Consider the following 124,835-nt stretch of genomic DNA (forward strand, 5'->3'; position numbering starts at 1 on the left):
ATTAGGTTTACTTTGATGTAAATTTTTTTATAATTTATATTCTTGAATTTCAAAATAATAGTAACCTGGTATTTTATAATAAAAATTAAAAACATATAAACTTACTAAAAAATCTGAAATGAATCTAAATATATGACTGTCCAAATTCAAATGTATCTGGATAACTAATTGTCTAAATTCATTCTTAATGTGAAAAAATATATTTTTTATTAATTTATATATTTCTAAATACTTTTAATTTTTAATTTATGATTATCATATATTATCATCAGATTTGGCCATTAATATTACGTCAATATAAACTGTTATTATTAGTACAAAGATATTAATCTAAATAACAAAATATAAATTTAAATACTAATTAAATAAATGAAAAAAATTTAAGGTTTAGGGTTTATCTCTCATCATCAGCATTGACTAGGAAAGGGTTTAAACTTTAGTACGACATTACAAACCCCATAGCCGCTCACAAATATGACGACGTACCCATAAAAAGAAAAAACCTGCAGCAAAGATTAGGTTGTCTTTGTCTCTGTACAGATGACAAGGCAACAAGTATGCCTGGTAAAGTTGCAACCTCGTAATTAATGCACGACAATGTCACGCATTTAGGAGGACCAATAAAAAACCTTAAAAATACTGCAACAACGAGTCTTAAAAGGCATATGCCGACAGTGTCTTGGTTCTGTTCTAACCCCACCTCTAATCTCTAATTATCAAAAAAATTTCAAAATTTACATATTTTAATTTATTTTTCATTTTTAGTTAAATTTCATCATTAATTTTTAAAAAATCAAACCACTTATTTTTAAAGGAAATGCAGATAAAAACATTAAATTTTTAACGATATTAGTATATAATTCACGTGATAATTTATTTGTATTTCATGTTAATATGATATTATTTATTTTATATGTTACGCTTATAAATAATTTATTAATTATAAAAAATTAATTTTTTAAAAAAGTATAAAGTTTACGTGGATTAACATGTGAATTGTTATGTATTATTTTTATTAAAAACAACAATTTATTTTTCAAAAGTTAATTTAAATTAATTTTTTAAATTTAATAATCAAATTTAATAAAAATAAAAATAAATTTGATAAAAATATAAACTTTAATAGTTAAATTTATTGTTGTACCTATAAAATAATTTAAAAAAGGATATTTTTATTCCAGTGGTGGGCTAGGCCTCATTGTGCCACCATCAACACTATTTGCATACGTATATTCCCCGCCAGTTCCTGTGGTCTTGCTCTCATTTTACCCACTTTTTCCTACGCGTTCAAATGCATCTGTCATGTTATGTAATAATAATGATGTGTTGTAGACATCCATGTCACCAACCTAATCCATTTTTTATTTGATTTAATCCGTTTGAACCTTAGAGATAATATTGTTGAAAAGAGTAACTATGAATTCTAAATCCCAAATATGGATCATAAAATAGACATACAAAATATGAAAAAAATGGTTTTATTGTGGTTAAGTTGTAAAGCAGAAAAGGTTTTGATTTGGTGTTGGATATTTAATATAAGTGTTAACATCACTATTAACATTCTGTGTATTTTATTGACACAGCTGTGAAACTCAATGAGCTGTGGAAGTGGATAATAATACCTTATAGGTTGATATGAATCACTTCACTCAGACCACCCAAAGTTGGGTGGTGGTTATGTGATTGCTAAGGTGGCGTGGATTATAGTGGTAGCTGTGAAGCTTCTTAAGTTTCTCTTTGAATCTTGCATAAACTATTGAAGCCCATTGTGCCAACATAAATGAGAATTGCTCAACCGGCTCTTTTGAGACAAATGAGTGAAGCCAATACATGCTAATTGAGGTCCGAATCCATTTTTAATTATCAACACACAAATCTTGAACCCATAGTGGAGTAGTATTGTTATCATGTATCTCTTGAGCTCATTTTTGTGTTATTCTAACATCATGAGTCTACATTTCGTGACTCTATACCATGGAGATCACAACCTTGATATGGATAGAGTATCTTTCATTCACATATTATATATATTTGTCATTTTGGTATAATAGTTCATACATACGATGATAAAATATTAGTAGGTTGACTAAATCTTAAAGAGCCCGAAATCAATACATAGATAACACGTGGCATCTTAAGAAATGATTAGAGATAGCCCATTAAAAGCCTACAAATATCAAGATAGAAGGCCTATACACTCTCTCTCCTTTAATTTCCTCGGCTCTTTCTCTCATCTCCCCTCTTGCAATCACGTTTTGATTACCTTAATTCTCCTACAATTCTTTGCTATCCGAGTGAATCATCACTAACTACCACAACATTTTCCTTGTATAACAAGTAATAATTGAATTTAATGCAAATAGTAAATAGATTCGGATATTAAAATAAATTACAAATTCAAATTTAAAATTCACAAAAATGAAAAATACCCAACCTAATGATCCAAGTTGAGAGCAATTTATTGCATGTGCAAAAAATGAATGTTAAAATATGCCATTAGTTTTTGTGCTTTCACAAAACTTAAGATTTAGTCGTTGTACTTAAAAATTTAAAAATAAAGTCCTCCTATTTTTTTTATTTAAAAATATTTTCTATTAAGATTTGTCAATTTGAAATTTTGATTAGGTTGGCCTCGTATAATGTGGCACATGATTAACAAGAGATAAAAACAATAAGTTGACAAATTTTGGTAGAAACTACCAATGACGATAATTATGGACTAGGATTTTTAAATAAAAAAAGTAGGATTAAAAATTTAACTTTTAAAGTATAAGGACTAAAGCTCAAATTACATCCAAACATGAGGATGAATAGCACATTTTAACCAAAAATGAATTGTACTACCCTTCATTAACGGTCCCCGGGGTATGTTTCAGTCCATTGGGCCTTTTGGAGCCCAAAAATATGAAATTAATCCCCTGATATTGCTGGATTTTAAATCCATGCAGGATAGTGCGAAATAAACGGTGCCGTTTGTTCTGCCTTCCCTATTTCTTCTCCCCTAATGCTAAAACCCTGATCAAATGCCTTACGGATTCAACAAAAACACAATGTTGATGCGCTACGTTCGTTCGTCCCTCATCGCGTCGCGTTTTTTCTCGACGGCAGCGTCGGTAGAGAAAGCAGTACCAAATAATGAAGTCGCTCCGAAAAGCGGCGGTGGAGGTCGACGAAACACGTTGGGACGGAGGCTTATAGGCCTTGTGTATCCGAAACACAGCGCTGTAGCTACAATACAGAAATGGAAAGAGGAAGGTCGTACGGTCAGAAAGTATGAGCTCAATAGAGTCGTTCGAGAGCTTCGTAAGCTCAAGCGCTATAAGCACGCCCTCGAGGTATATGCTTACTTTAACTTTGAACTTAATTTTCATTTTCAGTTGAGAACTATCCCTATTTCCAAAATGTCCTATGTTGCTCTTTTTTTGAGTAATCTGAAGTAAATGTTTCGTTCTAATTATGAATTCCTGAATTTAATCCATCTATTTTAATTTTTCAGAATTTGATCCCCAAAACTGTAGAATTAGTTTAGCTATCCATAAACGCACGATCTCCTTGAACTAATGATTTTTACTAATTCTTTGCATATAAATCTGAATTTCATAGCAACTAAGAAGGACTAAGTTTTCAGTTTTCATAGAGGGAAAATTCATAATTAAACTCCGGTTTGAGATGAGAAACCATTTATACAACTATTACTGCATGTTATAGCTGGGTTTTCAAATTGCTTGGCCTTATATCACCATAGTTTATTTTCTTGTAGATATGTGAATGGATGAGATTGCAGAAAGATATCAAGCTCTTACCAGGTGACTACGCCATTCACTTGGACTTAATTGCGAAAAATCGTGGTTTAGATAGCGCGGAGAAATTCTTCGAAGATCTTCCAGACAAGATGAGAGACCAAGCCACATATACAGCTCTGCTCCACACGTATGTCCAGAATAAGTTATCGGGTAAAGCCGAAGCTTTAATGAAGAAAATGTCTGATTGTGGTTTCGCAAAGTATCCGCTTCCGTACAACCACATGCTCTCTTTATACATCTCAGAAGGAAAACTAGAAAAGGTCCCTGAAATAGTGAAGGAACTAAAGAAAAATGCTTCACCAGATATCTTTACTTATAATTTATTGTTATCCGTTTGTGCTTCCCAAAATGACATCGAAGCTGCCGGGAAAATCTTTGTCGAGCTAAAGGAGGCGAAAATCGAGCCTGACTGGGTAACATTTAGTGCGTTGACCAATCTTTATATCAGAGGAAAGCAATTTGACAAGGCAATGTGTACTTTGAAGGAAATGGAGAAGATGGCAACTCGGGAAAATCGAGTTGTTTATCCCTCCCTTATCAGTTTGTACACAAACATGGGGGATAAAGATGGGGTTCATCGAATCTGGAAGAAGATGAAATCGTGTTTCCGTAAAATGAGCAATGCGGAATACACGTGTGCGATATCGTCACTTGCGAAACTCGGGGAATTTGGAGAAGCTGAGAAACTGTATAATGAATGGGAGTCTGTTTCCGGAAGCGGCGATGCTAGAGTTCCAAACATAATCCTTGCAGCTTACATAAACGGAGACCGAATCGAAATGGCTGAAAACTTTTATCGGCAGATTGCACAGAAGGGTAGTTCCCTGTGTTATACCGCTTGGGAACTTCTTACTCGGGGCTATTTAAAGAAACAAGAAATGGAGAAGGTATTGGATTGTTTTAAGCAAGGTGTTAGCAATGTGAAAAAATGGAATCCGAATGACAAATTGGTCGGCGAAGTGTTGAAGCAGCTTGAAGAGCTCGGTGATACTGAAGGGTTGGAGAAATTGTTGGTGATTCTTCGAAATGCTGGGCGTCTGAGTACTATGGTATATAATTCGCTTCTTCGAGGATATGCAAATGCTGGTAAAATGCCGCTTGTAGTTGCTGAACGAATGGAGAAAGATAGTGTGCCAATGGATGAGGAAACGCATGAACTATTAAGATTAACAAGCAAAATGCGCTTGTGAAGTTTCAAGCAATTTTTCACGAGTGTTCTCGGGCAGATTAAGATAATTTATTTTGCGATTTATTTTCAATTTTTATCTCCGTTTTACCGTTAATGTTCTGAGTTACCCCTTCAACGATATCGTCTCTAAAGATTAAATTTGCATTCAACATTTAGGAGTGGAATGCGCCTTATCGTTACAATTAACACTTAATTGCCTACTTTCACTCCTACCATAAATAGGGTTGCCTTGTGATTTGAATCCACGAAATTGGTTTTTGTAATTATAGTTTACTACGATAATTTTATCGAAAAATTGGTAGCTAAAAATTGAGTAATTTGATATTTTTTGATTGAATTTTATTTTGATCAGTTTAGATTTGATGTGTTAAAAAACATATTTATTAAATTTTATGTGATTTTTTTGTTAATATGTTAGTCATACTCATACAATAAATAAAAATAAGATTTTTATCCATGTGCTTAAATCTATTTAGGGTTAAATCCAAATATAAACTGGTGGAAAAAACTTATTGATACAATACTATGGGGATTCAATTAAATGTTTTGAAGTTAAGGACTGGTTTTAAAATTAAAGCTACAGTTTGAGGAAGTCTAATGAAATTAACCCAATAAAAAGTCAAAGAAAGTCAAAAGAGATATTTTTAGGTTATAAAATAAGCAACAAAGCAGGAGATTTCCTCCCTTAAGGATTAATGATTTGTAGTATTGAATATTTTCTCGATACTGGAAAATACGGTCATATTTTTTTTTTGCCTCCCTCTTTCAGTGGACAATGGAAGCAACTCTTCTTGGCTCTCATCGGTCAAACCCTAGCCTCTTATCAACGAAACCGCTTAAAATTCCAGGTTATTCTTCCCCCTGTTTGGTTCCTTAGAAAATCTAGAAGTAAAAGGAGTGTATGTTTAATAAAGAAGCGTTGAGCACCGGTTCGATTTTTTGAGAGTTTACATCAGTTTTCAGCATATGCGTATGATTTTTGAAGTGATTTTATTTACAGGTTATTGAAAATTGGGCTTTACTTCGAAAAGACTTAGTTAAACATGCGGTTTTGGTTAATTGGAGCTAGTTATTCGTGGCTATGAATTTAATTCGTAATTGCGGTTTTGGTTGGAAATGCTTTGAATTCGTAATTTAACCATGTTTCACTTTCGGAACTTAATTTAGCTTGGAATATTTCAAACATGGGGAGAAATAGGTGATGTTAGAAGCTGAATGAATAAAAGCTATAATACAATTTTGGTGGAAAGGATAGAAACTTGTCAGGCATACTCGGACATTTTACTTAAAATTTTCTACCTTTAAATTGGTTATACTTCTCTCTAGCTGAAATGAGCTATTGGGAAAGATACAATGTTGACTTCTATGATGGAATAATGATGCGTACTGAATATTTTACTGTGACTTGGTATGCAGATGGACATGTGGCTCGTGACCTACGGTTTTATCATCCACTTTGTGCCAAAGCCCACCGGACTCTCAAGATGAAATTGGTGAACTCAAGTAGAAGTCATTTCGTGCTGCCAAATCGATGGTTCCAGTCAAGAGCAAGACGCGAATGGTCTAGCAATTCGTCTGATCAGCTTCGAAGTGACTATATAAATGTCAAACCATCATCTTCAGAGTCTCTAAACCTGGAAGCTGTTCCTTCAAGTTCGGATGATGGGGCTGATATTTCCGATTACAATGTTGTTAATAACATTGAGACTTCACATATTAGACCAAAATATTTTAGAAATAGGTTTCTAAATTTTGTACGGTTGAGTTCTGTCCTGAATAATGCTGCGGAATCATTCTTTAAGAGTGAGATTCGGAGGAGGCTGTTTGTGACAGCTGTACTTCTTGTAATTAGTCGTATTGGATATTTCATCCCTCTACCTGGCTTTGATAGAAGGTTGATACCGCAGGACTATCTTAGCTTTGCCTCTGGGTCTGTTGGTAAGTTCTGTAATCTAGAAGAAAAACTTGCACCCTTTTCCTTTCCTTTTAAGCTATATGGAGTTTTATCTGCTTTTTTGGTTTTGTTAATTAATTTGTCTATAACAAATGCCTGGCCTTTTATTTTTCTTTTGGTAGATGACCTGGGTGATTTTTCTGCGGAGCTTAAACTGTCCTTTTTTCAGCTTGGTATCAGCCCTCAGATAATTGCATCTATAATTATGCAGGTTTGTAACTTTTCTTTGGCCATATATGATTTCTTTTCTTGCATGATTGTGTATACTTAAATTTCTTTCTTTTTTCTTTTAATTTCATGCTATGACATCTATTTGCCATCCTCATTTTTATATGTCAAAGTGGAGATGGATAGATGTTGAGGATGCTTGCTATGTTCTTGCAAGACGGAATTATTATACAAATGACCAAAAGCTATTTCCTTTAGTATGAAGCTCTTATGACAAGCCTAGTTTTCTTTGGCCCGTGTTCTAGAGTTAATGGTACATTAGGATTCTGGAGTCGCTTTTTTTTTTTAGTTGGAAAATTACTAATTTGTGATCAGATAAATGATGGGACTAGGAATTCCTTCAAATTATGCAGTGTTGCTCTATGATCTATTTAGGAATGGTTGTAAATTTCTTGTTTGTTAGTCCTGGTAACCATCTTCTATGATCTCAATAGACATATTTGTTAACTTATCATCAAAAAGGGGAAAAAAAAGGGCATGCTTTTCCTTGCCAAGAGAAAGATACCCCATAGAATCCTGCTTTTGGCCTAAGTTTCTTTTATTTTTATGGGTTCTTTTGTTTGGTGCATTCTCATGTGCGTTCTCTTGCACCGGTTGAAAACAGGTACTCTGTCATGTTGTTCCATCCTTAGTGAAGTTGAGGAAGGAGGGGCTGGATGGTCACGAGAAGATTAAGAGTTATATGTGTGTCTAGTTTTTCATCTCAAGCAGTGAGAAGAGCCCTTGCTATATGTATAGTTCTTGATAATATTAATTGGACGTTTACAAAGCATGTTATTTTTTCTTTCTATTGCAGATGGTGGATTTCACTTGGCTTTGCAATAGTAGAAGCTGTTATAGTTGCTTGTTATTCTCTTCAATATTCAATTTATGCAGCCAGTTACAGGTACTTTAGTAATGTAAACATGAAAGCAACAATTTCTGATGCTAAGAAATTGGTATGATATGAAACATATTCAGCCTTTTCCTGGAATGAAATTACAAATAATTTTTCTCCAGTGTCCATCCATTTCCTCCTTCTATATGCTATATTTGAGCTTTTATCTGTAAACTAAAGTCTATGGTTTTTGTAGGGTCAAGCATGTGATGGTGACTGCTTTTCTTTTGGTTTGTGGTGCAATGACTATGACATGGATCTGTGATACAATATCAGAATCTGGATTTGGTATCTTTCTTATCACATTTACTCCTTATTTGTTATTCATTCCAATTGTTACAGACAAGTTTTTTAATTTTATGATAATAAGAACAACTGACCAAATAAATATACTGCTAGTAGTTTTTTCTCTAGAATTTATAGTAACTCTGGAAATAGAGCTTGAAGCAAAAACTTTTAATCGATGTAGGAGACCTTACCTGGGATTGGACGAATTGATGGGAAATAATGATAATCTTCTCATGTATTCACCTTGAGATAGGGAAATATGCTGCTGTCCAAGATTATAGACGTTTTTAGAAAAATGAGTTTTAGGAGTTGTAGAATACAAGAATTGTAGAATACAAGAAATTCATTAAAAGTTTTAGCTTCTTATGGTCTTGAAGTCAGCCTTTTGGCTTGTCCAAAGTTGAGGAAAATTATAGAAAATTGGCGTGCCTATATATACACTCTGTTTTCTTACATTTTGAAAGTGATGAAATTGCATAATTTCTTTGATGTGCGAGTGTTGGTAGCCTTCTTAATCCATTGTCGTGTGTTTCAGGTCAAGGTTCGTCTCTAATTATATGTGTTGGAATATTAACCGGATACACTGATACACTGTACAAGATGTTGACTCAGCTCTCAGGTATGTCTTATGCGCTGACTGAGGTCTTAGTGCTGTTTAGGTTGGGTGGAGATTTTGTCAGAATTATAATTATTCAGTACCAAAATCTGTCAAGTTTTAAAACTAAGAAATGATTACAGGATTTCTCTTTTCCATGCAAAATTCTTAGTAGTATTAACTTAAAACACCAAGCGATTATTTATTAACAAAATTGAGCCCGTACCAAAATTTGATTTCAGTGTAAAGAGTACATTCTGTAGCTATTTTCATGAAAGCAATCATATATGTGGTTATTGCTCGTACATTCTGTAGCTATTTTCAGGTAAGGAAAGTGTTGCAAAAATAGTACCTCTACATCAATCTTTTAGTGATTATTGCTCTAGTCCAATGTAGGAACTGCAACGATATTTGCTTTTCCGTAGATGTGGATATCAACAGAGCATGTACATTCAGAATATCTTGAAACTATTCTGTGTTTTCTGTATTTTTTTAAGCTGCATCACTATTGGTTACTTACTTCCCCAGGAAGTGCTGTGGGTTGGTGGCCATACATGCTTGCTGTACTGGGTGTTTTCACTGTAGTCACAATGTGGGCTGTTGTTATTACTGAGGGTTGCAGGAAAATAAAGCTGCAGTACTATGGATTTAAACTGGCATCTGCCGCAAGGTAAAGTCAATGCTACTTGCCTAGATATTAGATGCATTCTGTGGAGGGAATAGGCTTTGGTTTCAATCGTTCTCAGTTCAGCATTGATATTATATTTTCTGGCTATTCTGAGCAGCGGGCAATAACTAATTTTATGAGAACTAGGACTGTAGTTGAACTCATTTAAGGATATTGTAACTTTCTCTGTTTGTATATTAACTTATGATAATTGGTCATAGGATCTTTCTCAATGTCACTTTTTCTTAATTTTGTGGCTTGGACAGGGAAGATTCCCCAATTACTGAAGTAGAACCCTATATTCCTTTTAATATTAATCCGTCAGGAATGCAGCCTGTTCTCACCACCACTTATCTATTGGGGTTTCCAAGTATTGTTGCAAGGTAATTGTGACCTGAAGTGATTTAAATACTTATTTTGAATCTTCTGTTCTATTTGCATTTTGGGGTAATATTCTTTTGATGCATTACATAGCCTGGCTTTGTTGTTTGTCTTATCCTATGCACTTACCTTAAGGCTACCTTGTGTCAAAATTTCAGCAATTATCTAACACACTGCATTCTTTGCAGTATCCTTGGTTCACCTTTTTGGGAGCATGTTAAGGAGATATTGAACCCTGCAACATCTGTCGGTGCAGAGCCATGGGTGTACTATTCAATATATGCGTTTTTTGTTTTTCTGTTCAATATATTTGATATTGTAAGTACTTTTGAACCTTGGTGGTTCTAAGTTTCTGATGATAACCTGCTTATTGCCTGCTATTGCAGTCTAAATTGCTTCTGTTGCCATGATTTATTTCTTCTGGCTATTACTTTCTGGGGTATCTGTGCCAATAGAAAGTAGTGTATGATTCTTTTTTTACTGTTATCCTTAATGTTGCTTTTATTATTTTTTTAAATCATAAAGATGGACTGCTGTGCTTTCAATGAGAGACATTGGGTACTTGGAGCAGGGATTGAACTCTATGCTTTGATCCACTGTCTTATATATTTTTTTATTTGTATACGTTGGGCTAAACATTCTAATCTAATAATCAATTGTTGAATTTGTTAGTATGATATGCTTGTTATCGTGCAATCTTGGCTCCTATTAGTTTATTCTAGTACTCGTTGCTTCTTTCTGTTATTTATGTGGAAACTCCCATGCAGGCCAACTTACCGAAGGAAATAGCAGATTACCTGAATAAGATGGGTGCCAGGATACCAAATATAAAGCCTGGGAAGGCTACTATTGAATATCTCACAAAGATTCAGGCATCAACACGTTTCTGGGGTATGTTTCTTTCTGTAAAATAATTACAGAACGTAGTTGGAAGCTTATGCCTTTGTCTGGGCAATATGTTGAACCTGCTTCTCATTTCTTGTGGGATTTTGGCTGTTTCTTGTCATCACATCTGCAGGAGGGCTACTGTTAAGTATTTTGGCAACTACATCAACCATACTTGATCATTACTTGCGACATATCAATGAAGGATTTGCAATTGGTTTTACATCAATTTTAATAATTGTAAGTACAATTCTAGATTCTTGTTTGTGCTGATGCTCAGTTTTATAAAAAATGCTTAGAGCACTTGATAGGAGACCAAATCATTACAGTTAGCATTCTGTTCTACATTTTGTCTAATGCATCCTTCCATTTTGATTAGGTGGGTTCCATAATTGAGCTAAGAAGATCGTACCAAGCATATAATGTCATGCCAAGTTTAAGCAAAGCATTGAGGCGATATGGGGTGTAACATTTCAAGAGGTACTTCACAGCCTTACATTTTATATAGCCTTAAATTGTACTTCATGCTTCATACTGGCAAATGATTAGGAAATATAATTCCTATGGTGCAGATATCATTCACACGTGATAACAATTTTGTTCATACAGTTTAGTTGAGCCAAGTAAAAGATAAAAAGGCTGAACTCGATTATTTAGTTGTTCAACTCATGAAGCAGGTTCCGATTCTTCTAATTCCTCCTTTTCTGGATTTGAACATGGCTTCTCTAGTATAGTGTATTATGTGAGGATATGGCTTTTACTTCTCTAGTCTGAGAGTCTGGATTTAGAACATCAGGTGACCCATGACCCGTCTTTCCGCAGGAAGATACAGAGGGACCCGTTTTCCGTAGATTAGGGCAAGTTGTAAGGTAAAGGCAATTTGATGTAAAATTTGATCGACAGACAAACACAATGGCTGCAATTTTTTATTTAATTTATCCGTCTAATGTCTGAAACGCACACGACTAGTTATTGCAGCTTGTCTTGGAAGTGTATGAACTGTAATATTGTCTGTCTATTTGGTCTCTCAATCCTGCATTCATATGGCCTGACCTATGCATTTTTAAGTCTCCAATAGTTTTTCTATATTACTATTTTTTTGGTGCCATTTCATCCTTGCTGAAAGTAAATTCTGGCCATAATAAATGAATGAATTAACTAGCCACCGTAGTCTCTTGATTCAAACTGCATGCAACACACTCAATACTTCATATGAATTTCTATGTACAAGAATGAGAAGAAAATCAAGTTGGAGTGGAGGAGTGATCAGATTCCCACTTGAGAAAAAGTGCATAGAGAAGCTCATTCCACAAATCGGGTACCCCTGGCAAGCACCAGTGGCTACAATCTTCGCCCGGAGGTTCCGTTTCATTTCCTCCTCGTCCGAAATGATACAAAGATGTATGGCCATCTTGTCTTTGATATGTCATGGGAGTCACATTCATTGTTTCAATCACTTGTTCCCTTCCTGGATGCTTTGATAACACATCTCGTACTATGTCGACGTGTTCTTCAGTTTTATCAGGAAATGGACCAAAATCTGGCAGCTTTATATGGTGACAATGTCCACCATTGCTCCAGGTGCCACCTCTGATTACATCAAAACCAATATATTAACGGTGAAGTGTATCCTTCAAAGAAACTATCAAAATGAACTCTAAATCAATGACAGGAAGACAACAAATAACTGAAAAAAAAAAAACCTGAAATGTTGAGGAGCGTAGGTTCGAAAATAAACTTGGGTCTTGCTAGTATTTACTTTACTATGAACAAAGTCAAGTAATGTTTCAATTGATTTACGAAATGCTGTCCCAATGTCCATTTTTAAGTTCACCTGTGTTCCCTCTTGGAAAAAGCAGCCACTGCAATATAAATTGAAAGATGAGGGGCATCATTCATTAACAGCTATACCGACAGACAATAAACTATAGGTCTAATTTTGCTATTAGTTCCTATACTCTTTGCACATTTAAAATTTAGTCCTTTTAATCTCAAGAATTTAGTGCTCTAGTGTTTTTTATTTAATAATTGAAGTCCAATTAATAACACTATTAAAAGACTTTGTTAAATTGGATTATATGCTTCTTTTTAAATTAAAAAAAAACGTACTCACATGAAAAGCTAAATAAACAAATAAAATTATTGAACTCGAGGTTGATATTTTTTTCAAAATTGAATATGGAGTTGAATATTTGCTAGTATTTACTGTTTTTTTTTTTTTTTGTGCTTATATGTAGCTTTAAATTGATCACATGAGTATCTTTTAACACTCTTATCAATTAAAGTTCAGTTATTAAATTAAAAGAGTAAAGTGACTGAAATTCCTACAATTAAAGGAATACACTAAATTACAAATATGCAAAGAGAAGGACTAGAAATGCAATTAAACCTAAACTACATAAAATATGTGTATAAACTAAGATCATAGAAGATAATTACCGGTTGGTGGTCTTGTCATGGCTCCACCAATGACCAGTGTTGAAAACCATCACATCAGCACCAACCCACTGCTGCTGAGTCCGGTCCATACGGTCCAATCTCAGAGCCATCTTAACACCCTTCGGAGCTCCACTTGGAGCACTTCCCTGAGCCACCAGAAACGGTGCTCTGTAATACTCCACCATGCAGTTATAATGAGCAAACCTGAAAACCAAGAACCCTTTGTGCTTCGTGATGGGGTTTCCATTCACCTCGTATATTGAATCCTTATTGGGAATTGCAGAGCTAAGCATGCACAGCAGTGACTCCCATTGGTTCCTCCCTATTGAGTCACCGATAAAAGCAATGCGACGGTTCCTTAGCTTTTCCAACATCTTCGTTGCATTAAATCTGCAACAAACACGAATTTTTCGCATGATCGATCACGTACACACACAAAAAATGACAATTCATTATTGGCAACCGACATTATATTCAATTAGGTATACCTGTGTTTTAGTCCTTCTACTATATTGGGATCTGAGAATTTATCCCTCTGGTTTAATTTGATGCTCTACTTTTATCAAGTTTTTAATAGGTTCAAATTAATACCACTATTCATGGTAACAAGTAACAAGTAACCTACTTTGACATCAACCCAATAATATATTTTATTTATAGTATAGATAAATAGATACAAAGACCAAATTATGTTAAACTAAAATAAGGGATTAAATTCTAAATTTCAATGTAGTAGGAGGACTAAGACTAGAAGTAAAACCTATTCCACTACAATGGAATTTATTGAAAAAAAAAAAACTACAATGGATTTTTCATTTTTCTTCTCTTTTGACTGCTAAAAGAAGGGTAATAGAATGAAGAGGAAAAGACCTGGGTAAATTGCAAGCTCTAGGCTGCCACCGCCACTTAGTGTAGAAACTATCAGATCTCCCATTCTCTAAACACCGGAAACCACTATCTATAAAAGGACAATCTGGGCTCTCATACAATGGATAGTTATCGTCCCAAACCCATTTCCCATCATAAATATCACAATGATCACCACCTTCGTCCAATAACCCAAGGCCTTCATTTGTTGCTCCAAACCAAGTGAAACCATGGAAGACGAGCACCTGGTAGTAGTAGTTTAAGGAAAAGAAGCAAGCAATGAAGAGACAAGCAAACAAAGTGAAGCCAATAAAAGCAAGGAAGGGCTCGACAAGGTTGAATTGATTGAAATAATCTAAACGGCTTATTGTGTTTACGTCTTGTTTAGTTGTTGTATTCTTCATCTCTTATCAACTCTAAAAAAGCACCAACAACAACAATAAAAAGGAAAGGAGAGAAACCAAGTGTGGAGTTTAGCTTTAAGGAAAAAAAGACATGTTTTAATTTAGACATGAAGGTTTAATACCAGGGTGAAGAAGCATCGTGACTATAATTTGCGGCAATTTTTGGACCTCATAGTGATGGTGGCTGTGGACGTGACCCCCCGAGCCTACACAATAGTGTCATGATATTTTGAAGGTAGGGCAATTTCAAGATCTGTAATATTTTAAGATATATGCTTGCAATTATGGAATGTAAGACCCCATGACATAAAATATTGTCCTGTTATTGATGGCAGCCCCACCAGCTTCGTACTACGCTGTTAGTATGATTGATTGACCACCATTCACTAAATTTTATATTAGCATCTGGTTTTCAGCTCAATGCTATCTTCATTTGTCGTTTCAGAAGTGACCCATCATTTTGCTTTTGATTTAATCACCGAGTGTTCATCCTAAAAATTCATAGTGTGGATTCTAAATATAAAAGCATCCTTGTTTGTGGTGTGCAAATTGATATTAATTTGTTCAGTCTTTCTTGAGTATTTATTTCTCGTACCCTTGAATATTGACTGATTTAGACATCAAAGTGCCCAAAATCCAAATACAGTCACCCTTCGTATTTTTCAAAATTTCCTTGCTTGTAACTTAAACCCATAGAAAAAAAAAAAAAAGGTGGGAAGCAAAGCAATCGCTGCCTCCCTTTCCTTCAACCTCTGCCTTTGCCGTCCTTACTTTCTCCTCAAAGAGGCTATGCCAAGATCCACCGGAAAAATTCTAGACATTGACAACAGAAACAACCCATTCACGATGCTTTTGGAGACTGAAACTCAAAGATGGAGTTTGTTTTCGGGTTGTACTCAGAAAAAAAGAAGAAGAAGAAAACAAGCTTAACTAATGTGCTCATATAATCCATCATAAGGCTATTTGATAACCCTAGTAGCTAGTAAAAAATCAACTTCAGGAAAAGGTTCAACATCAACACTAAGCATGGTCTGTATGAGTGACAATCCAAGATTGTTGCTTCCTATTTTTACCTTTTCTCGTTCTAAAAGCAACAAACCGGAATAGAAATAGATTACCTGCTCACCTATTAGCACTAGATCATATCATCTGAGGCTGGTAATCTAGGGATTCATGATTAAGCTATCCAAATCCAGGCTAATAACCACACATGATGGTAATATGCCAATAGGGTTCCTTTAATATTCGTATAATCACCCACAAAATTCTCCCTACAGCAAATCTGCCTACGCATCTGATTGTCACAAAAAATTTGATGCAAGGCAGCCAAGTTAACGACCTCGACCGCGTCCCCTTCCACGCCCACGACCCCGACCACGTCCTAAAGGTTTCCCTGAATTTGAAAAAGCATTAGAAGGACCAAACCAACAATGATTGAAGAAAACAAAGCTTATACAAGTAGTACACTCTGAAACAGGAGAAAATGGAGCCAGAGAATACCAGCTGTTGGCTTCTTGGGTTTCACCCTAGGTGTCTCTTCAACCAGCAATGTCTCGAGATTTAAGCTGTCAGGTAGAATATAGTAGCGAATATTGTTGCCCCTCACACTAAGGTGATCTAAACTCACTGGATTTTTCCCCTTCAATGTAAGTTTCACCGTTTTCAGATGAGTGTTCATACTGATATCCACACCTAAAACAAACACACCAATTCAAACTGTCATTGAATTTGCATGCAAATAAAAGTTTATGTTCAACAAGGAAATCACTAAGGTATATTTACCCATCTTTAAACTCTAATACTCATGGTTAAAACAGATGCTGTCCAAATTAGAAACATAATCACTAGTTTCAAATAAACTCCCACTATTCGGTAACTTAGTTGACATTCATAAAAAGCATCTAAAGAATTATGAGTTGAATACATCCTATTTAGCAGAAAGGCAGATATTCTCTGCTCATTAATCATTATCAAATAATCACTCATTCACAAACTTTGTGCCAGATATTGGAAAATAACAATTAAAAGAAAATAATCATGTTACAAAAAGTCATCCAATACGGTAATATGTTGGTCACATAAATAAAAGTCTGCAAATGAGACGGTTCCATCTAATATTATGAGTTGATCTAAAAGCTAAATAATTTATCAAATATAAGCCACCTCTCAAATATGTTTCATAGACAAAAAGCATACTAAGTCTCCAAAACCAGTTCATCTTAAAAGGTGATAACAAGTGATATCGTGCATGAATAGGTTCCATCTAATACGATGAGGAACCAACTACTAACAAGATATCACACGTGTGAATTGATCTAAAAGCTAAATAATTTATCAAATATAAGTCACCTCTCAAAAATGTTTCATAGACAAAAAGCATACTATGTCTCCAAAACCAGTTCATCTTAAAAGGTGATAACAAGTGATATCGTGCATGAATACCTAAATCTGTCCCTAATTTTAAGGTTAGTAATTGAACCAAAAGGGAAGCAACGGAATACACGATTGAAAGGTTATTACTACAGTTGCCATTACTCATTTTAGGAAAAAATGGGGGAAAAAACTGAGAAAATAATAAACTCTCAATAACTACAGTGGATTGACAAGAAACTTAGCAAATAATCTTAAGCTTTTACAACTTCGCTAAAAGGGAGGGTTAGGATTTAGCTAAACCCTAATGTAAGGGGGAAAAGCCAAAAAGGGCAAGGGAAAGAGAGGAACCTGTGATGGTGCCGTGAACAACGGTTCCATTCTTGAGCTCAATCGACACCGTTTCATTGTTCAACTTCATCAAAAACCTGCTCATCGTTTAATTCAAACCGACGCCATTATTATTAAATACCAAAAAAGATATTTTCCACATCACTTCGAACAAAGAAAGAAAATACAAGAAAAAGAAATGGTGTAATGAATCAGGAGAATTAAAGAATTACCTTACTAGCTTCATGCTGAAGGGAGTTAGGGGTTGAAGCAAAGGCGAGAGCCTATGGAACTCAGTGAGTTAGCGGGAGAGTAAGGGACCTGTTTGCTAGTGCTACCAGACCAGATGTGCACCGAGCGATGAATTTATGACTCGGTCCGCTCCTACAAGGCCTTTTGACTTTTAGAGTTTATTTGAAATGAAGCGACGCCGTAGCAAGAATAGTTGATGTACTCTTGGGCCAAACTTTTATTATGTATCGGCCCAATATTTTTACATCGCGGCTTGAGATTTTACTACATTTTTATTTATTTTTAATATTTTAAATTTAATTTAAGAATTTATAGTAAAACTTCAATCCATCCTTACATCACCTGATTATTAAATAATTATGGGTACCACCCGAGTTTATTCACGTTTCTATTTTGATCACTCATTTTTAAAATTTATCATTTTAGTCACTTTCGTTAAATAAATTGTCAATTTTAGTCACTCCATTATTATTTGTTAAATGCCTTTAGTCACTTGATGGAATGTTGATGTGGCAATCTTTTGATTGGTATAATAAATTTAGTTTTAACACTTTACACATTATGTCAATTTAGTCTTAATTCTAAAAATTCAAGAAATTTAACCTTCAATGTTTGCAATTTTTTCAATTTAATCCAAATTTTAAAATTCAAAAAATTATAATTTCAAAAGGATATAAAAATAGTATATATTAAGTATATATTTACATAAATTTAACATGTGTTGCAATCTTATAGGCCTAAAATTATAAGATTCATGTAAATATATTTTTTGTCTTTTATACTAATAATATTTTTTTCAAGTTTTGAAAATTATAATGTTTTGAATTTTTAGAATTTAGACTAAATTGACAAAAATGTGCAAGGTGTTATGGGCTAAATTTGTTATTATACTAATCATAACAGCATTTCGTTTGGTGACCCAAAGGCATTGAATGGTGACTAAAATTGACAACTTATCTAATAGAAATGACTAAAATAATAAATTTTTAAATAAGTCGCCAAAATAAGAACATGAGTAAACTCGGGTGATTAAATAAGAAATTTACCCATAATTATCCATAAAAAAAAATATCCACATACTTTTAAATAAGATTTCGATTGGAGACGTGGAAAAAATGGTGTACTCCTGTTCAGCTTAATTCTAGATTTACGTGAAACATTGTTAACCACATATATTGACTTCTATTATGTCAAATGATGCTAAGACATTATATTTGATACGTGTAAAGTCTTTAAAAATAGGGTTTACTGAATCGAAATTGATAACATATCAATTAAATATAATTTTTAAAAATAAATTTTAAAAATTTTGAAGTTAGGATTAAATTGATAGATTTTTAAATATCGAGGTCAAATTTATTAATTTTTTAGAATTAGAACTAAAATGAAAAATTTTGTAAATATTGAGGGCTAGATTTGTTAAATTTTTATATTTAGATCAAATTGATAGAATATATAAATATTAGAGAGATAATTTTGATACTAGACCAATAAAAAATTCAAATCAGCTTAGAGAATAAAATATTTAATTTCAAAAGTTTAGTGATTAAATCAAAAAATTAATAGTTAAAGGACCAAAATAAAATAAAAGGCATAATTGGATCACCGTTTTTATTATTTACCCATAAAAAGGATAATTTCCTGCATATTCCACACAAAATTTTAATGGAAATTTGCACGTTAGTTTTCTCATTTTCTTCACTAGGGGGACGGAAATACAACCCTTAAATGCATCTGCCGATACTTTTACCGATTTATTAATCGTATAAAAATTTTCAATACGTTTCTATTTATTAATTTGAGAATGTTATGATCTAAATTTCTTACACAATAATCACTCTCATATATATATATATCCATACAAATATATAGACACACCATACTGCGGAAGACAGATTATTATTCTTTCATGGCCAGTTACTCACAAATTATGATTTATGGAAATGAATTCTGAAAAAAAGAAAGAAGCTTAAAACCCAGTTTATATGAACGAGGGCTACGCCGTTAAATCTAAGCGTTGGATGTGAAGTTGAAGTTGGCGCAAGTAGTTTGCCTGCCCAATAGGGTGGCGCTGAATCCCAGCCTTGAAGTTGCCAAATCAAACTGAAGCAGCGTGTTCTCCAATTGGTGCCCTCCAATAACAATGGAAGTAGTCGGGTTCGACCCACCATTCACAAATCCAAGACACAACACGTCCCTGTTAACCTCGACCATCGAGTTCGAACCAAACATTCTCCAAAACACGTTCTGGTTCTGCAGCACAAGGTCTATCGATGGCACGGCTGGTCCTAATCTCGTGCTTGCTATGTTACTCGAGCTGAAACACACCTCAAATGGAGCCACACCGGCAACTCTACTGATGTTCATGGCAGTAGCTTCATTAATGAAGGCTTCGGTGACGGCTTTGAAGATTGAAGATTCGAGAACAGTGTAGGGATCCACGGTGCTGATTTTTGTGCCACCAACACCTTCGTTGTTGATGGATAATAAAGATGTATTCAATGAGATGGAGTTTTCGTTTACCTTGATGGACTTTACGCCGATGAAATATTCGGCGGAGGCTTCGCCCATAGGGAAAGCGGAGGCTGTGCTTACGGGGTTTATGAAGAGTGGCGTGTAAGTAAGCGACTGTGATGCATCAACACCAGGGAGGAACACGTAAGGACCATCGCCGAAGAAAATAACGCCATTTGCCGAGGTTGAAGACGAGAGGCAAACGGCGAATTTCCTATGGAAACTGAAAGCTGCAGCGAATTGTGAAGGAAGCGCAATTCGAGTTCGACCGAGTCCAGCCATGCCCACAACGCCGGTAGCCAGACCTTGAAGCAAGAAACTCGGCGCACATGCGAAAAGGAACCTAGGTACACTAACTACTCTGCCAGGATTTTTCCCGTCAGTCGATTGGATAGACACAATATCTTGAGCAACCTCACCGGAAGTGGCGACGTGGGTGACGGAATTATCAGGTGTGACGCCACATGTGTTGTTGTTACACCCTGGCCTTGGTGCCGAGAAGCAATCGCCGCAGCCATCGGCTCCGGCCAATGAGCATTGTGCCGAACGACACCTAGCTGGACGGTATGTCGAAGAAACATAATCCCGATCGCAATCAACCCACATATGTCGGCCACCGAGATCAACCACGAGGTCTATAGGCATTAATGGTGTCCTTTGGCTAATAGTGGTGAGGTATTGAAGCGTAGAAGCATCTTTAGCGACGGGGATTACCAGTGCCTTGGGGCGAAAAGACTGTTGAGCTATAGATGGTGAAGAAAAGAAAAATAGAAGACAAGTGAAGAGAAAACAGTGAAGGGAAGCCATGTATATGTAATATGATGAAGGGAAATGGGTATTGAGACAACGTACAAATCCAGCTATATTTATAGCTGCAAGCGCTTGCCACCGCCAAAAGCTTAAAGGTCAAAGCAGGCTGCTTGAAGAAGCAAAGCCTGCTGCCAGCCCTATGCTGTGGACGTGGCGGCATGGTATACAACTTTTGACTTTGACCAAATCAATTTGCATTAAGAGATTATTATTTAAGTTTTTATTATAAAAAATATTATTTTTTCTTAGTTTTTTTCGTGTAAGTAATAACTTGGTTGCCTCAAGTTCTATTTTAGCAAATAAAGAATATGACTTTTCAAAGTGCCATTCTTCTCAACTTATCTATAATAATATCAACTAATAATTTATTAACGTAGCAACAAAAATAAATTTGTGATTTATATGATAAAAGAAATAATTTAATTTATTTATATCTTTTTATCAAATGAGCATTATATTCATAAATGTCACCAAAGTCAAATAAAAAGAAATGAAGGGGAAAAAAAAACAAAGAAATAAAGTCATCTAAAACATCCATCTCAATCACAAAAATATGTTGGCACAATTGATAATGACATAACTTATTCTAGGTAAATTACATTAATAATCACTCAATTTTGATCTCAATGACAAAACAGTCACTTAACTTTCAATTCAGTCACTCAACTTTCAAAAAATAACAAATTAGTCTTACAAATCATTTTCCCTTACAGACGTACCGGAAAAGTGACAAGGCATTTAACCAACTCCTTTCTATCATTAACCTGCTAGTTGGAGGGTTAGTTGTCATTTAAAAAGCACCATTTAAAAGCTTTTGTTCCTCCAAGGTAGAGCCACCACCCAGTTCGTTGCTCTCCTTTTGAATCTTTGTGCCCCAAGCGACTCCATTGAATCTCTGTCCCTTTTTACTGTCTCTTCTTATCCTCTCTTTTTCCTTTTTATTTCTTAACTCTAGTCATCGTCGTTCATTGTTTTCTTTGACCAACAGTCATCACCAAATGACTCCTCTTTTCCTCTTCTCAAATCTCACTTCAGATTTCCCAATAGGCCTTCAAAATCCTAAGATTAAAACTTCAAAGCTTTGAAAAAGGCTTTAATAGATCTATGCCGTCAACCATTGGATTACCACCATATTCCGGCCACAGCTATTCTTTGACCAACCATGACTCTTGATCGCTCGGATGATCGAACTGATGGCTCGGGTTCTCCAACCTGTAAAACTCGAAATGGATGTGGGTTTCTTCTCTTTTAGTTCTCTTTCTTTTTTAATTTTTTTTTACTTATCTCTTTTGATGTAGGCCAATTTGAGATTCTTGTTTTTTTTTTTTTGCTGGTTTTATTTTGGATGCTTGCTATTTGGTATTTTTATTTTTGATTGGGATTTCACAGGTCTAGAATGTTTAAGGGTTGGGATTTAGTGGTTATGGTGGGGGTGGCTTGGAAAAGGAGTGACAATAAGTGATACTAGTGTTGTGATTAAATGATAGTGTGCTTGTGGAGGTGGCCAACGTCGAGGGTGGTGGCGAAGGAGTCAAAAGGGATGAAGAAAAATGGTGAAAAAGTGCCCCTTATTTATGTTTTTGTTTTTGCTGTTTAATGGTGGCGTGTGGGACGGATGATAGGAAAATGTCCAATGTGGCAAGTTAATTGGTCACGTCAGCTAGTTAATTGGCACGTCACTTGTCCCGTTAGGCCTATAACAGAAAATGTTAATAGGTGACTGATTTGTCACTTTTCGATAACGTTAGTGACCGATTTGTTATTTTTTAAAGTTAAGTGACTGTTGGTGTAATTTACCTATTATTTTAACACTAGAAGTATTTCATGCATAGAATTCAATACACATTCAAAACTACTCACCACGAAACATGAAAACAAAAAATTAAAAATGTGGGTCAATTGAGTCTTAGCTCGATTGGTAAGGACATTGTTGCTAATGCAGGAAGACGTGGGTTTGAGTTTGCTGAAGCGCATTATCCTCTTAATTATAGGTTGGGAGAGGCTATAAGTAGTTCTATGTATTATGTTAAAAAGAATAAATATGATCAAAACTTATAATAAGATAAAAAAAGTAAAGATAATTGATAATACAAATGAATATTTATTATGAAAATTGATTTCTTTTAATTAAAATTGAAGTCTAAACCGAACTATTTCCATTATAAATGGTCCATCACCTTTTCGATAAATATTCTAAAAACAAACTTTTGATAAACAAAGTATTATTTAGACTTACATACTTAACTTGGTGGTTAATCTGAGTCAAATTATGGATTTAATTTTTATAATTTAATTTAATTTAATTTTTTATGTTTTAAACTTAAAATATCAATTGTAACTAAATAGTGATGATTAAATTCATTAAGTTAAAATTTGTTAGTTTTAAATTTTATAAGGTAAAAATATTATTACTTGTGTAATATCATTTTAACTTGTTATTTTATGCAATAATTTAGTATTTTAAAAAATATTATTGTATTTAGTAATTGTGAATATTTAGCACAATAATTTAATTCATTCTAATAGAAATTGGAAGTAAATAATATTATAAAATATATTTTGAATTTAGATTATACAAAATGGTAAATATGCAACCCTAAATTGTAGCATCATATATTATCCAACAAAACTCATTTTAAAGGTGTAGGTTAATTAACTAATTTGTATTTTTGAATAGATGTTATGAGAAATAATATATTGAATAAAAATATTTCTATATAATATAACTCCATACCAACATATAAATATTTTTTTGCATCAAACTTGAAAAAGCAGATGAAAAAAAAAAGCTGAGTTCGCCGCGCCGCAGCATCAAAGCCGTTGCCGACCTTTACACAAGAAGGTCACGCTGCATTCATCATCGACGACGACTGTATACTTATGATTAGGCTTCCAAAGGAAAGGCGGTAAGTGATATAGTATCTCGCACACACATAACGTGTCCATTTGCCTCAGCCATTCACAGCAGTAACGCTGTTCAGGTGTCTCATGACTCCCATGTCTATGCCTGTGCCTGTGTCGACGCCGGTGCCGGTGTCTATGCCCATTCCCATCTGCCGGCGGAGGAGGGGGTTGTGGCATCGGGAGTACAGGCACCATCGCACATGCAAAGTTCACCAGCGCGATTTGGGACCTGCAAAGTGGATGTGGAAATGTTATTTGTTCTGGGATTATAGTCAGGTTATTAGGCATTGCAACGTAGAACATGGAGAAGATAAATAATATAAGGACCCCAAATTTTTCCATTATTGATCTTATCTTTCAATATATAGGGGTTGAAGTGATAAAGGACCTAAAAAAGAGGGGATTTTGATGTCTAACCATGGGTGTTCATTTCAATTTATACTGTGTTCATCCATAAACTTCTTGTATGAGACAATTAAAAAAACACAGGGGATGACCAAGAGAATGAGGTGATGGTTTGTTGATGTTATGGGAAGAGTTCAGGTTTTCTCGGTTGTTTGTAATTTATTCATTCATTTATTTTCCATTCTTTTAGCATGAAGACCTTGTTAGGTGCCAAATTGTTGATTAGATACATGTCTAAAACCATTCCTTCAAGAAAATTACCAGTTTGAAATTTGGAAACAGTGTGACTCTGAAAATAAACTACAACTGCATGCTACCATGGCTAAATCCAATTGAATTGATAATATATATAATATACACACACTAACAGGTATACAATGTTATATAAAAGACAATAAAAAAAAACATATCTGCTTTAGTGTTGTTTTGTCCTGTTTTCACTTTTTTGGAACATTGAAAGCTGATTGAATTCTTAACAATAGAGTAGAAAGATGGCTTGCTTCTCTACACATCATGGTTGGTAACTCATGTACTATTCATGACGCTTAAATTAAACCCTCATACAAATTTAATTGGTATCGATATTATTAAAGACTTTTAGATATTGTGTATTTGAGTATTAATCATCATGATTAAATTTAACTCATTTAGCTTATCTACTATTAATTTAGTTGACATTAAAATTATTAAAAATTTTTAAAGGTTGTGTTTAGACAAATGTTTTATTAGTTAAGACTTCAGGATAGTTAAAGGTAAATTAGAAAATGTATCAAGAAATTAACTTACAAAATTGTTATACCCCTATTCGTTTGAGGACAAATGGCAAGTCAGAACAATACCCAAACTGTAATACCCCTACCCGTATTCATTGTCAGAATAGGGTACGAGGCATTACCGGAGTTTACGAATTAATTTTTTTTTATATTCAATATAGCCCTTTTATAAATATCTAACCTTCCCTGTAATATTAAATCGAGACCAATCCACATCAACCAAATCAATTCAACATATTTTCATGATAGATTCATGCATTTATATAAGATAACGTCATCACATATCTATAACCAGGTTTGTTAACCATACTAATGGCTAACTTTACATTCATTTCACGTTAACATTTACTTTGTTAGCTTATACATGCCATTGATTTGCAAATAAAGTTTCTTTATATACCGAAATCTCGAGGTTGACGATGTGATGTGTCTCCACCAAATCCGACCTCCGAGCTCTTAACACTACAAAACAGGGAAAAAGGAAACGGGGTAAGCACTTTGTGCTTAGTAAGCTCATGTAACAAGAATTATACGTACCTAATATTTTCAATACAATACAATAAACATCCATATATCCATTCAATGCATTATTACCCTAATATGCACAAACTCAACATTCAAGTTAGTACAATAATTTCCATGTACCAATAATATATACCATGATTTCCATTTCCTTGTTATTTTTCCATATTTATCCCGTTGAATTTCTTGGAATTTTCGATGGATTTTCAGAGGTACACTTTTAGTATACAATTCCGGTCTCATCAATTCATATTCATGTGCGCACATTTCCATTTCAGAGAGCACACTCCATGAACCTCAACCTTGCAATGGGATTACCAGTCGAGCTAAATCTCTGCAATATAAACTCATAGAGTATTGTCGGGATTACCACCGAGCTAAATCCTGCAATGACAATTACTCTAATGAGTTTGGATCTGAATTAACGATCAAAGCTAAATTGAGACCCTAATTGGATTACCCGTCTGGCTAAATCCATTTTACACATATTCTTTGGGAGGGCTATATCGGGATAGGATCACTCGTCCGGCTAGATCCTTTTACCGTCAATTCCTTTTCGAGATCCATCGAATTTTCCTTTCATTCAACCGGGATTTCTTCCCATTTTATCAAATATATCAATGTTTCATTAATTTTCATACAATGAACACTCAAATCATATTCACATCAATAACATACAATCTCAAGCAATTTATGAATATAATTCAAGTTACATGAACTTACCTTGATACTTGTTTGTAAACAGTAAAAATCTATTAATCCCGAACTTTTTCCTTTCCTCGATCTAGCTTCGTATTTGAATCTTCTGGATCTAAATAAATAAATTTAATTATCAATTTAATACATTTCATGTTCATATGCAACATTCTCTATAATTCAACTATTATTTATAGTTCATTCAAAGCTGTCTACTTGAGTCATAGTCACTAAATTATTTATAACTTGATCTACGGAACTCCAAATTAAGATCCGTTAATTTTACCTGAAACTAGACTCATATATATTTTTACCATAAAATTTTCAGAATTTTTGGTTTAGCCAATCAGTACAGTTTATTCTTCAAAGTCACCCTTGTTCTGTTGTCTAACAGTTCTGACCCTTCTTCACTAAAAATAAATTATCTCTTTATACAGAATTCAAATGATGTTCTTGTTTGTTTCTATTAAAAATAAACTCATTCAGAATTCTAGAAATATAAATTTAAGTCCCTAATTATTTTTATTAAATTTTTTATAATTTTTCAAATTCAGAACAGGGGAACCCGAATTCATTCTGAACTTGTCTCACAAAATTCATTATATCTCAAAATTTACAAATCCATTGCTTACAATATTTCTTCTATGAGAAACTAGACTCAATAAGCTTTAATTCCATATTTTGTTCATCTTCTAATTCGATTCCTACAATTTTTGGTGATTTTTCAAAGTTAGTCTACTGCTGCTGTCCAAACTGTTTTAGTGCAAGCTGTTTATTACCATTTTTCCCTAAGCTTTTAATAAATGATAATTTCGTCCCTACTCAATTAGCCTCTCAATTGAGCTGATTTTCTCAATTAACATTTTATTCTATCACCTTAAACTAGTTTACAACCTTTAGGAATCATAATTTCAGCAATAGACTTTAATTCCAAACATTTTCACAATTAGGTCCCAAAATCAATTTCCATTGAAATTGCCTAATAAAATCATCTCATAAACAAATTAAAGCTTTAATTTCATTCTATTTCATCATAAACTTACAGCACTCAACCATGGTGACTTTAAATTTCATCCATGAAATCAAAAACTAATGAATTTAATAGTAGGATCTAGTTGTAAAAGTCTTAGAAACACAAAATTACAAGAAAAAGGCAAGGATTAACTCACTTGGTGCAAAATTATGAAATACCAGCTTAGAGAACCCTCCTATGGCATTTTTAGCTGCTGGAATTGAAGAGAAATGAAGAGAAATCTAAATATTTCCTATTTAGTCCTAGTTTTATTTAGTTAATTTTGCAATATTCCAATTTTACCCTTAATTTATCAATTTTTCTGCTGATTTCATACCCTTGCCGTCCAGCCCAAATAACTTTTGGGTCTAATTTCCTTTTATATCCTTTCTCATTAGACTAATAAGCTATTTAATCATTCTAGCAACTTTTACACCTATTACAATTCAGTCCTTTTCATTTAATTGACTACCCAAACATTAAAATTTCCTAACAAAATTTTAATACCACATTAATAACATTTCATAAATATTTATAAAATTATTTTCGACTCGGTTTTACGAGATAGAGGTCCCGATACCTTATTTTACCCAATTTCTTCAATAATTTCTTTTTCTAACTAATCACTAAATCGATAAAATTTTCCTATCAATATTTTCATACGATTTTCCTATCATATAAATTTTCAAGCAAAAATATTGAAATAAATTTCTCTTCAAATCGGATCTATGGTTACGAAACCATTGTTCCGATAACCTTGAATTTAGGCCATTACACAAACAGTAAGTCAGCTAACAACAAATAGAGAAGCCACCCATAAGCTACCCTTCCCGAAGACGACCATCCAGATAGGTGCAAACCATTCGTTACCTGTTTAACACCCTTGGCTCGACCTAATCGTCGAATCTAAGATACAGAATTCTACAGTTGTTGCCGGAACAACTACAAACAATTAACAATCACATTAAAAACATAATTCATGCAAATACAACCATTACAAATCATAAATTCATTATATAATCTTTTTCGGGTCTTATACTATATATAAATTACCAATTCAATTGGATTTAGCGATGGTGGCATGCACTTGCAGTTTATTTTAAAAAAAGTCTTTAATAATATCGATACCAATTAAATTAGTACGAGGGTTAAATTTAACAATACTCCAATACACAATATCTAAAAGTCTTTAATAATATTGATACCAACTAAATTAGTACAAAGGTTAAATTTAAGCGTCATGAATAGTACATGAGTTACCAACCATGATGTGTAAAGAAGCAAGCCATTTTTCTACTCTGTTGTCAACAATTCAATCAGCTTTCAATGTTCCAAAAAAGTGAAAACAAGACAAAACAAGACTAAAGCAGGTATGTTTTTTTTATTGTCTTTTATATAACATTGCATATCTATTAGTGTGTATATACTATATATATATATTGCCAATTCAATTGGATTTAGCCATGGTAGCATGCAGTTGCAGATTATTTTCAGAGTCACGCTGTTTCCAAATCTCAAACTGGTAATTTTATTAAAGGAATGGTTTTAGACATATATATAACTAACAGTTTGGCACCTAACAAGGTCTTCATGCTAAAAGAATAGAAAATAAATGAATGAATAAATTACAAACAATCGAGAAAACCTGAACTCTTCCCATAACATCAACAAACCATCACCTCATTCTCTTAGTCATCCCTTGTGTTTTTTTAATTGTCTCATACAAGAAGTTTATGGATGAACATAATATAAATTGAAATGAACACTCATGGTTAGACATCAAAGCCCTTCTTTTTAAGGACAAAATTGTTATACCCCTATTAGTTTGAGGACAAATGGCAAGTCAGAACAATACCCAAGTAGTAAGTCAGCTAACAACAAATAGGGAAGCCACCCACAAGCTACCCTTCCCGGAGACGACCATCCGGACAGGTACAAACCATCCGTCACTCAAATAACACCCCTAGCTCGACCTGATCATCGAATTTGAGATATAAAATGCTACAGTTATTGCCGAAACAACTACCAACAATTAACAATCACATTAAAAACATAATTCATGCAAATACAACCATTACAAATCATAAATTCATTATATAATCTTTTTCGGGTCTTATACTATATTTATTACCAATTCAATTGGATTTAACTATGGTAGCATGCAGTTGCAGTTTATTTTCAGAGTCACACTGTTTCCAAATTTTAGACTGGTAATTTTCTTGAAGGAATGGTTTTAGACATATGTAGCGACGTAAAAAAAATTTGCTTTCGATCGCTTATTGAGGCGATTTATTGAAAATCTGAAAACCGACTTTCGATTTTATAAAAAGAGAGTCGCCACCGATCCTTTTTCCTAGGTGTGATCGAACACCTAATAAATCCTCTTTTTTTAAAAGAAAATTTATTTTTTAAACAAAAAGAAGGCCGAGTTTAGGTCTACATGAAAGTTCAGAGAAAAATAGGGTTCAGAAGTCGGTTACGCACGGGGAAAGTATTAGCAACCCCGCGACGCCCAAAATTGGTATCTCATTAACCATGTGTTGTCTTAATTTTCAAAAATGCGAGTTTAATGTAACATTTAATCATGATCCGATCAAAACACGAGAATTTTTACAATCTCGATTTCTTTTGAGAAGGACGTTCCGTTTTTAACACAAGCCGATTGGTATTCACCCAACATAGCGATGAAACCGACGACTTAATGTTAAATCAGTACGTTGCTTTATTCATTGAAATAAAAAAACGAATGAAAATATTTTTAAATAAAAATAAAAAGAAAACTGATATCGATCTTTGAAATAATATGTGATTTAATAAGATAAATTGAACAAGTAAATAATAATAAAAGTTAAGAATATCTGAAGTAAATATAAAATATTAACAATGTATATGTGATAATAAATAAACAATAGTAGTGCATATGGTATTACACATGATAATAATAGTAATAATACAAACATGAAATAGTAGTGAACATATATATATAAAACATATAATACTAGATTAAAAATATATACAATATATATATTGAAAACAGTAATAATATAAAAACAACTAATAATAACGATATATGAATATATGCATATATGTATTAAAATATATAGGTAATAATAGGAATAAAAGGTATATACATAGTATTAAAAATATGTACATAATATAGCGTTAAAAATACATACATAATATAGTTATTAAAAATATATACATAAGATAATATGTAAAAAAGTAATATAGTATTAGAAATATATACATGACATATATGAAAATACAATATTAAAAGATATATATATACGTAATATATAAAAATGTATACATAATATAGTATTAAAATATTTACATAGTATATACATATTAGAAATAAAAAACTACTATAAATGATACTACATAAATATATACATATATATTAAAATAAATACATAATAATATTAAAAGTATGTACATAAAATAAAAATAATATAATATAAAGTGGAAAAATAATGATAATAATATATTAATAAAAGAAAAAATATATATATATACATACATATACCAAAAATATATTCATAATAATAGTATTGAGTATTAAAAGTATATATATAATATAGATAAAATATATGCATAACATAGTATTGAAAGTATTTACATGAGATAATATAAAAGTGTATGAATAACGTGATATTAAAATATATACATAATATATATATATATATATATATATATAATGTTAAAATATATATACATAATATATATGTAAAATGTATACATAATATAGTTATTAAAAATATATGCAATATATAGTATTAAGAATATACACAATATATATGGTATTAAAAATATAGTATTAAAAACATAATATATACATATGAGTATTGATTAAAAATAATACTAATAATAGTAATAGTAAAATACTAATAAATAATAGATATAGTAATAATAAGAATATATAAACGACAATATGTAAAGGAAAAATAAAATTAATAAAAGAAAATTAGTAACGCTATATATACGTAAACAAATATATATATTAAAAATATTAATAATACTATTAATAATACTATATATATAATATTGAAAATATTAAACATATATATATACATAATATAATATTAAGAAAAATAATAATAACAAAAAAACTATTAATAATACTATATAATATATATACATATAAGTATTAAGTAAAAATAATACTAATGCTAATAAATAATAAATATAATAATAATAGTAATAAAATATAATAGTATACATAATATTAAAATTAAAATAAAATAATGAGAAAAGCAAAAAAAGGACAAAATTGAATTAAAAATGAAGTTTTGGGGTAATGTAACGGCCTAATTTTCAGTGGTGTCGGAAATGGTGATTTGAGATCACTAAATTCGACAAATAAGATTGAACAAGATAGTAATTTAATATTTATGAGTCAAGTAAGAATTTAGAAGAATTTGTGAAATGGTGAAATTAGTGAATTAAAAGAATTTATTAGGTCAAGCGGGTCAAAAATGAGGTATCGAGACCTTAAAGTTGAAAATCAAGCTATAAATATTTTTATAAATATTTATGGAGTGTCATTGAGTTAGTATTAAAGTTTAGTTAGAAAATTTTAACGTTTGGATGGCTAATTAATTAAAAGGACTAAATTGAAAATAGCACAAAATTTGTTAAATTGTGAGTAAATAGCTTAAGTATTTAAAAGATGGATTTAAAGAGCAATTAGACCCAAAGGTTAATGGCTGGACGGTTTGGGTATGAAATAAGCAAGAAAACAATGTGAACAAGGGCAAAATTGGAAATAGCATAAAAGTTAATAGTTAAATAATGATGTAATTGAAAAATCTAGCCATTTCTTCATATTTTCTCAGCCAAAACGCCATAGAAGGTCTGGAGAAAGCTGGTTTTCATATTTTTACATCATGTGAGTTTAATTCTTACTTTTCTTGATAATTTTATGTTTTATGACTTTTACAATTAGGTCCACTTGTAGAATTCATTAGTTTTTGATTTTATGGGTGAAATTGGAAGTTACCCTGGATGGATAAGGGAATTTTATGATGAATTATTATGAAATTTAAGTTCTAATTTCATATTAAGGTGGTTTTATTAAGTGATTTTGATAGGAAATGATATTTAGGACCTAATTGTGAAAAAGTTGTGAATTGAAGGTTTCTGTTGAAATTAAGAATATAAAAGGTTTTGAAATAGTTTATAATGATAAAATAAAGTTTTAATTGAGAAAAATTAGTTCAATTGATGGGTGAATTGAGCAGGACTAAATTGTGAAAACTGTAAATTTTGGGGTAAAAGTGCAATTTCGAAATTTGAACAGCATAAATTGTGAAGTGAAATAGAATTGAAATGGATGCTAATGAAGGAATGATTTTATAATTATAGATCAAGAAAACGAATGAATCGTGGAAAGGAGAAAATTCAAGAATAGTCCACAATTTCTCGACTTTTGCAAATTAGTCCAGGTAAGTTCATGTGGCAAAGTTCAATGTTTTGATATGAAAATCTTATAATTGTTAAAGTATTTTATTGTTGATGAATACTATCAATTTGCATTAACTAATGAATAATGTGTAACTAAAAGTACAAATTAGTAGGAACAATGGATTTGAGTGCTTCTATTCTGTGACCCTGATGAATTGACGAAAAATATGTGATAAGTGCGCCCGTTTAAGACCATAGCTGGGCTATGGCATCGATGCAATGTGATAATGTGACTCCGTATAAGACCATAGCTAGGCTATGGCATCGGTATAATGTGATAATGTGATTCCGTATAAGACCATATGCAGGATATGGCTTCGGTATGATATGTGAACCGTAAGACCATGGCAAGGCTATGGCTTGTGTGTGATGCGTAACAATGTGAAAGTCCATAGTTTACTATGGCAATGTGATAATGAAGCACTCAATTCCTTATTGTTCCCTAATTTGACAATGAAGTAAATGAGAAATGGGCCTAAGGGAGTTAAATTGTGAGTAGCCATATGGAAATTATTCCAATGAGTTATTAATGAAATTGTGATTTGGAGGATGAAATAGTTAAACTAATAGATATATGATTGTGTACGATATTTGATATGATTTGTGTTTTATGCCTATGAGCTTACTAAGCTTCAATAAGCTTACTTGTGTGTGTTTAATATTTTATGTAGATTGACTTGAAGTGAAGTGGGTAGATCGGATCAACACAACAGGGCACACTATTCAGATCAATTCCGGTAGTTTTTGTTTTATGTTTAAAGATCTATATGGCATGTATAGAGTTTGAATGAATTGAAGTAAAGATGTTATAAACTAGTTAACAATATTTGTACTAAAACAGTTTTTGGTAAGTAGCAGTAGTTTGACTTTGAAAAATCACTAAAAATAGTATAAATAGAATTAAATAATGAATAAGTTATGGAATCGAATCTTGATGAGTCTATTTTCATATGGAAGAAGCAAAATAGGTATATGAGCTATATTTTATGAGATGTTTAAATTTTTGTGAAACAGGGCCAGAGCGATTACTGGATCCCCTGTTCTGACTTTGGAAATTAACCATAAATTTTAAAAAGATAATTAGAAGTCATACTTTATATGTACAGATTCCTTATTGAGTCTAGTTTTATTAGAGACAAACGGCATAGTCATTGAAGCTCTTTACAGAGAGATATCTGATTCGTAATACACAAAAGTCAGAGTAGTCAAACCCTAAAATAGGGGAGATTTTAACTAATAAACTGTAATAATTGGCTTGACTAAAAATTCTAGAAAAAAATTGATAAGTAGATATATGAGTATAAATTCGGGGAAAATTTACGGATTTGGATTTCGAGTTTTATAACTCGAGATATGAATTATTTAGCAATTATGACGCAGTTGGACAGCTTGTTTAAAAAGTATAATATAAATTATCTAAATTTGGTTAAGTGCTCAAATAAGTTTAGTAGTGCCTTGTGCTCGACTCCGGCAATGGTCTCGGGTAAGGGGCGTTACAGCGAATTTCGAAATAGAACAAAAGAAAGGGGCTTATTTGAACGCGGGCAAAACATAGGGGGACCGAAACAACAATTATTCCTTCCCATCAAAACGCAGCACATCAGCGGGGACTAAATTGAAAATCGTGACAAATTTCGGGGCCAAATTAAAAATAAAAAATGAGTTAATTACAAAGTAATAAAAAAGCGGAAGGGCTAAAAGCGCAATTAGCCCTTCCGTTAAAAAACATGCTGATCCTAGGCGGGTCAGGTCTGGTCGATCCGGTCCAAGTCAAAACGACGTCGTTTTGGGGTTTAATGGCCAACCCCAAAACGACGTCGTTTTGGGGGCTATAAAAGGCCCATTTTCTTCAAAAAAAAAAACCATTTCTGCACTTGAAAGAAAAAAAGAGAGAGAGAGGGAGAGGGTGGGTGATTCCCGGTCACAAGACCGGTCACCGTCGGGTCGCCGGACCGTCGCCGGCCACCGCCGCCAGCCACTGTGGAAAAGGTAAATTTTTTAAAAAAAATTTTTGCTCGAAAAAAATCGAATACTTTTTGTATTTTCCCAAAAGTTGCCGAAGAAACAAAAATGGTTTTAGATTTGGCTTTTTATAGCCATTTACAATGCCCTAATCCTATTGCTTGCGTGTTTGCTCGATTTTGTAGGTTAGTTGGTGGCCGGTGGAAGCGACTGATGGAGCAGGTGGCGCCAGGGGATGGTGCTAGTGGCTAGTGTCAGAAGAAAGTGGCGCCGAAAGTTGAGGCTAGGGTTAGGTTTTTTTCTTCTTTTTTTTTCTAATTTGGGCTATATTATTGGGCTAGGGGATTTGGGTTTCTGTTGGGTTTATTTTGCCAAAATTGGGCCTCAACAACATATATGTAATCAACAATTTGGCACCTAACAAACCATGAATTAAATTATATACCGTCGTTGTCGATGATGAATGCAAATACAACCATTACAAATCATAAATTCATTATATAATCTTTTTTGGGTTTTATACGAGCCTACGAAAGTTCTAAAGTTAACTCTGTAACGCCCCCTTTACCCGAGACCGTCGCCGGAGTCAAGCACGAGGCATTACTAAACTTATTTGAGTACTTAAACAAATTCAAACAATTTATATCACACTTTCCAGACAAGCTGTCCAACTGTGTCATAGTTGCTAAATAATTCATATCTCGAGTTATAAAACTCGAAATCCAAATCCGTAAATTTTCTCTGAATTTATACTCATATATCTACTTACCAATTTTTTTATAGAATTTTTGGTCAAGCCAATTAGTACAGTTTATTATTTAAAATCTCCCCTGTTTCAGGGTTTGACTACTCTGACCTTTTTGTATTACGAATCAGATATCTCTCTGTACAGAGCTTCAATGACTATGCCGTTTGTCTCTAATAAAACTAGACTCAATAAGAAATCTGTACATATAAAGTATGACTTATAATTATCTTTGTAAAATTTATGGTGAATTTCCAAAGTCAGAACAGGGGATCCAGAAATTACTCTGGCCCTGTTTCACAAAAATTTAAACATCTCATAAAATATAGCTCATATACCTGTTTTGCTTCTTCCATATGAAAATAGACTCATCGAGATTCGATTCCATAATTTATTCATTATTTAATTCCATTTCTACTATTTTAGTGATTTTCAAAGTCAAACTACTGCTACTTACGAAAACTATTTTAGTACAAATATTGTTAACTAGTTTATAACATCTTTACTTCAATTCATTCAAACTCTATACATGCCATATAAATCTTCAAACTTAAAACAAAAGCTACCGAATTGATCTGGATAGTGTGCTTTGTTGTGTTGATCCGATCTACCCACTTCACTTCAAGTCAATCTACATAAAAATATTAAACACACACAAGTAAGCTTATTGAAGCTTAGTAAGTTCATAGGTTAAAAGTAATGCTTACTAAACATAATATTTCCAAACAATACCAAAACATTTACTAAAGTTTCCTGCGATTCACAACCATTGTTATAATAATTCACATAGTTGAGCTCAACAGTAACAACTACTCAATCTCTTTCATTTGGATCACTTCTCTTTTATTTCTTATAGTCAAATTAGGAAACGGCTTACGAAATTGAGTACGTCGTTGCTCAATGCCACGATTCACAACTCAGTATGGTTTTCCTCATTGAAATACCATACCTACATTTTTTAACTTCGGTATGGGAAATGCCATACCTACATTTCTTAACTTCAGTATGGATTTGATAATACCATACCTACATTTCACTGACTTCAGTATGGATAATACCATACCTACATTTCACAACTCAGTATGGATGATACCATACCTACATTTCACACTTTGCCATGGAACAACCATGGTCTTATCCAATCAATTCATCACACGTCACGATCTGAGCGTACTCAATCCTGCGTTTTCCTAATTTGCATTTCCACATTTATTCTTTCATTAACAAAATCTACACAATCCCACAACAAATTCGTATATAATAACACATTATATACTTCAATCATTCACAAATAAACATCTAATTTCAACCATATGAACTTACCCGCTAATTTGTAGAAGATATTGAAATTTTGGGACTATTCGCAACTTTTTCTTTTCCTCGTTCTTCTTTGGATTCTTGATCTATAATATAAAATATTTCTACTCATTAGCATTTATTTGATTTCTATTTCACTTCACAATTTATGCTGTTCAAATTTCGAAATTTCACTTTTACCCCAAAATTTACAGTTTTCACAATTTAGTCCCTACTCAATTCACCCATCAATTGAACTAATTTTTCTCAATTAACACTTTATTTTATCATTATAAACTATTTCAAAACCTTTTATATTCTGAATTTCAACAGCAACCTTCAATTCACAACTTTTTCACAATTAGGTCCTAAATATCATTTCCTATCAAAATCACTTAATAAAACCACCTTAATATGAAATTAGAACTTAAATTTCATAATAATTCATCATAAAATTCCCTTATCCATCCAGGGTAACTTCCAATTTCACCCATAAAATCAAAAACTAATGAATTCTACAAGTGGACCTAATTGTAAAAGTCATAAAAACATAAAATTATCAAGAAAAAGCAAGAATTAGACTCACATGATGTAAAAATATGAAAAACCAGCTTTCTCCAGACCTTCTATGGCGTTTTGGCTGAGAAATTATGAAGAAAATGTCTAGATTTTTCAATTACATCATTATTTAACTATTAACTTTTATCTATTTCCAATTTTGCCCCTTGTTCACATTGTTTTCTTGCTTATTTCATACCCAAACCGTCCAGCCATTAACCTTTGGGTCTAATTGCTCTTTAAATCCATCTTTTTAAATACTTAAGCTATTTACTCACAATTTAACAAATTTTGTGCTATTTTCAATTTAATCCTTTTCAATTAATTAGCCATCCAAACGTTAAAATTTTCTAACGAAACTTTAATACTAACTCAATGACACTCCATAAATATTTATAAAAATATTTATAGCTCGATTTTCAACTTTGAGGTCTCGATACCTCATTTTTGACCCGTTTGACCTAATAAATTCTTTTAATTCACTAATTTCACCATTTCACAAATTCTTCTAAATTCTTACTTGACTCATAAATATTAAATTACTATCTTGTTCAATCTTATTTGTCGAATTTAGTGATCTCAAATCACCATTTCTGACACCACTGAAAATTAGGCCGTTACAAATTCGGAATCGCATTAGGACCAAATTGCAACATTTTCAAAATTTCAGAACGACGTATCGACGTGAACTCTACTTTTGGCACCTAATCCAAGCCAACTATACCATTAATTCATTTGGTGCATAATTGCACCTTTTTTCCTGCAAAAAACCAACCAATTGCATACCATATTATCATTTGATCTTTACCATAATCAACCAATTCAACATGTTTTAATTTGGCATCAAAACACATCAAACACCTTATAAAACACAAACTAATCTTCCATGCTTTCAAGCCATTCCAAAACAACAATTAACCGTGCCATTTTTCATGCTCAAATCATACCATTGCATATTCAAATGAGCCATTTAAACACTATCCATATGGTCTTAACACATGACCAAATCATACCATAACACATGTATAAGCATTAACATCTCATAGTTCATATATAAGTGATGAATCACTAAACTAACTAAAATTATGACAAAGGCAAGCGCACCTATCGAATATTAGTATAGCTATGGTGAGTTGAGAATATCATATCCACAAGGACTAAAAGTACTAGTAATTACCTTTTTTCTATTATTTAGCCTATAAATTAAAGGGGATGTTTTTTTATCTAAAATTAACTAGACTAATTACTAAGAACGCGACAGAGAGTGAATTGGGAAAATATTTGAAGACAACGAATGAGATAAACAATACCCAAAAAGGAATCCAACTAGACTTCACTTATTATTCTGAATCTGAATTAAATGATATATCCACTTGTGCCTTGATACATAGAAATCCCTAATTTATGTTAATATCTGTGTCGAGAGTAAGAACAACTGACTTTAGGTTGATTAATTGAAATCTCTTTCTAATTAAGACCCCTATTGTCGCATTAACTCGATCTATGGATTCCTCTATTATAAGTAGATTTATGTCATCCTATTTCTAGGATTGCATGCAAATCCAATCAATTATACTGGATCAACTCTTAAACAGAGACTTTTGCTCCACTGAAATAAACACATCACGCTTGAATTAATATCCTGGAAATATTAAAGCAAGAAATAAGCATACATAACTGAGATCACATTTATCATATAATTCAAAAATTAAATAATAAGATCCATCATAGGTTTTATCCTCCCTAGGTATCTAGGGAGTTTAGTTCATAATTTGGGATGGAAACATCTCAAAATTAGAATAACAACAAGACATAAGAAACCCAATAAAACTTCGAAGGAAATTTGAATGGAGATCTTCAATCTTGAAGGAGATCTGCTTCTGAGTTGATTCCAACGGCGTTCTTCGAGTAATTTCTTCGTTCTTCTCTGCATGCTCCCTTTAGTCCTCTTTTAATATATATTTGTAAACTTTAGAATGCTCAAAAGCCCTAAATATTGGATTTTTCCGTGTAAAACAGAAGTATGGTTCGAAGTTGACACAACCTGGCATATGGGCGTGTGACCAGCCCGTGCGGCTGACACGGGCGTGTGCCCAGCCCATGTGAAAATGCTCAGGCCATGTGGATCCTAAAGACAACTCTATTTGTCTGATTTTTGCCCCTTTTTCGCTCATTTCACTTCCCTATGCTCACCTAAGTATAAAAACATAAATTTAAAGAATTAGGAGCATCAAATTCACTAATTCACATAATAAATCATCCAAAAACATGCCAAGCATGGGATTAAAACATGTTACTTTTATGGTTTATCAATTAGCCATACTCAAACCAAGCTAATAATTCAAAGTTAACACTTTTATAGCACTTATGTACATGCCACAAAATCAAGACTAAAATGATCAAAAGACTACCGAATAGATGGTAGGATAGTGTGGTCTTCAAGCTGATCCGATCAACAGGTTTCACAAATTAACGATCTATAAGGAAAAAGGAAAAGAAACGGGTAAGCATAACGAACGCTTAGTAAGTCTATATGAAATTTACTTAACTTACCTAAACATTTATAACAATTTAACAATTGAAACACATTAATATGAACATGGGATTTTTTGGCAACCTTATAGTTTCATGCACAATTCAATCACACAATCACTATGTTAGTTCATTCGCATATCAAACCATAATACCAAAATCATGTACGTATATAACCATTTCATATTATAACATATACTGTTGACTATGCTCAATTTGTAAATTGTTGGGAAATGTGACCATATTGTAATAAAAATGTAATTGTTTTCTATGTATTTGAAAAATGAATAAATAAATTTCACATTTCACTATTATATCTTTTATATTTTTATCTTTCATGCATAACGAAATTATGTCAAGCAAATATTAGCTCATTGATAGTCTAAGTTCAAACTGATGATAAGTGATATTGTAATAAAGTTTACATTGCAAGAAAGGCAACTTACTTCAATAGATAAACTAAACGAGTCTAAAATCTCGTAAAAGAATCAAAGTGAGCATTTGATTCAAATATTGAGAAAAATTATTATGGCGTCTACAATTCCAATTGAAATGATGGCTAGTCCTGGTTATCAGAACGGTTGACTCCGGGGGTAGAGACATAGATGTATTCATTGGCAAAATGATACATTGGACTAGTCTCAAGATGAATTAATTCTGAATTTGTTTGTGAATTAATTCACTTGTGACATTCATGGTGTGATTTATCTAAATCCTGAGTTAGTCACTGACCATGCGTATGTAACTCATGTACTTTGATATAAGTGGAGGCTTATGCTCTAAAGATGATCGAGTCGATAAACGGTATGTTGGGTATATGACTTTGTATGGCATGACTTTACTAGCAACAATGGAATTCATAGCTCAATTAAAGAGTTAATGATATGCTCTCATTGGCATTGCGTGAATTGATAAATATGGAACATGACCACGGGTTGCTTGTTCTTGAACGAACAATTTATCACAGTCATTTGTTGACTGTGATCATGTTAATCATTAAGAAGACACAATTGTAACAATGAGATAAAATAGAATTGTATTGAGTGAACGGATTTAACTCAAATGAATTAAGAATATCATATAAGGGTAACACACATATAACGAGATCATTGGACAAAACAGTTAGATGAATTGTTTTCATAAAGAATATATAATAAGGAGTTTGCAATCAAGGTACTCATTGTAGACTGGCTCTATGATGCGAATTATCGGAATGATACTTCTAGACAAAATTCTAATAACTAGAGCCTAGTTGTATATGTTCAATTGATCACTCCACTAGCTCGATAAAAGCTCGAACAGGCTACATTTGAATTAGAAGAAAATTCTACGACTTTGGAAATAATTTAATTTAGTTGACTTATTCGATGTGGAATTAAATTAGGCAGCCATAAGAATTGTTCAACTAGAGAATTTGATTAAAGAATTTTTAAAAAAAATTAATTTAGAAAATCTAAGGGATTTTTGGGAAAATTAATTTTGATGAAGTAAAACTAAATTAATCAAATTAATTAAAATTAGTATGATATTTTTAGAAATTAATTTTCAAATTAATTTGAACTAGACGGATGGAAGTAGTTGTCTGAATTGTTCGATCATTAGTCCAATTTAAACAATATTGGACTTTATCCTTGTAATTTGGTTATTTTTAGTCCCTATGCTTTTTGAATTTTAAAATTAAAGTCCTGATCAAATGGTAGTTGTTAAATTCATTATTTGAAGTTTTTTTAATTCCAAAATTTGAAGTGAAAAATATATTATTACACGTGTAATGCCATGTCAACTTATTATTTTCACATTTTGCTCATGAAAAAACTAGTTAATAGATTTAACTGTTGCTATTTGTGTCAAGACTTAAATTTCAAAAATTCGAAAAATAAAGGAACTAAGAATGATCAAATTAAACAACATGCACAAAATTTAAGTCTAGAGTAAACTTTCAAAATTGAAAAAAGCACAGGGACTAAAATTAAGAAATTTGAAAAATAAGGAGACTAAATTTGATCAAATTAAAATATAGGGACTAAATCTACAACTTACTCAAATACAAGGACTAATAGAAGAATTTGACTCTTTTTTTATAAATACTCTCTAACCAAAATTTATTAAATTAAAACAACTACAAAATACTATCCATTCTTTCTTCTTCAAAACTCTCTCATCTTCTGTCCATTTCTTTTCTCCGATCACTCGCTGTTTATCGCTTGAAAAGAGGTCACTTCTTTTTCCCTTTTTATTTTTGGTTCTTTATTTGATTTTTTTCCTTTTCCTGGGTAAAATTATTTTCTTTTTTCTTTTTTCAAACAGTTAAATTCTCTCTTTTTTCTTTTCTCTTCAGCCAAACAGAGCATTGTTTCGTAAGTCGTTTTCCTTCGTTTCATGTTAGGATTCCTTTCGGATTATTGTTATTCTATTTTTTAATGAAAAAGAATCAAATAAGAAAGTTCTTTTTTTCTTCTTTGATACAAAATTAGCTTTTGTTGTCTTTTTAATATCCAGTCTTGGCGTTAGGGTTTCTACTTTCGGTTCATCTGATTCTATGATACACTATTTTATATTAATCATATCTCCCTCCTTTGTTTTTCTCCATTACTAATTGGAAGAAATTCTATCAATTGATCGGTCATTTTGCATGTAATATTGTTGTTTAATTTATTCCTCAATTCTGTTGTTAAAATTAAGCTTTTATAGTTTTACGTTTGATTAATGTGATTAAAATTATGGTTCTCCTCTTGAATACTTCTTTCATCGTTTTTTACTTTGATTACAGATTTCATGTAAATTTTTGTTACTTTATTTGCAGGTTAATAGCTTTCCACTATGGGGTTTAAAAAGGTTTATAAATGCTTGATGGATATTTTCCCGCAGGTATTTCTTTTTACTCATTTTTAATCCCATGCTGTATTTGATTTATGTATGTGTATAACATAAAACATAGTGATTTGGAAAAAGAAATGTAACAAACATGCAGTGAAAGTATTTTTTCTTACACCTACTGCACAGGTTGATTCACGAATTCTAAAAGCTGTTGCTATAGAGAACTCTAAGGATGTGGACGCAGCGGCAGAGATTGTTCTGTCTGAGATTCTGCCTTACCTATCTAGAGGAACCGTGGCTGGTAGTTCTTCCTCGCGGAATCGGAGCCCTCCTGTGCAAGCAAATGAAGGTAGCTTTTTTTATGATTTAGTTGTAGACTTGTTTTTTTCCGCATTGTGTTTTGGCAGTTTTGTAAGTTTGTGGAATAATTAGTTGTTATCTCTGTATGTTCTGTATTGTGGTTTGGAGGGTAACTGCCTTGCATATTGGAGCTTATGCATTGATCTATTCACCTGTTTAATTTCATGCATATATTGTTTGTTGAAATTGCAGCTGTCGACGAGGAAGAAAGCAATCAATCAAGGCCGAATAATGTGTTGTTGGGGAAAACAGCATGCTCTTCTGCAGAACCATTGTTCGAACCAAATAAAGTTGCCAGAGACATTGGTCTTACAGGTTCTGCCACCAATGTGGATTCTGTTGAGCCACCAAATGCAGCGAGTACTTCAAAATTTCATGAGAACAAAAATAATGAGCCTGCTGATATTGAAACTGATGAATTGATTTTGTTGGGGAGCTCAGAAAGAAGTGGTGAAAGTGGGAAAGATAGATCTGGTGTCATCTTGAATACTTCAGGGATCGAGAGTTCTTTTCTATATGTGAATCATGAAATTAGGGAGTCCGGCTCATCGAGTAAAGACCGACCCATAGACATTGAAGATGGGTTTGTAAGGGCTCCTCATGCTTCATCAGATACTGCTGATAATTCTACCTCACTTCTGGAGAATACTGGTACTAGTGGCAGCTCTAGTGGTCATTTAATTTTTGATGGGCCTGTAGACTTGCATGCAGTTTCATGCAGAAACAGTTCATTAAATGCAACCTTGGTGGGGGAAGAAAATGCTGTGGCTGCTCTGGTTCCATCATCTACTCAAGAACAAATGCAAGAAGCCCTGAGAGCTGGTCTTCATTCTGAAAGTAGTCACTCTAGTGATTCTGAGAAACAAGAAAGCGGTGCATTGGGTAATAATGAGGATGATACCTTCAATCCTGTAGTTAGTAGGTCTAGTCAAACATGCAGAATTGATCTGCTTGAAGAGGTCATTGAAGATGCTAAAAATAACAAGGTACTCTTTGCTCTAAACCTTTTACTCTTGTAAAATTTGGAGGCTAATTGGGTATGAGAATGGATTATTTACAATGACGACAATGCTACTAGTCTGCTGTGTCATTCAGCTGTGGCATGAGGTTCTTAACTCTGATGTTATTGCTTATTTAAGAAGCTTTTCAATGTGAAAAGTTAGGTCATTATTTCCTTTGTTCTATTTTGGGATGCCATACCCTTACCATGTTTTGGTGTAGAAAACTTTGTTTCAGGCTATGCAGTCAATCATGAACTTGATGAGAGAAGTTGAACTTCAAGAGGAAGCTGCAGAACAAGCAAAAGAGGAATGCGCCAGGGGTGGTTCAGATATTCTCGTCAAGTTGAAGGAACTTAAACAGATGCTGCCACATGCAAAGGAAGCAAATGACATGGTTGTGCGCTTGTTTGTTAATAGCCCCCTTTTTTAAGTCATAGAACATATTGTAGTTCTATTTTTTTTTAAAGAGTATGAAAGCTCAGCCATTGGCATCTCTTTTGCAGCATGCTGGAGAAGTATATGGGGAGAAGGCAATTCTAGCCACTGAAGTGAGAGAGCTTCAAAGTCGTTTGCACAGCTTGTCAGAAGAAAGAGATAAATCCCTTTCCGTTCTCGATGAGGTATTTTAGGAACAAATTAATTCGCCATCTAGTTGATAATTAGTAGAAAATCTTGTCTTGATATAATTTGCTTTGGTATGGTTCATTTGTCTGTTTAGTTATATGTATGTGATAAATTATCTTGATCTTGGTTGTTCAATATGTTTATCCATGCTGTTGGGCATACGGAGAAGTTGAAAAATTTTACAAAAAAACATTTGTGCAATAAACCAATTGTTGGTTGACTTCATCTATTTTGAGATAAATCAGCCATTTCTTGAAACAGATTCATCACTGGGTAAGTTTTCTAGAGATTTGTACTTGATCATCCTTTGAATTAATCAATTATGGTGTATTTAACAAGGAACATGATGTTTCCATGAAGGACTTTGTTATACTCATTATTTTTACCTGTATGCATTTATCCGCAGATGCATCAAACCCTTGAAGCTCGACAAGCTGCTGCAAAGGAGTTGATGAAAGCTGCAGAGCAGGAAAAGCTGGAAAAAGAAGAATCTGCCCTTAATGCTATTGCTGAGCAAGAAGCCATTATGTTGAAAGTGGTCCAAGAGTCAGAGACCTTACAGCAGGAGGCAGAAGAAAATTCCAAGGTTGCTTTCATTTCTGTGCACCCTGTATTAGTACTTGCTAGTCTTAACAAAATTTTGAAATAGATTACTTATTTGGACTTACTATATTCTATGTTTATGTTCAACTGCAGTTACGTGAGTTTCTTATGGACTGTGGTCAGATTGTTGACTCATTACAGTAAGTTTTATTGCCTGGCTATTATTTTTATCAATTCGCATCAAACATTTTTTTTTTCATATTATAAGTCTGATTTATGATGAATCACCATATATATGATGGTTATGCATTTGTTATTTAGGATTGATCAGCACCAAGGATATTCAACTCCATGTGATAGAATGGATCAATTCATGAATAATATTATCATATGTGGATATATTCCAAACTATCTTCTTGTTTTACATATATTAGCTTTGATTTGACGTTTGCAAGAGGAACTGAATAGCAGTGGAGTGGTAACATTTCACTGTTCATCCTTTTTTCCAGGGGAGAAATATCTGTTATTTGCCAGGATGTGAGATTGCTTAAAGAGAAGTTCGATGAGCGTATCCCATTGAGCAAATCCATTTCCTCAAGCCAAACCAGCTGCATCCTGGCCTCTTCCAGCTCATCTCTGAAAAGCATGGCATCTGATCTTGGTCCCGAGCAGGGAGAGGCAACTAAAATCCTGGAGAAGAAAAGCCCAACACCATCTGTTGATATGCAGTCACCAAAAAGTAGATCATACGAAGAACAATACAAAGCTGATGACAAGGAGTTACTGGATGAGGGGTGGGAATTTTTTGATGATGTTGAAATCAAGATATAGTACAGTGAAGCTATGTGTATCTTTTTCTTTTTTTTTGACAAAAAGCTATATGAATCTTTTGATAGAACATTAAGGGGACCCTTTCCTCGCTCATAAATGGCTGTTACCAGTCTTAATAACAATTAGTTTAATACTACAATCCAGTACTATTTGAGTGACTAGGTATTTTCCTCTAGCATATATATATAGCCTATAGGCAGTTTCTTTTAAACCTTATACTACTATATGTTAGTGCAAGATACTAATGCACAACTTTTGTACAGCATTAATTATTGAATAAGTGAATGGATCATGCAGATGCTCGCTTTATTGAATGATGAAGCTCGTTAATTCTTCTAATATTCTTGCTAATCTTTAGCCCTAGTAAACTTGGGTTAGTGCGTTGCTTGCATGTATCTTGCAACTTATTCTCTGTTGCTTCTGGCTGTATTGAAAGCCTGTTAGGTTGGGTTTTACCTTAACCAAAACACAACCCTAATTTGATAAAGTGGATAACCAACTCTTTTTTTTTTTTTTTCATAAGGACCTCTGAGCAAATTGATTTTTTCTAAAAAAAATAATGAGCAACTAAAGAGAATTAATTGTGGTATTCACTTCTCTTATCAATTTATCTTATTTTTTATTGGTATAATAGTTCTGAATGTTTACTAATTCTGTCGATTTGGTTTTAATTTAAAAAAAGTTAATAAATTTAGCCCTAAACATTGTATACATTCTATTAATTTTGTCTCAATTCTAAATTTGTTAGATATCTAATGAGAGCTAAATTTATTAAATTTTTAAAATCATGACCAAAATGACATAATTTGTAAATATTAAAGGTTAAATTTGTTATTATACCAATAAAAATAGAATAAATTGACTGAAAAAAGTAAACCCTATGATTAGTTTTATTTAATTACTCATCTTCATAAGGATTAAATTGCTTATTCTTTTAAAAGGATCAATTTGCTCAATATTAAAATTAAGATGGACTAAAAAGGTTGTTTTTACCCTCATTAGCGATTAAAATATGGGGCCTTACTGTTTTTGGTGAAAGCAAATTTGCATTAACTTGGGGAACTACTCTGCTCTTGCAGTGGCATATTAAAAGGAATCTTTTGCAACACACACACACAAAAAAAAAAAAAAAATGGAACCCAACATGTTAATTTATCAGCTTTGTTCTTCTGAAATTCATGTTTAGGCGCTGTTCATCAGCCTTAACAATCCTGTCTTGAATCTAATTTTTCTACCTCCTAAAAGATAAAGAGAAGAAGAAGAAGAAGAATCCCCACCTCCTACTTGAAGGGTGATCTCTGTTTCTAAACTATACATCATAATCATCCATTAACTCTCTCATTCATGCCAACAAAGGAGTAACACAGTACATCTCCATATAATATAAAGCCTTCCCCTCTGCTCTCTTGTTTGCTTCGAACACCTTTCCCATGTCCGTACCTTCATATTCCTCATTGAAATTGAGCTTCCTCCCATATCTTCACAACCAGAACTGAAAAAAAAAAAAAAAAAAACCTGAAAACTTCCTTGTTTGGTAATAATTATAGCTAGGTTCAAGTTTTTATAGGAAGATACATGGTGAGAATATTTAATCGATTATGTGGTGGATGACAAATGTTGCCCCCCTTTTAGTTGTGTCAATGACGTTGGCACCCACTGGTTTTTGAGTAAAAGAAGACAAAGCCAAAACAGAGCTGATTTAAGCTTTGTCTGTTTGCCAAACTAATCTTTGATAATGACTTGCCATTGCCCTATCAGCTTCTTGTCTGAAGGAAGAAGGGTCATCTCATCCTTATCTGTGTCTCCCACGCTTTGCCCTCTATTCATGCACATATTACCAACCCCGTGTTAGCAGTGTACAAAGTTTCTAGTTGTTTAACATGTTTAAAACCGATTCCAACAGAGACATTAGATAATGCTATTTTTATTTTTATGTAAAAATAAATATGGGTAAAAAGATTTTTCCTTTTTCTCTCAATTTCGATGTTGTGTAAACCGGCCTCTCTAAAAAAAATCGGAACAATTTAGTCCTTGATAATTTTGAAAATGAACGATTAAGGATAATTAATCATAGTGTTAATAATGTTTTTTGTCAATTTTACATAAATTGATTGGTATAATAATAAATTTGGATTTTATAATTTATATATTCTATTAATTTAGTCATGATTTAACAATTTTAGCCCGCACTTTTTTTTGTAAACGTTTAAATAATGAGGCTAGATTTGTTGAAATTTTTTAGTATCAAAACCAAATTAACAAAATATGTAAACATCGAGGGCTAAATTTATTATACTGCTAATAAAAACATGGATAATTGACAAAAACATTAATACCGGGATTAATTGTCCTTAGTTACTCACTTTCAAAATCAAAATATTAAATTGCTCCAATTATTTTAAAATAAATTAATTTGCTCAATTTTGAAATTGAAAAAGACTAAAGAGTTTTTTACTATAATTTTTTACATTTAAAATAAAAAAATAATTTAAAATTTTTATATTAAAAAACTTCAAAAACAATTTTTTAGAAATACTTGTCAACTAAATTGTAATTTTTTAAGGAAAAAAAAAAACAAGGAGTGCTTAAAAGTATTTATAGTTCCTCCTAACCCTTAAAAATAGAAGGATAATACGTATTAACATACTCGAAACCACGTCATCTTACACTAACAACAATACCAATAGTAATTGAGTTAATATTCAATAAGCGGGTTAGGTGTATTTTTAAGATAACCAAATTATATTCAATAATTTGTTGGTTATTAATTTTATTTTTAAGCTAATTAACAACTGTCCTAAACATGATTCAGAGGTCATATCACACAAATAAATGTTTGTAAACAGAATCAGCATCATTCAAGGATTATTAAAACAAAAACTTAATTTTTAAAATAATATACCTAACACTACAACCATATTTATAAATTTCAACTTGATACACAAATATATATATATATAATATGATACCAGTACACCAACATATTCATACGTAAACCTTGTATTAAGAGTTAAATCGTATTTTATATTTTTATTCAAAAAAAATAGACAACCTAATCTCACTACGTTAGAACAAAGAGCAAATTAATGATATCTTTTAAAATTTTCATCACTTCGAACTGTTAAAAATTAACAGAAAAATCAAACAGGTACATATAAAGACCTTTTTTAACAGTAAAAATGGACGGAATTTTTAATAAAAAATCAGTTTACTCTTTAATCTAATGTACAGAGGCTAATTTATTTATTTTTTTAGTATGAATATATTATTTAATGGTTTTTTTTTTGTTGTTAAAAAAGGCAGGTGCCTGATGAGTCAATGCCAGTACCAAATCTTAAGTTCATTTTATTCCTTTGCTAAGGTGTTAATAATATTATCTTGAGATTATGTATTATTTTATACTTAATTTGGGCTTATCCCATATATATCTCACAAGTTACATGTGAATATGTGCATCTAATTATTTTTATTTTTAATAAAATATTTAAATTTATAAAATTAATGTAAGTCAAATAAGTAAAATATATTAAGAATAATTATCTTTCTATAATGTTGCACATTCATACCTTCTGCACTTCAATTTTATTCTTTTGATCCCTAAAAAAATTTATTTATATTATAAATTCATTAAATAATATTATTATTTTGAGTTCTAAAATAAATAAATTGTATGTTGTAAGTGTTTGAATAATTTTTTTTATTTTAATCTCATAAGTGAACAATAATGTTTTTGCTTTGTAGGATCTTTTTAAAAAATCAATATTAATAATTATAAAATTAATTAAGTGATAATCAAATTAAAATAATAAGTGGAGTTTAATATGGATACAAATTTTAATTACATAATAAATTATGGGAAAATATTTGGTACTGACGGTGAAATTTTTAAATTCAATAAGTGTTCTATAAGAGTATAGTAAAAAATAAAAATGAGAGACATCAATTTTTAATATTGCTTGTGAAATATAAAAAATACACCGTCACCTACCAAATACTAACTTATAAATTATTACTTTAATGTCAATTTAGTAATAAACTAAACGCTAAAAGATATTTTTAATTATTTCAAAATTTTCTATAAAATCTTACTTTTTTTTTTAAAGGTAAATTCTTCTATTCATTTACAATTCAGAGAGAAAATAATAGCAAACAGTCGTCGTAGATGATGAATGGCAAATTCCATCAACACGACAAAGGCTTTAGCCTTAATATCAATAGAAAATTATAACAAGTTGACAATTGACTTTGTCATAACTCAAGCACAACATATTTGGAGTGAGTACAAGCACTTAATATGATAAGGAAATCAACCCCGAATGGTCCAAAGCGGTGAGCAAAAATCGACAAAAGAATCGAGTATTCACCAAACTAGAGAGGACGACAACAAAATCATCCCTAAAATCACTTGTAAAACTAAGATTTCATGTATAAGCAATGCTAAAAAAGTGCTACAAAAGCAGATAAATATAAAATCTTACTTTTATATATATTATATAGAATTATTTCTCATTATAGTATCAAATTGGTAAAAGTATCATCGAGACCCTTGTACTAAGAGTCGGATTGCATTTTGCCCTCTCCATTAAAAAAATGGGCAAATTAGTCTCTATACATTGGTCCTTTTAAAATTTTATCCATTTTTACAGTTAAATTAGTCTTTATAGCTTCAAATTGCTAGTTTTTAACATTAGAAATCGATGAAATTTTTACTAGAAAGGACCAATTTGCTATTTAATACAATCTAACTTTTATAACGTATAAAGATTAATTTACCAACTTTTTTTATATAAAAAAAGAATAAAATACAATCTAACTCTTAATATAAAGACTTCGACGATACTTTTACTGTATCAAATTCTACATAGAAGTGACAAAATGAGCGGAAAAGCTCAGAACATAGCATGAGTCAGCCCATCATGGGTGGTGCTGGTTCAAGATTTGTTGTTGATCCCATGGGCCAACATGCCATGAATTTCATGGGCAAAGGAATCACCTATTGTATCTATTCATGTGTTGGATCAAGTCACCGTCTCTTTTTTAATTGGTTAAAATAGGCTGCAGGTCCCTATGTTCTTCAATAATTTGGAATTTAGTACGTTTACTTTTATTTTGAAGTATTTAGTTTAAGATTTAAAAATACAAGTCCAATTATTAGCCGAGATAGAATTCTTCTATTAAATTTAGGTTCATTACAACCTCAATTTTTTTGTCGCATGGCTACCAAAATGAATATTCATTTATTTCAAATTGTCAAACCAATAAATTTAACAGAAAAATAGCTTAATTTACAATTTTAATATTTATAATTACATTTATATTTAATTTTTAAAATACATGGACTAAATCTCAACTTCTATAAAATCACAATGTATTTTGACCAATAATTTAAAACGAAAGAAGAGGGAAAACAATGACATCTTTGTGATGTTAAAATACCCATTATTTAAAGGCATAATGTCAAATTTAGCTATCAACATTTATATATTTTTTCAATTTAACCCTTATTCGAAATGTCACGAATTCAAAACCATATTTTAATGCCGCTTTCTAGAAAAATGTAAAATAAAGATAAATGTTACAGAAAAAAGAACTTTCAGTGACGTGTTAATTGACCTTTTGTGACGCTTTTGAATTTTTTGTGACATTTCGAAAATGTCACTGGTGTTAAAATTTTTTGTAATTATTATTATTTTTTAAAATTCTAACATATAGTTATAACATTAAATGTATAAATTTTTAAATAAATATGACACAATATTAATATTAATGTTAATTAAATTTGATGATCAACTTTTAAAAAAGTTGAATTATTTTTAATGAAAATATTAACTAAAACGTTAAATTTTTAAACATGAAAGTTTCCATGATCATCGATATGTACTTCATACTAATATTTTTCCTGAATTTTTATATTTTTGAATTTTAAATATTATTTTTGAATATTTTATAATTATCTATTGACATGATATATAAAACAAATAGTACCTAGTCAATATAAAGTACATGTAAATCATCATGCCAATATTATTAAAAATTAATGTTTTAGTCAACATTTCTGTTGAAAAAAATGATTCGGCACTTTTTAAAAAATTAATGACTAAATTTAACTAAAAAAAATAAGAAATGAATTTACAAAAGATACAAACATTGAGAGCTAAAATAGAGTATAAAATCTTTAAAAAATAAAAAATATAGGGCCAAATAGTCTCCGCGGTCACGTGTAGCGTGCCTTGTCGTGAGTGAGGTCAAATCGACATGCTGGCCGGGCACCATTGCCGGCCGTGACAAACCAGTTCAGTCTCAGTGTCTACGTACACGATACACCATGAACTCATGCACACGAAGCCTTGATCCAGCTAGTGGGCTGAAGCATGCCACGTTTGTGGTTTTACACTTTACATTTTGCAACCGTCGTCTTCGAAAGGGAGATGATTGATTACATTCCGGATGCCGGGGGTCCACCGGAGGTGACAAAACAACAAAGAAATTAAGTAGGGTATTATTAATTTATCATGTGATGAAAATGGCCCTGAAATATTTATCCATGTTGTAGGACAGATTCTATCTTCACTATATTACAGGTATGGACCTCACATGTTTTCCCCCATTGGATTTGTAACTAACAAACTTAGTCTTTTACACCAGTTTTGCTTCATGTAATATCAATGGAGAACTCTACAATTAGATTACGTTGTAAGCTTAATAAAAGGGGTACAAAAGGCTTCAAACTAATCTGTTATGATTCAAATAGAAAATTCTTAATAACGTTGTCGATCGATTTTCCAACAATCAAATGTATTATCCCTCAAGTGGTATTATGATTGCAAGTAAGTGGCTTATATGCCTCCGGTGCTCCCGACTTTGTGAATTGGGCACACTTGTCATGGATCGCAGATCAAAACTCGTGGTCATTGCACACAGAATGTCTTATAAAAGTCAGCTTACTAAATGAGGCTCATTTGACTCACATTAACTAGTCTAACTCGTGGAACTCATGAAGAAGCCTATCTATTTGAAGTTTTGGTAGCCCACTGAAACATCTCGACAAAACTAGAGTTGTCAAAGTAAATAGTATAAATCCTAAATGAATAAGATTGTATAGAGTTTAAATTACTTAGGACTCTTAATTGTAGATAAGCTCTATATTGACCGTTAATATAACTCAAACAGTACCATTAGTTATGGGGAACTCAATTATAAATAAAGGCCTTCCTCGTCATTGTATTCACTCAGTTGTAATCATTTATAGTAATTGAATATTATTGAGAACATTTACTTAAACACTTGGTATGCGATATTTTTCTATGACTTTTTGTTTCTTCGTAATTTCTTTTATCTTTCGAGTTTACTTCGGTGTCTTAAAGAATTCCTGCAAGAATTCTCATTTTTCGAGAATAGGTTGACTTAGACAAAATTTAAACTTAAGAAATTACCTAAAGCTAACGAAAGATCTAATCCTGTCACATATCGAAATTTTGTCATTGCATAAACAAAATATAATAGATATTATAGTAGATTGTTTACGGCTGAAATGGGTGGGAAAATGAACAATCAGAAAATAAGGATGAGGGGTTCTAAGAGAAAAAAGGTCTAACTTTTCCTTCAGTCCCTATACTCTTTAGATTTTAGAAATTTAATCATTTTACTTTTATTCAAAAATTAAACTGCAATCGATAAAATTATTAATTGACTTTTTTTTGAAAAATATTAATTGACTTTTGTTAAATTTGAGTGAATGGGATTTTAATTTTTAAATTAGACAATTGAATATTAAATTACTGTATATTCAAATTTACCCGAAATTCATTAATAAGGTTGTCAATTGAATTTTAATTTTCAAATTCAACAAATAGAGTAACTAAATTCATAAAATTAAAAGTATAAGAACTACATTTCAAAAGTTCAAAGTATAAGGACCAGATGTAGAATTAAACCAGAAGAATACGTAATGGACCAACTGTCCAATATAAATTTTGCCAAAGTTCCTATCGAGCATGAACTCGGTAGCCCTGCTGCCCTCTATTGAAATGCAGCGTGAAGTCCGATTTTCAAAACCCCAACAATGCTAAACCGGTAAACTAGGAATCGGTGGACCCGTATTCTATAGGGTGGTGGTGGGTTGCATTTAGACATGTTATGATATGGAGTCCATATTCGATTTTCCACTTGCCACCTGTCCCGACAGGAAATTGCGTTTACGCGCACCAGATATTGTCTTCGTACCACACGACTGCTTCTAGTTCTGGTTATGGGACTTTCTCCCGTTAAACGCGTCTTCATTAATTTATTACTCTTAGGTTTTTTGATATTATTTTTATAAATATAGATAATATATATTTTAAAATAACATTATAAAAATAAAATCAATTATAAATTAAAAAATATGGTAGAAGACTCCTTTTTTTTGAAATATTTTCTTTAATTAATATTTATATATTTTGATAAACACAATGAAGACTCCAGAATCCAGTTTTTTAATTTGAAAATTATAAAAAATAAAAAATATTATTTGAATAATAATTCAGATAATTAAAAGCGTCAATCATTGATTCTTGTGCAATATAATAGAAACAAGTAGGGGGAGCAGTAGATCAATAAAAGTAAGCCAAACACAAAATATCTGTGAATATTATATTACAACGGTTTCAGTGTCTTAATTATTTGTCAATTTGTTGTCTTAATTTTCTTTGTAATGTGAAGTTGACTCGTGTAGGACAAAAATTTAAAAACAGTTTATTAAGTAAATAACGCATTCTAATAATATTTATTTTGTTGAAATATTCAAGAGAATGTAAGTTTGAATATAGTTAATTAAACGTATATTATCTTTCGATTTAAGGGTTTGTGAGGTTATGAGTAATGGTGAAAATTGTATAAAAATATATTTAATAATCATGTTTTATAATTACGTGTGCAAAGTTGAGGTTTTGAGTCCTTAAGTGTCTAAATTTGATTCACATTCCGTGTAAATTATTTGTGAATTCTATTTAAATTTATTCTGACTTAGATTATATTGTTAAAAATTTTGTGACTCGAATTCCGTCATTTGTTGAAAAAATAAATACATTCATATGAAGAATCAATGTGATATAGTGATTATAGGTTAGCCAATTTTCAAAAAAAAAAATCAAAATGAGTAAGAAAAATACGTGAAAAACAAAAGCATTGTGATTTGTGAGTGAGATGTATGACAAAGATCAAAAAGTGATAAAGTCACAAAAGTGAAAAAACTTAGTCATTGGTGAACAAAAACTCGTGAGTTAGCTGTAATTGCTATGTTATGTTGTGACTTCCTATGTGGAGAAATAATGAAGGTGAGAGAAAGATAAAAGGGTTACTATGGGGGAAGAATAAGGAACAATATGATATGTCAAACTATTTTCATGCTTGAAACTATTTTGATGCTTTCTGTTCTTGAATTCCATACCTATCATAAGTCTCAGAACGTTACAAACCGAAAAGCCCTATGTGATCTAGGTAGACTTATTCATGAATTGACATCATATTAAGTACTTACATTTACAACTATTTGTATTCTAATAAGATAACCAAATTACCTGTATAATTTGTTGATGGATGCAAATGTTTGAAAACCTTAATGCTTGTATACTTTGTTATATACTGAACTTAGGTGTTTGATATTGAAAGTAGTAAGTTGTTTATATATCATGCCAAGATTATGTGTCAACATGAAAATGCCTAGTTATGTACGACCCTAGGAAGTCATTTATGTGGGAATTAACCCAAATTTGATATGGCCTATCTATGAACACCTTAGTCCTGAACCGGTCTGGACTATGAGGTCGAGAGATAAGTAGTTCTTACTAACTCGTTAGTTTAGTGGAAGATAGAGAGATCTTGCTAGGGTAACAACTAGTTGATTGAGTAAACACCCAAAATAGAAATTAATTATGAACACCGAAGCGAGCTAATTACCCATGTTTAGATTTGATCAAGTTAGAATTCATTTATCTGAAGTTCCCTTTATTTTTGCTATTTTTATTTCTTTATTTATCAAAACCAAAAATTCTTATTTATGTTTATTCGTAATATAATTTATTTAAAGTACTAATTAGATTTGTTTGTGTTTAGGTTAAAGTTAATTTAGTATTCGTCTCTCATGGGTACGATCCTCAGAGTACTTACCTACTTCTTTGTAACTATATTACAACTTGACCCGTATACTTACGGACACTACCTTAATTCCATTTATTTAGTTGCAGTATTACACTCTAATTAATATCAACATTAGCTATGATTATTTGGCTCAATTCCATGAAGGTTAAATATGATTATTGCTAAATTCTATTATGCCATATATTATAAATTTTGATGTGCATGTTCTATTTTATTTTCTTCTCAACTCTCTTTGCCACATTTTATTCATCTTTCTCACGTTTAAAAAGGATTATTTTTTGGTACGTCAAAGTAGTTTAAGTTAAATATTAATTAATTTAGTACTTGGATTACTTTTGAATTATTTTTTTGGGGTACACTCAGTGTTGTCATCAATATTATTCGATTATCTACATCTAAAATTATTATGATTTTCTTATTGAAAATGAAATCTGTTCAATTGTTGGTATTTATACTTTTTACTTTCAAATATTATCGTGTCACCTATTATTACTATAAGCGACTTCAAATTTCGTGGTGTAAGTGTCATTTGAAGGCATGTCTTCTTAGAAAAAGGATTGTGTAAAACGATGATTCCATGTCATTCTTATCTCTTTTCAATAAGAGAATGATAAATTAGATTTTTTCCTCTTGATTTTCGGCATTTTCTCATTCTCCTATTGGAAATGAATAGAGATGACGTAGAATTACAGTTTCATACAATCCTTTCTCTAAATCAAGAAGAAGAATCTGATTTGTCATTCTCCTATTAGAAAGGGATAGAGACGACATGAAATTACAGTTTCATACAATCATTTCTCATTAATTAATCGTTTTTTTAGCATTGTTGAATTGTTTTCATTATATTTACTATCGATTTAAGAAGTTAAAAGGATAAAAGATGTCAAATATTATGTGAATAACATATTGATTATTAGAACCTTTCGGGGCATAATAGTAGAATTGTTTTTATTTAATTATATATGAAAATAATTATCCTTTACTTTTCATATTTAATCACTTTTTTTTCATTTGAACAATTAAAATAAAGTTATTATTGTTGTTAATCATGTAGAAAGATAAAAGCTATTTATTCAATAGACAAATTATAATCGCAATGCATTTAATATAGGGATTAAACTAATTCATTTAGTTACAAGATTAATTTAAAATCATACGTATTTAAATAAAAAAATTTCTCCAAATCGTTTACTTTTCATCTTTTGTTTTACATGGTGTCAGTTCCAACCTTCAGGGGTAAAGCTATAAAATTTATTTAGTGGGTTGAAATTAAATTATAATTTTTACGATAATAAAAATTTAATTTTTAAATGATTAAATCAAAATTTTATCGTTTTAGGAGGGGCAAAATGCAATTTTTCATTTACTAATTTAAAATTTTAAAAGTTTTAAAGGGTCAAAATGGAAAAAGAGTCCTATTGCCAGCCTCCAGCTGGCTATCGCCCATCAACCCTTTCTTTCTTTCTTCTTCTCATTCACTACACATGTCTTCTCTCTTTTCAGTTTGCAGATCTATTTTGTAGGTATCTTTGTTGTCTTCATAAGTTGTGATGGACATATGATGGTGCCTGCCGCTCACTAAAACTTTACAGGCCACCAGTAGTTTTTCTTGGAAAGTGGGTGATTTTTCGTCAACTTCTTAATTTGTTTCTATTTTGAGAGTATTTTAGAATAACAAATGATTTCACGTGTCGATCTAAACTAGTGTTGTCAGAAGTTTTATATAGTTTTTTTTGTTTGTTTTTCCATTGTTTAATAAGTCTTCAATTTTAGAAGTTTTTGTCTGCTCTTGTAGTACATTTTTTAGTCTTTCTTATGCATGTAATCTTAGTTTTACATGTGATCTTAAGGATGATTTTGTTGCCCTCTCCTCTAGTTTGATGAATGCTCGATTCTTTTATCAATTTTTGATCGCCACTTTGGATAATCCATGGTTGATTTTCTTATTGTATTAAGTACTTGCAATCACTCTAGATATGTTGTCAACGTATCATAATGTTCTATTGATGCTAAGGTTAAAAGCTTTATTGTGTTGATGGAGTCTATCATTTACCATCTACGACGAATATTTATTATTTTTTTCTTTAAATTGTACAAATTCTATTGAATTAGATTAAGCATGGTTTGGGCAATAATTATATATAATAACTTAAATCTTATATTTTTTATTGTCCATTATTATAATATATATATTTTTGTTTTCCGTGCAACCTATTTTCATTTCAATTTTCAAATTAATGAATTTTTATTACTTAAAAAAGTATCTCTATCTTCAGTTCTTTATACTTTCAAGTCTTTCACGTTTCAACTTTCAACTCTTCTTCATTCTCCTTTTCTCCATATTCTTTCTTTTGTGTTCATTCATCTTCTTCTTCTTTTTCTTTCACCCATTTTCTTTACCAATGATTTCCAAAATATAAAAACACAAACGATTGTTGCAGTTTCTCAGTTCATCTTTCTGGTCTTCTTATTTCTTCTAAATCATTCAGCTTCTGCTTGCTCAGTTTATCGATTTCACACTGCTTAAATTCAGGCTTTTTTATATTGGTTTTGAGATGGATAAAGATTTGAGTGTTATTTTTTGGGGTTAGATGAAAATGAACCAAAAATTGAACCCATCTTTTATCCATTTGTCCAGTTCGTAATTGACTATTTAATAACGGTTCAAAACAATTCACGGACCGGTGCCCCGGTTTAAACAATATTGGGGTTTGGTTGTCATCTGCTTCATGGTCCATACCCGGACCCATGTGCTCATACGTCGAAGCAACCTCTTTTTAAGCACAACACCTGTTTTCTCTACATCCTTCCACGTGTACCGGCAGTGCTCGTGCTAGCTGAGTTCAGTTTCGGATTTTCTTATTCCTTAAAATTAAACTAAGGCGCACTCCCGTCTCCCTACTCGCTTCCCATCGAACACGTGGAATCCCTTTGATATTTTCGAGCCACGAAAAAGATATTTCGGATTTGGTGATCTCATCGACACGTACTCCCCCTAATCCTTTCGATTCTCCATCACGGCATTTCAGCAATGTGTGATCAACACGCGTCTTCCTCTTCCCAATGGAAAATCACCACGTGTTATGGGATCGGCAGCAGCAAAATATCCATTTCTCATACGACACGTGTGTTGAACTTTTTTTTTGGGACACTGGTATTTTAGGATTGTTTTCATTGACCATTGCTGTCTCAATGTTCAGAAGAAAAATGAGTGCCCAGAGACGGAGAGTGAATGTTCATCCGAATGATGAGCCTGAGTCGGATGACTCGGGGATACTGAACGAGGGTATTCTCTTACTCGTCTTTGAGTCCATGAAATGGGATTTACAGGTCCTTTGCTTGACTGCTTCGGTGAATCGCAAGCTTAGAGCTATAGCGAAACGGTTGTTGTGGCGAAAGCTCTGCGTGTTTCGAGCGCCGTGCATGGTTGCAGCATTGGCCAACGGGGCCCCTAATGGAAGAATTGGTGGTGGATGGGATGCGCTCGCGAAGCTCATGTTTTTCTGCAGCGGTTGTGACTCGACTCGTCATTTCATGGTCAGTCGGGCTATTCCTGGTCATTTCACCCGAGCTTCTCGGTTTTCGAAGACTTCGGGTCGGAGTTTCTTGGCCAAGAAGTGTCGGGGCGATTTGTTGTTCGTGAGTGACCCGTGCGAGCATCCAATGGGGGATAAAGAAGACGATCTGGGGATATTCCGAGGGGTATTTCGGGGATTCATGAGATCTAAGACAAGAGCCTGTTTGATCAGACGGCAAGTACCGTTCGACGAGAGAGTGAGGTGCCCTTATTGTGGGACCCGAGTCTGGAGCATGACGGCGGCTCGGCTCGTCCCCAAGAGCGCGGCTAGGCGGCTCGGGTCAGGTGACCGAAGGCTGGAGTATTTCGTTTGTGTGAACGGGCACTTGCACGGGGCTTGCTGGCTCGTACCTCTGTCATCCGATGAAGAAGTATGTGACGATCGGGAGGAAGACGTCGACGGCGACGATGATGATGTGAATGAAGATCATGGCGGCTATGATGAGGTCGATGGGGACGCGTGTAGCCATCAGACGGTGACAAATGGAAGCACGAGCTCGTTAACGGAAGATGTTTTCGGAGGTGGGCCCATCGATTTATTGCTGAACTTGTAAGTAATGATAAAATTTTTTGCGCGTATTATAAGAAAGAAACAAATTAGCGGACCAGATTGGTTCTCTCTATGATTTTTCTTTTTTATAATGTAAAATATGACGTGTCGAGTATGGATTGGGTCCCATTGCTATGCTCTTTTGGCCTCATGTAGTCATGTTAGAAACTGATTTTCTTGGGATTGAAAAATAATGACGTGGATTTTTCATATGGAGTTTAATTCGAACGGAAGCAGCCAATTGGTTCATAATTGTCCTTCTGTATGCTCTTTTTAATGAATTGGAATTTTGAGCCATGGAAATAAATCAAGATTTCATATGAAATAAAGGCTTATTGAAATTCTAATTAAATAATTTTTTATTTTACAAATTATTTCTAACCAATAAATCACATTTTAAGTTCAAATTTTAAAAAAAATATTTTAACCAATAAATAAAGGAAAAAAACTTAAACCATATTTACACAACAGTTCTCAAGATTAGCTTCTATTCAATTCCCTATATGAACTATGGGAAATTTGCTATTTAGGTCACTTGGATCGCATGGTAAATTTTTTTGGTAAAATAATTTTTTTGGCCCTTTTAACTTTAGAAAAAGTAATTTTAGTTCTTTATTTAATTTTTTTATCTCTTTTGACCTTTGAATTTATATTTTTTGTCAAATCATTCTAAAATAAATAGAAACGTGTTTGTTAACTTTGTTGGTATGATGTATATATAGATTGTCACGCAGATGATACCTTAACATTTAATTAATTTTTTAAATTTAAAAATAATTTTAATTTTTAAAATTAATTAAATACTCGACGTGTCATTCATATGACAATTTACATATATATCACACTAATAAAATTAACAAACACGTTTCCATCTATTTTGATGATTTGACAAAATCTTAAAGTTCAAAGACTAAAAAGAAAAAATTAAATAGAGAATTAAAATATATTTTTATAAAATTTAATGGTCAAATAAATTATTATACTAATTTTTTTAATTTCATCAAATTATATCACTAAAGGTCAATTATGCAAACTTCTTAAAAAAAAATTGGCACTAAATCGCATATGCGTGGTAAGGCAACTTTACAAAAGATAATTCAAAGAAGTTGGCATAAGACCTAATTTATTAACAACAGAAGTTCAATTATACGATTTAATAAAAATCAAACTGAAGTTCACTTATTAAAATACGGTAAATTATAAAGTTGATTACCCAACTTGTAAATTGAGCTTTGCTATTAATAATTAATTTTATTTTCGTCACTTAATTTTAATAAATTTTATTTTCGTCATCTATTTAGTTTTTAAAAATTAATTTTATTTTTTAAAAATAATTTTAATTTTTTAGTAGAAGTGAAAACCTGAAATTTTAAGTAGAAAATTACGACGATTTTTATAGGAATATCTTGGATTTTTATAAGGAAAAATATTCACCTTTAATTTCCTTTATTTTTTTCATTTTTAAAATCAATTTTAATTTTTCCAACAAAAGAATTATCTGGGTTTTATAAGGAAAACCCAATTAGTTTTTTAAATTTCCTTTTTTTTTCTTTTTCAAAATTAATTTTAGCTTTTGGTAGGGTTTGCAGAAAATTAGTTGTGTTTTTAAATTTTACGGAAAATTTTGAATTTTAGAAAGAATTGAGTAAAAAAAATGGATAGAATAATTCAATTTTCTGTAAAAATTAATATTTTTGGAAAAATAAAATAAATAAATAATAAAAAAGATAAAATAAGTGATCAAAATAAAAATTTATTATAGTCCAGTCATAAAAAGGAGTGTAAGATAACATTGAATTAATGACTATGACTAAAATGGAAACGATTGTTAACGATGATGTACAATTTGTAATTTTTTTATTTTTAGTGTCTAAAATAAAATTTATTAAAGTTAGGTAACTAAATTGGTAGCTTGCAGAAATGTAAATTACCTCAGAACTCTACATCAGCAGTGCATATGTACTTGTAGTGAATCAAATAGTAGGAAACCAAATTTTCTTACCAGCAGTAAGGAATATTCAGACAAGAATTCAAGCCCCAATTTCGATAATCAATTCGGCAGCTGCAGTCGTAGCTCGGACACCACCGAGTCCAAGCAAAGCCATAGCTAGTTCTTCCTCGTTCCACCGTATCAATCCGTAGCTCAGCCTTTTCAAGACGTCAATATTGACGTCCAAAATCCACTTCTGGGTGCAACCTACCATCAGGCTCACGAACCGTACTACGTATGCCCGCCAAGTCGCATAATCGCATCCGAGTGATATTTTACCGTCTACTGCACTTGCAAGAAACTCCAAGTGTGATCCAAGAACTTTAGGTCTCCGTTTCGATGCCGGTGAGGCCGAGTCCACGCCCCATGCAAAGGTACCACAAAGCACTACAAAGTATGCAAGTGCATAACCCCCTAGCATGGCAACTATACCTGCAGGTTCCCCTGCATCCTGGTCAGCTGAATGGGATGATATAAACCAAGATGGTAGTGTTTCTTTGATCAGCGATTGGACCAAGCTTAATCCACCGGAGAGCCAAACCAATGAAGCCCCAAGTGATGCAGCGAGTTTGACACGAGCCATTGCAGCACCAAGAGAAACTTGTCCATATCTCAGGCCAAACTTTGTATTTTTTGGTTTCTCCCTGCTACCCGCAATATCTCTTACTGAAGACATTAAAAGAGAAACGATTTCTTCGGTCATAAACATGATATCTCTGACTGATCGATGCACTCGTAAGTAAAGAATCCCTGGGGAAACTGGAGACATTCCCCCGGAGAAATGAGAGCCAAATCCATGGCCAAGGAGTGCACCCACTCCACCGTTGCTGTAAGTGGTGGAGGGGCTTAATCCGAGAGTAGAGGCGAAGCAACTCCTAAGAAGCTGAACCACAGCATCGCTACTGTGGTGGAAGACTGTACGAGAAGCAGAAAACACAAGGAAATCGTTCCAACGCTTAACCTTCAGAGCCCATAGTGAGGCTATAATTGGCATACAAGGCCAGGGACAACCTTCAGCGAGGGAACTCAATGCTGGGCCGATTAATACAAGGAAACGTTCCGAGGCTTTATCGAGTTTATATGTTATCGTTAGACTAACAAGGGCAGCCAAGGGAAGAGGAAGCATAGCTGGAGAGCTCCTCCCTGCAACATTTAGTTCAAAAAGTTGCTTCATGTTCTGGAGATGCAACTAAATAGACATTTATCATTTTGACCACAAACACTATAATGGTACAAGATCATACCTGTGGTAAGGCTTGGGACATCAACACCAGTGGCAGCTATAATTTTTTTAATTTGCTGCTCGATGATGGATAAATTTTCAGCTGGACTTGGCCAATCTGATCCATTCATAAAAACCGGCTTCCATATACCTCGTGTTACTTCAGCAGAAAAGTAGCTAACAATGGTCGCCAATGTTGCTGGAAGGAAATCAGCAAGATGTTTGAGTCCTGAGAGATAGAGGGTCAATTAGAAAACATTACATTAGATAGAGTCTTGAGTACTATTACCTGTAATTCATGGTATACCGATATATTCCATGTACAAACCTGTTGCCAGGTCACGGGGCGAGAGTCTTCCATGAGCACAGGCAGTCAGAGCTGCATCAAGCACATATGGAGTGGCTTCCAAGATATCCCATGCGGGCACATTTAGTATTAAGGACACATCGTCAGCTCCAGATGTAGAAGGGCTACTGCTTCCAGAAGACTGACCACTCCTGCTTATCTTACTGAACATCATATTGAGGAGTGCATCAACAATTTGATGAACAGTGGTCCCTTGAACAAGTCCTGACAGGGTGGAAGCAATACATTTGTTATGCTGACGATACCAGCCTTTCAACTTGGGAAAGGAATCCATAAATATGAGTTCCAAGGTGAGGTTTAAATTTTTCGACATCCTTTTCATTTTCAAACGATCCTTGGGTGATTTTCCGAAATCCGATACTTTCGAGTTTCGAACCAACAACAGATATTCAGGGCTTAGTTGGGATCCCACCGGTGTTGCATCTCCCATCATCACATGTTCAACAGGTGGATGATCAAACCTCCATAATCTCAGTAAAAGTGTAAATGCATTGGTGAATACCGCATGACTAGTTAGTTCTTCCCCTGTTGGAAGAGTCCATGAAACATCGGGAGCAGTTGACCCGAAAACCTCGCAAAGGGGCATCAACATACCAGCAAGTATTGGAACCTGAAAAAAACATAAAATAACATCAATGCATGGAGGATCTTTCATCAAATGTCACACAAGAATATTTGCATATAAGACAGTAGAAAGCATGAACCGTTGCAAATAAAACCTACCATGCCATGTAAAGATAAGATCTGGACACAATCTGCAGATGATATTCCAAGAAGAAGAACATTCAAAAGTGGAGCATAACTGATCAAATAGCTCTCACTCTCAGAATAATCTGAAGGAACTGGTGGCAATAACAAACTTGTAATGAAGAGAATGGCATGTTCCTATAAACAAGCAAGACCAAAATAAAGCTGAAATTTGTACGAATTGTAGTGACAATGTGACAGTAATGCACCCTGTAGGAAGTAACCTTCCATTAAATTACCTGTATATTCCAACCACGAACTAGAGATGCTCCACAAAGAATGCTAGCTGCATATATCTTCTCATCATTTGAACCTTTGGTTGCAATTTCATATATTTTCTCTATCTCTGCTAAGCTTCAATCAAATCCATGAGCTCAAATTCAGTTGCCTTAGCAGATAGAAGAAAGATGATACTATGAAGATGAAACAAATTATCCACCAAGCCAACTTACAACTAACAGTAATTGTAACCGGAACTAGTTAACTTCAAATGATGATGATGATAATAATGTGGCCAATAATTAGGAAAATAATTTTGAAAGGGATATATGTTGCAGCATACCTGGAAGCTGGAGTTGCAATCAAAGCATTTACCAGTGTTGGAGTTAGAGGGGATCCTTTCATCAGTGATGACCAACCAGGGACTTGACTAGGAACACTACGGGGTATATTTGGACGTGCGTTTACATAACCAGGCCAGACATATGCAGATGTGTCCAATAGATTTCTAGCAATACAAGCCTCGACAATCAGATGCCACATATTTCCAGCTGCAAGGAAATCATAATATTATAGAACAAATAATCAAAGCTCTATATTTAGTTCTATGGTTGAATTTTATTAAGGGCATACTTGAGGGGACATTTCACAAAATTTCAAAAAGATAAAAATTTAGCTAGCATTATGCCTCTTGCACCGCTCACTAGGAGACTGCACTAAAGTCGACTTATGCAGGAACATATCTCAAAACAGCCATAAAAGATCGGTTACCTTTCACATATCAAAGAGGAAGATAACAGTACTTACAGCAATTAATAGGCATGTCATTACTGCTCATGCACTCATAGTATCCATTACCAACAGTGAGACCTGAAATAACCATGATTGCTTTGGCAGCAGCCTGATTGGCTACTGAACGAACTGATTGAGGAGGAGTCAGTAAAGCCTCGTAATTATTCAACATCTGTAAGCTGGATATTAAACCTTTATGGCATCTCCCAGGGGCTTGTTTTTCTTTTGTTTGAGTGGTTTGGCTGCAATCAATTTCATCGATCAATTCAGATTTCTCTTCCTCCACAATATTAGTCACCGCAAGAGGAGAAATAGACAATAACAAGCACAGGCAGGTGTCAAGGCGAGGCATAGGACCCTCACTAATGTCCCTTTCCTATGAAGCAATAAAATAGAAAGGGAAGATCCGTTCAGATACATGAAAAAGTAGGAAAAAGGTTATTGGAGTGTAATGTGTTCTATATTATCATTTATGGGCTTATCTTAAACAGAACTAATCTTTTCTCAGTAACATCATATTCATCCATCTATCTAGATACATTCGAACATAAATTCTATGTTATACATATGTGTATGTACTTATTTATGTATACTCAAAAAACTTTCTAATCAGTACAAAAGAAAACGATGGCCGTAAGCAAACAAGAGCTCAATCAAGTTTGCAGAAATTCTTACCCTTTGAACAAGCCTCAAAGCTGCAATCCATAGACCTAGAAATGTATCGTGCCATGTTGTACTGTTGACAGCCTGTAAAGCTTTCACTAAACCTGCAAGAATAACTCTAGGTAAAAGTGATCAAGGAACTAGAGCCTTTTCTGCTTTGAATAAAGCAATAAATTGAGCATATGGTGACCATGAACAAGTACCAGTAAGTCTTTCAGTAGCACCAGTTGCTGCCACCTCTGATCTGTCCATAGCATCCTCAAGAAACAGGTCAATAGGAAGCCAATGTGCAGAAGGACTAGTCCCGTGACACCGACCAGATGCAGATGTTAGAGACCTAGAGCCTATGAGAAGATGAAACTCTTGTTGTGACGGTGTTTTACATTTCCTAGATAGAACTTTATGTATATCAGATGTCAACTGCAAAACGGCCTCTGGAGTTGTATGTTTTGAATTCCTCAATATCACTGACTTCGCAGAAAGAACTCTTAATTGCTGAATGAAAGCTTCCCAATGTGATGGACTAAAAAGTGTATTAGACTATGTGTTAGTCAAATCTTACTCAATTAACTCAAGAGTATGGAGGATTCCACCCTAAGTACAATAAATCAAATGATAGCACCATAATGCCAATAAAAGAAGAAGATGAATAACAGATATAAGTTCTTACATATTTCTTTGTGCCAATAAAAGAATCCTTGAAGTTACTTTGTTTTGCAGGAACTCCCCAATAATCTCAATAGCCATCATAGTATTTCTTTTATATAGCACATCATGGTGGTCATTTTTCTTTTCATGAAAGTTATCAGCATTATCGATTTCCATGTCTTGAGTTACAATAGGCCATATTGATCTCTTTTCTGGAGTAAGTTCCAGTAACCCTTCATCATCCAATGATGCATCAAGTAGTTGCCATACAATTGAAAATACAAATTCAACTAGAACCAGACCAGGTTCGGATGCTTGAATACCAAATATCTTGGAAAGATGAAGAACATCATCTATTGATTTCATAATCCTGCAAGTTCACCAGGAACTAGCATTAAGTTTAATACTATTGCAGTTGCTTAACCAAGTGTCCCTGAAAGATATGAAGTGAAAATAAAATGGGGTAATCATAAAATGTCATAAAAGAGAAAATAAAATGAAAAAAGACACTGATGAATCATGGATTTTATAATAGGCAGTAAAATATGTCAACATGATGGTAATCATAAAGATATAAACAAATTCTACTTCTATGATGAAAATGGGGTAGGTGAAATTGAAGCTTACTTTAGATAATTTGGTCCACTGATTTGACATTTAAGTGCAGAGGCATGTCTCCTAAGCAGTTCCATGTAAAGCAGATATGCTGCAGGGTGAAACTTACGATTTGGAATGACCCTATCATAGACAACAACTATAGTCAGTTTAAGTAAAAGAAATGTAACATGGTAGGCACCATCCAAGTGAAGTCATGACTTCACAGCCCACCCATTATCAGATAACATATCCCGGTGGAGGACTTAAATGTATGCGAGAAAAACAGAAAAGATAGCCATTTAATGGTCAGAATCTAACATAAAATCCCCATCAAGCAGAAAATTTCTTTCAAAACCAGAAGCGACAAACACACATCCTGTGTTGCTCGGACTCTTTATTTTTTCTTGAAGTACCTGTGTCTGACACATGGATGTGGGGATATGACCTTCAAGGATTCTCTAAATACATTGAAAAACTTCGAAAATTCTAACCATATAAATTCTCATATCCGATGCTCAAACACAAGTCCATATCACATTGTCATATATCCTCAAAGTTTATGTCAACCAGTAGCAAAGGGCATCAAAGAAACAACCTTTTGGAACACTTACAGGTATAAGGACAACTGGACAAGGAAACAAAACAGAACCAAATACTATATGTAAATTTTTAACCTCTGATGACGAAACAGGATTATGAGTTTTTGGCATTAGCATTTCTTATACATGGATTAAATAAGGCAATCAATTCAAAGAAAGACTATGAATGAAATACAGTTTTTATACGTAGGTCCTTTGAATGAATTATAAAATCATAACAACTTACCTTGGCCACTCATTAGCACTGTCAATACACAACAACACTTATCTTATTTCTACAATTGCACTGTTATACTATCAACTTCAATATGGTCATAAATATCACCTACCCTGTACGTATATATACATATATATATATATATATATAATCAGGGAAGTGGACCTGGAAGAGAGCAGGGCGAGAACGAGCATAGGAGGAACGAATTTGACAGTCAGGGCCTTCTCTAGGAACTTCCACGCGATAGGCACGTGATTATCCCAGCATATGTAGGAGACAAGGAGGTGAGCTAGGTCGATTGAAGGCAAAGAAACCCCAGCCGAGTTAAGGCTAGAACCGAGTTGAACCGCCCATAGAAGTGGGTCACTGTTCTTTTCCTGAGCAGACTTAGTGTACTCCAGTACCCAGTCCCAAACAGTAGTACCCTTCGCCTGTATAGACACCGCCATGCCGCCTGACAGCCACTGCAAACTGCAACCGGAAGGTGGTGGTGCAATGGAGTATGATTTTACCAAGTATTTACAGTGAAGTCAGTAAGGAAACCTGATTGAAACACAAAACAAAAAATGGGGAACAAAAATGTTATCTTTGGGTTTCTTCCTTTTTCTTTTTAGATTCGAGGAATATGTGTGAAAGGATTTGTGCTTTGCTTTTGACTAGATTATACAAATTCTGGGGCTACTATTTATTTTTTCATCTGGTTTTAGGGTGTTGCTTACTTTCTCTAATTTTTTGAGGCTTAATAATTTATTCTGCTTTTCAAAATCAAATAAAGTTAGCTTCCTTCTCGTACAATCAACCACATAATGAGAATTAAATCTTGGGTGTTCTTTTTCTTGTAGTGGAACTTAAAAAGACAATTTTACTTTTTGAGAATAAAATTAAGGAGAATCAACTTTGGATGTACATATATATGCATGTATCATGCAGCAGACATGATTAGGGAACTCCTCAAGTATTGTTCATCATGCATCATTTAATTATTTTAGAGGCTCTGTTTGATATTCATATTGTTCATCCATAGATATATAGAATATATTGGATATATTATGGATGAAGAACATGCAACTATGTTACTTTGTGAATGCACCCATGCATCTGTTGATCATAAATCAATTCAACATCATCTCATTTTATACTGCAAGCATTAACATTGTATCATCATAGTAATCATAAGGACATGTTAGCTGCTTATGATGACGGTGGTAGCGACGGTGCTGACGATGGCATCAGCAGCCTCGCGTATCCTCCATTACTCTTCTTGCCAAGCCAACTAGCAAAGCCTCGTTTCTTCTTTCTCACGTCATGTTGTGCGTGATGCCTAGAATGTGAGCCTTTGGAACCTTCTGAAATAGGGTCCTTAGCTTCATTACGAACATTACATTCATCAGTAAAAGAACATGTTTGGTTCTTTTCCTCGTATTTGCGACCGGTCCGACGATTGTCTTGGTCTAGCAAGTCGCTTTGAATCGTGGGGTTCTTCTCGTAGGAGCAAACCTCTGCTTTTTTGCCAACCTTTTCTGCTATTGTCTGAATGAGAATAGAGGGTTCGATGATGCCCCGAACCGAAACCAGCCCATTTTTGGTATCCATGTCAATACCATACACCTCTACATGACAAAAATCAAGTAAACAAAGATCAGAAAGTATTTCTAAAGATGTTGGTCTTGTGGTTCGATTGAACTATGTACGATGAACTTTTGTTTAATTCTTCAATTGACACCAGTTCCTCATTCAATTTCTACACAGGACTCAAAAGATGAAATAAAGAGTCTTTAACGGAGGAAGCATACCATTGATTTTCTGCAACTTTTTCTTCACTTTCTTGGGACATGTTGTACAACATTGGATATTCACTTTCAGAACACAAGTCTGAAACGTAATTGAAAAAAAAGTAAAACCATGAAAAAGATATCCCGGTATTAAACACATACATACATACATACGTACATACATACATACATACAAAGAAAAAGATGAATACCGGGACATTGAGATCATCTCCCATTGGAACTTTGAGAACCTAAGACAGTAAGAAGAAGGGCAATGTAGTTGACTGTGGCTATTTTTAAAGAAAAATTTTGATGAAATTCCTTTGCTTTTCCTTTTTGGCAAGAAAATCTGGATTCTTTACTCTTCTTGAAATAGAAAATAATTAAGACTTAAAGCCTTGTTATTGTATTTAGAAGATTGTGATTTCCTCTTAACGGTGTAGATTTTACGTTTTCAAAATGTAATTGGGAAGATAATGTAACTGACATCCCATTTGAAAGGGATAATGTTTTTTTAAATCAAGGTTTAATTGCCTTGAATGTGCAATCATTTGATGCATAAATGTAGATTTTTTATTATAGAAAAGTAGGATTTTTAAATATCGAAATGTTTGTGAAATGATAAAGGATTTATATTTAATTTTTTTGTTGACATTTGTAGTACGATTTCACGTTATTTGGATAACTTTGTCGAGTCAAATATCATGCATTAAAACTTTACTCTTTCAATTTTAGAGATGATTTTACTGACATCTCACTTCATCAAACACTGCATGACTATAGACATGTGGACTATACATGGTTTACATGTGATTCTTACACACAACACACTTGTCCAACTAGACTTGGAGAGTACGTAAGCCATCTCTTATGACTCAAATAAAGGAACACACTAACTCCTGATATAAGATAGGCTAAGAGAAAAAAGAAAAAAAAAAACAACTATCTCTACCCTAGCTCTTGACTTTCGTGTGAAATATCAACTGTATAAAAATATATTAATGAAAAGCAAATTAGTAAAGAGATAAATAGACAATACATTAGAAAGAGGAAAAATCGTTATTAAGATTTGAATCTTGAACTTTGAATGCCAATACAGAACTCTTAACTAATTGCTCAATATCCAATTTTAAAATTTATTAAAACACGTATAATATGCATCTATATGTATATTAATTACATGTTCATAAAATATATTTATATAAAAATATAAATTTTAAAATTATTAATTTATTTTAAAATTATATTTTATTTTTAATTATAATTAAAAATAGTTAAAATAAAAGCATTAAAATTAATGTACTTTTGATAAATTAAAAAATTAAGTGTTGAAAAATTAAGTATTGAATTTAAGATATAAAATTTGTTTGATATATTGCTTAAAATTAATTACGGAATATAATTATATTGTTTGATAAATATAAATTTTAAATTATAAAAATATTATACATTTATCCTTAATTTTAAATATTTCACCTTATTCTAAATAAAAATAAAATTTTAAATGTAAAATTTTATATGATAATATAACATTAAAATAAATAAAGTAAAACTGAAATAATAAAAATATTATCCATTAATTGATAAGTGGCTCTTTAATTACTTATTATTTTTCACATTTTTTTATTATTGGTAAAGAGTTATATCACTCGATTTTTGATAGAGAATTATAACTATTCAAACAATATTACTTGAATAGTTTTGAATAATTATGATATTAGATGAATAATTATATCTCTTTTAAAGATGTTATTATTCAGAAAAGACACATATTGAAAGATGCCTAAATGAAAGTGGAGCACTAAGAGAGTTGGCTTCCAAATTTGTCAAGCTTGATCGATTTGATGGTGACAATATCTAATGATGGTAGAAAAATATGTACTTCTTATTATCAACTTTGAAGATTGCCTATGTTTTAAATACTCCAAAATCAGAAAAGAATGAAAATGAATCTATTGCTGCAACCCAAGAAAGACAAAAACGGGACAATGTTGATTACATGTGCATAGGCCACATATTGAATGGTTTATCCAATTGTTTGTTTAACACCTACTAAAACGAGGTCACTGCTAAGGAATTACGGGACAAATTGGAGACAAGATACATGAACGAAGATGCTACAAGTAAGAAATTTTTTGCAAGTCGTTTCAATAATTATCAAATGACTAGTGGTCATTCAGTTATGGGACAATTTCGTAATATTGAAAAAAATATTGAATCAATTTAAACAATATGATATGAAAATGAATGAAATGATTGTTATTTCCTTCATAATAGATAAATTTCATCAATCTTGGAAAGACTTTAAAAGAAGTCTAAAACATAAGAAAGAGAAGATATCTCTTAAGGCTTTAGCAAATCATGTTCGTACTAAAGAAGAATACCAAAAGCAATATTAGAACCTAAATTTCGAAAATACCAAAGTGCATGTTGTGAAGAAAGTACAAACTACTAAACCATCCAAAAGAAAGTTCATACAGACTGTTGGAGCACCTAAGTTCAAAAAGAAACAAAAGGGCTCATGTTACCATTGTGGCAAGTCGGGTTATTTCAAGAATGAATTTCGATTCTTAAAGAAGAAATCTTCTTTTAAGGCTGATAATAACGAAAAGTTTATTGCCATGATTTCTAAACTTAATATGGTACAAGATGATAATGCATGGTGGATTGATACTGGAGCAACCAAACATGTGTGCAAAAATAAGAGCATGTCCACAAAGTTCATACAATGTGAATATGACAACGACTTGTACATGGGAAATTATTCCCCTATAGCAATCAGAGGCAAGTGGTCTATTAAACTACAATTCACTTCTGGAAAGATTTTAACCTTAAATGCTGTATACTATGTACCAGAATTTAGAAATAATTTAGTGCTTGGAAGTTTGTTAAATAAGTTTGGTTTCAAATTTGTTTTTGAGGCAGATAAGTTTATTCTGTCTGAGGGAGGAATTTTTATTGGCAAAGGGTATATGTATGAGGGTATCTTCAAACTCAATATTATTAATAAGAATAAAAATAGTGTTTCTACTTATATGATTGAATCTTCTTATTTATGGAATTATAGATTAGGTCATTTGAATAATAGAAAATTGTATGACATGCATAAGTTAGATTTAATTATTGTTTTTAATAATAATATTGAAAAGTGCAATACATGTATGTTTACTAAAATTACTAGAAATCCTTTCCCTAAGATTAAAAGGAAAATAAAATGTTTGTTTTGATATATAGTGATTTATGTGATATGCATAATACTCCTTCATTAGGTGGAAAGAAATATTTTGTTTCTTTTATTGATGATATTCTAGATATTGCTATGTATATTTATTGCACTTAAAAGATGAAGCACTTGATAAATTTAAATTTTATAAATCTGAAGTTGAACTTTAGTGTGAATCATTTATCAAATACTTAAAATCAGATAGAGGTGAAGAATACTATAATCCAAGTTATTTTGAATCCAGTGGGATTATCCGTCAAGTTTCAACTCCTTACACACCACAACAAAATGGTGTAACTGAATGAAAAGTTAGAGTTTTGACTGAAATGGTCATATTTAGGTCTTGGACAAGGTTTTTGGGGGAGAAGTTGTTCTAACAACTTGTCACATGTTGAATAGAGTTCCTAATAAAGAAACTAAAATAACCCCTTATGAATAATAGAAGAAAAAGAAACAAAACCTTAATTATTTGAAGGTTTGAGGATGTAGAGCTATTGTCAAAGTTCCAACACCTAAACGTAAAAAGTTAGGGGAAAGAGAAACTGAATGCATATTTATAGGATATGCACATAATAGCAAGGCATATAGGTTGATGGTAATTGAACCAAATGATTCAATTTCAATTAATACTATTATTGAATCAAGAGATACTATTTTGATGAAAATAGATTTAATTCTATTTTAAGATAATTACAACCACAATAATTAATTCATTCTTTAGATGAGAATGAAATTCCATTGGAACAAGTTGTTAATAACGATGAATCTTGTTAAGAATTAAGAAGAAGTAAAAGGATTAAAAAGGTCAAAGATTTTATACCAAATTTCATTAAGTTTCTTGTAGAAGGTTTTACTTGATGTAATTGGTTTGAGTTCAAATCTCCTTATAGCATAAATTTATTGGTTTTTAAATAAAAATTAAAATATTCTCAAATAATATAACTTATTTTAATTACAAAATTACATTTCTGTAATTCTCTTCGCTGAGTTGGTGACCCGGTTGAAGGTGCCACCAATTTAGTAATGAGCTTAAATAATCGTATAGATACACAAATATGATGGGAGAAAATATTTTATGTTAAAAGTTAATTCTTTTTAAAGTTTATTTAAGAATTATTAATGGTGTGGTGATAAAGGTTTTGTTTATAAATTTATTAAACACTAGTTTAATCGTTTAATATGTTAATTTTAATTCTTTTATTTTAAAACCATGTAAAAATATGAAAAGACAAAAAACTATCAAAATGATAATAATAATCATTTAATAAAAGGGTATATAAGTCATTTATTAATTAAATTAGTATTCTAGATTCAACATGTGAAGGCATATTAAAAATGTATAAAAAATATCTAAATAAAACAATCGATACAACCAAAGAAGATTATAAATTTTACATATTAAAAAATTATAAATTCTACATAATAATAAAATTTATTATTCTATTTTAATTAAAAAAAATTATGACATTGAAGGTTTATCGAGTGTGGTCGGGCGGGGAAAAAGCCCACCCCGCCCGGTTGGCATCCCTAATTTTACTCCGCCACTCAATTATTTATATGGTTAAAATTATCGAATCCACCACAGCTGACCACCACTCAATTGAAAAGACTTCACTTAGTCGACAAATCTGGGAAGAAGAATCCAAGATTGAAAACAGCGACCCTCTTTGTTTTTTTTCCCTGGTTTCAGATCTTTGATTCTCTAAGCCGGGATAGCCACAAATACCCAACCCACTCAAATTTCTCAAATCCTATCAATTGGTTCACATAATTCTACATTTCCCCATCTTCCCTCTTATAACCACTAATACCAATGATAATTGCGAGGAAATCCAGGATTTTTCAGCTTCCGCGACTAAAAGGGTCACGTAAACAGGGAGGTCTGAATTTCTGAGAATTTTTAGAACCGGGTTTCTCTCCTTAAATCAATATGTTGAAGCTTTGCTTAATGGTTTCTAATGGCTACCCTCGTGGTCTGGGGCCTGTTTTACACCAAGAGCCAGGCTTTAGCAGGATGGTCAAGGTTTGTTCTTTTTCTATGGTTTTTGATGATTTGGGTTTTCGAGATTCGTTGTCATTTCAATTGGGTTTCTCTTTTTCTTTTCTTTTTTTTTGTTGGGTTAATGTTTTCTTTTATGAGCTTGTTAAATTGTGTTAATTCTTCTTTGTTTAATTAATTTCGTGTTATTGGATTTTAATGGTTTTGTTTAATGGAGTTTTTATCAAAATTCGTGCCTTTATTGAGAGGTTACTGAGATTTGTAGTTGTTTATTAATGAATACTTTATTGTTTGGACCAAAGCAGGAGTTTGGTTCCGTCTTCCCAGGTCAGCTAGTGAAACAAGACATGGTACAGATAGGCTCCTTTGATCTGAGGTGCAACCAATTCCATTTCCAGGAGCAGCCAAAGCCAGTTACTGCACTGTGTGAGACCAAACTGATTATCGATGCCGATCCAACAGCACAAAACCCCGTGGTTATAGATAAACCAGGTCTGCAACTTGTTGCCTAGTTCCTTCTATTCGACTAAGTGTTGCTTTTTCTATGTACTTGTTGTTCTTAGAAACATGATAAAGAATTTGTGTTTATGTAGGAAGTTTAGTTAACATGCTAATTCGATTTTCGTTTTGTCTTGATGAGGGTTTGTATACTTGGAACTTAGAACTTTGCTATGACTCATAATTGTAGATGTTGATTTTCTTAATGGAAAAAAAGAGTTGAGAGATAATCGACACCTCTCCGGTAGTCTCAATGCTTATACGTGCCTTGATTTTGATTGCAGATGCTTATCTAGACACAGCACGGTTTAGCTTCAGGATAGCTGAAAAGTGCACTAGACATGAAAAAATCTTGAAGTTTCTTATGTCTGGATCGAATGAATTAGAGAATGGGGAACTTGATTTATCTTTGCTATCTGATTTGATGGGACTTCAACCACTGATGTTTGGTGTGCATCAACAGCCTTATGCGTCTTCTCTAATATATCCGAGTAGCAAAATCGATTACCAGGTGCCTCTCCCAGACTTTTTAGGAGAGATGATCCACTATTCGAAAATTACAGTTAACTCAGATGGTCAAGTTGTACTTACAGCTACCGGGACTGAGATGAAAGACATCCTTTCGATCGTAGCTGAGTTTTACTTATCAAGCAACTCGACTAAGTCTAGAAATCAGTTTTCACTGGTCCCATACTTTGATAGGTATGGCAACTAACACCTGCTTCATTTCAATTATATTGTGGCATGTTCATTTAATTTGAGCTACTGGTTTGAGATTAAATAAATTTCTGCTCTGGTTTAACCTTATTGTAATGAAGAAGGGTTAGTTGATTTGAATGTTTGAAAGGCTTCTGATGCTAAACTTAACTAAACAGGAAGCGGATTGCCAAAGCACGTACCAGTACTAACCTGTCTTCTCCACGGTCTGAAGTTGCGAGTATTGCACCTATGGAAAGGTACGTGATTGATCGTCTTTTTCAAGAATGTTTATCTTGCCGTAATTTGTCTATATAATACAGTGGAAACTGTCTAGTTGAAGTAACTGAAATTTATCTTGGTTGTGATATTGAAATCTATGCATAGAATTTCTTGATGGGATAATGACTTGTGAGTTACCAACTTCATTTATGTTAATTGTAATCAGACCATGGCAGTGGGATGAACACCGGAAAATATGTATAAACGGAAATAGAAATTATAACAGTGTGCTAAACAAAAATAAAATCACAGAAACTTGGCTATTGTTGACTGGTTATGGAACCTAAAAAATGGTTTGTTCTTTTTTGACAGTCCCAAGAAAATCAAGCAGAAGCCATCTCCAAAGAAGAATGCATCTAGGAAGTTAGCCAGTGAGAGAGATCTCTACAAGAAGAATTATTTCCATGCATGTGAGTGTCTTCTTTCCTTGATGGTTGATAAGAGACGGCATGGCAGAACAGCAATTCTTTCCCTTAAGAAATCCGGCCCTGAACTTCCTCAGCTCTTGTCCCAATTTTCCGCTGGCATTGCTGGGACCGGTCTTGCTGTTCTTTTATCTGTTATTTGGAAGGTAGCTTGTTGGAGAGTTCCATTTTGTACACCTAAACTCTTTAGCGCCGGCATCGGTTTTGGGCTAGTTTGGCTCTCATGGGCAGTTAACCGATTGAGGGACACGGTTGTACATATCAGCAAAAATACTAGCAAGTCTGGTCTGAAGGAAGAGGAGATGATTGAGAGAGTGGAGAAAAGTGTTAATCAGATCTATTTCAGAGCCGCGACATTGATGGCTATAGCAGTGCTGAGATTCGCATGAACTCTGAAGATCGTGACAGTCGAAAGTTAAGACTCAATTATATTGATCTGGGATGTCAATATCTGAAGAACAGAGAGGGGTTCTGAGGGCAACAATGGAACTCTGACTTCTATGCTATATCCATGGGGGGTCCTATGATTGGCTTGAGAGCACATATGAGAAGGATCTAATACTCTGGTGCTTCTGTATGTGTAACAATCGTAAACATGTAAATGGAGAGGGTCAGTGTCAAAGAGAAGGGTTACTACTGCCTTAGGGCCAAAAGGAACAAACCTTTCATATATATATATATAACTACAATTTTGGCATTGCATTTCAAGCTATTCGTAACTATTAAAATTGGTATGTGTTTTGCAGAAACTAATAGTGTGCACAAGACAGTGCAGTGGATAAAATAACAAAATTGACTGTAAAATGGGTCAACTGTCTGTCTCCTGTATGAACTAGGGGAGCGTAATTTAGTGCATTTCTTAACGGTAATTTTATATTCTAACATAACCTTCTCACATTTAGTTTGTGAAGATTATTCAAGGTTTTGAAATATATGTAAGGTAAAGTTTGCACATACCAAATAATGTTCTCACTTTGGCTCGCAAAGATTTATGTTTGCACATACCAAATAATGTTCTCACTTTGGCTCGCAAAGATTTATCATTTTTTTTCTTAAATAATATAAACTCAGGGGTAATCTTGATTTTATCATATTTTTATCTTTTTCTTTATTTTGATCAGTTTTATTCTTTCATTTTATTGAATTTTTTATATTTTTTAATTCAAATTACTATAATGTAATATTTTAACTTAACATATTAGCTTTCAAAAAACTTAATATATTAATAAAAGAAAAAGGAAAAAGTTATCATATTTAATATAATAGTATATTAACCAACTGCAAAAATTATCTAAAATACATTTTAATTGAAATAATGTATGTTGTGGTAAGATAAAAGAAATCGAGATTGGTGTATTGAAATAATAAGATAAGGTTTGTAAAATTTAATATATTAATCATAATAATATTATGATAAATGTATGACACAGGTGGATTGTTATTTGAGTATGGGTTTTCCTCTAGACCCCAAAAATAACTTCTTAAATTTTTGAGAATTTATTAAATCTCAGTTTTGATAAAAATCTTATTAAGCCCTAAAATTGAAAATAAAAATAATTAATCTCCATTCTTTGTTTTTAAAATTCTAATTAAACCTTACCAAAGTTTTGAAAATTTTATTTAGGTTCTTCAAAATTAATATTACAATTCGCAACTAAAGTAAAATTTTATACGAAATTTGAGAGTCCAATGAAGGAACGCAATAAAATTTCTAAGAAAAAGGACTAATTTTACATCACCTCCACCAGGTAATAAAATCAATCAAACAAAATAAATATTCTAATAATATTGTCACCTCTATGAATAAACTAGGAGTTGCTTCTCCACACAATTCCTTAAATGCAACATAAATGGTGTAGGTGATTATAAGATGCTGGATAACATAAAATATTTCAGAGATTTGTAACAAAAGAATAACAATCTTTTTCTCGCTTGGTTAACTGTGTCATTGACATTAGGTGGTCGCTTAAATTCTCTTTCTTGACAGGAAAGGGATTACAAGAAACAACTTCAAGGAAAAATGATTGATTAAGACGTGCAAAATACCAAGTTTACATGGCACTATAGCACTGTTCAACAGGACTATTATTTTCAATGACATTAAAAAGCTGTTCAATTGTGATTTTTTGGGTGGAAACAGGGAAAAACATGCTGACTGCTTACCAACCACCAGCGAAATTGAATCAAAATAATTTCAATAACAGCCCTCATTTTTCATATCACTAACAATCTCTTTAGTAATTCTAGAACAGAAAATATCACCAACTGATTGTTCTATCAATTTCTCCATTTCTGCGATCAACAAGATGGAGAAAACCAGGCATTAATATGGGAATGGCAACTTCTTAGCTCAGTACTTTTGATACTACACCAGCACCGACGGTTCTACCTCCTTCCCTCAAGGCAAATCTTTGTCCTGTTACATTCATGGAAAGCAACATGATGAGACTCTAGTTTTCTAAGCTTTGAGACTTTAATAACATGTGAACAAACCTCTTCTTGATACAATAACATGTGAAAACGAATTTCTGTATAGATTACCTGCTTCAAGAGGCACAGGTGAGATGAGCTCAAAAGTTGCAGTAACGTTGTCCCCCGGCAGAACCATCTTAACACTTTCGGGTAATTCCACTTTTCCAGTCACATCTGCTGTCCTCAGATAGAACTGAGGCCTGTAATTTGATTCAAAGGCGGTATGACGTCCACCTTCATCTTTTGTGAGGACATATATCTCTGCCTCAAACCTTTTGTATGTCTTCAAGCTTCCAGGTTTAGCAATGACCTAAGCAGTAGGAAGAAATCAGATCACAGTTACTACAAAAAGTTCTATTTGTTGCTACAGAACTAAGTGGACATAAAGAAGCTTAATTGGTGCCATTTACCATTCCACGCTGCACATCATCCCTTTTCAGACCACGCAGAAGAAGTCCCACATTATCACCAGCCTAGTAGAAAACACACGAGCATAAATTCGGGATAACAAATGCAGAAGAGCCATAGCGCAGCAAGGTCTCTATAACAGTTCATTTACCTGTCCTTGATCCAAGATTTTCTTGAACATCTCAACCCCAGTAACTGTGGTTTTTAGAGGTGCACCCTGAAGACATTTTATTAAAACAAACCAACAGAACCATTCATCAACAACCCTTATCAAGCTGACTGAATCAGAATAAGAGTTCCAGAATCAGTTACGGCTAATGTGTCTCAAGAAAACACATCTGGATTTCATAGAAAATGACAATATAAATATACATATACCTGTGTTAACCCCAAAATTTCAACTTCTTCACCAACTTTAATGGTTCCTTGTTCGACACGGCCAGTTGCAACAGTTCCACGCCCCTTCAGGACAAAACCAAAACCATCAGACCTAAATTAAGAATCTTTAACTCCAAAAATTCCACTTCCACCATGTAATAGTAACAAAGTTCTATGACTTTTACTCACAAAATATGCTCACACATGCATTAGAAAGGGTTTATTCAAATACAGAAGGGGACCAGAATATGGTTGCAATTCCAACAAAAGAAAATGCAAATTTATGTGAAAAAACTCCTATTTCCGAGCATTAAGCTCCACGTCAACATACAAAATGAAACAGAAAAAGGGCAAATGACAACCATATTGTAGTCAAAACTAGACCTGTTCATGGGCTGGGCTTCTCACCCAGGCCCAAAGGCCCACCCAAAATTTGAGATGGTTTAGGCAAAAATAATAGGCCCGTTTAAAATATGAGTTGGGCTTGGGCTTGAACATTCAAGGCCTGAGCCTAACCCAGCACAACCCGTTTTAAGTCTATAATACTTTATATTATGTTATTTTTATATATTATGTAATTTAGAACACATTAAAAAAATAAATTTATACTAAATATATAATATTACTCTAATGTAAACATTAAAATAATGTTAAGATACTATATAAAAATTTCAATAATTAAAAAGATATAAAATTATTAAATATTAAAAATAATATAATATAATATTTTTAAAAAAATTTAAAAATAATATGGGCGGGCTTAAATGGGCTTCTGTTAGTATTTTGCAAATATGGACAGATTTGGGCAAAATTTCAGGCCCAAATTTTAGGCCAAGCTGGGCTTGGGCAAGCATATGTAGGTTAATATCATGCTTAGACCCAGCCCAAACCCGACCCAGCCCATGAGCACCTCTAGTCACAACTCAGTTACTTGACATTTAACACAATCCTAAAGGAATTTGGATGGATAAAAAAGGGAAGAATAACCAAGACTGATGATAACCAAAGCCATAAGAAGTGCTTCTAAAACAATGGATTCAGCGAGTGCCCAAAATAATGCATGGCCCTCTACCTGAATTGAGAAAACATCCTCAATTGGCATCAGGAACGGCTTGTCAAGCTGGCGGACGGGATCAGGAATGTATTCGTCTACAGCATCCATTAGTTTCAAAATTGCTTTTTTCCCTATTTCCTCATTTGTACCCTGTAAAGCAGACAATGCTGACCCCCTAATGATAGGTATTTCATCCCCAGGAAACTTGTAGAAGCTAAGAAGCTCTGTTGCAAAGAAAAACTTAGGTGAATTACTTACAAGAATCCAAAACATCGAACAAACAAGAATAATTCAAAAGGCTACTTACCACGAAGCTCCATTTCCACAAGCTCCAACAACTCTGGATCATCAACGGCATCAACTTTATTTAAAAAACACACGAGAGATGGCACACCAACCTGCAGAAGAAAAACTTTTTTATATGTAAATAGCTTTCTTCTAAAACCCACGGACAAATATACATGGTAAATAAGTTCCAAACAGCTATTAGTAGCAGTGTCCACCTGTCGGGCAAGTAGAATGTGTTCTTTAGTCTGTGGCATGGGCCCATCTGGAGCAGACACAACCAGAATACCACCATCCATTTGGGCGGCACCAGTGATCATATTCTGCAGAACAGATTATAATTAGGCCACTGTTCATAAGATGTTTGAAGAGTTTGTGGTATGCATTAATAAACATAACTTATCAACAATTCAAGATGGTTAAGTAATACTGAAGTTGTAATGAGAGAACAATAGAAAGTCCAAAAACTAGTATCCCCATCCCCCTAAAGAAAACACTTATAGTTTCATTTACATAAAATAGCATGCTTCTTAACATGAAAGGTACAACATTTCTGTAACATATCCAGCCAGGTTATGCAGGAAAAGATTCTGGAAACGTGATTTACCATATTAAGTTAACAGCTTACTTTAACATAATCAGCATGTCCAGGACAGTCTACGTGTGCATAGTGACGTTTCATTGTCTCATACTCCACGTGAGCCTGCAAAACCAAATCAAGCGTGATAACCTTGCAGGGGGGAAACAATTCAAGAGAGCAATAGCATTAAAAGTTACCTACCGTGGCAATTGTAATCCCTCTCTTCTTCTCCTCAGGAGCCTTGTCAATTTCATCAAAGGCAATAGCCTTGGCTTTTCCTTCTTCAGCCAGAACCTGTTCACAAAACTCCGAACTTGCCTTCAGATCACTATTCTAACACTAATAACTAATTCAGAACTGTTCCAAAGTGACATGATTTGCGGAAAGAAACTATTAAACATATCCATAAGCCAACCTTTGTGATTGCTGCAGTCAGTGTGGTCTTTCCATGATCAACATGCCCAATTGTTCCTACATTAACATGAGGTTTTCTGGAAAAAAAAAAAAGAAAACGATTTTCAAAAGTTACAGATGAAAACCCATTTCTCATATCATGTTTCAACAGATACCCGCCAGTAAGCCACACCAAAATCCCAAAAACAGAAAGGAAATGCCTATTTCTACTTTTAAAGTCACAAATTATACCAACTAAACCCCAAAAAAGAAGCTTACATATGAGAGTTGAAAGTGACAAAGAGAAAGAGATCTAATCTATTTAGCAAAAAGAGGAAAGGGAAGAAAACTAACGTGCGAGTGAAAGTAGCCATGGATCTCCACCAAGGGTTAGCGTTAGCGGGAACTGTCACCTCATTTCCAGAGAGAAGATCGGAAACTGAGAAGTTGGAAGCAGAGATAAAGCCACGAGAGGACCAGTAAATCGGGGAAGAGAATGACAAAAGGCGCCTCGAATTAGGGTTCCGGAGGACAGCCGCAGCCATAGTTTTATCCTTTTTGGTTCTTGATCTGTAGTTAGAAAAAAAGAGCAAAGCAATTTATGTACAGAGAGAGTGGCACTGGTAGAGATAGGGGCAGGGGGTAGTTGTTGCTGCTGCTGCTGGCCTTTGGGGAAGGGTTTTAGCTTTTTATTCCGATTCGAGGGTTTTAGGGCGAAAGAAGAGAAAAAGGGCTCTGTGATGTTGATTACCAGCCCCATTCTCTCAGATCAATATGTCGTTGACCGGCCCAATACCATTTACTCCTTCCTTTACTCTCATCAATTTAGGGCTTGTTCGGCATTCTTGTTATTTCAGCATGTAATTGGATCAACTTTGACTTATTCTCTGTAGCTTTTTTGGTTTACTTCTTTTTTTTTTTTTAAATTAATAATGCCGTACAATTATTAGGGGCTAAGTGAATTATTTTTTAAGGAGATAAAATTAAATTATATTTTTGTGAAACCTAAACTGTAATTTTATTATTATTTTTATAAGGACTAAATTATAATTTTATCATTTTGAAGGATCAAAATGCTTCACTATATATTAATTTCTAACTTTATAAATTTTAGAGGGTTTAAAGGAAAATTTTCCTATTTTAGGGGTAAAGATCAAGCCTTCCGCCCCTGCATGTAATTACACTTTTACAGAATATAAATGGACCTAATTATTGAGTTTAGGAACCAAAAATCACATGATAGCAAAAACAAGATTATAAGTTTGTCCAAGTTGTAGATTTAACTTAGGGTTTTAGACATTAGAAAAGAAATTTAGATTTTGATACAACCTAAAACGCAAAACAATTCAAGTCGATAAAAAAATAAAGAAAGCAATTAAAATAAGATAGATGAAAATTATGAAAAATTGTTCAAACTCTTTTAAAAGAACAATAAAAAAATTTAAAAAGAAAAACTCAAAAAATAATTTTGTGTACGATGTAAAGACCTTTATATAGACTAATTAAATAAATCTAAATAAAACTCTCTTGAATATACTAGAACTCTTAAGTAGTTTTAAACTAAATTTTTTATTGACATAAAACTTCTAAATAACTTAAAATACTTAATAATTATAAAAATTCAAAATAATAAAATAATAAAATTACAAAAGTTGATAAATACAATATTGAGCTCAGATATAATAAAAATCAAGCCTAAAACTCAAACCCAATATGACTTAAACTCAATTAATTTCAAAACATAAGTTAATTTATTATATATTACTTTCAAATATATCTCTATATTCTAATAAATTTTAATTGTTTTTAAATAATTAATACAAACTTTGTAAAATTTAATTTAAATATATAAACCACGCATGGCATATAACGAGGAAACCTTACAAACCTGAAGGTAATTTACATTTTAGGTCACCAATTTGACATCAATTTTCATACAGGTTACAAAAGACATGACCAACCAGGGTTAGGTAGATTCCATTTGAAAGACATGACGAGTGTGCAGAGGCTTACTAGTAAGAGAAAAGACTTCAGCAGCAGATGTCAGTGTGTTTGAGACGATGGCAGTAAGCTTAGACGAGATTCCAGGGGTGTCTAGGCCTTTAGTAATCAGCCAATCCTTGGAGGGTAGAATAAAACTTGGAAGCATAGCGGCAGGAATGCTTATATGACTCCAAAAAGGTTTTATGATGCGGCAGTCTTAGAGTTCACTTGCAAAGGCCTAAACTCTCTATTTAAATGTCACTACTTTTTGTTTAATTGAATTAATTTAGATATGATTACTTTTTTTGGCAATTTTCCTAACAGGGTTATGCAAATGCTCTCCTAAATGGAACCCTTGATTAGGAGGATAACACCAAATTATAGCATCTAAACTTTCATTAGCACCCATTAAAATGCAAACATCAAACAACTTCTCAAATGCCTAGCAGATGCAGTTGATAAACTTAAAAGCCTCATGTTCAAGATCACATCAATATGTTAATCTCAGTCCTTTAAAACCCAAGCTGCTGCTGCTGCTTCTTTTTTATTTTTTTGTTGGCCATAATGAAGAAGCAAAATCATGGTTTGTAAAAATGGATACGTGTAAAAGCAGTTTTAATATGTACACAGATGCTTCAATTTCATTTCAAGTGTAAAGGGTACACAATAACAGATTTTTGCATTTCAAACGAGAAATGAATCCAGGGGACAAATATGAGGAACACAAGGGAAAAAAAAGGAAACAATGCAGCAAATTATGAGCAATAAACATCAACAATTTCAGATGAAACTTAACGCTTTTCATCAAGCTTTAATCGGTTCGTCATCGTCTTCAATATCCCAGCTTAAATCCTCCTCTTCTTCAGCTGTACTTAGTCTCTTCCTCAGCTCATCCCTATTGGAGCTCGGGCTCCCACCATGAGTTTCTTTCTTATCATCAATGCTGCTGAGATCCTCAATTTCATCCCACCCAAGATCCTCCTCTTCCTCCTCCTCAACCATTGATGGATGGCTTGACGCCACTGAAATGTCACTGTCTTTACCTTTGCCATTGCTAGGCTCTTTATTCTCTCCGTCTTTAGCTTCAGAAGCTACTTTCTCAACAGATTTCGCCATTGAATCATCCTTGCATACCTCCTCATTCTTCTCCAAATTAACTTTCTCAGTTACTATATTGCCACTACTTGATTCATCAACATTACCCTTTACTTTCTCAACGGGATTGTTTTCATTTGCCTTCTCAACAACAACTTGATCCTTATTCTCCAAAAGAACATCTTTTTCACCCTTCTCTCCCACAGTTTCTTTCTCCAAAAGATCACTTTTTTCTGCCTTATCTTTCACAGTATCATCTTTTTCTTTCTTATCCACATCTTGCTTCTTCAAACTCGCCTTCGGCACCGTATTTCTCTCATCCACCTCTTCCTCTTCCTCATCTTCATCAACATCCCAACTCAGTTCCTCCTCTTCTTCCCTAGAAATCGCTCTATTAACAAGCTTAACCCTCATATCCTCAGCTTGCTTAAGCTTGAAAACCTTATAAAAGTACCTACACCAAAACGTCTCATGATCAACCCCATTTGAAACACCAACAACCCTTTTATAAATACTTCCCATTTCCCCATTCTCTTCCATCAATCTCTCAATCTCTTCCTTTTTCTCTTCCAAACCGAACCCTGATTTCCACTTCTTGTAATCCTCCAAATCCTCTGGCTCCTCGATGTAAGTATTAATATCCCCTTGAATTGCCCTCACTTGAGCATCGAATCGACTGTACCGTTTCGAGTTCAAGCTCCGTTGGGTGATCTTACTCTCGGAGGAAGAGGAATCGGATTCGTTATCGGCAGCTAGTATTGCATCCTTGCCCTGATTGATGATCTGAGTCGTTCCCTTTATAACCGTGTTCCCGAACTCATCAATGACTTGCCCTACGTTCCCTAATGAACCCTGAGCTACCTCGATTTCTTTTTTCAGACCCAACCCGAATTCTTCGAGATCGCGACGGTAAGTCTCGATGACGGATTCGGATCTGGTTGCTATCGTTTGGATCAGGCCGCCGAAGCTCCATCCGCTAGGGTTAGGGTTGGAATCGGGCACTCTGGGAGAAGAATCGGGAGTGGAGTAATCGGCTTTGGGGGAATCGGATTCGAGTTGGGGTTTAGGAGGATCCGGATCATCCGCGAAAACTGATTTGAAGAAATTCATGAAGAAATATTAGGGTTTCCTGGGTTGAAGAATCGAAAATGAAAGGGAAATGAAAATTATGGATAAAATTTGGGGGAAAAAACCAAAGTTTTTTTTGTTAAGTTTGTGTTTTCTGAATAGTTAAATAATAGCGAAACTATGGGTTTGAAGAGCGCATCAAAAAGGGGTGGAGGGTCTATTTCTTGTTGGTTTTTGACGGTAAACCAGACCGGTTCAGTTTCAAGACACTGTTGTCCACTTGTTTGCTTAAAAATTAATTTTTAAATTTAATCCTTATATTTTAATTTCACCTAATTTGTGAAGAGTGCCATATTTTAACTCTTCATTGGGAACAGAGGGATGAGAAGTTTCAAGGGAAACCATCAATTGATTTTGGAAGTGTCAAATGAAATGAAAATAGAAAATGGATTCAGACTTCAAATGAGTGGGAAAATATACAAGCTAAGCTAAGATGTTGTAATCTTTATGTAATTTGTAAAGTAATCTGAGCAGTAAAATGGGAATGGCCCCATTACAGTGCTCATATAGTAGCATGTGAAGGGGCGTGTCTTCAAAAATTAAAGCTCATCTTTCTGAGGTACTTGAAAGCACTGCTCATCCCAATAGTAGGGAAACTTCAACTTAGCCGCAGTGTGAGGCATCAACCAATCTTCATATATGAACCTAAATGCAAATTTCAATAGAAAAAGAAATCATCCTCATGATTCATGAATGAGAGAATCAAGGAAAAGTATCACAAGGAACTAGCAAAACAAGGGATGCATTTTCAGTTTCATACAAGAAAATTTGTTGAAAATATACAGTTGTCGGGTTACAAGAATGAACAATCGCACCCAATAATGTTCTTTAAATTCTATTTAGCATATAGTAACTTGAGCAACATCTTCAATCATGCAGGAAACATCAACAGGTGGGATTGCAATCATGATGCATGCATGCTAAAACAGTCGTTCATTCTTGAGTTCTTAAACAAGTAACAATGGCAATGGAACATGTTCAGAGAAAGAAAATGTGGGTCATGTTTTAAAAGATACATGGACAGCCTTTGCTTTAAGCTTCCAAACAACTGCTCCCACTTTTCTTTCTCTTAATTGAGTAAAGGGTAGTTAAAGTTTCAAGGTAAGTAAATTCCATCTTGATGTACTCTACTATCGCAACTTAAAGGACTATAAAACCAAGGCAAAGTGCTTTGAGAATGGGTGCTTTCAGTTCGTTTATTTTAAATGTTAGGAAGATGTCATTCAAACTAGCAAGAACTAAAATGTGTCAACCAGCAAACATTTGGAAGGGTGAAAGCCAAAGATAGCAACCATGGTTTTCAACTGGACAAAGGAAATATAAAAGGACATCCATCAACTAATGGTGAAAATGTTGATGCAAAACGAGACAGAAGAAAAATTACATACACTTTGATAGGCGGCCGAGATATTATCACAAGCATTTGCAAATCCTCATGTTCATTTGTATTCCAGACCTGCAATGGCAATCAAGAATAATTGAAAAACAAGGAACGTCTGTGAAATTCATCATAGTGACATCATTGTTCATCGGGTCCTTCCCTCCCTTTCACCTAATGTCATAGTAATTCTTACAGTCATCAAATCTTTAACCTAAAGACTATAGCATATGTTAGTGCTTAAACTGAAATGCACATTCACACTCCAAACTTGCATCTAGTGGAGATACCTAATTAAAACGAAAACATTAACAATCCTCCAAATCAGTGGCAACTACCAAGCAAGATTAGATTGCACCAACAGAAAGAACGTTTTCCAAAGTTAAGAAGGAGGTTAAACTTAAACAAAATAGAAGGATATTAGCATCTTTGATAGCATTGAAGTGAAGAAAGGGCAATGCATTTTGCATAACCTCATAAAGTAAAGATTAATACGATCATGTCGATTATTGATGCATAGCATTGGCTAGGGAAATGATCAAAGTTTCTTAATCCTCTGAGGATTTTGTTGCTTCATGATTCCTACTATTTTTCAAAAGGTGATAAATAACCACATCATCTTACTACATGCGAACCCTACGACAAAACTGTCTCTGTTTCGAGATTCCTATGGTTCTTCACATCATCACATTCATAATAGTGAAAATATTTTACCTGGTGAGCATCATTGACAGGGATATGAAACGTGCTATTCGAAAATATAAAGTGCTCCTCCGGTTTTCCAGGGTACTTATTAGAACTCGAGGCGAGATATAGAGTGCCACTGCCCTTGAGAACAACAAAAACTTCTTCACAAGAGTGCCTATGGATCGGCGTGCGCGATCCTGGTGCAAATGTTTGAAGCCAAACCTCAACCTAAGCAAAACCCAAAACAATTATTCTATGGAGAATATTCAACTCTATTCAAATTTACATAAAATTGCTTAAAATTAATTTTAAATTTAATCCTTATATTTTAATTTCACCTAATTTGTGAAGAGTGCCATATTTTAACTCTTCATTGGGAACAGAGGGATGAGAAGTTTCAAGGAAACCATCAATTGATTTTGGAAGTGTCAAATGAAATGAAAATAGAAAATGGATTCAGACTTCAAATGAGTGGGAAAATATACAAGCTAAGCTAAGATGTTGTAATCTTTATGTAATTTGTAAAGTAATCTGAGCAGTAATGGGAATGGCCCCATTACAGTGCTCATATAGTAGCATGTGAAGGGCGTGTCTTCAAAAATTAAAGCTCATCTTTCTGAGGTACTTGAAAGCACTGCTCATCCCAATAGTAGGGAAACTTCAACTTAGCCGCAGTGTGAGGCATCAACCAATCTTCATATATGAACCTAAATGCAAATTTCAATAGAAAAGAAATCATCCTCATGATTCATGAATGAGAGAATCAAGGAAAAGTATCACAAGGAACTAGCAAAACAAGGGATGCATTTTCAGTTTCATACAAGAAAATTTGTTGAAAATATACAGTTGTCGGGTTACAAGAATGAACAATCGCACCCAATAATGTTCTTTAAATTCTATTTAGCATATAGTAACTTGAGCAACATCTTCAATCATGCAGGAAACATCAACAGGTGGGATTGCAATCATGATGCATGCATGCTAAAACAGTCGTTCATTCTTGAGTTCTTAAACAAGTAACAATGGCAATGGAACATGTTTAGAGAAAGAAAATGTGGGTCATGTTTTAAAAGATACATGGACAGCCTTTGCTTTAAGCTTCCAAACAACTGCTCCCACTTTTCTTTCTCTTAATTGAGTAAAGGGTAGTTAAAGTTTCAAGGTAAGTAAATTCCATCTTGATGTACTCTACTATCGCAACTTAAAGGACTATAAAAACCAAGGCAAAGTGCTTTGAGAATGGGTGCTTTCAGTTCGTTTATTTTAAATGTTAGGAAGATGTCATTCGAAACTAGCAAGAACTAAAATGTGTCAACCAGCAAACATTTGGAAGGGTGAAAGCCAAAGATAGCAACCATGGTTTTCAACTGGACAAAGGAAATATAAAAGGACATCCATCAACTAATGGTGAAAATGTTGATGCAAAACGAGACAGAAGAAAAATTACATACACTTTGATAGGCGGCCGAGATATTATCACAAGCATTTGCAAATCCTCATGTTCATTTGTATTCCAGACCTGCAATGGCAATCAAGAATAATTGAAAAACAAGGAACGTCTGTGAAATTCATCATAGTGACATCATTGTTCATCGGGTCCTTCCCTCCCTTTCACCTAATGTCATAGTAATTCTTACAGTCATCAAATCTTTAACCTAAAGACTATAGCATATGTTAGTGCTTAAACTGAAATGCACATTCACACTCCAAACTTGCATCTAGTGGAGATACCTAATTAAAACGAAAACATTAACAATCCTCCAAATCAGTGGCAACTACCAAGCAAGATTAGATTGCACCAACAGAAAGAACGTTTTCCAAAGTTAAGAAGGAGGTTAAACTTAAACAAAAATAGAAGGATATTAGCATCTTTGATAGCATTGAAGTGAAGAAAGGGGCAATGCATTTTGCATAACCTCATAAAGTAAAGATTAATACGATCATGTCGATTATTGATGCATAGCATTGGCTAGGGAAATGATCAAAGTTTCTTAATCCTCTGAGGATTTTGTTGCTTCATGATTCCTACTATTTTTCAAAAGGTGATAAATAACCACATCATCTTACTACATGCGAACCCTACGACAAAACTGTCTCTGTTTCGAGATTCCTATGGTTCTTCACATCATCACATTCATAATAGTGAAAATATTTTACCTGGTGAGCATCATTGACAGGGATATGAAACGTGCTATTCGAAAATATAAAGTGCTCCTCCGGTTTTCCAGGGTACTTATTAGAACTCGAGGCGAGATATAGAGTGCCACTGCCCTTGAGAACAACAAAAACTTCTTCACAAGAGTGCCTATGGATCGGCGTGCGCGATCCTGGTGCAAATGTTTGAAGCCAAACCTCAACCTAAGCAAAACCCAAAAACAATTATTCTATGGAGAATATTCAACTCTATTCAAATTTACATAAAAATACAATTATTTGTGAAAATTCAGAAAAGTAGGCCAATTTACAAAAAGGAAATAGTATTATATCTCTAAATAAACTGCATACTTCTTTCAACCCATGCAAGAGAGAACCAGCAACAGTTATATGGGATAAACCTCCTCTTCCATAATTATCCTGTGGAAGATCAGCAATGTTCCTCACCAGAGGTAACCCTGTATCAAAAAACACCAAAATATATATTATTTCACACAAAATCAGCCATTAAAAAACTGAAGAAATCCTAGCAATCTTCTTAATGAACTTGACCCGTATTGACTGAACAAATAAATAAAGTAAACTCCGCATAAATCAATGATCAAGGAACTGCTGCAATCTCCAATGTTTTTTTCTCCAGGTCAATATAAAGCAACTATGGTGGAAACAAAAACGAGCCGATTCGAAAACGAGGGAAAATTGGTGAAAGACTGAAGCAAACTTAGAAAAGAAGAGGAATGAAAAGAGGGTTACCTTTGATGGAGCAGTCAGAAGCTTCGAGAGTTTGAAAGAATGGAAGCAAGTTTAAGAGAAGGAAGAAGAAAATGAAGCAAGGTCCAGTCATCTTTCAGTGTTACTTTCCGGAATAGGCTGAAATTGGTCTTTTATAACTCCTTTTTTAAATTAAAAAAATGGGCCTAAAGCCCAAAGAGTGTCCGAATAGGCCCATTCGGGTTTTTGCCATGTCATCATAACTGCCACGTCAGAAAGTTCTACAAAGAAAACAAAATGGTTAAATTTTATTTTTGAGCACTGTATTATTTGTAAATTTAGAATTTAATCTCTCAACTTTTATTTTGAATAATTTAGTCTTTTGACTTTTCAGATTGAAGAATTCAAGTTCAATTGTTGATATTATATTCAGGTTCAAACTTTTTTGTTGCATGACAATTAAATAAGTATTTTTTAGAATTTTAAATTTCACACCAATAAATTTAATAAAAAATTAAAAATTTTAACAATATTAAATAATTTGATTTATATTTTAAATTAAAAAAATAAAAAATAACCTTACAAGTTTGAAAATCTTTGTTTCAATTTTGTTAACCTTAGTTATATGGTTTTAGTTTAATATTTTCTTAATATATGTTTATAAACTCAACCTTGACTTTTTGTCTAGTGGTATTAGGTGTTTATCTTAAGGGTAAATTATATATATAGTCACTTAATTATTAAAAAATAAAATTTAAGCATCCAAATTAATGTTTGTAATTTAAGTACTCAACTCACATTAAAATCACAAATAACAAGTTAACATATAATTAAAAAGTTTGGTATAATAATAATTTTAGCTTACATATTATATCAATTTAATTAGTCATAATTTTAAAAAATTAACTTTCAAAATTTACAAACGATATCAATTAAATCCTAATTCTAAAAAATGAAAGAAATTTATAAAAAAAATAAAGATTTTCAATAAATATAATTATTTTAATATTAAGTAAAATAAAAATCCCCCACCTCGTCCCTCTTCCTCTTCCTCTCCCCTTCCTGCATTGGACCTCCTTCCACCATTGTTTCCTCTCCCTTATCTTCAAAACTCATGTTGTAAGTTCGAATCACAAGAATAATCATACTTATATTGTATGAGTTGAAAGTAATTTGCTTTATCACGAGTATGCAAGCCAATTATAAATATATATAATTTAGGTATTGATTTATATTCCACGTTATTTATTAATTTCCACCTAATTAATTTTTTCTCCTTTTCTACGGCAAATGGGTCTCCAAACCCTTCTTTCTCTTTACTTTTTTTTTTATTTACATAAAATATTTAAAATTTTCTTCTTTCTTCGTCTCCATAATAAACCATAAAAACACATTTCCTTCCTCTCATGCAGCCAATGTTGTTGCTCCGCCACCGACTTAAATAATGGCATTGATCCATTATTCATCTTAACGTCTTAAACATGAATCCGAGCTTGAATTTTCCAGAAAGCTTCAAGAATAATCCAAAATGATTCTCAAACTCTCAGCTCCTTCTTATTCGATCTCCAACGTTGGCACTCTAGTCGTCCTTCGTTCAAAACTAGTGCTTCCTCGCAATCTCCTTTGCAGCTCCACCATTCGGATTTGCAGGACAACCAAAACTCCTTAGATGTGGTTGGGTTCGAGCCTTCTTTTTCTCTCCTCTGTTGCTTTCGATTTTAAAGATACAGTTAAATGAGTTGCTTGAATTTTTGTTGCAGTTTACTTATTGCTTGCAGGTTTTTTTTATTGACAGGAAGATTTTATTGTTGGGATTGGGTTTAGTGGTAGAATGATAAAAGACTATGATAGTGACTTAGGTTGTGGGTTGTAAGAAAATGGGAGATTTTGGTTAGGTGGCGATGATAAGTCGTAATGTTTGTAATTTCATTTTTTAATAATTTGTATCTTTATAAATTTTAAAGGATTAAATCAAATTTTTATTATTTTTTGAGGGTTAAAGTATTTAAATGGAAAATTTTTTATTTTTAGAGACAGAGGTCCCTACTAGTCCCCCTTGATTTCGTCCCTGATGGTGGCTCGATTATGAAAGGATGTTTTGGTTTAGGGGCTTGATGATTGATTTCGGTGAGGTTGTAGTGGTGACGGGAACGGCAAGAGAAAGTGTAGGCTAAGGGGAAATGTGGAAATTAATTAATGATATGAAATTTTAGAGAGAGAATGGATGAATGATAAACATCGATAAAATATACAATGCTATACATAAACTTTGATTTTGTATAATTTAATACACGAATTGTTCATTTGATTTAATTTTCATAAAATACTGAACACAATCATCGATATAAAATTATTTTACGTATTTTATACACAAATAATTATATTTATCTAATATATAAATAAATAAATATAAACGTACATAATTAAATCAAAATAAAATATTCAAATATATCTTTCAGTTACATAATAATGTATCAACAAATGAGATAATAAAAGGAGTAATAGATTCTATTAGTCCTTTTTTAAGTATATAAAGCTAATGTTGGTAATAAATATTTCCAAAAAATGGCAATAAAATCAGAAAATTTAAAAGGGTGCCATTTATAGATTATATACTAAACCACTACAAATTTAACTTTCCCTTCATTGTAATATGTAACGCACCAAAAACAAGAAAAATGGTTGCTCTCCTTCTCCTTCTCCTTCTCCTCCTCCATTGCTCTACTCCTCTTCTTTTCTAGGTATGAGAAACAGAGTGTCTCATTTTGCATTTTCTTTTTTGGTTCTTCAAATTTTCTAAGGAAAAAAATTATGGTTTTTTTGTGTATATTAATGCTGATTTTTTCCAATTAAATTTGTTTTTTATGTTTATGTTTGATGCATCTATCTTTTAATTGACTTTATTTATAAAGGATAAAATTTAATTTTATTATTAAGTTTTTTATTTTTGCAAGCACAAAGACAAAATTTGTAAAAATTAAAGTAGAATCTTTTTTAAAATTTTCGTAAAGACAAAATTTATATAAATTAAAGTAGAAAATTAATTTTAATGTTTTTAAATTGTCTTGTCTTGTACCGCTTTTAAACGGTGCCGTATAACGCTTTGAATAAACTCCGTAAAATCTTATTTTATTATATTTCTTCAGCTTCTTTAATTCATCCTCCTCTACTCTCACTCATTGTTTGCTGCCACCGCCCGCCGCCCGCCGGTATCTTTTTACTCCGAAATTCCATCTCCGAACTCTCATTGCCCTCTTTTTTTTGGGTACCAGATTGGGTTTTCAAAAAAATCCCTAAAAAGGCTAGATCTACGGCCCAAGTCGCGGCTTCCACCTCCCAAAAAGGATCTATTTCCTCCGCTCCAATCGAAATCCACTCCTAGTATGTCGTTTTCTTCGTCCCTTGCTCTCCCTCTCTACTTCTTGCTTAAAATAGATTTTCGGTTTTTTTTTCCTTTTTTTAATTTTCAACTTCTTGTCGTGTTTATTTATTTATTTATTTTGTGCGTGTCTGTGTGTGTGTGTATCATGTATTTATCTGTTTTGAGGATAAAGTTGGATTTTTTTAGAATTTGAATCTTATTGTAAGCTGTAGTTAACTTGTTGTTGATGGTTTTTCATTAGTGTATTATTAGTGTCTGTTTATTGGAGTATTGTATGCTTTAATTTGCATTAAAGTTACACTGTATATCAGTATGTCACTCTGCTGTTCATTTCTATTAGCAACTGGTTTTTTTCCAAATTCATAATTTTTGTTGAATTTTCACATGTTTATCTCCTGCTTGTTTTCTTCTTCATACAGGGTTTGTTGAGTGGGAGAGAGAATTTATTTGGAAATTTTGAGATATTTTTTATTGTTGTTCATAAGATGGGTGAAAAGAATGATAGTGGTGGTGGTAGTATTGCTTGCAAACCAGGGACTTCTATCTTACATCAGGATAAAGGAAGTACGAACAAGAGAAAATTAGATGATCCTTCTTTAGAGAATCCGGTTATTGTTCCTTTGTCCATGAGTGAATTCGCTTCTTACGCATTACCTCTGGAGATATTCAGAGGCCCTGTACTTGGACCATTGGAGGTAGAATCCTCTATGGGATCTCTTAGTGAAGTTTTTGAACCTGCTGATTGGGATGATCCAATTGCTTGTCAACTTGAGGAATTACTGTTATCTAATTTGCAAATGATTTTCCGGAACGCTATTAAAAAGATTGTTGAGTGTGGATTTAAGGAAGATGTCGCGGAAAAGGCCATTTCGAGGCATGGTCTCTATCAAGGGGGTAAAGATCTTGTGTCGAATGTTGTGAATGATGCTATTGCTTCCTTGAAGAAAGGGATAGAAGGTGATATTTCGATTCATCTGTTCGAGGATTTGCAGCAGCTAGTGGTGTATACAATGCTGGAGATGATTAGTGTGCTTAGAGAGGTTAAACCATGTCTATCTATTGCAGAAGCAATGTGGTGGTTGTTAATGTTTGACCTAAACATTTCCGTGGCATGTGAAGTGGAAGGAGATATTTTGCGTAATTTAGGTTGTGTGGAAGTCTCTGGAGAGAGCTCCTCTGATTCTAACCCCAAGTCGAGAGTGGGAACTCAAAATCCCGAAACTAAACTTTCAATCTCGAATGAGTCCAATGGTTCAAAACCTTCATTGTCCCCTGAAGCACTCAAATTTGGAAGTTTTCCTAATTTACCTAAACCCAAAAGTCCTCCTCCTTATGAAGGGATGACACCAGAGAAAGAATTTTTGGTCTCTAGGAGTGTTTCTGGAGATTATGTCCCGGTTGCATCTATCTCTGAAGAAAAAACAGGGATTGGTAGAAAGGGACGCTCCAAAAAGGAACTAGCTGCAGTCCGGAAAAAATCCTTCAATATGGAAATTAACAGGGCGGCTTATTGGAAAAGTTTTAGAGCTGTGAAACTAGCTGCCTCTGGCAGTTCTGTTGTTGAAAAGAGAATGAAGTCTCCATCTGAATTACCAGCTGTGCATATGAAAGATTCTTCACCAAATGTGGTTATGGAAGCTGGAGCTTTAGCTGATGAAAGTCATCATGCGGCAGATGATTCTTCAACATTGAAGGGTACTAAATCTACAGTTCCAACTGCAAATACTGGGCTTGCACCTTCATTGTCTTTGGAAAATAAACCTGTTCCAAAATCTAAAGGAGGAACCTCAAAATCTTCTAAGACACCTGAACAAGATGCAGGAAAGAAACCCACTCCAAAGGCCAAAAGCAGCACTTCTATGTCTTCTAAGTCAATCGATTACTGTGCTGGAATTCCATATGATGAATCTCTAGGAAAATACATCCCACAAAATGAGAAGGATGAAATGATTTTGAAGCTTGTTCCAAGGATAGAGGAACTGCAGAATGAACTAGATAGTTGGACTCAATGGACCAATCAGAAGGTCATGCAGGCTGCTCGAAGGCTTAGCAAGGACCAAGCTGAACTTAAATCACTGAGGCAAGAGAAGGAAGAAGTAGAACAGCTCAAAAGGGAAAAGGAAATCATGGAGGAGAATACCATGAAGAGGCTGTCTGAAATGGAGTTTGCGTTGAATAACGCAACTAGTCAGGTTGAGGATGCTAACAATACTGTTCAGAAGCTTGAGGTGGAGCATTCTATGCTGAAGATGGAGATGGAGGTTGCTAAATCACAAGCTATTGCTTCAGCTGTAAGTTGTCGAGAGGCATTGGAGAGAGAACAAAAAGCACTTAAGGATATTCAGTCATGGGAAGGACAGAGGAGCTTGCTTCAGGAGGAGCTTGCATCGGAGAAGCAGAAGGCAACAGAGCTGAAAAGGAAAGTAGGCAAGGCTCAAAATATCTACAGCCAAATTGAGGTATGGTTCACCGTCAAAATGCTCATTGACTTGCTAAATAAACCTTAAAGTATATTTTACTTCTGCCTTGTTAAGTTAATATATGGCTGTTAATCTTCCCTAACTAAATAGATTTGGGAGGTTATAGAATGGTAAGATGAGGAGAAGACAGATTATTGAATAACATGCCCCCAAGAGAAAACAATAAAGTATAAAACTCTAAGAGACCATAAGAATTTGCAAAAATGTGTACAGGTACCAATCTGTCTTCTTTGCAAATTATCATGAAATTAGTCAAAAGGATGGCAAGACTTTGCAAACCCCTGACAGGTTGTGTACCATCTAGATCTATAAGCCAGTAAAGACAATTATTGATTATGCTAAGCAGCAGATTGGATTCATAATTATACAAGCCGATACCAAGAATGGTCAAACGTCGTATTCTTGGCAACTTTCTCATTCAAAATTTTCCGTCTTCATTTTATGGCAATTTTCATGAAGGTGCTTAGAGAAGTGGACTTAGCTTTTTATGTCCTTAAACAGATTAATTCTATTTGCTTTTTATGCCCTTAAATAGATTAATTCTATTTACTTATATTTTTCTCATGAGAAACGGTGAAAGTTGCAGATGACATGGAAAGAGGAGAGGATGGCAAAGGAGAAGTTCCTTGCTCAGGCTGCCTCCATAAGGAAGGAAAGAGAACGTCTTGAAGCTGTAGCAAAAGTGGAGGAGGATAAGATTAAGCTGAAAGCTGAAAAAGATATGAAGAAATATGGAGAGGAGATAAAAATGCTTGAGAACAAGTTATCCGAGTTGAAGATGAAGCTGGATTCTTCAAAAATAGCAGCACTTAGGGGTTGCATCGATGGTGGAAATGGCCAGTGCTCTTCTGTCAACGACGGGTATCATAGTCCAAGTTTCTCTAAAAGGGTGGTTGACATTAATGATTATTCAGGGAGCAGAGGTCTGAAACAGGAGCGGGAGTGCGTCATGTGCTTATCGGAAGAGAAGATAGTGGTATTTCTTCCATGTGCTCATCAGGTCCTTTGTGTTAAATGCAATGAGCTCCATGAGAAACAACGGATGAAGGACTGTCCTGCTTGTAGGACCGTGATCAGTAACCGCATATGTGCACGTTTTGCTAAGCCACATGCTATAGCTCACTGAACTATTTTGCTCGACTAAGACCAGTGAGTTAATGGTAGATAGGTGAAAAGGAGCTCTGAGAAGTCCCTTCAAACCTCATGTGCCATTTGTTTTTGTTTTGGGGTCTTTGGAATAGTTTATACAAGTATGAAAAAGATAAAAATAGAAGAGAGTTTTTATAGCTCACAACCATCTAATAAAGGTTGTTTCTTTTCCATATAATGATATAATATATGATTTAGATCTACATTTACGTTTGACCATCAAGTGTTGCTTAATTTTTAACCTCCAAGGCTTGAACATGATCTATTTGTTTGAGTAGATTCTTTTCAGTTAGGTAACCAATTAATTACCATAACGGGAGAATTTGTATTGAAAGGAGAAAAAAAGGAAAAAAGAAAACGAGGGTTAGTGTCAACAAATGGAGGGCCTAGTGAATTCATTACTCTTTTTTTCCCATGTTGTATTTTTATACGACACTTGTGGTCGAAAATATGATCTCTAAGGATCTTTCAAATACATGAAAAAATTTTCAGCTTGTGTCAAATACATACATATATCTAATATTTACACCCAAATTCGAGTAACATAATTTTGGATTACAGCTCAAGTGATTAAAACTTTAAACTTAGAGTTTTGAGTCTTGGCACTAACATCTTGAAAGCCATACAATAGTATTTCAGTGTAATCATTTAGATTTTCACCTCCAGTTGAAAAATAATCAATTATGATACCATTAACATAAAACACCAAAAAACAAGTAGAAAGAAAATATTAAGAATTTATAACATTTTGAATGTTAAATAACCTCTCATTTGAGAATTCATCTTATAGAAAAAGCTAACAGAAGTCTGTTTCTCATTAGCTTTATTTTGTGTGAAGAGATGTTGCCTTGGTATTTATTTCTCCTCCAGTTTTTGATATAAATCATTCCCATCATAAAAATATAACTGTATCGCCCAAAATGTAGCATCCATTTTTGTTTGATTTTGTAAAGCATCTGTAAATGCTCTTCATTCTCTCAAAGATAATCTGCTTTCATGCATTAATGGCTGCTTGAATTTGTTCCAAGGTTTTCCCTTTTGTTTCAGGTACCAATGTGACCACAAACAATATAGCCCCTGCATTAATTGCAGCATAAAGAATGAAGGTACCTGCAATGAATCCACAAGAGTAGCTGTTAAACTCACAAATGCCTATTTTTTTTTTTTAACTTGAAGCTGCTAAAAATTGCATTCTATTTACCATAGGAGCTCCAGCTCATAAGGAAGTTGAAAGTGTAAGAAACTGCCCACGCACCAAACCAGTTCACCAGCGTTGCAAGGCTTCCGGCCACTCCTTTGATATTTATAGGGAATATCTGCAACCAAATGGCATGGTTAAGAAGAGTTGAATGATTAGTACATCAATTAGCTTAATGGTAAATCTTGCAGGCACTTCTTTTTGTTACCTCAGACATTATAACCCAAGGAACTGCACCCATCCCAGCTGAAAAGGCACTTATGTATATCTGATATCAATTAAGATTTCTGTCAGAAGAACTGGTAAGTCATAGTTTGCCAATGAACAAATTGAATGAGTATATTATGTGATGAAGTTACCAATATGCCTGTTACAGCAAGAATGGGAACTGCATCGAGTGCCAAATTATGATCCTGGTTGGCAAAGATTATTGAAATGTTAGTAGTTTACAACAGAGGGAAGTATATATATAGTTAGAGATGATATAGTTTGACATTTTAACCTTAAGATAGAATGAAACCCCAGATAGTATACAACCAAGGACCAGTCCTGTTGAAGAAACCTACATGAAAGGAACATATATGAGATTCATCTTCTTATCCATGAAACCAAAAGCAATTTTGAGGACCTCGTGATTATAAAATTGTTGTTTACATACCAGTAATAGAGGCTTTCTTCCAGCTTTATCGATAACGGTTGTGTTAAGGCCAGTGATGACAACCTGCACAAATGGTGCTTTTAAGTTCTTGTTTGCTAGAAAGAAAGTACATGGATTTCAAGGAAAGGGAGAGATGAAACCTGAAGAATAGCATAGATTATTGTCCCAACAGCTGCAGAAAACCCTGAGACATTTGAAACACAAAAGCAGCAATGTTAATAAAAGATAAGTCCCTACAGGCTCTTTCAACTCGGATTCCTCAGTGCATCAGGGTGCAACTTGAAGGTTTTGTTACCTGCCGTCTCGAAAATATTGCTGACATAAAAGCAGATACCATTGATCCCTCCAAATTGTTGAAAGACCATTAGTCCAACTCCTATCTGATCAAACATAAATGCATGGTAAAGAAACATTTAGTTAAGATATAAGAGTGCAATGTTGTGGTCGCTAATTGTTATATGAAGATTGATATGATTGTACAAACAGGGTTTAGAAAGAGTTGTAGTTACAATGACAGAGCTCAAGTATCTTCGTTGAAACAGATCCAGCATTTTGGCTTTTGGAAGCCGTTCGAGGGTCTCTATATAGTCCTGTCAAACAATGACATAAAGTTCTTTTTTTTTAAACATCTTCTCTATAATGTTCTAACTCATCTTCATTGTTGGTTAGGATGATAGGTTTAGATTAAGAACCCGAATCTCATCTGCCTCCTTTGATATATTAGTATCCTTGCCACGAAGATCTTGTAGTGCAGCTTCGAATTCCTTTTCACGTCCGATCTTTGCCTGCATTATATCTAAGATTTTTATGCCATTCCCAGTTTCCCATGTAATTCTCTATGTCAGGGTAAAAAAAACACAAAGGATTTCATCATCTTTTCATTGCTATTTCTTACCAGCCATCTAGGAGACTCTGGAATGAAAAAGAGTCCAAAGAGTAGAACTGCGCAAGGAATAAGTCCTGCAATCACCCTACTTGTGAGTCCCACATATATACATGGTTTTGGCAGAATAATGTTCGGCATCACCGTGCTTTGAATTGACTGCTAAAACATTTTTTTTACCTGTTAGTGCTAAAGTTCTCCATGTTAGAACTGTCCCTATTATGAAGGCAACAGATACTCCAGTGCAGATCATAAGCTGCATAATAAGATAAGAAATAGTCAGATAAAACTGACGACTGGTTAGATATTTACATTTACAACTTCAGTAAATTGTGATGATCATAAACGAATACTGCTACTTAATAGGCTCTTGTTACCTGATTTATAGTTGTTAGTGCTCCTCGAAGATTCTTTGGTGCGATTTCAGCAATGAATACTGGTACCTTGTCACGCATTCAACAAAGGAATCACAGTCATTTAGAAGAGAAAGTGTACGAGTAACGTTCATTGAACAAGAGATTCAGAAGTGAATTGCTAGAAGAGATAGAAACTCACCACGTACGAGAAGACTCCCATACCATAACCTGTTGCCATTCTTCCAACGTCCAACAACAAAGCTCCCTTTTGTTTCCAATCAAGACAGATAAAAAGATTATAAAGTCATATTTCTGCATTTCTGGTTTAATTTTATAGGTGGGGGCAAACTAAAACCTCAGCGAAGTAAATGGCAAGCCACCCTCCAACACAAAATCCAGTAGCTGTTCTCATTGCCTGCATGCACATGATGTTACTTCAGGGTCATCATCGACAGCAGTCTTAGCATGCATATTAATCAATGATTTCTCAACTTACCCCTTTCCGACCGATAAAATCAGCAATCGGTCCACTTGTGATCGCACCAATCATTGCACCAAAAGTCAATATAGAACCAAACATTGAATACTGCACGTTCAAATATCAACTGCATCAGTGTGAAGTTGCTTCTGTTAGTGAACATACCAATTGAGTTATTACAAGCAAAAAGTACCTCTGCTAGAGACAGAGAGAGATCCGTCCTGATGGCTGTCTGAGTCGGCGACGAATAGCCTGCCTGAAAAATGACTTGAATTATAGCATTACAAATTAAAGAAGCAATATTACAAGCAAATTGAGCTCATTCCAGGACATTTTTTTAGAATAGGGGGGGAACACGTACACAAGATCCAAACTCAAATGAACCACACACAGCAACACAGGTACTGAAGTAAACCATCCAGAGACTTGCTTTGCTGCTTGTTTGATCAGTGTATCCATCTTCCTTACCGGCCATATCATTCTCATCTTGCAAGAGAGATACAGCTGCGCTTTCGAAAACACTGTCGTTACCTCTCTCTATGTCCTCTTTAATGGCCATGGTCTCCTTCAATTCTTGTATTATAAGTTTCTGTATATTGATAAAAATGGAAAAGAGAAAAAGGTTGAAGCAATATGATGAAAAACAAATGGGAATCCAGGGACTTTCCAATTCCAGGTGAGAATGAATTCCCTGTCTTGTGAAAATTACCAGGTTGGTTTCTTGTATGTATTGAAGTCACATAGAGACATGCTATTGCAAGCTGTTATTTTTTTTTTCCTTCATTCGATTACTTTACTTTTGATACAAGTGGACAAAGCTTTGCTGGTATTCATAAAAATGTCGAATAGATAAAAAAAAGAAAGGAATTTGAACATAGAAATGCAACAGGAAAAGATTGAAAACAATGCACCATGATTTTGTTTCAGAACAAAAAACACCATTGCTGTTAAAATTACTAAATATTGACAATGACTAGCAGCTGTTGGTGGTCCATGGCTGGTAAGGCTGTCTCATTCTATAGACAATATGGTCTTTTCAACTATTTGTTTGTGGCTATAGCAATAGCATGCTTTGCAACTTGTTTCTTGATGATAACTGACCTACCAAGACAGGCATGTTATCAATGTTTTAAAACTCCAAGAGTTACTTGAATTGGTCACATCACTGGTATTTGATTCGACCCATTAAAAATGTATAAACCGGTTTAAACTTCAATTTTTTTTTTTGATTTTCGAATTTTTATCTGTATAGAATAGTTCATTTAAAAATTAATTCGATCCTTTTATCCTAACCAGTATATGAATCGATTTTTGATCCAATCATTCTGACCCGGTTCCAACAACTTTATTATTAATTTTTAAATTATTTTACTTCATTACAGTAAATCCCTCTCTCCCTCCAATTATGGAGATCAGGAGCCATCTTTAAAAAGTAAGGAACTACCAGCTTTATTGAAATAACTGGTAGCTTGGATGCTATTAAATTTTATCATAAGAAAAGATTTATTTATTTTTTTTAAATTCGAATTTCGAAGTAAATAAATTGAGTTATCCAAATTAAACTCGAATAAGTAAATCAAGTTTCAATCTTGAGTCGAGTTGAACTTTACAATTTGAATAATAGATCGGTGTAAATACCCTTTGCTCCCTGTCAATTTTGAAAATGAGTAAATTGGTCTCTTCCAATAAAAATTACAAAAAAATGAAAATATTTATAAAAATTTTAAAATTTATATCTTTTAAAAATTATAAAAAAATCTAAAGAATATATAAAGAAAGTTAAAGTTTTAAAAGTTTTCTAAAATAATAATTTTGAAATTAATTAATGAATTCAAGTTTATCATACTAAAATATTTTATTTCTTTTATTATTTTGTTTTGAAAAAGTTTTCAAATATATATGGTTTCAAATTTATGTGCTCTAATATAGAATTAGTTCTACTGTAACAAAATTTTATTTTGATATATTTAATGTTTTAATTTAACTTGAATAATTGTACTTGATTTGACTCGATTTGATTCGATTCGAAAATTTTTCAAATCAAGTTAGGATGACAAAATAGGACTCGTCAACTCAATTAACTCGAAATTTTTTTACTCGATTCAATCAACGCTCAACTCTAGATCTAATTACGATTTTACTAAAATTTAATCTATATATCTTAATTTGATACTATTTAACACCAATTGGTATGATCTTAGAAAACCTTTGAAACCATGAATATGCAAGAATTGGTAAAAAAACCGGTTGAATAGTTTAGGCCAAACCGGAAAGGACCCAATTCTATTTTAAGGGTAAAGTACATAAATGGTTACTAAAGTATTGCCCCTATTCTATTTTGGTCATTGAACTTTTAACTTTTGCTATTTTGATCACTAAACTATATGAAATCAATTTTTTTTGTCACCAAAAGTTAACAACCATTTAAAATTTGACGAAAGTGCTGATGTGAAACATTTTTTTATTGGTCTAATAATAAATTTAGTCCTCTAATATTTATATATTTTATTAATTTGATCTTAAATATTAAAAAATTACAAAATTTTTAAAAATTAAAAATTATCATTTTATAACTATCGAGGGCTAAATTTATTGAACTTTTAAAAATTTAATATCAAAGTCCTAAACCATAAAAAAAAAAAAAAATCAAAATCCACTTCCTTTTACTCACTGTCGTTCAACCCCCTCTGCCTCATGGCAAGTTTGTTGTTTCTTCAGCTTCTCCCGTCCTTACTGCCAGCATCATTGCCTGAAGCTGCAGCCGCCGCCGTGGAGGTGATAAAGAAGGAGTTAGTCCAAACAAAGAACAAAAATCGAGATTAATGGAGCAAGCCAAGAATGGGGATTGATAAATGACACAAATCGCTATCAACTTTTAAGGGAATTGTGTGAGTATATTTGGTAGGTACACTCTTGTTTATCGAAAGGCTTGTGATTGACCTTATTTGCAATAATTCCTTTTTTATTTGATATTTACCCTTTTTTATACTTTTTAGATTTATTTTTTAATTGATCGAATTGGTTGAATTGAAAGTTGATGATTTAATCAGTTCGATTATCGATTGATTCTGAAAACATTGTCTTTTACTTTCGTAATGTCATTAGTAGATCTAAATTGATAATATCGTTAGTTAATTATGTAAAATTTCTTTTCAAAACGGTGTTAAATGTTTACATTTAATTTTTTATTGATTAAAAATGTTGTGTCATTACTCTAAGGTATTAATGTGAACATACAAACAAACATTATAAAAACAAACGGACCAAATTAAATTCAATTAAAATATGGGGATTAAATTACAAATTTTGGTATGCACAGCAGAGGGACAAAAACCATAATTAAACCCCAAAGGAAGTTCCAAACGCAACAAATTAGTTCTTGGAATTGGATCTGATGTGAGGATTGAAAAAGTTTCAGCCTTTCTGGGAAAAATCACATGCTTCATGGGTGTCCAATTAGTCCTTTTTCTTTAAATGCAGTAACATTGTTGAAAGTGTTGATGAGTCCTTGTCAAGTACTCAAACAACAGCAACAAAAAAAAAGGGTTAAAATTTGCAATAGGGCCCTTTACTCCCCACAAATTTAAAATTTAGTTTCTATTCTTTTATTTTCTAAAATTTAGTCATTCTATTTTCCAAATTTCAAAATTCAGATCTAATTGTTAATAATATTAACTTTGATGGTGTGACATTTTGAAATAAAAAAATACTCACTTCAGAACAACATAATTAAAATTAACATTGCAATGAATATGAATTTATCAAAATAATTTTAATACTATTAACGGATAAATCTAAATTTCAAATCTAAAAATATCTGAAAATAAAAGATTAAATCCTAAATTTACGAAAACCGCAGTATATATTAACCAAAGAGATAAGCATGAAAGTATTAATGAAAGGAAAAGGTTGCAGTTGGAGTTGAGAATAGGAAATGGATTTGTTTAGAAGTAGTTGTGTTCAATTAAAACACTGGCTGTGTTTTCAGAGTTCAACATCATGGTTTGACAAGGAACTTTAGGGTTTAACAGAGACAGGGTCCATTGTTGTTTTGGGCTATAAACAATCCTCTTAGGGTAAGAAAATATTTATATATGGTGTTTTTTGGGGTTAGATTGTCAAGTTCTTATTTGGGGGCTGATGAAAATAACTATATTATAATTTTATATTAGGGTGAGATGGGATCGTGAAGTTATTTCCAAGTTTGGGACAAATTATTTTAAGGGTAAACTATATTATTGGTCACTCTAATATGATTAAAATTTCGTTTTAGTCACTGAATTATTGAAAAGTTTTCATTTAAGTTACTGGGTTGTTAAAATCGATGTTATATGGCTTTCTTTGTTCACATTATTTGCACTAATAAGAAGCTTTATTTCTCCTTCTCTTCTATAATTCAAGTTTTTTTTTCATAAAATAATTTTGGAAGTCACAAATCTAGGAAACAAAATTCAAACAATAATCGACTTGGATCTAAGGTATATTCTTCTATTTGTTGATACGTATTGTGTTGGAAAAATCCGAGTAAGAAAATGGTTTACAGTTATAGTAGAAGTTAAAATTTTTTTCAAAATCGAGCCGTTTTGTGATATTTATGATAATAAACTTTTTACCGAAAAGTACCTGTATTTTGTGTGAGACTAATTCAAGTTGATCTTGGCTTTCAATTGAATGAGTTGTCACTAAGAGCTCGTTGATAGATTTTTTTTTGAAAAACTTAACAACTCAATAACTTGAGTAAAACTTTTTGAATAGTTCAATGACTTAAACGAAAACTTTCAAATAATTTAGTGGCCAAATTATAACTTTTTTTTACTTAAGTGACCAAAATGAAAACTTACCATAGTTTAGTGATTAATGGTGTAGTTTACCCAATTTTTAATTAAAAATGGATTTAGCCGAATGAGTCTTAGCTTAGTTGGCATCAACATTGTTGCCAATGCAAGAGGACATGAGTTCAAGCGCGCTAAAACACATTATTCTCTTATTTAAGGGTTGGGGAAGGGCTACGGGTAGTTATAAGTATTGTATCAAAAAACAAAGATTGGGAAAAATAAAAATAAAAAACAAGTTTGAGGTAGGATCGGAGTCGAGGTGGGCAAAAAAACGCTTCACCCCATTGCCATCCCTAATTTTAGTCTCTATACTTTTTGAATTTTAAAATTTGAGTTATGATTTAAACATTAGTAGTTTAATCCATTAGGTAAAATTGTGACATTGGTTTCAAATTATGCGTAAATTGTGGGTTTGTGATGCTTGTAAGTTTCCCATGAAGCATGAAGCAAGCCCGAGGGTTCTATTCTAGCAAGAGTACATTGGGTAGTCCAGTTTCTGGGCCCCTAACTTACCATTGGCTTAAGCTTTATGTACATAGCTTGAGGTCAGAAATTAACACACAAAAATATCAGTCATCATTCTTTAATTATTATTATCAGCCACCGTTTTTTGCTTTGACTAGTCAACTTTAAGACGTTTGAATTCACGCTTACAATCGTGGTTGGTCAAGTCTAAGACCAGACACAAGAAAAAAACCACCTCAGGGCCGTCTTATCTGCTTCTTCATATTTATAATATATTCAGTCAACCATCTTCAGTAAATTCTTAAACCATGACTCCTCAACTACAATGATGCTTCCTTGGTTCACACCAGATGCGGCATTGCTAAAGCCAAATCTGTAAAATATCACTCTTCTCCACTGCTATGTTGCTCAAACTCTCATGTTCGATAGTCGCATTCGATACGTCATACGGGAATACGATATACCTGCGTCAAAAACACATGCTAAGACCAAGTGACATAGCCACATCCGATATGTGAAAGGTGCAACATCACCCAGTTCTTGTCGAAGCTTTAGACCAGCACGAGCTGCACCAGTTTCTAACAAGCATGCCTGGGATGATTTCTTTTGCAAATTTGCCAACTTTCTATAGTTCCAAAAGAACAAATTATGTAAAAGAATATATCAACCTAACCGTTTTTCCTTTATATAAAAGAAGCTATCAAAAAGGTCTTCTATTCTTGCTTTCGGCCATCTCGTGTTTCTCTTCTCCGTTCTCCCTGCCTCTGCTGTCGGCCTAAAGGACCTCTGAGGTTGCCGTCACCACACTTGGCTTCTTCCCCAGCGGCTGTCTTCTCCTTTCTGTTGGAGTGACTTCCTCTCCAGTGTGTTTGGGAAAGAAGCTCGTGGTGTCAAGGACGCTGGCTGGCTAAGCATTGTTTGCCAGACCATCTGCGGTCTTTTCCACTTGGCTGTCTATGGCCTTTCTTGCTAGGCCGTTTGTGGTCCTTTTCACTAGGCCGGCCTTCTCTCTCTCTCTCGATCATTTTGTGGTCATGTAACAATCTTTGAATGAAGACTTACATACATACATATATACATAAATATATATGGAAATTAATTAAGCAGAATTATTAGAACTTGCAAAGAGCTACATATTAGGCAACAAGGTCTAGAAATCAAATTCTTGCATTACATAACAATCAAATTCTTTCTTCATAAGACCAAAACTCCATGCCACAGATTGGCAAAAACATGACATACATGTATATACAGGAATTTCCAGAAAATGAAAAAACAATAAGCATCATTTGGTGAACAAATCAATTTGATGTTCTAGAGGAAGTTGCTGTACATACAAATGTGGCAAGCACTTATGTGCCCCATATATCATTTGAATTCAAATGAACCTAACGTGACTGTGAAACTATTAATGAATCTTTACAACATCATATGCAATTCTAAAACTGGTGAAGCACAAAATCTAAACCATTCAAAATCAGGGTGAGCATACCAATCGGGGAAGCTTTCTCTATTCAATAGCGCCTAAACTTGTCCCTTCCTCCTTACTACCTGAATGATGACTGCTTTCACAAGTAAATATTTGATAGCCAGCCAAACCAGAGAGATGACCCGAGCCATTACTGCTTATCGATTTCTCAATGTCATCGATATGAGCCACCAGAGGAATTGGTCGTTCAGGGATTGAGGGAACTGAAACATCTGTTTCCAACATTTTTACTACTTGATCCATGGTTGGCCGGCACTGTAACTCCGGATGCGAGCAAAGGACCGCGACCAACACGTACTTCTCAAGAACCTCTGGTGGCCCTAACTCCGGCATGCCATCTTCAATAACATCCAAAGCTCTCTCAGACTTAACCAATGACCATGCCCAATCAGCCACTAGAGAAGGCTGGTTATCATCAGTCATCGTGAGTGCCTTTTTTCCACTCAACAACTCGAGAAGCACTACGCCGAAGCTATACACATCGCTTCTCTCGGTCAATTGACCATACAAAGCATATTCAGGGGCAACATACCCCATTGTTCCAGCTACTCTGGTGCTCAAATGTGTCATTCCTTCTGGTGTGAACTTTGCTAGTCCAAAATCAGCTACCTTGGCCTCAAACTTATCATCCAGAAGTATGTTACTCGCTTTGATATCCCTATGAATGATTGCTGGCTGTGCTCCGTAATGTAAATAAGCCAATCCCCTAGCTGTTCCTAGTGCAATCTTTTGACGCATTGACCAACTGAGTTTCCTTTCCATGGAACCAAACAGATGATCGTACAAGCTACCGTTCTTCATTAAATCACAAACGATTATCCTTTGGTGACCTTCTAACGTGGTGGTGGTTGTACAATATCCCCTCAAAGCAACAAGGTTCACATGCCTAACACTGGCGATTACCTCAACTTCATGTGTGAAATTGGCATCACCAGCGGCAGAACAGTTTTTGAACCTTTTGAAAGCAACCTCAGAGCCATCAGGTAAGTAACCTTTGTACACATTACCATACCCTCCTTTGCCAATAATGTTGTCTCTCGAGAAATTCCTAGTGGCTTCCTTGATGTCATCGAAGGTAAAGCGAATCAAATTGGTACTCTCAGTAATGGAAGACAAACCAGCACCACCAGCACCACCCATCTCGAGGCTCCTGATTCTGTCTTTCCCTTTCTTTCTCTTTGAATCCTGGTATTTTCTATAAGCAAACCAAGACCCACCAATCAAAACAGTTAAACCAACGCTAACACCAATCAAAACACCCAAAATCAGACCAAGTCTGTTACTTTTACGATTGTTATTTGTGCTAAAATCAACCGAGAATAAACAAGAGGCGGTGGCTTCATCGGTTGGTCCAGGGTAATTAGCGAAAGCAGCCGCGTAAATAGACGGGTAAGCGGTGCAGTCGGAGACGTTTGCTACTGAATTGTCGGTCAAGTACAAAGCTTGCACATTGGCCAAGCTTCGAGTACAAGAAGCACAAGCCGAGCCCTGCAACGACTGGTTACAATTCGAAACGACATCGGATAAGGTGGCGTTGGGGATCAAAGCTTCAAAATCAGCCCTGGTGGTTAAGTTCATGCAACCTTGAGAGATCCAATCGGTCTGGAAACCACAACTGGAACGCATGTCGAAGGTGGGGTCGAGGGATTGGTAAGATTGCCAACAGGACTCGGCGGTGTTTAAAGGAGGGTAGAAGGAATCGGTGCGTTTGAGGTAGTCGGAAAGGACAAGGCGGAGACCCTGACGAACATAGTGGCATTCCATGGAGGTGTTGAGACGAGGCCTGGGGTTAGGGAGGATGGGACGGAGGATAGTGAAGTTTAAAGGACATGGTTGTTGTTGGGTATTGCTTTGAGCAAAACATAGTGGTGAAAAAGTGAAGATAATGAAGAAAAAAAGAAGGGACATTTGAGGAAGGAAAGGTAACTGTTATAGCCTACAGTACATGGAAAGGGAGATGGAAATGGAAAGAATGGAAATGGGAGTTGCCGAAGAAGAGAGAGAGGGAGGCGGCAGATTTGTGATTTTGTTGAGAGATTTGACTTGAAAAAATTAGATGGAAAAGCATCAAAGCAGCCTTTTTGACTATTTTTCGTAATAGTAGTTAACGAGAATCGAGGGAGAGATGAGTTGCTAAGCGTACAAATAGTATAATGTTTTTTTTTTTAAAAAAAAAACAGAACAGTGAAGTGCGGATCGAAGAGAAATAGAGACAGAGGAAAGGAGCTGGCAGAAGTGTAGCAGGAGGCTGGAAGCTGATGATGCATTGTGTCGTGTAATATTTTATTTTTATTGATGATGTGGTTGGTTTTGTTTTTATGTGCTCCCACTTGGGGTTTTGTTTTTAATAAATCCCCAGGGGTTTACATTTTTGCAACATTTGTTATAGATTTATATTTATTTAAGTTGGATACTATTTAAGATATGCCTCAAGTTTTTCATATTTACTAAAACCTAACCTAACTTACTTTGTTTTTACATTTTCAATAACTTGCACTATTTTTAGTTTAATATTTAATATTTCTATGATTTTTATGATATATTTAATTTATATAATGTGTAAAATAAAATATTAAAATATTAAGAATGGGCAAATTCGAGTTGGATTTATTTGTACTATTCTATACTTTGCTATTTAAAATAATTTGCTATTTAAACATCAAAGGATAATTACTAGCACTTATTTAATTACAAACAATTAGATTAGTTTAAAATAAAGGTCGGGCTTCGGCTCAAAAGTTCAAGGCCTGAACTCGGTTCAATCCATTTTTTAAGTTTGAAAATATTATATTATTTTAAATATAATGTAATTTATGGCGCATAAATATTAAATATATAGTAATATTGTAACACCCCATACTTGACCGATCGCCGGATTTGAGCTACGAGATACTACATTCGTTGCCAGAACAGCTATGATCAAATATAATTCAATATCACAATTTATATATATACATACTATTTAGTTTAATCATATTTAACATATAATAAATGTAACACCATTTACTCGACCCAGTCGTCGGATCCAAATAACGTAATGTCACTTTCGTTGCAAAAGCAATCCACATAAAAAACATTCATATTTAAAATACAATTTATATTATTACAAATCACATACCATACATCAGTAATTTGAATCAATAAGGAATTAATTATGAGAATCTATAGATGAAATGAGATTAGACTATAAAATTTCAAAGTTTTTAAGTTAATACTAAAAGTTCATAGTTGGTATCGATACCGTATCAATACCTTTTTAAAAATCGATACCAATTTAAAATTTTGTTTTCGTTGCAAATCAAAGGTATCGATATTTATCAATTGGTACTGATAGTTTATGAAAAGGTATGATACTTATATAAATATGGATACCATTTTGGAATTTTGTTTGTTTAAAAACTGTTCATATGGTCAAGTATCGATACCAAATGCCAAAATATCGATACTTGAGTTCAGAAATGGTTAAAATCTATCTTTAAATGGTCCATTTCATGCCCAGATTCACCTAAACTTAAATGGTACCTTATAAGCACAATTATAACTTAAAAATCATCAACAAAGTACCTTTCTATCAATTTCTAGTAAGTCAAAAACATCACTTTAACAGTTAACCTAATTATCTAATCAATATGACACAATTGACACCTCAATTAACAAATCAAAACCAAACAAAAGACCACATTCAACTAAATCAATAAGCTTTTAATGGCACCTCTAAAACATTGAACCTAATATGCAATCATCTAACCATTCAAACCATCTTTCAATTGATTCCATATTAGCCTTATAACTTAGGTGTAAGAAGTATCAAATCATTTCAAGCATGGCATAGCATAAGTACCATCTTTCCATACCTATATCTGAGTATATCACCTAAATACTATTAATCAAATAACATGCCTATCAATTACTTAACAAGTTATGATTATAATGATTTTTGTCATCACGCATAATATTTACATATGATTCACAAAATCGCAATGTAATCCAAAATGAATATCATATAACCATTAGACTTATTAGGTACATGCCAAGACCCAAAATGAAACACATCACTAACACTTGAGTTCAAGATTGTCGCTAGATGTTGAATTGATGATTGAGCTGATTAGTACCTAACCTGCACATGGAAAATAAAACTGTACACTAAGTATAACTCAGATGTATTTCTATCATCTGAACATTAAAAGCAAAATATAATACTTTTAAATGCTCAAGTTGAAACTAGATGATGTTATGCAAACATCATATCAAATGTGCATGTTTATATATGCATTCTTTTACAAACACATTTTCCTAATACATGGCAAATTCAATTTACATATCATATGGTATCGTAATCCAATTTCATGTATACAATGATCATATCAATCATAGTTCAATTCATTTCATACATAAATCAACACCATTTCATTTTCCATTTCACATTTCATTCTAGCATTGCCATTTCAACATTATTTTCCATTTCAAAGTCATTATCTCAAGTTTACCATTTACTTCCCCTATTAATACAACTCGGACTCTGACGGATACATAGAACCAACCAACACACCAGTTTGACATCCAGTGCTTCATTGGATAAATTTGAAGCAAGTGGTTGCGCCCAGCACTATAAATAAATTTGACACCAAGTGTCTCATTGGTTAAACCGAAGCAAATTGGCACCCAGTGCCTCATCGACTCGTAGTCTAAGCAACCCTAAACTCTTCTTATCCCATGGCATGCCAACTATATCCGACTTTCCCGAACAGTTAATAGAGATTTCATTTCATAATTCAATAACATCAAATATCTCATTTCACCTTTATTTCCATCATAAACATATAAACTTACATATATCAACATTATATATTCACATTTCATACTCAATTCCACATTTTAAACAATATATATTTTTCATATACATTCAATTTAATCCTCAAGTATATCAATCAACTCAATTGAGCCAAAACCATTTCATTATACAATCAACTCACCTCGAATTCTTACCATGCACAAACAGTTCAAAATGCAACAATTTACAAGAGTTCGGACTATAGAAATACAAACTGTAAACTTCGAGCTATTCGTTGACGACTTTGTCTTTTTCTTTCTTTTTCGAGCAATCCGGGTCGATGTTAGGTACGGATTAAAAACAACACATAAAATTATCAATTTACATTCATTTTCACATTCAATTGCTAAATTATGCAACCTTTGTATTTTATTCAATTTAGCCCCTAAAACCAAGACTAACATAACTTTTAAATTTAACCCTAAAGTTTTATACCAATTTCACACTAAGCCTAATTTAACTCCTTATTTCTCATTTTTACCCCAAAATTTTGAAATCTTTGTAATTTGGTCCCTATTGCACAAAATCATCAATTAACTTTACAATTTAGTCCTTTATCCTAAACTTAAAATCTACCAAAATATTACCAAAAGCTTCAACTATCTAACAAAGTCAACTTCTTAATTCTTTAACAATACTGAAAATAAAATGGTTGACTAGCTTATAATACTGAGATTCAGAAAACATAAAAATTAAAAAAAAATTAAATTAAACTAACCAAATTGATGCTTGAAATCTATGAAAAAACCTTGCCATTCGTCCCTCTCACTTTTCTTTTTGTTTTCGAAATGTTTAGATTGAAAAGAGAATGAACACTTTCTTTTTCAATCAACTAAATATCATCTTTTTTTATTTTATTTTATACTTTACTTTAACTAAAATTTATACTATATAGCATACATATGATTAAGTTGTAACCGGCCACCTAATCATGTACAGAAAATAAGTCCAACATATTAAATTCCGATTGTAATTCCTTAATAATTCTTCTTTTTATTATTTACATGATTTAGTCTCTGTACTAAAATTAAGCACTGATTCGATAAAATTAACCGATTGAAATTCAATTCATTACTAGCATAAAAATATTTACGTGCCCGATTTATAAAATTGAGATTCCGAAACCTCATTTTCTGACACTACTAATTTTTGGGTCATTACAATATATATTCATTTTTAGGGTTAAATGAGCTTACGAAAGCCCTCTTGATAACTTTAGGCTGAATAATGACTAAAATACAAATTTGGATTATATTATTAAATAACATTCTTATTATTATACTCATAAAAAACAATTGAAATATTTACTCAAATTATATATTAACATGATTTTATTTTCCTAACATGTACTTTTTTTGTAATAATGTTATGCACATTTTAAATATTTTTAATTAGAATGATAATTTTTTAATATACAACATAAATGTGAAAAATTTAAAGTTGTTGTTTTGTTATAAGAAGACATCCTTAACATACATACATGCATGCATACATAAAGAAACCACAAACACTTGGCTTCTTGTTGTAGCTCCAAATGAAGCCGACAACTTAATCCTTTAACATTACAAGACATGTTGTTCTTATGCCTATAATTATGACTTGATGACATCAAATATTTCATCTGATTCAAAGCCTGCTTAATTTTTCAAAATAAATTCCACGTTTTAAACACTTTGTAATAATATAAAAAATCGATTTTTGAAAGGAATATAAAAAGGGTAGTGGTAAAGTAACAGGAAGCTGTTGCCTATATATAAATATTTCAACTTGCAAATCTATAATAATAATAATAATAATAATAATAATAATAATTAATCTTGTTATTCCTATAATGCTGCATATATCATGAATAAGGTGCAACTACCGTATCTCTTCTTTCTTTTTAAGGTATTCACTGTAACCATTTTTTTAATTATTAATTATAAATGAAGTGCAACTTTGTAATAATTGGACAAATGCAAAGACATCCCCACAAGTTAGAAGCTCTCAATCATGTATTAATATTAATTTTAAAACTTTTATTCATCAAATAATAATACAACGGGTAGGGAGGTCCTTATAATATTAACAAATAAATAACATCAAGTTTTAATAGAATTAATATTTACGGCTTAAAAATGACATGGAAAATTTTTATTCATTTGTAGTTCAACTTTAAATAAAATATTTTATTTACAGAATCATATTAATTTTGTTAAATAGTAAATGAAAATTTTTAAACAATCAATGCTAACTCTATTAAAATCTGGCTTTGTATGACTCTTTTTAATAGTACAAAAACTAAATTGATCGATTTAATAGGTAGATGGACTAATTTGATAAAGCCCATATAATAGAAAGACCTATTGAGTATTTTCACACATACAAAAAAGGCCCAAAATCCAAAGGATCACAAATAGCTATCAACTCCCAACATCATCAACTAATAAAAGTTAGGATCAACAAAAGGATTGAAGCCATAATCTTATCAGACCAAGGACATATGTCCCAACTGATTACATGCAAACAACAACTTCAGAGGTTGTTAAAGGCTTTCATATTAATACTCAAGTATGTTTTATGCTCATGTATTTTCTTTTGAGTCTAACAACTATTTCATCAAAATCCTTCATTAAGCATTATTCTACTATTTTGATTTAAGCATTGAAGAATATTTTAAAAGTATTACATTTGATGCCCATACATATTTCCCTTTGTCTTACAAGCCTATCAATCTGTCAAGCTCATTAACTATTTTCAACCCATCTACCAACAAAGACATTAACATCTCTTGAGGCGAGTTTTGGCTAAGTGCCAATAGAAGTGGTCACTTCCACCATCACTGCAACATGATGTTGCTTGCCATTTTTGAAATTGGCAATTTTTGAAACAAAATCTTTGGGCTTTGAATCATGTCGATTGTAACAACTCGCCCAATGAAGACTATATCGAGTCATTATTTTGCGTTTAAGTCATTTATGCTAAGGGTAGAAAATGAGTAAGTTAGTGAAATATTCTTTTTTGGTTGGGCAGTGTATTCTATGGGTTTCCCATTTGGCTAACTCTTCTATTAAGCAATCCTCCAACCCTAGATGTTTTGGGTAAACTTACTATTTTGTAGCTCGATAGATTTGTTTCCGTGTTTTAATGTGAATACGATGGCTCAGTAAGTAATGTTGGAGTTTGGTTGTGACCGAGTTAGAACTATACTAAAGTATTGTAGATGATTAAACTTTAAAATATTAAGGGATTTTATTAACAGGAATAAAGGGCGATAGTGGGATTTTTCTAATCTTTCAACTAAACCTTGTCTCCATGTCTGGGTATATAAGGATGTCGATTGTCTGCATGTGCTACTTTTACATCTTCTTCCCTAAATTATCCTCTAAGCTTCTAAAAAACCTTAAGGTAGAAAGTTTCAAACAAAGAATGTTCTCAATAATTAGTTGACACCATTATTAGTATTAGCTTACTGGTAATTACCAGTAAACCTTTAAGTTATTGTCAAAGGAGTTTATGTATTTACAATTATGTATGCATGGGTTTTAGAACTGGTTGTAAGGGGGGAAACTTCCTGGTTCTGGGTTGCATGATACTGATTCATGCATGCATGTTAAATTTTAGTAGTTTAACGATATGATATTTATATTTCTTTCTCATCTAACTCAAGAAGCTAGCGAAGGTCCAAGTAATAAAGGCAAAAGACCTATAGGGTAGATTCCTTTTTTGGAGTTTCTATTGAGTCCCTTCTTACTCTTTTTGTATTATAAACCCTCCAAGTAATATAAACTGTATAAGGTAAGTATTTCTACTCCTAACAAGTTAAGGTGTGGTGTCCGGTTATACGTGTGTATCAAACAATGTTGTTTTGTATGAGTATGGTCAGTTCTAATGTAAATACCCTCCTAGTTGCAAGAGCCTAGTACTGATTATATATGATATGTAATATTTATTATATGAGAATGAGAGTTGTTTGTGATGTTTCCGATAGGGCAGCTATATTGCAAATTGGATTGGCAAATCACGAGAACACGTGTTCAGCTTAACAGAAATGATATGAAGAGTTAAGGTAGTATATGCATATAAATATGGTTGACTGATATGATTCTAAAATTCTGGGTCTATGGTTGGCACAAGGATGTGTCATTTGTAAACGTGCTCAATTGTGGAAAGTCACGGTTAAGTTGGCGAGTAGTGACTGCCCATGTGTTATGTTTATGTTAGTGAAATGTGTCTATCTAAAAACAGTGAACGCTATTTGGTGTATCATGTTAGTACCTGTAACACCCCTAATCCGTCTCTGTCGCCAGATTAGGGTTACAGAGCATTATCCATCAATCAAAAAACATTTATCATCATAACATTAAATAACTTAAACTTATTATAAATCAATCAATCATATGCGTTATGTCTCTAAATTGCACCTTCGAGGCTCTAAAAATAACTTAGAAGTGATTTGAGACTAATTTGAAACAAAACAAAAGTTTTAAGAAAAAGATACAAAAATGTGAAAATAAGAGTCATACGGTCGTGTGACATAGCCCTAACTGTGTAATAGTCGAACTAAAGACATACGGTCGTGTCCCAGCCCGTGTCCTCACTCATGTAACTCACTGAGTAGGGTTACACAGCCGTATCCCAGGTTGTGTGCCAGACCATGTAACTCTCTGAATTGCCATACACGGCCGTGTGTTAGGCCATGTGCTAGGCTATGTAACTCACTGACTTGGGACACTAAGAAATTTCAAATGACACTTAACTGTGTCGCCAGGCCATGTGGCAACCTGTGTCCCAGGCTGTGTGATCCCAAAAATTTACCTAAAATCAAGCCATTTCCATGTCAAACCATACTCAATTAACCATTCCATTTGGGCACACAAGCAAAGGATTTAAACACAATTCAAACACACATATACATGCTATTTCAAACATCCTAAATCACCTAACCAATATGTCATTTAAATGCACCACAATTGTATCAAGCGTTATGAATCAAACCAAAGCAATTTGACCATATCTCAAACATACAACCTAGTTCACTTAACCACTATATTCTACCACAATTGACCATTTTCAAGCCACCACAAACATAGAAAAAGAACATTATTTACAAGCACTTAAAAGTGACCAACATGACATAACTTGGTAAGGCATTAAAGTTCACCAAACCAAACATAACTTCAAAAGTTTAAACATACAAAAACATCCATTACAAAGATCCTATACATGCCATTATTAACCTTGGGAAAAATACTCAAAAACTACCGAAATGATTGCTGGATAGTGTGATAGGTCTCCGATGAGGTTCCAACCGATCAAGCTTTCGATTATCTATAAACAAAGGAAAGTAACTACGTAAGCAATGAGTGCTTAATAAGCTCTTATATATAAACTTAAACATAACTTACCATTTCATTAATAAAATTTATAGATTAAACATAAATTATTACCAATGTCATAAGATTAGCATAAGCCTATACAATATTATCAAACTCACAAGTTAGTATACTTATCCATGATACACATGAATTCAACCATAAGATAAGTAGATTTCCAAATAACAACACATATTTAACTCATCAATGTTTTCATAAGATCATGATTCATTCCATTTGCATACTTACCATTTCATTTCCTTTTCTTACCCGTTGAACCGTCTAGAATTACATCGAATACTCGATAATGCTCATACATAATGTGCTTTCCATGTAATCGTAACTTTTCATTTACATCAATACTCACATGAGCTGTGAAATGGGCTTGCTCACACGAGTTGTGGGTCAGAATGTTAGCTACACGATGCTGCTCACACGAGCTGTGGAGAATCCGCAACAAATGCAGGACCTCAACCATTGGTAGGACATTCAAGACCAGCACTCGAAACATGAAATCCCTTAAGAATTCTTAAGGTTCAAACGAGACTCGTTATTCATCAATTCATCATAGCATAGATACATTTATACATAAATTCATTTATATTAAAACAAAATAGCAAATAGTCAATTTAACTAAGACCATAGTTCATACGAACTTACCTCGATAACTAAGGTTGTAATAGAGTCGAACTAATCCGAAGATTTAGCTTTTCCTCGATTTAAGTCTGATTGTGGTTTATCTTGATCTAAATAAATAATTTCATTCAATTAAGTACTTCTAGTATTCAATTGAATCCATAGTTCATATTTATGCAAAATCACAAAATTACCCCTAATACTTTAACTTTTCACAATTTAGTCCTTAAGCTTATAACTTAAATATAACTCATTTTAGCCTAAATCCAACTTAACTAATGTTACAAGGGACCTTGAAACAACCCATAATTACCAAAAATTCATAAAAAAACCCATGGATTTATACTTTTAACAATTTAATCCCTATTTCCAAAATTCAACAAAAATCACTTAACAAAACATGTTTATTTTACAACTAAGATCAATAATCTATCAACTAACATCAAAACACATTAAAAAAAATACATGCAAGTCCCTCAACCTTTAACAGTTTTGCAAATTAACCCCTGGCTAGCTAGATTAAGCTAAAACGAACTAAAAACATAAAAATCATTAAAAACGAGATTGAAATCACATACCATGCAAGCACCTAAGCTAGCCAAACCTTCAAGCCCTAAAAATGGCTATTTTCTTCTTCAAATTTTGATGGAGAGACTAAGTGAGGAAGATGAAACAATTTTGTTTTATTTAGTTTAAGTTTATTTATTAATTTACCATTTTAACCTTGGTTATTAACAAAAAATTTAATAAAATCTTACCCCATAAATCTCCACTAACATTAAGAATGGTATAATTACTCTCTCAGTCCATTAATTTAAAATTTCATAGCCATTTGACCCCTTTAACTAATAGAACTTAACTTTTACACATTTTATAATTTAGTCCATTTTACCTAATTAACCATTTAAACATCAAAATTTCTTAACGAATTTTTAATACGACCTTAATATAATCCTGTAGACATTGAATAAATAATAAAATAATAAGTCACTCGTTGAAATTGTGGTCCCAAAACCACTGTTTCCGACTCTACTAAAAACGGGTTGTTACAGTACCTCACGGTTTCACCGAAAAGTTCGATGCTCTTTATGAGAATTAATGCTTGTTCATCAGTGGTATCCTTGTATTTTTTTGTGTTTTTTTATGAAACTCACTGAGTTCTTTTGAACTTACTCTGTTATCTTTTCCTTCTCAGGCATATAGATAATAGAAAGAGATTCTGTAAAATGGGACTAAGCTAGAGTTACTGTTGATAGTGAGCCACTTGACTAAATTTGTATCATGCATGATCTTTTGGGCGGGTGGCGTGTAGATCTGTTTTGTAACCAACTTTTGTAATAATTTACATCTTCTGCCAAATCATTGTTTTAAGAGAATTTTTACATACTCTTGAAGTATATGTTAAATTTTAGTTATAATTCTAATATATTAAATATTGATGTAACTACTCAAAGGCATTGATGGTTAATTTGCTTGATTATGTTTTGAGATAAGTGTGATGGAATAAAGGGGTTGTGAGCGGAGCTATAGGTATATTGTTTATTAACTTCCTGACTCGGTTGGTTTTTGTTGAAAAATTCCCCAAGAGAGAGATTGTTGATGCAAGTTTTTGAAGTGGTTGGCTAAGTGCAAACGAAAGTGGTCACTCCCACAATCATTGTGACATGATGTTACCTGCCATATTTGAAGTTAACAATTTTCGAAACAAAATCTTTAGGCTTTGAATGATGATTATATTATGGATGTATGCAAGCCCGACTTTGAAAACCTATCCATATGAAGCAACATATCTTAAAGGTTGGATTGGATCAAGCAATCATATCTTTCGATTGTGGAGAACAAATCTTATATATTGAAAGGCTTGTATAGGTTTTATATTGTGTATTGAGAACACTAATTTGTTCATTACAGAACTCTTTATTGAGTTATTTAAGAGAGTAAACATGTTTTGTTTATTGCCTAAGTTCTAAACGAGAGAACTTAGAGGTGAATAATCTAGGTCTTTAAATACAAAAAATGAGGTTGTTATACTAGTAGAGTGATATAACTTGATTACTTGTTGTATTGGAGATTAAAAATAGTAAACTTACTCACTGAAGACATAAAAAAAAACTGATTTACATAAACAATCATTTATGTCATTTTTTAATTTGTTGGTCGCAATAACCAGCTAAAACACTTCCATTCAACATCTTTTTATTTTATTACATAAAACTGTCAAACTTATGCTGCTGAATTTGAGATTATTCAATCACGACAATAGCATGTTTTTTTCCTTAGGATGTTGGAAATCAAAATTTTAAGCTTTGGGTCAATTTTTAGATTATCCAAATAGAGTCGGATTACGTGTCAACACAACTTAATTCAAATCCAATTTCCCACAATTTATTAAAAATAATCAGACTTAGTAGTTGACAATACAAAGCCTAAATAAATCAGCTGAATAACGTAAGACCCAAATGAGAATCGAGGTCTAAGAGCCACCAACCAAAATGGTGAACAAATAATAAGAGCCCACCCATTATTTTTTCACCTTGCATCTCAAATCAAAATCCACTTTTACAAGTTAATTAGTAGGATGAACATTGAGCTATATTCATTACCTATGATACCTTTCTCTAGCTTCAACTACCGCAAGACTAATCAATTTCATTCAACACTTCTATAAATACAGGATGATATTGGTACAATTTTAATTTGTTATAATTTTACATATAAAAGTTTATATTTTAACTCAATTGTATATTTTTAAAATAAATAAATTCGGTTATTTTCATAGTAAATAAATATAGTTGCTTATGTATGTACCGTTATCTCGTTTGTAGTGACGAATCTTGTATGTGTTCCTAAGAAAAGAAAAGAATTTTGTTAAAATTTTGGGGTCTTAAAGGGTTGTGGAAACACATAAGTATTCTTGAATGGAACTGGAAAAGAGATGTAACTCCAGTTCCTTCGGAAGTGGTAAGATCTTTTTTTTTAAAAAAGAAATGGTAAGATCTTTGAAAAAGAAGAAGTAGGGATTTGCAAATTTCGGGTAAAACTGAATTAATTCGGTCGGGGTCGGTTAATATTTTTTTGGAAGTTTGATTAACGGTTAATTTGGTTCGAAATCGGTCGGTTAACCGAATTAACCAAATTTAATAAATAATATTATAATATATAAGTATTAGGTCGGTTCGGTTAATTTTTGGGAAATATAAATTAATCGGTCGGTTAAGTCGGTTAATTTTTTATATATTTTATACTTGTTTTAACCAAAAATAAAAATATATATATAAATTTCGGTTAACTGACCGAATTAACCAAAAAAGTTTGGTTCGGTTAATTTTTTTTGAAAAAATTTCGGTTTGGGTAACGGTTAAGAGTTTAAAAAGGTCGGTTAATTCGGTTAATGGTAGTTCGGGTCGGTTAACCTATTGAACACCCCTAAGAAGAAAGGGTTGGTCCGTATCATATTGACTTAGTTCTGATTTCTCTATTTTTTTAAGAATACCGCTTCTCCTACTCGTATCGAATAGAACATGCCAAGGCAAATCTTCTTCATGTAAAACCTGTTTAATTTAGATAAGGAGAATCGTACGATTTTATGAAACCATGTGTATATTGCTCGAATTTGTAGTCAACCCTATTTCTGAAATAAATAAACATAAAATAATATTAAGTCAATTGATGTTAGCAAATTGTAATTATTAAAACCAAAATTTCATATATATATATATATAAGCACATCAAATCAAAATTTATATATGTCTCGAGGGTGAATTGAAGAAATTGTGTCAAGGGAACTAAGATAAAATTAAAAAATTTTGAGGATACAAATTAAAATTTTTGTTTTGAAGGAGTTTAATTTAAATTATTGATTTTTTGGGAGGGGCAAAAAAGAGTTTTCCCATTTGATAAGTGGCTAAAAAAGCCTTAATTGATTTTTTATTTTTGGAAGAGCCAAACATAAAAATTTTCATTTAACTAAAAAGGCTAAACAAAATTAAATTGAATTACTAGTATTTGATAGGGACTATAAAATAAATTTTCCATTTAATCAAGGTGATCAGAGTGTCTGGTGTCTACCTAACCGGTTTACTACGCGGCTGATTATACTTCACATCAAAGTTTATATATGAGTACATATATTTCTTAGGTAATTGTAATATTAGTTCTTGCACTTTGTAAAATTATAAATTTAGTATCTATATTTTAATTTAGTCAATTTTAATCCCTATAATTTCCAAATTTTAAAATCTTAATCCTGACCACCAGATAATAATGTTCATATTTATTTGTTTAAATTCAATTACTAATATTTTACTATATACACTGCTATAAATTTAGTCAATATTTTTCAAATCCGATCCCAATTATTTTCTTTTGATTATTTATTATCACTCCACTTAATTTATTGGAAGTAGCATTGATTTGGTTTAACTAACTTAAAGGGGTGATGTGGTATATAAGACATGATTTATAAAGTAAAACTTGTACACAAGGTAATCAATGAAGTAATAATAATTAAAGACTTACATTTATGATCATGATATCTTCCCTGCCATTTTTCTTTTACATTCAACTTTTTATTTATTTTTTATATTTAAATTTTTAAATGGTTTTTCATTAATTAAAGTCAAGTAATTAATTTTAAGATTTTAAATATTTTGACCAAATTAAAAACGTGACACGTTCATAAAACATTGTACATTTGTCCCAAAGCCCTAAACTAAACTAGTTCTTGTTTAGATTATGATTTACTTGTCTAGATTTTAGTAGAAAAAGTCAGAAAATTGCTTACAGTTTTTATAAAATATTCCCACTTTGTCCTCT

At 33.0% G+C, this 124,835-nt stretch overlaps 17 protein-coding genes across 26 annotated transcripts; 6 read left to right on the forward strand and 11 right to left on the reverse strand.

Moving 5' to 3' along the window:
* Nucleotides 1-2,944: 2,944 nt before the first annotated feature.
* Nucleotides 2,945-5,301, forward strand: LOC108458400 (pentatricopeptide repeat-containing protein At4g02820, mitochondrial-like). Its single transcript, XM_017757780.2, has 2 exons — nt 2,945-3,335; nt 3,761-5,301. Exons 1-2 carry the CDS (start codon nt 3,024-3,026, stop codon nt 4,991-4,993), a joined length of 1,545 nt encoding a protein of 514 aa, XP_017613269.1. The 5' UTR covers nt 2,945-3,023; the 3' UTR covers nt 4,994-5,301.
* Nucleotides 5,302-5,676: 375 nt separating this feature from the next.
* LOC108460282 (preprotein translocase subunit SCY2, chloroplastic) lies at nt 5,677-11,823 on the forward strand. Of its 4 annotated transcripts, none has more exons than XR_001867504.2 (15): nt 5,677-5,840; nt 6,409-6,930; nt 7,069-7,157; nt 7,779-7,858; nt 7,971-8,060; nt 8,248-8,339; nt 8,875-8,958; nt 9,463-9,604; nt 9,868-9,984; nt 10,171-10,300; nt 10,750-10,873; nt 11,001-11,107; nt 11,247-11,347; nt 11,440-11,544; nt 11,690-11,823. XR_001867504.2 is itself a non-coding variant. In XM_017759720.2 (14 exons), exons 1-13 carry the CDS (start codon nt 5,768-5,770, stop codon nt 11,334-11,336), a joined length of 1,740 nt encoding a protein of 579 aa, XP_017615209.1. In that variant the 5' UTR covers nt 5,677-5,767; the 3' UTR covers nt 11,337-11,347; nt 11,440-11,823. The 4 variants fall into 4 exon arrangements, 2 of the variants coding, with proteins under 2 accessions (XP_017615209.1, XP_017615210.1); XR_001867505.2 differs by having other exon boundaries at nt 11,477-11,544; XM_017759720.2 differs by having other exon boundaries at nt 11,440-11,823.
* Nucleotides 11,824-11,997: 174 nt separating this feature from the next.
* LOC108460284 (protein trichome birefringence-like 10) lies at nt 11,998-14,850 on the reverse strand. Its single transcript, XM_017759724.2, has 4 exons — nt 14,177-14,850; nt 13,307-13,696; nt 12,571-12,729; nt 11,998-12,457 (listed from the first exon to the last, which is right to left on the reverse strand). Exons 1-4 carry the CDS (start codon nt 14,575-14,577, stop codon nt 12,112-12,114), a joined length of 1,296 nt encoding a protein of 431 aa, XP_017615213.1. The 5' UTR covers nt 14,578-14,850; the 3' UTR covers nt 11,998-12,111.
* Nucleotides 14,851-15,539: 689 nt separating this feature from the next.
* LOC108460286 (small nuclear ribonucleoprotein SmD1a-like) lies at nt 15,540-17,685 on the reverse strand. Its single transcript, XM_017759725.2, has 4 exons — nt 17,511-17,685; nt 17,299-17,375; nt 16,078-16,269; nt 15,540-15,970 (listed from the first exon to the last, which is right to left on the reverse strand). Exons 1-4 carry the CDS (start codon nt 17,522-17,524, stop codon nt 15,909-15,911), a joined length of 345 nt encoding a protein of 114 aa, XP_017615214.1. The 5' UTR covers nt 17,525-17,685; the 3' UTR covers nt 15,540-15,908.
* Nucleotides 17,686-19,282: 1,597 nt separating this feature from the next.
* On the reverse strand, nt 19,283-20,882 carry LOC108460283 (probable aspartic proteinase GIP2). Its single transcript, XM_017759723.2, has one exon. It carries the CDS (start codon nt 20,848-20,850, stop codon nt 19,540-19,542), a length of 1,311 nt encoding a protein of 436 aa, XP_017615212.1. The 5' UTR covers nt 20,851-20,882; the 3' UTR covers nt 19,283-19,539.
* A 2,782-nt stretch (nt 20,883-23,664) lies between these two features.
* LOC108458523 (uncharacterized) lies at nt 23,665-24,099 on the reverse strand. Its single transcript, XM_017757946.1, has one exon. The coding sequence runs from the start codon at nt 24,097-24,099 to the stop codon at nt 23,665-23,667; it is 435 nt and encodes a 144-aa protein (XP_017613435.1).
* A 17,729-nt stretch (nt 24,100-41,828) lies between these two features.
* On the forward strand, nt 41,829-46,036 carry LOC108460851 (uncharacterized). 3 transcript variants are annotated; one of them, XM_053023140.1, is made up of 10 exons: nt 41,884-41,935; nt 42,029-42,078; nt 42,525-42,589; nt 42,725-42,887; nt 43,091-43,884; nt 44,120-44,293; nt 44,403-44,519; nt 44,930-45,109; nt 45,220-45,266; nt 45,576-46,036. In XM_053023140.1, the coding sequence occupies exons 3-10, from the start codon at nt 42,542-42,544 to the stop codon at nt 45,895-45,897; spliced, it is 1,845 nt and encodes a 614-aa protein (XP_052879100.1). In that variant the 5' UTR covers nt 41,884-41,935; nt 42,029-42,078; nt 42,525-42,541; the 3' UTR covers nt 45,898-46,036. The 3 variants fall into 3 exon arrangements, with proteins under 3 accessions (XP_017616019.1, XP_017616021.1, XP_052879100.1); XM_017760530.2 differs by lacking the exon at nt 42,029-42,078 and having other exon boundaries at nt 41,829-41,935; XM_017760532.2 differs by lacking the exon at nt 42,029-42,078 and having other exon boundaries at nt 41,829-41,935; nt 44,135-44,293.
* Nucleotides 46,037-59,181: 13,145 nt separating this feature from the next.
* Nucleotides 59,182-60,468, forward strand: LOC108459633 (EID1-like F-box protein 3). Its single transcript, XM_017759034.2, has one exon. It carries the CDS (start codon nt 59,227-59,229, stop codon nt 60,163-60,165), a length of 939 nt encoding a protein of 312 aa, XP_017614523.2. The 5' UTR covers nt 59,182-59,226; the 3' UTR covers nt 60,166-60,468.
* Nucleotides 60,469-61,986: 1,518 nt separating this feature from the next.
* On the reverse strand, nt 61,987-69,004 carry LOC108459928 (mediator of RNA polymerase II transcription subunit 33B-like). The gene is made up of 12 exons (XM_017759325.2): nt 68,388-69,004; nt 67,437-67,547; nt 66,832-67,179; nt 66,365-66,684; nt 66,174-66,265; nt 65,514-65,874; nt 65,050-65,257; nt 64,727-64,841; nt 64,464-64,625; nt 63,702-64,350; nt 63,396-63,602; nt 61,987-63,294 (listed from the first exon to the last, which is right to left on the reverse strand). The coding sequence occupies exons 1-12, from the start codon at nt 68,669-68,671 to the stop codon at nt 62,192-62,194; spliced, it is 3,960 nt and encodes a 1,319-aa protein (XP_017614814.1). The 5' UTR covers nt 68,672-69,004; the 3' UTR covers nt 61,987-62,191.
* A 5,781-nt stretch (nt 69,005-74,785) lies between these two features.
* Nucleotides 74,786-77,825, forward strand: LOC108460810 (uncharacterized). Its single transcript, XM_017760472.2, has 5 exons — nt 74,786-75,240; nt 75,522-75,708; nt 75,999-76,416; nt 76,590-76,670; nt 77,005-77,825. The coding sequence occupies exons 1-5, from the start codon at nt 75,148-75,150 to the stop codon at nt 77,504-77,506; spliced, it is 1,281 nt and encodes a 426-aa protein (XP_017615961.1). The 5' UTR covers nt 74,786-75,147; the 3' UTR covers nt 77,507-77,825.
* Nucleotides 77,826-79,126: 1,301 nt separating this feature from the next.
* On the reverse strand, nt 79,127-83,431 carry LOC108460838 (elongation factor Tu, mitochondrial). Its single transcript, XM_017760514.2, has 12 exons — nt 83,042-83,431; nt 82,710-82,785; nt 82,496-82,588; nt 82,343-82,417; nt 81,933-82,037; nt 81,737-81,827; nt 81,448-81,653; nt 80,376-80,459; nt 80,149-80,214; nt 80,000-80,062; nt 79,659-79,899; nt 79,127-79,533 (listed from the first exon to the last, which is right to left on the reverse strand). Exons 1-12 carry the CDS (start codon nt 83,230-83,232, stop codon nt 79,463-79,465), a joined length of 1,362 nt encoding a protein of 453 aa, XP_017616003.1. The 5' UTR covers nt 83,233-83,431; the 3' UTR covers nt 79,127-79,462.
* A 1,852-nt stretch (nt 83,432-85,283) lies between these two features.
* LOC108460488 (uncharacterized) lies at nt 85,284-87,057 on the reverse strand. The gene has a single exon (XM_017760005.2). The coding sequence runs from the start codon at nt 86,873-86,875 to the stop codon at nt 85,475-85,477; it is 1,401 nt and encodes a 466-aa protein (XP_017615494.1). The 5' UTR covers nt 86,876-87,057; the 3' UTR covers nt 85,284-85,474.
* A 165-nt stretch (nt 87,058-87,222) lies between these two features.
* Nucleotides 87,223-89,527, reverse strand: LOC128285199 (auxin-binding protein T85-like). Its single transcript, XM_053022583.1, has 4 exons — nt 89,519-89,527; nt 88,986-89,186; nt 88,282-88,349; nt 87,223-87,538 (listed from the first exon to the last, which is right to left on the reverse strand). The coding sequence occupies exons 1-4, from the start codon at nt 89,525-89,527 to the stop codon at nt 87,433-87,435; spliced, it is 384 nt and encodes a 127-aa protein (XP_052878543.1). The 3' UTR covers nt 87,223-87,432.
* LOC108460489 (auxin-binding protein T85) lies at nt 89,360-91,985 on the reverse strand. Its single transcript, XM_053022832.1, has 5 exons — nt 91,866-91,985; nt 91,464-91,570; nt 91,116-91,316; nt 90,410-90,477; nt 89,360-89,665 (listed from the first exon to the last, which is right to left on the reverse strand). The coding sequence occupies exons 1-5, from the start codon at nt 91,954-91,956 to the stop codon at nt 89,560-89,562; spliced, it is 573 nt and encodes a 190-aa protein (XP_052878792.1). The 5' UTR covers nt 91,957-91,985; the 3' UTR covers nt 89,360-89,559.
* Nucleotides 91,986-94,456: 2,471 nt separating this feature from the next.
* On the forward strand, nt 94,457-99,012 carry LOC108460979 (putative E3 ubiquitin-protein ligase RF298). Of its 3 annotated transcripts, none has more exons than XM_053022783.1 (4): nt 94,457-94,564; nt 95,096-95,204; nt 95,625-97,664; nt 98,272-99,012. In XM_053022783.1, exons 3-4 carry the CDS (start codon nt 95,691-95,693, stop codon nt 98,809-98,811), a joined length of 2,514 nt encoding a protein of 837 aa, XP_052878743.1. In that variant the 5' UTR covers nt 94,457-94,564; nt 95,096-95,204; nt 95,625-95,690; the 3' UTR covers nt 98,812-99,012. The 3 variants fall into 3 exon arrangements, with proteins under 3 accessions (XP_052878743.1, XP_017616200.1, XP_052878744.1); XM_017760711.2 differs by having other exon boundaries at nt 94,469-94,564; nt 94,970-95,204; XM_053022784.1 differs by lacking the exon at nt 95,096-95,204 and having other exon boundaries at nt 94,469-94,564.
* Nucleotides 99,013-99,368: 356 nt separating this feature from the next.
* LOC108479714 (sugar transporter ERD6-like 7) lies at nt 99,369-103,356 on the reverse strand. 3 transcript variants are annotated; one of them, XM_017782458.2, is made up of 19 exons: nt 103,117-103,356; nt 102,769-102,996; nt 102,601-102,663; nt 102,426-102,515; nt 102,285-102,344; nt 102,129-102,194; nt 101,951-102,016; nt 101,754-101,829; nt 101,586-101,650; nt 101,383-101,475; nt 101,200-101,280; nt 100,986-101,070; nt 100,831-100,874; nt 100,691-100,753; nt 100,535-100,594; nt 100,392-100,445; nt 100,241-100,300; nt 100,036-100,150; nt 99,369-99,944 (listed from the first exon to the last, which is right to left on the reverse strand). In XM_017782458.2, exons 2-19 carry the CDS (start codon nt 102,964-102,966, stop codon nt 99,829-99,831), a joined length of 1,455 nt encoding a protein of 484 aa, XP_017637947.1. In that variant the 5' UTR covers nt 102,967-102,996; nt 103,117-103,356; the 3' UTR covers nt 99,369-99,828. The 3 variants fall into 3 exon arrangements, with proteins under 3 accessions (XP_017637947.1, XP_052878745.1, XP_052878746.1); XM_053022785.1 differs by having other exon boundaries at nt 102,769-103,354; XM_053022786.1 differs by lacking the exon at nt 103,117-103,356 and having other exon boundaries at nt 102,601-102,659; nt 102,769-102,894.
* Nucleotides 103,357-107,809: 4,453 nt separating this feature from the next.
* LOC108479713 (probable LRR receptor-like serine/threonine-protein kinase RKF3) lies at nt 107,810-111,521 on the reverse strand. Its single transcript, XM_053022506.1, has 2 exons — nt 108,381-111,521; nt 107,810-108,171 (listed from the first exon to the last, which is right to left on the reverse strand). Exon 1 carries the CDS (start codon nt 111,102-111,104, stop codon nt 109,218-109,220), a length of 1,887 nt encoding a protein of 628 aa, XP_052878466.1. The 5' UTR covers nt 111,105-111,521; the 3' UTR covers nt 107,810-108,171; nt 108,381-109,217.
* Nucleotides 111,522-124,835: the final 13,314 nt, after the last annotated feature.

This window comes from Gossypium arboreum, chromosome 12, assembly GCF_025698485.1.
Source record: "Gossypium arboreum isolate Shixiya-1 chromosome 12, ASM2569848v2, whole genome shotgun sequence".
NCBI classification, from domain to species: Eukaryota; Viridiplantae; Streptophyta; class Magnoliopsida; order Malvales; family Malvaceae; genus Gossypium; species Gossypium arboreum.

Bases quoted from the DNA above. Each gene is read 5' to 3' on its own strand.
- LOC108458400 (XM_017757780.2), top strand. From the start codon at position 3,024: ATGCCTTACGGATTCAACAAAAACACAATGTTGATGCGCTACGTTCGT. The intron at 3,336-3,760 runs GTATATGCTTAC...ATTTTCTTGTAG, and splicing joins GCTATAAGCACGCCCTCGAG to ATATGTGAATGGATGAGATT.
- LOC108460282 (XM_017759720.2), top strand. From the start codon at position 5,768: ATGGAAGCAACTCTTCTTGGCTCTCATCGGTCAAACCCTAGCCTCTTA. The intron at 7,158-7,778 runs GTTTGTAACTTT...GGTTGAAAACAG, and splicing joins TTGCATCTATAATTATGCAG to GTACTCTGTCATGTTGTTCC. The intron at 10,874-11,000 runs GTATGTTTCTTT...TCACATCTGCAG, and splicing joins GGCATCAACACGTTTCTGGG to GAGGGCTACTGTTAAGTATT.
- LOC108460284 (XM_017759724.2), bottom strand. From the start codon at position 14,577: ATGAAGAATACAACAACTAAACAAGACGTAAACACAATAAGCCGTTTA. The intron at 13,697-14,176 runs GTCTTTTCCTCT...TGTTTGTTGCAG, and splicing joins AGAGCTTGCAATTTACCCAG to ATTTAATGCAACGAAGATGT. The intron at 12,458-12,570 runs GTTTTTTTTTTT...TGATGTAATCAG, and splicing joins TACGCTCCTCAACATTTCAG to AGGTGGCACCTGGAGCAATG.
- LOC108460286 (XM_017759725.2), bottom strand. The intron at 16,270-17,298 runs GTTCCTCTCTTT...TGTTTGTTTTAG, and splicing joins TGTTCACGGCACCATCACAG to GTGTGGATATCAGTATGAAC. The intron at 15,971-16,077 runs GTATTCTCTGGC...TTTCAAATTCAG, and splicing joins ACCCAAGAAGCCAACAGCTG to GGAAACCTTTAGGACGTGGT.
- LOC108460283 (XM_017759723.2), bottom strand. From the start codon at position 20,850: ATGGCTTCCCTTCACTGTTTTCTCTTCACTTGTCTTCTATTTTTCTTT.
- LOC108458523 (XM_017757946.1), bottom strand. From the start codon at position 24,099: ATGGAAAAATTTGGGGTCCTTATATTATTTATCTTCTCCATGTTCTAC.
- LOC108460851 (XM_017760530.2), top strand. From the start codon at position 42,542: ATGGGGTTTAAAAAGGTTTATAAATGCTTGATGGATATTTTCCCGCAG. The intron at 42,590-42,724 runs GTATTTCTTTTT...CCTACTGCACAG, and splicing joins TGATGGATATTTTCCCGCAG to GTTGATTCACGAATTCTAAA. The intron at 45,267-45,575 runs GTAAGTTTTATT...CCTTTTTTCCAG, and splicing joins CAGATTGTTGACTCATTACA to GGGAGAAATATCTGTTATTT.
- LOC108459633 (XM_017759034.2), top strand. From the start codon at position 59,227: ATGTTCAGAAGAAAAATGAGTGCCCAGAGACGGAGAGTGAATGTTCAT.
- LOC108459928 (XM_017759325.2), bottom strand. From the start codon at position 68,671: ATGGCGGTGTCTATACAGGCGAAGGGTACTACTGTTTGGGACTGGGTA. The intron at 66,266-66,364 runs GTACTTGTTCAT...TTATTCTTGCAG, and splicing joins TGCTACTGAAAGACTTACTG to GTTTAGTGAAAGCTTTACAG. The intron at 64,351-64,463 runs GTAGGTTTTATT...TGTTTTTTTCAG, and splicing joins TCTTATCTTTACATGGCATG to GTTCCAATACTTGCTGGTAT.
- LOC108460810 (XM_017760472.2), top strand. From the start codon at position 75,148: ATGTTGAAGCTTTGCTTAATGGTTTCTAATGGCTACCCTCGTGGTCTG. The intron at 76,417-76,589 runs GTATGGCAACTA...TTAACTAAACAG, and splicing joins CTGGTCCCATACTTTGATAG to GAAGCGGATTGCCAAAGCAC. The intron at 76,671-77,004 runs GTACGTGATTGA...CTTTTTTGACAG, and splicing joins AGTATTGCACCTATGGAAAG to TCCCAAGAAAATCAAGCAGA.
- LOC108460838 (XM_017760514.2), bottom strand. From the start codon at position 83,232: ATGGCTGCGGCTGTCCTCCGGAACCCTAATTCGAGGCGCCTTTTGTCA. The intron at 81,828-81,932 runs GTGGACACTGCT...TTTCTTCTGCAG, and splicing joins ACATTCTACTTGCCCGACAG to GTTGGTGTGCCATCTCTCGT. The intron at 79,534-79,658 runs GTAATCTATACA...TGAATGTAACAG, and splicing joins ACCTGTGCCTCTTGAAGCAG to GACAAAGATTTGCCTTGAGG.
- LOC108460488 (XM_017760005.2), bottom strand. From the start codon at position 86,875: ATGAATTTCTTCAAATCAGTTTTCGCGGATGATCCGGATCCTCCTAAA.
- LOC128285199 (XM_053022583.1), bottom strand. The intron at 88,350-88,985 runs GTAAAATATTTT...TTGCCATTGCAG, and splicing joins CTGTCAATGATGCTCACCAG to GTCTGGAATACAAATGAACA. The intron at 87,539-88,281 runs GTATGTAATTTT...ATTTGCATTTAG, and splicing joins TCTCGGCCGCCTATCAAAGT to GTTCATATATGAAGATTGGT.
- LOC108460489 (XM_053022832.1), bottom strand. From the start codon at position 91,956: ATGACTGGACCTTGCTTCATTTTCTTCTTCCTTCTCTTAAACTTGCTT. The intron at 91,571-91,865 runs GTAACCCTCTTT...TTTTTGATACAG, and splicing joins TTCTGACTGCTCCATCAAAG to GGTTACCTCTGGTGAGGAAC. The intron at 90,478-91,115 runs GTAAAATATTTT...TTGCCATTGCAG, and splicing joins CTGTCAATGATGCTCACCAG to GTCTGGAATACAAATGAACA.
- LOC108460979 (XM_053022783.1), top strand. From the start codon at position 95,691: ATGGGTGAAAAGAATGATAGTGGTGGTGGTAGTATTGCTTGCAAACCA. The intron at 97,665-98,271 runs GTATGGTTCACC...TGAAAGTTGCAG, and splicing joins ATATCTACAGCCAAATTGAG to ATGACATGGAAAGAGGAGAG.
- LOC108479714 (XM_017782458.2), bottom strand. From the start codon at position 102,966: ATGGCCATTAAAGAGGACATAGAGAGAGGTAACGACAGTGTTTTCGAA. The intron at 101,281-101,382 runs GTTCTTAATCTA...ATTGTTTGACAG, and splicing joins AGGAGGCAGATGAGATTCGG to GACTATATAGAGACCCTCGA. The intron at 100,595-100,690 runs GTATGTAAACAA...CCTTTCATGTAG, and splicing joins GAAGAAAGCCTCTATTACTG to GTTTCTTCAACAGGACTGGT.
- LOC108479713 (XM_053022506.1), bottom strand. From the start codon at position 111,104: ATGTCCCTTCTTTTTTTCTTCATTATCTTCACTTTTTCACCACTATGT.